Source organism: Phoca vitulina, unplaced genomic scaffold (assembly GCF_004348235.1).
Source record: "Phoca vitulina isolate PV1807 unplaced genomic scaffold, GSC_HSeal_1.0 scaffold30, whole genome shotgun sequence".
In the NCBI taxonomy this organism is placed as follows: Eukaryota; Metazoa; Chordata; class Mammalia; order Carnivora; family Phocidae; genus Phoca; species Phoca vitulina.
This window is the reverse complement of record NW_022589733.1, coordinates 19,540,148-19,671,118: the sequence shown is the minus strand read 5'-3', so window position 1 is coordinate 19,671,118 and position 130,971 is coordinate 19,540,148. Positions and strand designations below refer to the sequence as shown.

The 130,971-nt window shown below is 42.5% G+C and overlaps 7 protein-coding genes across 9 annotated transcripts in view; 4 read left to right on the top strand and 3 right to left on the bottom strand.

The window, feature by feature from the left end:
* Positions 1 to 9,560: 9,560 nt before the first annotated feature.
* On the bottom strand, positions 9,561 to 69,142 carry NIP7 (nucleolar pre-rRNA processing protein NIP7). 2 transcript variants are annotated; one of them, XM_032424090.1, is made up of 5 exons: positions 68,999 to 69,142; positions 68,790 to 68,876; positions 68,550 to 68,688; positions 67,909 to 68,049; positions 9,561 to 9,806 (listed from the first exon to the last, which is right to left on the bottom strand). In XM_032424090.1, exons 1-5 carry the CDS (start codon positions 69,052 to 69,054, stop codon positions 9,747 to 9,749), a joined length of 483 nt encoding a protein of 160 aa, XP_032279981.1. In that variant the 5' UTR covers positions 69,055 to 69,142; the 3' UTR covers positions 9,561 to 9,746. The 2 variants fall into 2 exon arrangements, with proteins under 2 accessions (XP_032279981.1, XP_032279980.1); XM_032424089.1 differs by lacking the exon at positions 9,561 to 9,806 and adding an exon at positions 66,503 to 67,700.
* On the top strand, positions 34,209 to 58,580 carry TERF2 (telomeric repeat binding factor 2). Its single transcript, XM_032424086.1, has 10 exons — positions 34,209 to 34,618; positions 34,724 to 34,819; positions 35,475 to 35,605; positions 45,202 to 45,288; positions 46,313 to 46,459; positions 48,116 to 48,222; positions 49,975 to 50,367; positions 54,972 to 55,057; positions 56,955 to 56,998; positions 57,436 to 58,580. The coding sequence occupies exons 1-10, from the start codon at positions 34,240 to 34,242 to the stop codon at positions 57,592 to 57,594; spliced, it is 1,629 nt and encodes a 542-aa protein (XP_032279977.1). The 5' UTR covers positions 34,209 to 34,239; the 3' UTR covers positions 57,595 to 58,580.
* On the top strand, positions 58,715 to 66,149 carry TMED6 (transmembrane p24 trafficking protein 6). Its single transcript, XM_032424091.1, has 4 exons — positions 58,715 to 60,795; positions 62,079 to 62,205; positions 63,802 to 63,953; positions 65,818 to 66,149. Exons 1-4 carry the CDS (start codon positions 60,583 to 60,585, stop codon positions 66,049 to 66,051), a joined length of 726 nt encoding a protein of 241 aa, XP_032279982.1. The 5' UTR covers positions 58,715 to 60,582; the 3' UTR covers positions 66,052 to 66,149.
* An 84-nt stretch (positions 69,143 to 69,226) lies between the features above and the next one.
* Positions 69,227 to 75,899, top strand: COG8 (component of oligomeric golgi complex 8). Its single transcript, XM_032424085.1, has 5 exons — positions 69,227 to 69,705; positions 70,857 to 71,064; positions 71,888 to 72,715; positions 74,490 to 74,658; positions 75,403 to 75,899. The coding sequence occupies exons 1-5, from the start codon at positions 69,311 to 69,313 to the stop codon at positions 75,669 to 75,671; spliced, it is 1,869 nt and encodes a 622-aa protein (XP_032279976.1). The 5' UTR covers positions 69,227 to 69,310; the 3' UTR covers positions 75,672 to 75,899.
* Positions 75,900 to 76,052: 153 nt separating this feature from the next.
* Positions 76,053 to 81,250, top strand: PDF (peptide deformylase, mitochondrial). Its single transcript, XM_032424041.1, has 2 exons — positions 76,053 to 76,644; positions 77,510 to 81,250. Exons 1-2 carry the CDS (start codon positions 76,053 to 76,055, stop codon positions 77,665 to 77,667), a joined length of 750 nt encoding a protein of 249 aa, XP_032279932.1. The 3' UTR covers positions 77,668 to 81,250.
* On the bottom strand, positions 81,245 to 91,720 carry VPS4A (vacuolar protein sorting 4 homolog A). Of its 2 annotated transcripts, none has more exons than XM_032424087.1 (11): positions 91,537 to 91,720; positions 87,641 to 87,752; positions 87,410 to 87,557; positions 86,164 to 86,225; positions 85,929 to 86,048; positions 85,266 to 85,422; positions 84,579 to 84,727; positions 84,122 to 84,203; positions 83,672 to 83,891; positions 82,369 to 82,509; positions 81,245 to 81,639 (listed from the first exon to the last, which is right to left on the bottom strand). In XM_032424087.1, exons 1-11 carry the CDS (start codon positions 91,555 to 91,557, stop codon positions 81,538 to 81,540), a joined length of 1,314 nt encoding a protein of 437 aa, XP_032279978.1. In that variant the 5' UTR covers positions 91,558 to 91,720; the 3' UTR covers positions 81,245 to 81,537. The 2 variants fall into 2 exon arrangements, with proteins under 2 accessions (XP_032279978.1, XP_032279979.1); XM_032424088.1 differs by having other exon boundaries at positions 86,164 to 86,222.
* Positions 91,721 to 101,170: 9,450 nt separating this feature from the next.
* Positions 101,171 to 130,971, bottom strand: part of SNTB2 (syntrophin beta 2) — a 99,026-nt gene continuing 69,225 nt past the window's right edge. Inside the window, exons 4-7 of the mRNA XM_032424122.1 lie at positions 127,045 to 127,187; positions 111,868 to 112,064; positions 106,458 to 106,642; positions 101,171 to 104,189 (exon numbers count right to left, since the gene is read on the bottom strand). Of these exons, the coding sequence (XP_032280013.1) occupies positions 104,097 to 104,189; positions 106,458 to 106,642; positions 111,868 to 112,064; positions 127,045 to 127,187 (618 nt within the window). The 3' untranslated portion in view covers positions 101,171 to 104,096. The remainder of the gene's footprint in view (positions 104,190 to 106,457; positions 106,643 to 111,867; positions 112,065 to 127,044; positions 127,188 to 130,971) is intronic.

Sequence of the window (130,971 nt, the reverse complement as noted above, 5' to 3'; positions counted from 1 at the left end):
TTTTGAGAATTTCAAACAGGTACATTGGAAGAATAATACAATGAACTCCCATATACTTTTAACTTAGATTTACTGTGAATGTCTTTTCATATTTGATTTCTTCCATATATATTTATTATTGCTGTTGTTGTGAATAATGTTAGACCATTTCAGAACAAGTTGTAGACATCATGACCCTATACCTCCAAATAATTATGTATCTCCTAAGAATGAGAACAGACTCTTACATAACCCCAGTATGATTTTCAAATTCAAGGAATTTAACATTCATACAAATCCAGGATCATGCATTGCATTTACATATGTCTCCTTAGTCTCCTTGAATCAGGTACATTTTTCAGTCTTCATTCTACTTTTAAGACTTTACATTGTTTAGGGGCGCCTGGGTGGCTCAGTCAGTTAAACATCTGCCGTCGGCTTGGGGTGATGATCCCATGATCTCAGGGTCCTGGGATCGAGCCCCATATCGGGCTCCCTGCTTGGCGGGAAGCCTGCTTCTCCCTCTCCTCCCCGCTCCTGCTCTCTTGCTATCTCTGTCTCTCTCCCAAATAAATAAATAAGATCTTAAAAAAAAAAAGAAGACATTTATATTGTTTAAAAGCATGACCTCAGATTGAATTTTTTTTAAAGATTTCATTTATTTATTTGACAGAGGGAGAGATAGAGAGCGAGAGGGAAAGAGAGAGAGAGCACAAGCAGGGGGAGCGGCAGGCAGAGGGAGAGGGAGAAGCAGACTCCCCGCTAAGCAAGGAGCCCAATGTGGGGCTCGATCCCAGGACCCTGGGATCATGACCTAAACCAAAGGCAGATGCTTAACCGACTGAGCCACCCAGGTACCCCTTCAGATTGAATTTGATTCAGAAAAAGATTGTAGCCTAAATGTACTGATAATTAAATTCATATTCACAATTACTATGCGTTAGCCAGAAAGTCTAGCTTGGAATCCCCATCCCTGCCACTCACAAGCTTGGTTAATATTAGGTAGCTTTCTTGATCTCTTTTTTTTTCCAAGTGGATACCCAATTGGACCAACACCATTTGATGAAAACATAATTCCCCAATGAATTATATTCATGTCTTTCTTGAAAATGAATTACCCATATCAATGTGGGTCTTTCTCTGAACTTTCTATTCCGTTCCAGTGATTTGTCTATTCTAAGGCCAATACCACACTGTCTTGATTACTATAGTTTTGTAGTAAGGCTTGGAGTCAGGTAATGTAAATCCTTCAGCTTTGCTCTTATTTTTCAAAATTGTTTTCTGCTATTTTAGATCTTTTGTATTTCCAAATAAATTTTAAAATTATCTTGTTGAACCAAGTAACCAAAGTTAACATCAGTGATAAATCATATTGGTAGCATGGTATGTGATGAGGAGAGCACTTCATCACTATGTAGTCTTCCCAAAAACCCATAATCCCAGTGGAAGCATGAGAAAAACATTAGGCAAACCCAAATTGAGGGGCATTCTACAAAATGCCTGACCAATATTCCTCAAAACTGTCAAACTTATTAAAAACAAAATTAGGAAACACTTAGAAACTGTCACAGACCCAAGTGGACTAAAGACATAAGACAACTAAATGCAAAGAAATATCCTAGACTGGATCCTACAACAACAACAAAAAAGGACATTAGGGAAAAAACAGTGAAATCCAGATAAAGTAATGGTAAGGTGCCAGTGTTGATTTCTTAGTTTTGACAAATGTACTACAGTAAATATAAGATGTTAATGTTATGGGAAGCTGGGTAAAGGGTATATAAGAATTCTCTGTACTATTTTTGCAACTTTTCTGTAAATCTAAAATTATCCCAGAATAAAAAAGGTAATTTTAAAATCAGCCAGTTAATTTCTAAAAAAGAGCTTATAGATTAATTTATAGAGAATAAACATCTTAACAACCTTGACTCTCATAATCCACAAATATGGTATACTGCTCATTTATTTGAATCTTATTTTAATTTGTAGTTTTCAGCATAAAGGTCCTTTGCATTTTTGTTAAGTTTATTCCTAAATATTTTATGATTTTTATGCTATTATAAATGGAGTTATTTCAGTTTTCACTTGTTTACAGCTATAATAGAGAAATATAATGGATTTTGTACATTGACTTAAGTATCCTATGACCTTGCTAAATTCACTTAGAGTTCTAGTGGTTGTTTTGTATATTTCTTAGAATAACCTATATAGCAATCATGTCATCTGCTAATAAAGACAATTTACTTCTTCCTTTCCAATCTGTGTGCTTTTTCTTTTTTTCTTGCCTTATTTCACTGGCTGGGACTTCTAGTACAACATTAAATAAAAACGGTGAAATGAGCATCCTTGCCTTGTTTCCAAACTTAGGAGGAAAGCATTCAGGTTTTCATGATTAAATATGATGTTGTCAGGACGCTTGGGTGGCTCAGTCGGGTAAGCATCTGCCTTCGGCTGGGGTCATGATCCCAGGATCCTGGGATCGAGTTCTGCATCGGGCTCCTTGCTCAGCGGGGAGCCTGCTTCTCCCTCTGCCTGCTGCTTGCCCTGCTTGTGCTCTCTCTCGCTGACAAATAAGTAAATAAAATATTTAATGAATACATAAAGAAATAAATAAATAAGATGTTGTCTGTAGATTTTTCAGCTGATGCCCTTTATCAGATACAAGGCAGAATTCCCCCATATTCCTAGTTTCCTTTTTTTTAATCATAAAAGGATATTGAATCCTGTCAAATATTTTTTCTGTATCCTTTGAGATGACCATTTGATTTTTTTTCCTTTATTATGTTAAGATGGTGAATTATTTTGAATGGTTTTCAAAAACTTAACCATCTTTGCATTCCCGGAATAAACTCCAGTTGGTTATGATGTAGCCTTTTTAATATATTGTTGGATTTAATTTGCTAGTGTTTTTTAAAGATCTTTGCATCTATATTCATGAGGAATATTGGCTGTAATTGTCTATTCTTGAATGCCTTTGATAGTTTTTTCCAAGCTTTTTGATAAATATTTACTGAGTAACTACAGCTAAGTACTGTGTCAACATGAGTATTAAACAAAACTCAGCCCAGTGCCTGCCACAGACAGTCCTCAGTAAATGCTGGATATTTTGGAGTTATTACTTCTAGATGCTATAAATGAGACCCACCTCCTAAAGAAACTTACTAAGAGGAAGATGGCACCTACCATATAAAACTTTTTTATTTTTTTAGGTAGTCTCCATGCCCAATGTGAGGTTTGAACTCATAACCCTGAGATCAAGAGTTGCATGTTCTACCGACTGAGCCAGCCAGGCATCCCACCATATAAAACATTTTTTACATTAACATTTTACTTTTGCTGTTTTTATGTATTAGAAAATCTCCCCCCGAGCTGTCCAGGAGCATGCTCTGAAATTTGTCTCAGCTAACAGTGGGATCAGCGTGTGAGAATCTGCTCCAGGGAAGTCGTTATTTACCTTGCAACCTCATTCTACTGTTTTTGTATAAATAGTGGAATTGGAACAGGAAACAGTCAAGGAAAACACTGTGCATGCTCCATGAGAATAGAGTAAGAAATAAGGATTCTGTCTCATTTTTTGCAGACATCAAACACACCTCCTGTGTTCTCACACCTTTTTGCAGGGGGAGGGGTCCCCTTTCCTGTTCCAGGAACGGAATACAATGAGGTAGCCCTCAAACCTGCTCTTGCCCTTCTCAGGGTATTATGTCCCCTGGCAACCTATTCTCTTTCCCTGCCAGAAGGAAGACAAACTCTTAAAGCCATCACAGTCCAACACTCTCCTTCCCTTCCTAGGGCCAAGCCCAGGTCATCCAGTGTCAGGGAAGCTTCAGGAAGTTGATGCAAAGTGAGAAGCCCAAATTCTCCAGGGTATGGCCTCAGGGAGGGTTTGGTTGCAAGCATCCTACAGTTGTTCCAACCCTCAGGTCAGCCAGACCTCCCTGGCCTGTTGGGTGGATTCTTCTGGAGCTTCCCCCAAGACTATCCTGTTCAGTCTTATGCCAGTGGGGCCCAACCTCCAACAGCCCAGCCCAGTTTCTTTTCTTTTTTTTAATTTTATTTATTTATTTGACAGAGAGAGTGAGTGAGCACACAGAGGGAGCAGCAGAGGGAGAGAGAGAAGTAGGCTTTCCACTGAGCAGGGAGCCTGATGCAGGGCTCGATCCCAGGACCCTGGGATCGTGACCTGAGCCGAAAGCAGATGCTTAACTAACTGAGCCACCCAGGCAGCCCCCCAGCCCAGTTTCATTTCCAGAAATGAAAGAAAGTATCACTGTGTAAATAGCTATTAATGAGGATGGTTTCTACCCTGGGTTGGTTTTCCTGGCTTCAGAACACCCACTTTTTTTTCCTCCTGATGTTTGTTAGCTTACTCTTAACAGGTAAATACATACACATGTTCCAAAAAGAAAATATATGTGTGTATAAATATATATGTGTGCCCCTTTATATATATATATGTATATTTATTATTATTTTTTTTTTTTGGTGGGCAGCAAAGCAAAATTTATTGAGTGATAGTAAAAAGCTCCCGATGAGGGAGGGGACCTGAGAGGTTGCCCATGTGTCCCTTTATATTTATGTGTATATAAATATAAGCAAATTACCCTTCATATGGGATGTATTGATTTACACACCCTCCCACAAGGTGTCAGGGTGCCTGCTTTTATAAAGTCCTACCAATAGTGTGTGACCAATAGACCATATAAAACAAAACAGAGTCCTAAAATGCATTCAAGAATAGAAGACATGTAAAAAAAAAAAAAAAAAAGAGAGAGAGAGAGAAGGGTGGTGTCTGGCTGGCTCAGTCAGTGGAGCATGCAACTCTTGATCTTGGGGTCTTGAGTTGGAGCCCCATGTTGGGTGTAAAGATTACTTTAAAAAAAGAGTAGAAGACGTAAAAATATCTCAAATCACTGAGGAAAAGGAGGCCTTTTACAGTGTAAATAAAATCGTAAAAAAAAAACAACTAAAAACTTCTGTGCTGCAAACAATACCATTAAAGACTGAAGAGACAGGGGTGGCTCACTTGTTAAGTGTCTGCCTTCGGCTCGGGTCATGATCCCAGGGTCCTGGGATCGAGCCCCGCATCGGGCTCCCTGCTTGGCGGGAAGCCTGCTTCTCCCTCTCCCACTCCCCCTGCTTGTGTTCCTGCTCTTGCTATGTCTCTCTGTCAAATAAATAAATAAAATCTTAAAAAAAAAAAAAAAAGATTGAAGAGACAAGCCACAGACTGGTAGAAAATATATGCAAATCACATATCTGATAAAGGATTTGTATCCAGAATACATAAAGAACTTTTACAATCAACAATAAAAAGACAACCCAATTTAAAAATGCACAAAGGATCTGAGTAGACATTTCACCAAAGAAGCTCTACAAATAGCTAATAAGCATATGAAAGGATTCTCAACATCACTCTTAGGGAAATGCAACTCAAAACCATGATGAGATTCTACTTCATACTCGCTAGGATGGCCATAGTGAAAAAAGACAGACAAAACAAGTGGTGGTGAGTATTCTGAGAACCTGGAACACTCCTACACTGCTAGGGTGAATGTAAAATGGAGCATCCACTGTGGAAAACAGTTTGCAGCTCCTCACCAAGTTACACATAGAGTTACCATAGGATTTAGCAATTCCACTCCTAGGTATATACCCAAGAAAAATGAAAACTATGTGTCCACACAACAACTTGCTTACAAATGTTTATAGCAGCACTATTCATAATAGCCAAAAAGTGGAAACAACCCAAATGTCCATCAACTGATGAATGGATAAAGAAAGTATAGTGTGTCCTTAAAATGGGTTATTATTCAGCAGTAAAACAACATGCTGAAACATGGATGTACCTTGAAAACATCATGCTAAGTGAAAGAAGCCAGTCACAAAAGACCGCATGATTTAATTTATGTATGTTTAGAGACACAGAAAGTAGATTTAGTGGTTGCACAGGGCTGAGAGGGTTGGGGGACTGGGGATGACTGCCAACAGGGTAGGGGGTAAAAATGTTCTAAAATTAGTTTGCATGGTGGTTACACATCCCTGTGCCTGTACTAAAAGATATTGAATTGTACATTTTCAGTAGGTGAATTACATAGTCAGTTATATCTCAATAAAGCTATGGGTGGAAAAAACAGACAAAACTTAGATACAATGTTAGAAGTCTGGATTAGTGGTTGAAAAGGGGCAGGAAGAGGGGAAAGGAGAAATATTTTTTAAAAACATATAAAAGCTGTAATAATTCCCAAATGTGGAGCCAATGAAAGAAGGCATATAAAAAGATGTTCAAATGTTGAAGTTTTTTACAATGTAAGTGGTTCTTTTTGATAAAGATAATCTAGTACATAGACTGGATGATGTCACTGTTTTTACTTCAATCTACTGGACAAAAGGCCACTTTGAAAAATCATGTTTCCATAAACACAATTTCCTTTAGTCTAGTTTTGCCCTAGGAATTCTCCAGTTGTCTTTGGTCAAGGCCTTTATCCGATCTGTTGAAGATGAACAGCAAGGCACAGAAAGCTCCTTGGTGATTAGATTAATTGCTAATATATTTTTGAAATCAGCTTTATTAACAGTCATCCACACATAATTAAGCAGAAATTTTCTCATGGGTGAGGTTGGAGAAGTAAGCAATGGCTATGGATTAAGTGATAAATTTTTAAGTTTATTTATTTAGGTAAGTAATCTCTACACCCAATGTGGGGCCTGAACTCACAACCCCGAGATCAAGAGTCACATGCTCTTCCAACTGAGCCAGCCAGGCACCCCAAAGTGATAAATTAATAAATTCAGATCAGGGATAGCAGAAGGGGCAATTTTTTAATTTTTTAAGGCCCTAATACATTCACATCATTCAAAACTAAAAAAAAAAAAAAAAAAAGAAAAAGCTGGGGCACCTGGGTGGCTCAGTCGGTTAAGCATCTGCCTTCAGCTCAGGTCATGATCCCAGGGTCCTGGGATCGAGCCCCACATTGGTCTCCCTGCTCAACGAGGAGCCTGCTTCTCCCTCTCCTTCCTGCTTGTGCTCTCTCTATCTCTGTCTCTCTCTCTCAAATAAATAAATAAAATCAATTTTTAAAAAAGTAAACATCTCAATGAAGTCTCTTGCCCACCCTTTCTACCCACTTTCCATCCCCTTCCACTCACCCACCCCAGATAATCACTTAATACTTTTTGTGTATATCCTTCCTGAGTTTCTGTATGCAAATGCTAGTAAATATAAATATTTATGCCTAGCTTACTCACTTTTATGTAAAAAGTAGCATAGTTCTGTGTCTTGCTTTTTTTACTTAATGACACTTGGAAATGTTTAGATAGTAATACATAGAGAGCTTCCTCATTTGTTTTTACAGTTGGATAGTTTTCCATAGTTAATATTCATTGTTTGATATGAATGTTTCATAACTAGTCTCCTACTGGGAAATTTGGGTTTCCAGTCTTTGGAAATTACAAACAATGCTATAATTAATAACCTTGGTCTTACATCATTTTACATACGTAAAAGAAATGGGACTTCCAGGTCAAAAGCATACACATTTGTAGGGTTAGCAATGGTACCGATTTTTATTTTCACTGGTGATGCATGTAAATGACAGCTTCCTCACAGCCCCACAGAGCGTGTTACCAAAGTTTTTGAATTATACCAATGTGACATTTAAAAAATGCTATCACGGGGCACTCGGGTGGCTCAGTCGGTTAGGCATCTGCCTTCAGCTCAGGTCATGATCCCCACATCGGGCTCCCTGCTCAGTGGGGAGCCCGCTTCTCCCTCTCCCTCTCTGGGCGCGCTCTCTCTCTCTCTCTCAAATAAATAAATAAATAAATAAATAAATAAATAAATCTATCTTTAAAAAAATGCTATCACACTGTAGTTTTGATTTGTATTTCTCTTCTTACGGGTGAGGTTGAACATCTACACAGTTAAGATTCAGAAAGGAATTTATCAACTTTCTATCTAGATCAACTCCTGGAAAATAATCCTGATAGCCAAGAATTTCTTTTGAGTGGAGATGGTTTATTTTCCACATGCCAGGCATGAGACTACCTCAGGGGATATTCCCTCTACCTGGAATGGTCGTCTCTCATCCCGACTTCACAGAGGTCAGCCACCTCATCGTAAGTGGCTACCCATTCTAATACATAATTCTGTTTTCCTTTTCTCCATAGAACTCATGGCTACACATATTTTTCTGATTTATGTGTTGATTGATTTGTATGCCCACCATTGTAGTCCCAGTATCTTGGCACATAGTAGGTGTTTACTATCTTTTGAATAGATAAATGCCCAACTTCTGGAACGAGGGAGAAGGGGTTAAGTTTCTAAACAGAGTTTTCTGAAACTGGAATGTGGGAAAGGAATTTGGCCTTGCCCCTGGATTAAGAATGCCTATAGGCAGCCCCTAACCCTGAAACTTTATTCTTAAAGCGTTTTAACTTCATACTAAGTTTGAGCCGTGGACGTGAGACCCACCCATGGTTAAGTTCAGGTTAGGTTTGGGACACTGGGACATTTTCTTTCATCCATAATCACTGGATCAAGGTCTATAAATCAAATAGTTAAGACACAAAACACAAACAAGGTCGTAATTTGTTTCTTCCTGCCCTCTGTTTTTCTTGGCATGGAAAAACTCCAGCTTTTCCTGACTGGGGATGGGTAATGACACTGGGGGGTGATTCATTAAAAGTGGCCTGAGTAACTGGCCTTTTATTTCTTCTCATTCTTTCCCTTTATTGTCCCAACTCATGTAAGGAAGCACACTGAATAAAATAATTCTCCTGCTGATAAAGAACTTTCCCTTGACTCTTTGTTCACTTGCAGTTACATGTTCCCAGAATCAAAATCTTGGTTGTAGGGAGGCCGAAGTGGCTAAGGGTGGATGTGATGTGTATTTCTGGTAGAGAAGGAAGGCGAAGAGTCCTGGCTTATGGAAGCCCCTTCTTTTGCCTCCTTTTCTTAACAAAGTTGCCTATTTTATTAGGAAATTGTTCCAGTCCCCAGGGAACCTGGCAGGAGTTAGGTATGGCTGTGGGTAAGTCTGAGAACCTTAGTTCCCCATCTCTAAATTGGATGTCACAATATCAATACTTTCCTCTCAAATGAGTGCCATTAATGTCAACCATTCCTAAGGCCAGAAGAGAGAAGAGGAACTGGTAACAACAAAAAATATCCAATTTAATAGTACACATAGATCATGATATTAAGAGAAATCACAGAGTATACTATGTTCATCTTTTACATTATACACTTCTATTTTATTTGAAATGTTTTTATATTTTTTAAATAAAAGATAAATTTTAAAATATGTATAAAAAAAAAAGCTGGACAATAAGAGGCCAAAAGGCTAACAACAGCTATCTCCGGGCGGAGGGCTTGGAGTGGATTTTTGTTCTCATCTTTATCCATCTCTACAACTTTTTAGTTCTTTTCACAGATTGTGTATACTTTTGTGATTAAAAATAAATAATAATAAAATGTTGTTATATTTAAGTTGGTTTGTGTGCCCCAACCTCCTGTACCTTTCTGTGGAAACGGAACAATTTATTTTCCAAGAGGTGGGCATAGAAGGACACGAGTGGGACTATGATCCGGGTCAGGGTGAGGCAGTGGAAAAATACCAGTGATGCCTCACCCTCAGCATGGTTCTGGTGAAGGCCACTATGAAGTCACCCCCTCCTTCGGTTTCTTTTAACCCCCCTCCACGTGAAATAATCCCAGTTCCTCTCACCTGCTGTTGTAAATCTGTTGTAAATCCCGGAGCCTGCTCCTAGCGCACCACAGTCTCTGCGGATTCCCGAGGTAACCAGCTCCTCCGTGGGGGAGGCATCTAGGAAGGGGAGAGTGAGAAGATGAATCTGTGGGTCTCTGATGTTCTAAATTGGTGGTTCTTGCTGACTTTTGAGAAGGGGCCTCAATAGACAGCATGCCTCCTCCCTACTCAGGCTCTGGGTCGGTTAGGGGTCTAGGTAGTCAGAAGACGGATTACCTTCTACTAGGGCTACATGTTAGGTTGGAGAATGTGACTCAGGGCGTGAGCCCAATAGGCTTCCTTGTATTCTAATTAAACAGACTTTCCTATCAATCCCAGGTCGCAGTGGACCAGGCTGCCCTCCCTGTGTGGAGTGAGACGAGAACCTGTGCGCCCTCCCAGGATCATGGTCCTAAAAGACCAGGGAGAGGAAGACACGACTCATGCCCAGTTTCTCCTGATGTTCTTCCTTCTCGAAGTGCAGAAGGAGAAAGGGGGAAAGAGGGGCCTAGAGCATGACCATTGATGGCCCTCTACAGAAAGGAAATATCTGGAGCGGGAAGAAAGCATTTTCCTCTCCAAAGGTTCTTACTATGTCTTGGATTATAGAACACTTTGAGGATATGAAGCAAGGTGCACATACGTGCCGGACTTTGATATTAGTGGTTTATATCTGCCTGTCTTTCCCTTTCTTCTAGAACCCCCATTTTCCTCTAAGGACTGTTCTATCCTAATCTCCGCGAAGCCAGCCCGGCTGTCAATCAGTATGCCCCACCTCCCCGTGCTCACAGGTGAGGCATGTGATCCAATCTATCCAATCAGAGAAGCTCATTTCCCTGGCCCGGCTGTTTCAGGAACCTGCACTTGAATTAAAGCAGCAAAATAGGGAAAGAGAACTAAGAGAGGGTACGGGGAAGACCCCCTTTTTATTCAGAGAATACTAAACTGGAAAAAAGTAAAGCTTGAGGCTCTCCAGGGCCATTTTGTCTGCCTAGTTGAAAGAGTCTCAAGAATAGAGCCCAACAAAATGGAAAGGTGTCTTCAGGACATCGTTAAATCCTTGAATCTGGTCGTAAATGAAAAACCTAAACATAAACGAGCCACTTAATTTCCTTTTATCTTTCCCCCTCAAGCTACGTTTCTGTTCTTTGTTTTGTTTTTTTTTTTTTTTTTTTTAAGATTTTATTTATTTGCGAGATAGACAATGAGAGACAGAGAGCATGAGAGGGAGGAGGGTCAGAGGGAGAAGCAGACTCCCCGCTGAGCAGGGAGCCCGATGTGGGACTCGATCCTGGGACTCCAGGATCATGACCTGAGCTGAAGGCAGTCGCTTAACCAACTGAGCCACCCAGGCGCCCAAGAGCTTACATTTTATTAAGCATTTACTCTAGGCTAGAGGTTACACTAAATACTTTACATGCATTATAACCACTCTAGGTGGCGGGTGCTATCTTTATTCCCATTTTGCAGATGGTAACACTGAGACTGAGAGGAATTAGGCACTCACAAGAGAGTCCCCCAGCTCCACAGCTTGTGGAGCCAGATTCCATATCAGGGAAGTCTGAATCCCGCACTTCCTAACCACCATGTCCCTCCTGTTTAGCGAAGGACCTGGGTTAGAATAAAACTTCTCGCACTTGCTGGTTGAGTGACTTTGAGTAAAATCAGCTTCTCTGAGTTTGTTGCCTCACCTGAGAAATTCAGATATTATATTACATAACTTAATCTCTTTCAACTCCAACATTTCAAAAAAATTTTCAAAAGTTTCAGGAATTAAAAAAAAATCCCCAACTCCAACTCCGCAAATGAAGATTTGTACTGCTGGCCTGTGCTTTTCCCCTCAAGACCATATAGATTTGTTTTCCCATGGATTTAGGATCAAAGGGCTCCTTCGGGTTATGTATTCCTTTGAAATGAATTCAAAGGCATGCATTTTCCAAGTGCAGGGGGGATCTGGAAAGCCTTCATCCTAGCTGAGTGAATCAGCATCCAGGGAGCACAGGTGACAAGACCTGACCCATCCCTTCACTGTCTGATAAGCCCAAAGGTCACAGCTCTGAACTTGACCCCACTTCTCCTTCTTCCTGCCCCTTTTGTGGGTTTTCTGATAAGGTGCCCTAAGTCAGCTGTGACACTGTTTTCTCTCTCTGCAAACATAGTCCCCAGGGCGTGCACTCTGCCTGTGAGCTCCCCAGCTGCTTCCAGCTCTCCCTTTGCCCACAGCCCTTTAATTGCTGCATTCCAACAAATTAGCCATGTGACAGAAGATTATTTTTAACTTCAATAGAGCAGCTCCCTCTCTTTTAATATATCATGCTTGGCCCACATTCCCTCGGTGAAAAGGGCACCATCGGCTACTTCTGAGAACTTTTAATTACTCCAATTGTTTGCAAACCTCTTAGAAGCTTAGGAAAAAAAAAATACATTTCTTTCTCCTTTCCCAGTTTTCCCATTTCTTATTTAATGGGAGCTGAGGCTGAGTCCAACCTGGGGACTTACCAGCTTCAACAGGTCTCCCTAAATCCCCTCCAGCCCCCTCCCACCTGTTCTCCACAGGACTTTTTTTTAAAGTGCAAATCCACTGGGAGGATGAAGGGTGGGCAAGTTCCAGAGTGACAGGGACTCCCCTCCCCCAATGCCACAGAGAGCCCGGAAGATAGCAGGAATGGAGGTAGGGCTGGTGGCCCCGGGAAGACTGAGTGCTCAGCACCTCCTAGATCTTGGGATCCTCCAAGAGGGTCCTGATGATTGAGCTTGAGCTTGAGTCTGAGCCTTCCAATTTTGAGTAAACCACACAGAACAATAAGCATCTCAATGGCCATCACATGGACCAAAGGCCCATCTCCAGTTTTTCTGAATGTCCTAAGCCCCAGATATTTCTCTAATCTCAGGAAGCCAAGTGGGCTGTGTGGCCAAAAATGATTGGGATTATATTACCCACCTCCACTTAGAAAGGTAGAGATTGAGTTGCATTTAAGTTTGAGTCCCCTCGCCCCCGCCGCAAATTGAGAAATGCGTAATTTCTTATATGTGAGTTTTGCAAAGTAGTTCAAACAGGTTCTATCAGTATGGGATCATTACAGCCATTTGCTATGCTATATGTATTTTGACACACAGTGAATTATAAAAAGATAGGTGTGTGTGTATGTGTGTGTGCGAGAGAAAGAGAGAGAGAGAGAGGGAGAGAGAATGGTGTAGTCGTGTGTTGTAAAAGGGAAGAAAAAGCATTCTGGGCAGTGGGAATAGCATATATGTTAGCTGTTGGGTGGGAAAAAGCATTGTGTTTGGGGAATTAAAAAAAGGCCAGTGTGACTGGGATCTACACAGAGTAACACATTATGCTCCCAGAGCCCAGTCCTCTCAAGTTTTTAAAATTGAGGTATATTTTACATAAAATAAAACACTAACATTTTAGTGTATAGGTCAGTGAGTTTTGACAACTGCAAACACTGCTACCCAAATCAATATTCAGATTTTCCGTATCTTCAGAAAGTTCCCTGGTGCCCCTATCCAGTCAATGCCCCCAACCTCAGGCGGCTGTTGTTCTGATTTCTATCACCATAGGTTCAACTTGTTTGTCCTTGCCTTGTCATCATATAAATGGGATCATACAGTATGTACTTTTTGTGTCTGTACTTCGTTCTACAATACGTCATCTGTATTGTCCCAACAGTTCCAATCTCTATGGCGTTTTTCTGTTGGATTTGCAGGAATTTGTGAGTTTGAGCCCCATGTAGGGTATAGAGCTTACTTAAAAAATATATATTTAAGGGCGCCTGGGTGGCTCAGTTGGTTAAGCGACTGCCTTCGGCTCAGGTCGTGATCCTGGAGTCCCAGGATCGAGTTCCACATCGGGCTCCCTGCTCAGCAGGGAGTCTGCTTCTCCCTCTGACCCTCCTCCCTCTCATGCTCTCTGTCTCTCATTCTCTCTCTCGCAAATAAATAAAATCTTAAAAAAAAAAATTTAAAAAAAAAAGAAAAAAATATATATTTAAAAAAAAAACAGAATAAAATCTCTTCCCTCATGGAGCTTCCATTCTAGTGACGGGGTGGAAGAAAAAAATAAACAAATAAAAAATGTATTTGTATAGTGTGCTATCATTAATGTAAAATGGAAGAATAAAAGCTGGGGAAGAAAACATAAATGTATTCTTTTATTTCTATTTATTTAATTTTTAATTTTTTAATTTTTAATTTAATTTTATATTTTTAAAATTTTATTTATTTGTCAGAGAGAGAGAGAGAGAGAGTGCGCACAAGCAGGGGGAAGGGCAGAGGGAGACGCAGACTCCTCACTGAGCAGGGAGCCCGATGTGGGGACTCACCTCCAGGACCCTGGGATCATGACCTGAGCCAAAGGCAGACGCTTAACTGACTGAGCCACCTAGGCATCCCTATTTTTATTTTTTTAAAGCTTTTTTTTTAAAAGTAATCTCTATACCCAACAAGACGGGGTTCAAACTCACGACCCCAAGATCAAGAGCCACAGGATCCACTGACTGAGCCAGCCAGGTGCCCCATAAATGTGTTCTTTTAAAGCTGCATAAAATACCTATCTCAGAGAAGACACACCAGAAACTGGTAGCCCTGAGGCAGGGAGCTGGGCAGCTGGGAGAACCGCAGGCAGAAGAACAAAGTCACCTTCTGCTCTGTGTATCTTCTGAATTTATAAATGATTGAATGTGTTATCTAATCCAGAATTAATGGATACAATGACAATAGTTTTGTTAAGTTGGAAGAAACGTTTGGCAGTATCGCCAAGCACCTGGGCCCTGAAGTTGTGGGAAATGCCTCCCGGCGTTTTAATCAGGGCCGGAGGAAAGGGCAGGCTCCCAGCTGTCACTCACGGCAGTCATGAACCAAGTCATACCATCACTCCGGGGAGATAAAAGAGCCACTGAGAGGACAGAAGGAAACACAATCAGTCTTGAGTCTCATACGTTTCAAGGGTAGTTATGAAAGGCGTAGACAGCTCCTTCCTAAATGTGAATTAATGTCAAAAGAGAATCATTTCAGGAAGTGTTGAGTTCCTCTCTTCAAACTTTTTGGGACCATCCCACTCTGGTATGAATCACATAGACCCAAGTTCATTCACAGGGAACATCTGTGTGGGGGGAAGTGGGGGAGCACAAAAAAGAGACCATCTGACACTGAACTTGGATACCTATTGTCTTTTTTCCCAGCTTCCCTCGGGATGTCCATTTGTTTGGTTGTATGGGAAGGAAGGTCTTTAAAATGCTTATATGGCTATTATTTGAGTTTATTCATTTAATATGTGAAAATGGCAATTTGGAAGAGGAGCATGATTGAAATCCACATTCTTTGTGAATGTTTGCATTCCAGAAGTTTTGCAGAGTTGTTGGAAAGTGGCTTTGTGATTTCTCTCTCCTTGTGGCCTCTAGTCAACCAAGATGATAAAAAACAGGGGTGCCGGGCTGGCTCAGTCAGTGGAGCCTGTGACTCTCCATCTTGGGGGTGTGAGTTTGAGCCCCACATTGGGTGTAGAGATTACTTGAAAATAAAATCTTTAAACCAAACAATCAGGGGAGCCTGAGTGGCTCAGTAGATTAAGCGTCTGACTCTTGGTTTCAGCTCAGGTCATGATCTCAGGGTGGTGAGATCAAGGCCCCCCTCATCTACTTGAGATTCTCTCCTTCTCCTCTGCTCCTCCCCCCATGCATGCTCTCTCTCTCTCAAATAAAGAAATAAAGTATTTAAAAAACAAACAAACAAAAAACAAAATAATAAAAAATGTTTGGCTTTGAATATCAAGATTATAATTATTTATCTTATCTCAATAAATTACCTCTTTCAAAATCCTACCATTATTTTTCCTATATTTTTATTAACTTTTAATTGCTATTAATTTAGGAATACATTCTTCTTCTTCTTTTTTTTTTTTAAATAGAATGTTGCAGGGGCGCTTGGGTGGGTCAGTCGTTAAGCGTCTGCCTTCGGCTCAGGTCATGATCCCAGGGTCCTGGGATCGAGCCCCGCATCGGGCTCCCTGCTCTGCGGGAAGCCTGCTTCTCCCTCTCCCACTCCCCCTGCTTGTATTCCCTCTCTCGCTGTGTCTCTCTCTGTCAAATAAATAAATAAAATCTTTAAAAAAAAAAAACCAGAATGTTGCAGGTAAACTTTTGGTTCTCTTTAGTCATTTTCCATAATGCTAATTTAATTGGCCTCGAGTGTGGTTGGCAAATAATTACTTTAACATAGTGATTCTAATATGCAGCAAAGTATGAGAATCACTTGTCTAACTGATATAGGACCCCAATGTTCTTGGAAACTCAATACTAGAAATGATGGGAAATACATATTTAAAAAATATAATAAATGGTTTTCCTTCTTTAAGTGAAAGGTAAGATTTGCCTTTCAAGACGGATTGCATTTTAGGGACGCCTGGGTGGCTCAGTCGTTAAGCGTCTGCCTTCGGCTCAGGTCATGATCCCAGAGTCCTGGGATCGAGCCCCGCATCGGGCTCCCTGCTCTGCGGGAAGCCTGCTTCTCCCTCTCCCACTCCCTCTGCTTGTGCTCTCTCTCTCTGACAAATAAATAAAATCTTTAAAAAAAAAAAAAAAAAAAGACGGATTGCATTTTAGCAAAAATGCATCAGTGAACTTTTGGATTGTGCAAATAAAAAGCCAATATGCAATCCTAGAATGGAGCCTGGGGACAACAAGACCCTAAACTCACCATATAAAAGTTGTTATTGTTGTGGGCATGTTGCATCTCTGTAGAGTATTAAGATATGGCTGGAGACTGGGGATTGAAGAAGAACTGATTGAAGAAGTTTCTTGGCTAGAGAAAGAGAGGGCCATAAAAAAGACCCCGGTGAAAGAGTCAGGCTGAGACTCTTGAGGACTGTGTTGTCCAACATGGTAGCCACCAACCACATGTGGTTATTTAATTCTAAATTTAAGTGAATTGAAATGAAATCAAATTTTTTTTTTAAGATTTTATTTATTTGACAGAGAGAGACCCAGCGAGAGAGGGAACACAAGCAGGGGCAGTGGGAGAGGGAGAAGCAGGCTTCCCGCTGAGCAGGGAGCCCGATGCGGGACTCGATCCCAGGACCCTGGGATCATGACCTGAGCCGAAGGCAGACGCTTAACGACTGAGCCACCCAGGTGGCCCGAAATGAAATAAAATTAAAAGTTCAGTTCCTCAGTCATAGTAGCCACATTTCAGGTGCTCAATAGCCACATGTAACCAGTGGCTACCATATTGGGTGCAAATATAGAACACTTCCCTCATGAAAGAAAGTTCTATGGGACCGTGCTACTCTAGAAATCATTTTACATGGTCTTACCTAGTAGCTAGTTTTAAATTTTTCATTCACGAAGTGTAATTACTTGCTTTACTACCAAGCCGTCAACAAAGTTTTAAAATAATAGTAACAGCTAATATTCATTGAATACTTATGTATTGGTCAGTTTTCCTGGTTGCAGACAACAGGTTTCACTCTTGTTAATTTAAGCACAAAGAGATTTACTGAAGGGTATGGCTAGCTCACAGAATCATTTGGAAAGTTAAGAAATACACTCTGGGTTAAACATCCAGGAATGACTTCCAAAATTATACTGCAGAACTGGGTTGACAAGCAAGCCCTAGCCTCTGCCACCATCCAGAAGATTCAGAACTGCTAAGCTGCCACCAACAGCTGCTGGCTCCAGAATCATGTTGCCTTTGCCGTCATCAGCACCAGCAAAATGAATGCTTCTTCACACCTGCCTCTCCCTGCATAGGGTTCACAGTTTTAAAGTCTCACACAAATGGCATCTAAATCACAAACAGAATCGGAGCAGCACGGGAGTTTGAGAAATGTAGTAAGTGTTTAGCTTTCTATTTCCTGCAGTTCAGAAAGCAAGGTAGAAAGGGGCTGGAATGGATTTTGAGAGAACCAGTCTAAAGTATCTGTCACGACTTGCCATGTGCCAAGTCTGGTAAACATGCCCAATCTCATTTCATTCTTACAAGAATTCGGTGGGGAAGGCCCTGTAATTATCCCCATTTGACAGATGAAGACACTACAGTAAATGGTGGGACTCACAGTATGAACTTAGTTGTGCTTTTGGAAGTTAAAGGAGCCCTCTGTCCACTCTTGGAAAGAACTTAAGGGAAGCAGGGAAAGGACAGCCACCTGAAGAGGCCAGGATGGAAGATGACAACCCATGAGAATAAAGCAGCAGTCCCAAGGTGACAAAAGGACAGCCAGAATGAATCTGAGAACTCAGGAGTGGTGCCAGATTCATGCCAGATTCCAGAGTCCCTACTCTCTCCGCAAAGTCCATGCTGCCCCCAATGGGAAGAACCAGAACTTACACACAAATGACAAAGACTGAGAAGACTTCTCTGGTTTCGACGGTCCCAGTTGCATCTGTGACACAGAACAGAATGCAAAAGTAAAGAACTCAGCAGGGAAGGCTTCCAGAAGGAGGTGCGTTTTCAGTCAGTTTTAGAGGAGAGAAGTGTTAGCTTACCCTACTGCAGTCAGAAGGCAGAGGGTTTCAGATGAAAGAACTCCTATGTCTCATGCCAAGACTCAGGGCTGAAACGGACCAGCCACTGCAGCATACCAAAGCAATGTCCTTGACTAAGGAGGAAGGAGGGGGGTCAGTGTTTAGCAGAAAACAGTAAATAATCTGGTGGGGAAGGGAATTGATTGCAGGATAAAATCACGTGAAACCCATCCCATGATTATAGTTATATTAAAATATTAATAAAGTATGGATTGAAATTCAATTTGGAACAAAACTAAAATCTCAGGGAGTGGAACTCAGAAATTTTTTCTTTTTCTTTTCTTTTCTTTTATTCATTTATTTGGGAACGAGCACAAGTGGGGTAAGGAGCAGAGGGAGAAGCAGACTCGAGCGGGGTGAGGGGCAGAGAGAGAAAGAGAAGCGGACTTTCTGCTGAGCAGAGAGCCCAATTCAGGGCTCTATCCTGGGACTCAAGGATCACGACCTGAGCCGAAGGCAGACACTTAACCAACTGAGCCACCCAGGTGCCCTAAGAACCCAGAAATTTTCTAACAAACACTCCAAGTTGATTTGTCTTGATTTGCCTGTCACAAGGGCTGTTCCCAGTCCCAGTTCTCCTTCCCTGTGAAAAAACCCAAGCTTCTGGTGCCGGAGGTCTGGTGCCCCTTTGCCACCTCATTCTTCCTTGAAGACATTCTAGTAGGATCACAAGATAACCATGTCAGGGGGAAGAATAAATCTCAAGGAAATGGGTCGCTTGGTGCTGAGAGCTTCAGGTAATTTGAGAAAGCAGTGTCAACATCTCAGAAATGTGGTAGCTATGTGTGATTCTTACTTTGCTTAAGCTTTATCAAACAATATTACTAACTAACATTCTAACAAGCCTTTCCATCTGCTAGGTCCTAGGCTAAGCAACTTAATAATGCTTTATATCATTTAACCCTCACAACAATTACCTATACTAGAGGCTATTAATATTCCCATTTTACTGATAAGGAAACTGTGGCTTAAGAGGTCCCACAGCTAAGAACTGGACTCTGCAGCCCATGGATTTAGCCACGCTGCTATGCTGCCTTGATTTCTAAGGAGAAATTGTGTTTCCCTATTATTTTTCATATGTTATGTTTGTTTACTCATTGGCTCTTCACTCCTCCAAAAACTGTAAGTTTCTTAAATGGGATGATCAAGTCTAATTCATCTTTTGACACCCTTACCCTCAATACCTGACAAAGACTAGCACATACTGAGTGGTTAATATGTGTGAGCTAGACAGAGCTTCGTGACATAACAGTCACTCATTTTATATACTTATACACAATTACTCTTGCAGATATTCACAGCTTCTGCATAAGAAGTTGATGATGTTTGTACTCTCATTTCATATAGTGCCATGGGCAAGTGTGAGGGTCTTAGAGCCAGATAGTTACTGGTTTGAATCCTGCCTCAGTCACTTATTAGTGGTGTAACTTTAGGCAAATGTTAAAAGAAAAAAAAGTGTTACAATTTATAAAGGGTTATCCGTAAAAGGAGCACTGCTCTTGGGTCATGAAGAAATAGCTGGAAAAGTTTATGATTCAGATGCTTAAAATATATATATATATATGTGGAGGCATCTGGGTGGCTCAGTTGGTTGAGCATCCAACTCTTGATTTTGGCTCAGGTCATGATCTCAGGGTCAGGGGATCGAGCCTTGTGTGGGGCTCCGTGTTCAGCTCGGAGTCTGCTTGTCCCTCTCCCTCTGCTCCTCCCCCTGCTCTCTCTTTCTCTCTCAAATAAATAAATAAATAAATTTAAAAACTATATATATGTGTGTGTGAAGACACATGAAAAGATGCTCAACATCACTAATCATCAGGGAAATGCAAATTAAAACCATAATAAGATAGGGGCGCCTGGGTGGCTCAGTCGTTTAGCATCTGCCTTCAGCTCAGGTCATGATCCCAGGGTCCTGGGATCGAGCCCTGCATTGGGCTCCCTGCTCCACGGGAAGCCTGCTTCTCCCTCTCCCACTCCCCCTGCTTGTGTTTCCTCTTTCGCTGTGTCTCTCTCTGTCAAATAAATAAATAAAATCTTAAAATAAAATAAAATAAAACCATAATAAGATATCACCCCATTCCCATCAAAATGGCTATTATTATCAAAAAGTAAGCTATAACAAATGTTGAGATGCCTGGGTGGCTCAGTCGGTTAAGCATCTGCCTTCGCTCAGGTCATGATCTCAGGGTCCTGGGATTGAGCCCCGCATTGGGCTCCCTGCTCAGTGAGTGGGGAGCCTGCTACTCTCTCTCCCTCTGCCCCTCCCCTGGCTCATGCTCTCTCTCTCAAATAAATAAATAAAATCTTAAAGAAATAATAAATGCTGGCAAGGCTTTAGAGAAAAGGGAACCCTCATGCACTGTTGGTGGGAATGTAAATTAGTACAGCCACAGTGGAAAACAGTATGGGGCTTCCTCATAGATAAAATAGAACTACAGTACAATCCAGCAACCACATTTCTAGTTATTTATCTGAAGAAAATGAAAATACTAATTTGAAAAGACATATGCACTCCTATGTTCGTTGCAGCATTATATACAATAGCCAAGATTTGGAAGCAACCTAAATGTCCATTGATAGATGAATAGATAAATAAGATGTGGTACATACATGCAATGGAATATTACTCACCCAAAAAAGAATGAAATCTTGCCATTTATGACAACACTTGCGGATCCGGAGGGTATTATGCCAAGCAAAATTAGTCAGAGAAAGACAAATATTGTATGATTTCACTTATATGTGGAATCCAAAAATCAAAACAAATGAACAAACCAGAAACAGATTCATAGATACAGAGAACAAACTGACCATTGCCCAAGGGATGTGGGGTGTGGGAATGGACGAAATAGGTGAAGGAGATTAAGAAGTACAAACTGGCAGGGGTGCCTAGGTGGCACAGTGGGTTAAGCGATTGACTCTTGATCTCAGTTTAAGTCTCACAGTTGTGAGTTCAAGCCCTGCATCAAACTTAAAAAAAAAAAAGAAGCACAAACTTACAGTTATAAAATAAATAAGATGTGGGGATGTAAATGTACAGCATAGGATATATAGTCAATAATATTATATCAACTTTGGGGACAGATGTAACTAGATTTATGTGATGACCATTTTGTAATATATATAAATATGGAATCACTATGTTGTATACCTGAAATTAATATGATACTGTATTTCAATTATTCTTTAATAAAAAATATGTACTTGATAAAAGTGGTAGATGGGTGGGTTCTCAGAGGAGCCCGGGGTCTTCCTAGAGTAGCTAGAAGCCTACTGAGAGGAGACCCTCTCAGTCGCCTCCTACTAAGAAAGATGGAGCAGCAAGAACAGGGACTTGCTGGAGTTAAATGTTAACTTGTGTTTATTTCTCTACAACTGCCTGCTGTTTAATTTGGCCAACCCAGTGAAGATTCTTTGGTAAGCCTGTGTGTAATTTCTAAACACCAAACCTATGACCTTTATACACATGCTAAACATTTATAGAGCGGGAGAGTTCTCCTTTTTCTCTATCAGTGAATTGAATAAATAACAACATCCTCCCCTCTCCCCCCCAAAAAGTATTCTTTGATCTACACGAAAGATAAGTTGGTAATAATTCATCCTGATCAGCTAAGGATTGTAAAGCAGATTCTTTGATAAGCCAATTAATTTCAGAGGGCACGGGAGCTTGTTTCTTCCTGATACTGATTTATACTCTCAAAGCCATAGAATGTTAGAGCTGAAAAGAGACCTTTTAAGATTATCTCTTCAAATCTTCTGATTTTAATGGATGAGAAAACTCCACAATCCAGAGAGGAAAGTTTAGACAAATGCTAATAAAGAACCATATAGAAATGTTCTGTCACAACAATTCCTAAAGCATTTTAAGCTTTCTGTGGTTGTCGCTTTTTGTTTTCTTTTTAATCTGGTGATCCAAATACATTATTTGGGTCTGGAATTGGAAATCTGTGGGCACTAATCCTCAGTTTTGTGCTGACGTCAGAGATATTTGAGAATCACTGCTGTCCCCTGCTGGAAATTTAAATCTCACAGGTTCTCAAGGTTCTATGGAATTTTTTAACAGTCAAAAAAATGATAAAAGTAGTATTTCCTTAAGGTAGTGAGTTTAAATAGCATAAAAGGGTATGAAGAGAAAAGTAAAACTGGGAAAGTGATAACTGTCATTAACAATTTTATTGAACATTCTTCCATAATTTTTTACTTATATATTTGTATATATCTACACATATGTATAACACATTTTAAAAGATTTATTTATATGTTTGTTTATTTATATATTTTAGAGAAAGAGAGCGTGTGTGTGTGCAGGTGTGGGGTGGGGGGACAGAGGGAGAGGGAGAGAGAATCTTAAGCAGGTGCCATGCTGGGGAGTTCTGAGTGTGGGGGGCTCCATCTCACAACCCTGAGATCATGACCTGAGCTGAAATCAAGAGTCCTATGATTAACAGATTGCACCACCCAGGCACCCCAATATGTTTATACACACATAGGAAAATGCTATATGCAGTGTTTTGTAGCTTAGTTTTCTCTTTTTTCTTTCTTTATTTTGAATAGTAATATATTCAAAAGCTTCCTAATGTTTGTTTTTTAGAAATATGTCCTGAACATTTTTTAAAAAAGTAATCTCTGTGCCCAGGGTGGGGCTTGAACTCAACCAGGAGATCAAGAGTCGCATGCTCTTCCAGCTGAGCCAGCCAGGTTCCCCCAGGGGCCCCCAGGGGCTCCTGTCTTGCACATCTTTTTTTTTTTTTAAGATTTTATTTATTTTTGACACATAGAGAGTGTACAAGCAGGGGAAGCAGCAGGCAGAGGGAGAGGGAGAAGCAGGCTCCCCGCTCGGCAGGGAGCCAGATGTGGGGCTCGATCCCAGAACCCTGGGATCATGACCTGAGCCCAAGGCAGACGCTTAACCGTCTGAGCCACCCAGGCGCCCCATTGAACATCTTTTTAAAGCAGTATATCGGGGCGCCTGGGTGGCTCAGTCGTTAAGCGTCTGCCTTGGGCTCAGGTCATGATCCCAGGGTTCTGGGATCGAGCCCCACATAGGCTCCCTGCCGAGCGGGGAGCCTGCTTCTCCCTCTCCCACTCCCCCTGCTTGTGTTCCCTCTCTCACTGTGTCTCTCTCTGTCAAATAAAGAAATAAAAATCTTAAAAAAAAAAAAAAAGCAGTATATTGACAACCTCATTTTTGATGGTAGAATAATATTCCATTGCTCAGGTGTATCATAAATTATTTGTTCAGTCCTCTTTTGATAGACTAAAATGTAAATCTCTCTAAGAGCAGGGAATTTATTATTTCGTTGTTGTTACTGCTGTCTCAATAAAATTTGCTTAATAAATGACTGGACATTTTCCTAGTTTAAAGTATTTCTCTGCTTAAAAATGCTGCCCTGAATACCCTTGTGCCTGTATTTTGGGGCAGTGGATAAAGTCTGGGAGGAAGTACAGGTTAAGGACATGTGAATTTTAAGTTTTGACAGATGAGTACTTCTGATGAAACATGGATCCAGATGTTTAGCAATTCTATCATTCCCATACCTGATTGAGCATCAAAGCCAGAAGCTCCCAGAGAATTAATGAAAAATAGCTCTTTTCTGCACATCCCTTCTCTGTTTTAATTCAGTAGTGTGTGTGGGGGGGTGCAGGAATATTTAAAGCCCCCGCCCCCAACTATGACTCCCGTGCACACTCAGAACTGGCAATAGCCACATAATACCCATGTCTTGGTACACTGTAGCAGAAGGGAATGTGCTCCTATATCCCAGTGTTCATGTGGTAACTCATCTGTTATTCACCTGATGCTTATCCAGTGCTTACTGTGTGCAAGACCCTATGCTCGCTCAACCACAGGCAAGATTGTGCAGGGGGTGTGGTACGGATTTCGCCACTGCCCTGGGTGGTGGTGCTGGGAGCAGACGGGTGAGTTTGTTGTTATACGAGTTGGCTGGTGGCTGAGGTTTGGGGAGGGAGCACTGTGTGGGTGAAACTTGGGAATCCTGCAGTACTACAGTGGCAGGAATTTTAAAAAGGCCCAGCCCTGCCCTCGGTGACATGTATGTGTGTCTAACACACATGGAGCCCCCACAACTTCTAGGTCTTCTTAGGCAAGAGCTACTGGGGGTCACCCCAGCAGAGGTGCGGGGCGGGGCCCAGGCCTTTCCCTCTGGGCCCTTCTAAGCCAGATAAAATATCATGCAGATGCAACACACGTGGGAAATGCGCCATGGACAGCCAACAGATGGCAGTCATAAAAAGAGATGACAGATTCCACCGTCATTCACGACCCACCCAAATGTCACGTCCGCTGGGCTCTTTCCCTGGCAGTTCCTGCCCCGAGCAGGTGTTGTTTTCATGTACTCCGTGGCAGTTAAAATATAACAACAGAAAAAAATCCCAACAACCAAAAAACAAAAAACCGAACTATTACTACTGCTCCCCGAGGCTTACTGGATCAGAACTTCTAACCACCTTACTGCATGACCCCATTGTATTCTCCCAACAGTGTAGGGAACTCAGAGAAGTTAAATAACCAGATAAAGGCCACACAACTTAAGTAGATTGATCTTCACATTCTTCTTGCTTGCACATCTCATCAAATAATTTTGAAAAATTGTCCATCCCTAGAAACAGACATACACATCTATGGTCACTTAATTGATAACAAAGGAGGCACTACAGAGAGTAGGAAAAGATCTTTTTAATAAATGGTGCTGGAATAGCTAGATACCCATATAGAGAAAAAATGAAATTGGTCTCCACTTCATGCCATACACAACATCAGATCCAGGTGGATAAAAGACAAATGTGAAAGGCAAAAATCTACAGCTTTTTAGAATATATGAAAATATCTTCTTGACTTCTGAATAGGAAAGGATTTAAGCCACTAACAGCCCTCAAGACAAAGGAAAAGAATGATAGATAAAGAGAATGATTCAGTGACACTAAAGTTATACACTGTGGTTCATAAATATATTATGTAGAGAGTTTGATAGATAAACCACAGAGTGAGAGAAGATAGTTGCAACAAATATAACTATATGCTCATCGCAGCTTGTTGCAACACTAAGCTAAGGCAACAGTATTCAGTGGTACTACTTTGGAAAACAGTTTGGCCTCCTTTTTGTACAAATGTTATACAGTTGCCCCTTAAACACCACTGGCGGTTTGATTGAACGTGCAGGTCCACTGATACACAGATGTACACTTAATATTTTTTCTTATAATTTTCTCTTATAGTTTTCTTAATAACATTTTCTTTTCTCTAGCTTATTTTATTGTAAGAATACAGAATGTAATATACATAACATACAAAATATGTGCTGATCAACAGCTTATTTTATATTGGTAAGGCTTCTGGTCAACAGTAGGCTATTAGTAGTTAAGTTTTGGGGGAGTCAAAAGTATTATGCAGATTTCTGACTGCATGGGGGTCAGTGTCCCCAGCTTTGCATGGCTGAAGGGTCTACTATAGTTGACAATGAAAAGGAAAAAGACAAGAAACCACTGCCTAAAAATGTGTATCTCCTTCCACATTTTAAAGTTGACATCTAAAAGTTTCCATCTTATTTACTTTTTTTTTTTACTTGAACAATAATGCTTAAAGCAGCTTTATTTGTAATTGCCCCAAACAGGAAACAACCTAAATATCTATGGAGAATGAATAAATAAATTGTGGATTTTCATATAATGGAACAATACTCAGCAATAAAAAGGAATGACATGGGTGAATCTCAAAAACTGTTACGCAAATTAAGTTAGACACAAGGAGTACCTACCATATGATTCTGTTTATATGAAATTCAGAAACAGACAAACTAAGATGTTTGAAATCCAAACAGTCATTGGTGGATGGGGAGTATCTTGAAAGGGGCATAAGGGAACATTCTGGGGGTGATTCAGCATGCATTTAACTAGATGCAAAAGATGTACTTTCTGGCATGTTACAGATCTTAACATTCAAAAATAAAACTGTGATATCACCGCCATAAATACACCCAATGAAATATAAGTACCATACTGATTTGATATCCACCATCATCTATTTAAAAATAAAAAAATATGGACAGGTGCTTCTTGAGCAGTCATACATTTTAATAAACTTTTTTTTTCTTAAGTAAGCTCTATCCCAACATGGGGCTTGAGACATACACATCTATGGTCTGAGATCAAGAGTCACATGCTTCACTGGCTGCGCCAGCCAGGCGCCCTAACATTGTAAATCATTCTTTTTCTTCTTGAAATCTATGTCTCCCACCAAATATTACTCTAAAGTAACATGGTTTTATGTTTGAAAGTCCTTTATTCATCATCTATTACTCTGCAACAACATATGACCATTTATTTTTTGTTGCATTTTAAAATCTTAAAAAATATACTATCACCACAAGGCTTTATTTTTTTTTAATTTATTTATTTGTCAAAGAGAGAGAGAGAGTGTGTGTGCACAAGCAGAGGGAGAAGCAGGCTCCCCGCTGAGCAAGGTGCCCGATGTGAGACTCGATCCCAGGACCCTGGGATCATGACCTGAGCTGAAGGCAGATGCTTAACCAACTGAGCCACCCAGGTGTCACTCACCACAAGACTTTAAATATTAACTTTCTCCTGGTTTAAGCTAGCATTATAAGTCATACATTAATAATATTGATCAAAGTAGCATAAAATTATGTCCATTGAAAATTCATCTCTCAGGGTGCCTGGGTGACTCAGTTGGTTAAGTGTCCAACTTTTGATATCAGCTCAGGTCTTGACTTCAGGGTCTTGAGTTCAAGTCCCGCATTGGGCAGGCTGGGCATGGAGCTTACTTAAAAAAAAAAAAAATTGTCTCTCAATGAAATGGATGAGGGAGTAGTTAATGGGACCTTAATTAGTCTTTAAAAAAAAAAAAGACTTTATTTATTTGTGAGAGAGAAAGAGCTAGCGAGAGACAACATGAAGGGGGGGAGGGGCAGAGGGAGAGGGAGAAGCAGACTCCCTGTTGAGCAGGGAGCTGGACTTGGGGCTCAATTCTAGGACCCCAGGATCATGACCTGAGCCAAAGGCAGAGCTTAACTGACTGAGCCACCCAGGTACACAGGGACCTTAATTAGTCTTGAACTATGCCCGTATTTGTATCCAAACTCGGTTTCTAACACCAAAATATACACCAAGATACACCATAATATACACCAAAGTGAGATGCGGATGGTATGCCTTATCTTTTGCAAGGTGGGAGAAATCTGCCTGGGAAAGGGAAACTGGCAGGATCTCTGACATTGGTGTATTCTCACATCAGTTTTAAGAAAGATAACACATGAAGGTTGATCCCCCTTGAAAAGTGTTCATGCTTAGGGATATGTGTAATTCCGGTTTGAAGACCACCAGTTTAGAATGTGTGGAGATGGAATTCTGACCCAGACATATCTGACTCCCAGCCAACTACCCCATACAATCCTAATTTATTCCTTATCACTTTGACCTTAAATAAAACATTTTAGGAATATTTATTTGCCGGGGGAGGGTTGGGGGCAGCTCTAGAAGTAATACATAACCATTGCTCAAAATTAAAATACAGTGTCATTTTTACATGTTGGTCTTCCACCTAGACCTTGAATTCCTTCAGGGCAAAACTAGTGTTTTATCTATATTCATGGCCCTAGAACCAATGGAGCTTCAACTCACAAAGCAGGGCCTCGATAAATATAGAGCAAATGCCCATGGTGGACAAGACCATATTTGAGTCTTTGACCTTCACGGATAAGGGCCCCAGGTTGGGAGAGGGGATGCCAATGGGTGACTCAGCTTTGGAGTTTGAGCCTCCTGTTATTTCCATCAGTCCCTCCCTCCATTCTTTGCTACAGACAACTATTGTTTCCTCAAACTAACATCCAATGCTTGATGCACTTGGCTTCAAGACAGTACCCTCACTTAGCCTTCCAACGAGATTGTCCCCTGGTCCCACCCCAAAGCCTTCCTTTATCAGATTTTTGTAACTCTCACTGCTGACCACAGAGAACTTTCATCTGTGGGATGGGGAAGAACCAGCATGTGTGTCCTTGACACAGATGTTCCATGTGCAGAGTGAAAAAGCCTGAAGAACCTTCCGTCCACGCTGGGCTTCATCCCCTGTTGCTGTTCTCCAGCCCACAGATGCCAGAACAGTGTTTCCCACACTTTCAGCATTCCCATGTCACCTTTATGACTTTGGGTATATCCACAGGCCACCTGTATTTACATCATACTTTTCTTTATATGACTCATTATTTTTTACCTAAAAACTTGCTTAAGCTTTGTCCTGAGCAATAATATCGAAGTAATGATATGCCTGATGAGTGATGTATGATGTGTGTATATGTGTATGTGTGTGTTTCAAATGCATGTTTTAAAAAGTTCATAGTTATTAATATTTTAAAAATATTAGTTGGTGTATGTTTAAGAAAAATCACCCAGTTTTCCCCTCATTTCACTTTCACACAAAATGCTTTACTTCTGACACTTGTGGTCACCAAATGTATGGGGTTTCTTCCCCACACCAAGCAATTCTTTGTGACACCACCTGGATGTTCTACAGTTTAACTCCATTACATACAACTTCTGTCCAATGTGTCTACAAATCAGAGGTTGCCATGATCCCCCCCCAGTTTCCATTATTTCCTGCTCACAGATTGCAGGAAAACATTTACGTTTACCAGTTTATTAAAGGATATGATTAAGAATAGAGATGAACATTCAGCTGAAGAGATACATAGGGCAAGTTCTGGGAGGGTCCCCAGCACAGGAGCTTCTGTCTTGGTGGACTTGAGGTATGTCACCCTCCAGTTACATGGATGTGTTCACCAACCTAGAAGCTCTCTGAACCCCGTACTACTGGGATTTTATGGAGGCTTCATCATGTACGCATGAGAGATCATGAACTCCATTTTTAGCCCTTCTCCCTTCTCAAGAGAATAGGGGAAGGGGTGGAAAATTCCAAGTTTCTAATCATGGCTTGGTCTTTCTGGTGACCAGCTCCCATCTAGGAGCCACCTGAGAGCCCACCCAGAGTTATCTTTTTAGAACAAGAGATGCTCCCAGTGCTCTTATCACTTAAGAAATTACCAGAGTTTTAGAAGCTCTGTGCCAGGACCCGGGGGCAGAGACCAATATATCTATATTCTACTATCTCACAGCGTACTACTTAAAAAATCTCCCATATAAGACTGGAAACGTCCTGTTCTAGACAGGAAGTTATTAGGGTCTGCAGCTTTCTTCAGCCTCTTTTGAGTCAGGAATCATGGTAAGGTTTCATAAAGCATAACATTTATTGGGGACCTTTGCCCTCTACTCACTGTAGAAAATTAGGAAAATACAGAAAAGTCTAAGGAAGAACAAATCTGAAATCTCTTCTTGTTCTGTCTTGGTTAATACAAATAGATCTGGATTTAAAATCAGACTCAGACATAAATTCATTATAACGTCTTGGACAAGTCACTTAACCTCCTGGAGCCTCAGTTTATTCATCTGTAAAACTGGCATAATACATTTTTTGTAGGATTTTGATGAAGATTAAATGAAATAATAGCATTTAATTACCCTAGCATGGTAAGTGATAAATAGTAAATGCTCAAAAAAGTATTTTACAGGGGCGCCTGGGTGGCTCAGTCATTAAGTGTCTGCCTTCGGCTCAGGTCATGATCCCAGGGTCCTGGGATTGAGCCCCGCATCGGGCTCCCTGCTCTGCTGGGAGCCTGCTTCTCCCTCTCCCAATTCCCGCTTGTGTTCCTTTTCTCACTGTGTCTCTCTCTGTCAAATAAATAAATAAAATCTTAAAAAAAAAAAAAAGTATTTTACAGATTATAACTTCCATAAATGTGTGTTCACACTATATGTTTCTATCCCTTTTCTCTTATTTTATCTTGAGCACGAAGTAATCTTTGAGTACATAATTATTTATTTTTGTGGGAGGGGCAAAATTTTTATCACAGAATAAAATTCCTTACTATGAACACACCATGACTTATTTAATAATCTTATTATTGGCTCTTTCTAGTTCTACTGTACACTGTAAGTAATGCTGTGATGAAAATCCTTGCACTTAAATCTTTGTGCTCATTTACAATTATTTCCACAGAATGAATTTCTAAACAATGGAAGTTTTATGGCTCTTGGTTTTTTATTTGGTTTTATTTTGTTTTGTTTTCCTGAATTGCTCCCTGGAAAGGTTTTATAGATTTACACTTTCAGCAGCACTGGCTGAAAGTGCTTGTTTCACAGCACCCTCCCTCACACTGGGTATTATTTTTTTTTTCTAGACTTGCTAACTTAATTAACATGTATCAGGCATTGTTTACAGGCCTTATCTCATTTCATCTTCACTACAACCCTATGAAGTGTCCATTTGGTAGTCTGTACTCTTTAGCAGGTGGGGGAAACAAGATCCATAGAGGTTAAGTTCTTACCCAAGCCAATAAATTTTTAGGCCAGGAAAAGCCTGATCATTAACTTGCTGATCATTAACTTGCTGACTGTAGCTTTTCCCCTATACCACCCTGCCTCCTGCTGGTGTCCAGAGGGAGGGCAGGAAGCACTGAAGTTCCTCAAAGCAGAATCCTTAACTCAGAGCTGGAGTGTTTGTGGTGAGTAAAGAGTGATGTCGCGACAATCATAGGATGGTGGGACTTTGAAAAATGAGGAGAAAACTCAACAAGCTTTATACTTAATATTTATGCGCTTTATGTAAGTTATAACTTAATTTAAAAAGAAAAGGAAAAATGAGAATTTTGATAGAAAAGAGGAAAGACTTTTCAGACAGATAGTGGATGAGCTCATAGAAATAGCTTACACTTACTGAGCCCATACAACCAGCCAAGCCTTCCACGAAGGGCACTGGAAATAGTAACTCACTTAATTTTCATACAATCCCCATGAGGCACCTCTGTTATTTATGCTTGACAGATAAGAAAACAGAAGTAGGAGAGAGACGGTTAAGCATTTTTTAAAATTTATTTATTTGAGAGAGAGCGCGCACACACTCGAGCAGGGGGAGGAGCAGAGGGAGAAGGACAAGCAGACTCCACAGTGAGCTCAGAGCCCAACGCAGGGCTCAAGGCTCAGTCCCAGGACCATGAGATCATGACCTGAACCTAAATCAAGAGTCAGACGCTCAACTGACTGAGCCACGCAGGCTCCCCAACAGTTAAGTAATTTGCTCAAGTTTACATGGCTAACAAGCGGAAGAGTCAGAATGTGAGGCAGGTAATTTGGCTTCTGGTTAAGATAGGCAGGCTGGGATGGCAAAGCAGCCAAAATCACCAAAGATCTGTCAGACTTAGAGGCCTCTCCCTATTCTGGAATGTCCACAACATAGAGATTTTGAAAGACCAGGATCCTATACAGATTCAGGTCTTTGCCTAATTAATTCAAGGGTCTAGCATGTGATTTCACAACCTCAGTGATGCTGCTACTTGCCCTCCTGAGTTGTCCTTTAATAGTCCCAAACTGGATCTCTGCTGGTTCTAATCCAGTGAGGCAGGTAGAAAAGTCTTTTACGCTCAACCAGTTACTGGACCTCTCAGGGAGGTGGCACACCACTCCCACAACCAGGATTTCTCTATTTGGTCCAGGTGCTGGGTGGTGAATTCCAAGGGCATCAAAGATACCTATAGGTGATTCACATCCTATGTCCCCACTTCTTTCCTACACCGACTCCAGGCCCACTCAGTCCTCTGGAAATGCTCCTTGTTCATTTATTCCCCCACCTGCGGAAGATATGGACAATGATGCACCCAATGAAGGAATGGGAATGGACTCTCCAAAGTCTATGTGGCAAACCCATCACAGAAATGAAAAAGAAGAAGAAGTAAGTAAGGTTCAGGAATGTGTCCAGCAAGGTGAGGGCTGAAAGTGGATTTGGAACTGGAGTTGGACAAGAAGAGAACCTGGAGAAGGAGAGAGGGACCATGATATTTTTTTTTTTTTTAAGTCCTCTCCAGGCTGATCTACAAGGACAGAAAAGGAGAAAAGAACTCAGGGAAGATATCCTGTACAGTCTTAAAATTATGTAGTCAGCTGTTCTGTATCTAGAAAATCATGACACAAATACACAAGAAATGGGAGGCAGCCCTAACTAATAAGAATGTTCCTATTTCAGTAAATATGGTTTGCTGGTGGGTATGAAATTAAATTGCAGTAAATATAATTTGCTGGTGGTATGGTTTTTCAATGTGTTATCAAAAGCCTTCCTCATGGGGCACCTGGGTGGCTCAGTCGTTAAGCGTCTGCCTTCGGCTCAGGTCATGATCCCAGGGTCCTGGGATCGAGCCCCGCATCGGGCTCCCTGCTCCGCGGGAAGCCTGCTTCTCCCTCTCCCACTCCCCCTGCTTGTATTCCCTCTCTCACTGTGTCTCTCTCTGTCAAATAAATAAATAAAATCTTTAAAAAAAAAAAAAAAAAAGCCTTCCTCATGTGCCTAGTCAACTCCAACCTCAAGAAATATGTCAGGCCCTGGGCTAGGTTCCAGGATGTAGGGTGGACAAGTAGACAGGGTGTCCACTTCCCAAAGCAGCTAACTCTAGATATGTATTTCAGGAAGGATGAAATATTAGATGCTAAGAAGGGAGCAACAGGGGGTTTAACCCAGCCCAGAAAGTCAAGAAAGGTTGAAATTCTCTTAAATGAGGCTTGAAGGACAAGAAGGACTTAGGCTAGAATAGACAAGATGAAGGCTCCATGCCGACTGAGTAGCAGGTGAAAAGGAAATGACAGAAGTTCATACACACACGTGAGCACAAAATGATGTTGACAAATAGGCAACCTCTTCAAGCTTTAAACATCATGTTAAAGCGTCTGCAACTTGTTCAAAAGCAAAAGGGAACTGCCAAAGAGTAACAAGTGAAATATTTTGATATGTGTTCTACTGTGTATCCTTTGACTAATTCCACTTTAAGGAAAGAATCCTAAGGAAATAATTATAAATTTGTGCAACTATACCGTTAAAAGTGTGTTTCTAATATTGAGATTGTCTAAAATTAGAAAATTTTGAAATAACCTAAACCTCTTATAGTAGGGGCTTAAATGAAGAAAACTTTGGTTCACCCATACATTAACAGCTATATAGCTGTTAAAGACACTGTGGAAAAAATATTTAATGGCATGGAAAGATGTTTGTTATATGTTAAATGAAAAATGATTATATAAAATATATATAACACCGTTTTTAGTAAAAAAAAATATATATATATATATATACACACACACACAGTACGTACAAAAGACACTGGAAAGCTATAAAACTGCACGTCAAATTATTCTTTCCTGTGGGATTATGGGTGATTTAAATGTTAATCCTTTTGCTTTTTTTTTTTCTAACATGTTACTTTTGTGATTAAAAAAATTATATGTCTTATATGTCTAGAGGCTTCTGGGGTGCCGGTCATAATCTATTTCTTGACCTCGATTGGGTTTACACTGGCCTTTGTTTTAAATTTTTTGTTTTGTTTTGTTTTAAAGATCTTATTTATTTATTTCACAGAGAGAGATAGCGAGGGCAGGAACACAAGCAGAGTGGGAGAGCGAGAAGCAGGCTTCCCACTGAGCAGGGAGCCCGATGCGGGGCTCGATCCCAGAACCCTGGGATCATGACCCCAGCGGAAGGCAGACGCTTAACGACTGAGCCACCCAGGCACCCCTAAATTATTTGTTAAAAAAATAATTTGTTTAAAAATGTAAATCTGTTCAATAAACTTTCTTTTATAAAATGTGTGTTACATTTCACAATTTTGTGTTTAATAAACTGCACGTATTTCTTTTTCAATATCTTATACGTAGTCCCAATATCTTATAGCGTTCCATAACTTCGGAGCAAAGTCGACACTTAACCGCAAACCCGCTCGCTTCACCCGCCTAGACGGCTTGGACTTCAAGCCCCAGCAAGCATTGCGGCCTGCACATCGGGAACTACGGGGTCCGAGACGGGGTTAGGGATGCACGGTCTTTTCCCTCCCAGAAGCCCGCGGGCTGCTAGGAACACCGTCCGTGTCATGGCCGCGGGAGCCGGGACGGCAAGCCCCGCTTCCGGCCCGGGCGTCGTACGTGACCCGGAGGCGTCACAGTCGAAGAAGCGGCCCGGCCGGGAAGGCGGGGAGGGCGCGCGGCGATCGGACGCGATGGCGGGAGGAGGCGGGAGCAGCGACGGCAGCGGGCGGGTGGCAGGCCGGCGGGCGTCCCGCAGCGGCGGGCGGGCTCGGCGGGGGCGCCAGGAGCCGGGGCTGGGGGGCGCCACGGAGCGGGGCGCGGGGGAGGCACGGCTGGAGGAGGCGGTCAACCGCTGGGTGCTCAAGTTCTACTTCCACGAGGCGCTGCGGGCCTTTCGGGGTAGCCGGTACGGGGACTTCAGGCAGATCCGGGACATCATGCAGGGTGAGGGCCGGACCTGGGGAAGGAGGCTGGATGGAGAAGGGGATCTGTGGGGCCCGGGGGTCGGCGCTGGGGGGATCGCCGAGCCAACGATGTCTTCTTTCCCAGCTTTGCTTGTCAGGCCCTTGGGGAAGGAGCATACCGTGTCCCGGCTGCTGCGGGTTATGCAGTGTCTGTCGCGCATCGAAGAAGGGGAAAATTTAGGTATGGCAGTTTCTGTGTTCTTCTCTGGGCTTATTTATGGTTACGTTGTTGTTTTCCAACTTATGTCCGGAACTGAAGGATTCGGGGTTAAGGTGCATTACTATGTTTCGATCACAGTGGTCTTTTTCCTTCTAGAATGAGTCTGTTCTTTGGGTCTAGTTTTCTCCAGTTAAGATTCTCTTGGCTACTTTTCTATTTTTTATTTCGTCCCACCTGTTCCTCGCTTGCCCCAACTTTGCTGCAATCTAGTGAGTTATGTTAAGAAGGCCAAATTTTCCCCCATAGTAGAATGTTTTTCAGAGTATAAGCACTTTTTTTCTTTTAATTGAACTTAAGAGCTGTTTAGCAAAACTGTCTTCAGTTTCTGGTCGCTTGTATCTGAGGAGAATGTGTGTATCCTGAAATTTGAGATGCAAATGCATGTGTTAAATAAATTTTTACTTGTCTTTGAAATTATTAAAAAATAGTCACTTCAAATTCACTGGTTTGAATTTGAACTCCTAACATGTTTGTAAGCTTGTAGCCAGTATGTTAGAAAATTAAATGCAAATCTTTCTATATTTACATGTGTCTTTTCTGATAAATGTGTATTTTTGGACATGTTTTTGCTCTTTATAAAAATAGCTTAAAGCGAAAACTGTGCTCTTTGTCCTAGACTGTTCCTTTGATATGGAGGCTGAGCTCACACCACTGGAATCAGCTATCAATGTGCTGGAGATGATTAAAACGGAATTTACACTGACAGAAGCAGTGGTCGAATCCAGTAGAAAACTGGTCAAGGAGGCTGTAAGGCTCTATTTTTCTTTTCTTTTTCTTTTGACAAAAATCAGATGTCTTTGAGGATAAAATGCTTATCTTTTCTGTGTGGGGATGGAGAGAGCAAGTGAGCACACTCAAACATAGACACATACAGATGTTACATCTCTTCAAGTGACTTCTTTCTGGGCCAGGCTTGGAAAGTATTAATGGCAGGTATGCTGCTTTTGTGATTTTGGTAGTGTTCCTTGTGGCCTTGGCAGGAGAGGCCACAATACACAAGAATTGGGTTGGCATTGAAGACTGACATTTTGGAGGTTATTACACCATTCAGGAGCACTGTTAAAGGGCTAGAAGCAACTGGCCTAGGTTTTGGTCATCCTTGTTTATAATAAACCAAAGAGGATAGTTGAGGCCTTGGGAAATGTGGGACTGACTTTGAAGAGGAACATTCCCTTTGAACACACAGAATTAAAGATGCTAGGATAACCAGCCAGTTAGAAAAACAGTAATGGTAGAAGGCTGGCACAGCCAGTGTTCTTGACAAGGAAAAAGCTACTGGAGTGTCTAGGAACTTGGGACTGTGTGCTATGGCTCAGGTAGCTTCAAGTAGTAGAACTTACTTTTTTAAAAGATGACTGGCAATGGGAACCAGTCAGAAAAAGCTTTTTCTTTCTCAGTAACGAAGGCTGGGGGTGTGGAAGCAGATGTAGAGGTGGGGACTGAAGAACAACAGCTCAGCATTGCCTTGGTAGTAGAAAGTAAGGAAACTGGTAAGAAAAGAGCACCCCCTAAAAAGATGGTATCTGACATGGGGGTGGGAAGATAAAACTTTGCTTAGCAAGGAAGACTTTCTGTCCCTTAGCTGTGTGCTGGGTACTTAGGTACCCTGCTAAAAAAATAACTAGTGTGTGTGAGGTGCAGATATTTATTCAGTCAAGGACCTTGGGCAGGAACTACTTTCGGTCTTGGAAAGAATGCTCAGGTAATCCAAATTCCAAAGAGGAATAATTCCAAGAATAGATTTTTAGTATAGGTAGGTCCGGTTTGTGTTGGAGGGAAAATGCCAGAAAAGACATATTAGCAAAGGAGGGGAAATCCATGCCTCCTTTCAGAAGAGCTAAGGATCTTTTGAATGGGAAGAAATGGCTCAGTTGGTGGAGCATGCGACTCTTGATCTCGGGGTTGTGAGTTCGAGGCCCACGTTGGGTGTAGAGATTACATAAAAATAAAATCTTGAAAAAAAAACTGGGCAGGAAAGAAATGGTACCATTTCAAAGTAATTCATGTAATTCCTTTTAAGTAGGTAGCTGATTCAGAAGTGCAACTCCTTCAGAACAGAAAAGCTATAGATTTGTCTCTGTCCCCTCTTCTGGAAGAGTCTTGTGGACTTTCATCTGTATATTTGTTAATTTATTATTATTTATTAAGTTTATTGGTCTCGTTTGGGGGGCTTCCTTACGAAAAATCTGTTAGCGAAGTCTAAATTCTTTTAAAATAGTCAACCGTACTCTTAATGTTGACTCCCTTCTGCTTTTCCATTTTCCATCATGTACCAGATTTCTTGTTATACTTACCATATTACTGTTATTGCTGTGTACCAAATTACCCCCAAATCTAGCAGCTTAAAACAGGAAATATTGTCTCTCATTTTCTAAGAGTTCGGTTCAGCTGAGTGCTTCTGGCTTGAGGTCTCTGATGAGATTGTAGTCAAGTTGTCTGCTAGGGTTGCAATCATCTCAAGACTCAACTGGGGCTGAAGGATCTTTTCCCATGCTCACTCACATGGTTGTTAGCAGGACTCACTTTCCTTGCTGGCTGTTGGTTGGAGTCTTCAGCTCCTTGCCTCTCCACAGGCCTGCTTACAATATGATAGCTTGCTTCCTCTAAAGTACGTGATCCAGGAGAACAAGAGCCCAAGACAAAAGCTGAAGTCTTTTATAATCCAATTTCAGAAGTACCATTACTTCTGCCATATGCTGTTGGTCACACAGACTGGACCAACTATGGATTAGTGTGTGGAATGGGACTATGCCAGGGGTGGGGATCATTGGGGACCATCTTAGAGACTGGCTACTACAATTACCTTGAACTCTTAGTTATTAAATGATACCATATCACTTGCCTCATTTTATTGTTTTTTTTAATTTTTCATTTAGAGTCATAGGATCTGTTAATGGTCATCTTTGGGAAAATACCATGGGATGCCTAGGCTATTGAGGCTTTTCGATGCATTTTAACCTTTGTAAAGTGTCACAACAGTTCATTTAAAAGTCTATTAAGTTTTTGTTAAAGTTTATCAAATAAGTTACTAAGTTAGAACTTTTCATTATATGGTGTAGGTATTTCTGCAGGTCTTCAGGACCCCTTCAGGAATCAAAACTATTTTCATAACAGTGCCAAATCATTAGTTGACTTTCAGTGCATTGACTTTGCACTAACGGTGCAAAAGCACTGATGGATAAAATTGCTGGTGCCTTAACATGACCCAGGAAGTGGTAACTTGTACTACTAGTCTTTGTAGTCTTCATTGCCACATACTTGCAGTTAAAAAATAAATAAAAGCCAGTTTCAATTAAGAATGTCTTTGATAAAGCAGTAAAATTAATTTTATTAAATCTAGACCCTTGAGCAAACATCTTTTCAGTATTTTGTGACAAAGTAGGAAGTTTGCCTAGAGCAAACTGGCAGAAATGGCCACATAACATGATGGTTGTCTTCAGGAAGGCACTCGTGTGATTGCTTGAGTTGCATGCTGCTCTAGATGCTTTTTTTAATGGAACACTTTTCTTTACTTGGAAGAACTGAAAATTTTGGTTATTTAGGTGTGGGCATTTGGCAGTCATTTTCTTGCAAAAGAGCAATGGGAACTTGTCACTTCAAAGAAAACAATTGGTAGTGATAAAACTCAAGCTATCAAGTAAAAATTCAAATTTTGGAAAACTTGTATTGATGTACCTGACAGCCTCCTAATCCTTATGCTTTTCTGATAAGATTGATGGTGGTTATTAACAACTGTGATTTAAAAAACATTTTTAATGAATGTGTCAACATTTGGAAGATCTCTGTAACTCAGTAAATAAATATTTTCCAAATGGCCAGTGCATTAATTTACAAAATGATTCATGGGTAAAAGATCCATTTAAAATGCAAGATAGACTGAAGGATTTTAATGTAACAGATGATGAAAAGTTCACTTACCCAAGTTTGCTGTAGAGTCAAAGAAGAATATCCACAATTTTCTGAAAGGTCTATTAAAATACTCCTCCCTTTTCCAACTTCTTACCTGTGTGAGGCTGGATTTTTTTTTTAATATACTTTAACCACAACAACACATCACATCAGTATAAATGGAGAAGTAGATATGAGAATCCCAACTTTCTTCTATTAAGCCAGATATTCAGATTTGCAAAAATGTAAAACAAGGCCAGCCTTCTCATTAAACTTTTGTCTTAGAAAACATAGTAATTTTTCATAAAGTTATATTTACATTAACCTGCAATGGGTTTGTTATTTTTTAATGAATTAATGAATTAATATATATTTTAAATTTTTCTCAGTTTTATATTTCTAATATAGTGATATAATGCACATAAGCAAAAGCTCTTTGGGGGTCCTCATTAACATTTAAAAGTATAAAGGAATCCTGAGACTAAAAAGATTGAGAACTGATCCTGTAAGCTGTTAATGATATTGAGGCCAAATTGATTTTCTCTTCATAACCAAAGATTCCTCAGTTAGGTTCCCATGGAGAAGAGCAGAGAGTAAACATTCTCCCCTGCACCTTTGGTAACAGCATCTTTTCTTTTGGGGCCTTACCCCATTTTGGGGGGGTGGGTGCATAAAACACAGTCTCTAAGTACCTTAATTCTTGAAATAAAAGGCTTTGTCAGAGCTTTTTGAGCATTCCTGCTTCCCATAACAGCCTGTTTTTTTTCTGAGTTTGCTTCCTTAGCCTTTCTTTCCTAATGTGAGTTTTGGTTTTCTTTTTCTATGTGCTTTCTGCTATTTCCCCCCAAGACACCTATCTCACCTCTAATGAAAATCTATGCTTTGAATTTCCTTTTTGTTTAAGTTAGCCAGAGACCACTGCTATTAACTTACACCCTAAGAACCTTAACGGCTATATGAGAAGAAATTATACTTCTTTCTGAAAACTCTCAAGTGAAAAAAAAAAACTTCCCAGGAAATTAAAAATAGTTTTGAAAGATAAGCTCATGGGGCGCCTGGGTAGTTCTGTTGTTAAGCATCTGCCTTCGGCTCAGGTCATGATCCCAGGGTCCTGGGATCGAGCCCCGCATCAGGCTACCTGCTCGGCAGGAAGCCTGCTTCTCCCTCTCCCACTCCCCCTGCTTGTGGTCCTGCTCTCGCTATCTCTCTCTCTGTCAAATAAATAAATAAAATCTTAAAAAAAAAAAAAGATAAGCTCATAGTACAAACGTTGGAGGCAGACTTTTAATTTAGAATTTGAATGCATTCACATTTCCTTTCTTATTTCACAAATTAAATGTAGTAGGACCTGGTTCTAATTCTGGAAAAGACAGAGTAAGCATGCTCTCTTCTGTCCTTCTTAATGCAAGTATAAATCCTAGACAGAATATGTGGAGCAGCTGTCTGAGGATTCATAAATGTAAATGGTAGTACGCAGATGGGGAAGAAGACCAGAATTTGAAGATCCACCAAACTGGTGATGATTAGTATACCATTTTTTCCTTCTCTGGTATCATCTAGCCTGGACTTGAAGTCTCCTGAGAAACCTAGAAATGCACTCCAGGTGGGAACAGAAAGAACTCCAAGAAAGGCTTCCTCTGGCCTGAGGAGCAAGAAAGGGATGTCCTAAGAGTCAGGGAGGGTGGGAGAAATCCCAGAGTTTCTTTTCTCTCTGCTCTCTTGCCCTGGCACCCAGGCAATATTGCACTGGTAGCAGCAGTGGCCCAGTGACGACAGTGACAGCAGGGCTGGCACTACAACTGAAGGAAGAGAACCCATTCTCTTTAGCAGTGGAGCTGTGACCCCCAGAACTTAGAGCAAATTCCACTGCTTTTTTTTGTTTTTTTACTGTCTATCCTGCTGCTTAGCCCTGGATGCAGATACAGTGTGTGGCACAGTAGGGAAACTAAACCCCAGGAATGCAAGGCTGGTTTGAAATTTGAAAATCAATCAACGTCCTTCACTCTGTTAGTTTAAAGAAGAATGAAATATAACATCTATCAGTTGATGCAGAAAAGGCATTTAACAAAATTCAACATTAGTTCATGATAAAAACACTCAGCAAACTACGAATAGAAGAGAACTTAATCTGATAAAAGACATCTACAGAAAACTTATAGCTAACATCATACTTGATGGTGGAGGATAGAACCAAAAGGCAAGGATGTCCATTCTCACCACTTCCATTCCATATCATACTGGAAGACCTGGCTAGTGCAGTAAGTCAAGAAAAAGAAAAGGCAAGAGACTAGAGAGGAAGGGAAAAAAAATGTCCCTATTTGCAGATGATATGACTGTCCATATGGAAAATCCCATGCAATATACTAAAAAATCTCTAAGTTTAGCAAGATTGAAGGATACAAAAATCAACATAGTTATTCATATTTCCAGTATATATTAGCAGTGAATGACTTGAAATGAAATTACCAAAACAGTGCCACTTAAAATAGCCCGAAGAAAAAGAAATACTGAAAGTCTAGCAAAACATGTATAGTATCTGTATGTGGAAAAACACAAAATGCTGATGAGAGAAATCAAGACCTAATAAAATGGAAAGGCACACCATGTTCATGGACTGGAAGACAGTATAGTTAAGATGTCCGTTCTCTCCAGCTGATCTGTAGATTTAATATAATTCCAATCACAATCTCAACAGGATTTTCTATAGACATAGACTGATTCTAAAATACAAATGGTAAAAAGCAAAGGAACTAAAATAACCCAAACAATTTTGTAAAAGAACAAAGTTGAAGCACTCTCTACCCAATTTTAAGAATTACTATAAAGATACTCATGACCATAAATAAAGATTAATGGAACAGAAGACAGAGTCCAGAAATAGGCCTACACAAATATGACATTGATTTTTGACAAAAATGTAAAAGCAATGCAATGGAAAAGGCATTCAATAGAAAAAGGATAGTCTTCAACAAATGGTATTGAAACAGTTGGATGTCCATATGCAAAAACTGAACCTTGACCTCACAAAAACTCACAAAAATTAGTTCGAAATGGATCATAATCTAAATTTGAAATGTAAAGCTGTAAAGCTTAGAGAATAAGATGAAAGAAAAACTTTATGTTCTGGACTTAGGCAAAAAGTTCTTAGTTATGTATGACACTAAAAGCATGATCCATAAGAGGAAATTTTGATAAGAGGAAATAATGGTAAATTGGTCTTAATCAAAATTTAAAACTTTTTTTTAAAGATTTTTTTATTTATTTATTTGACCGAGAGACAGCGAGAGAGAGGGAACACAAACAGAGGGAGTGGGAGAGGGAGAAGCAGGCTTCCCGCTGAGCAGGGAGCCCAATGCCGGGCTCGATCCCAGGACCCTGGAATCATGACCTGAGCCGAAGGCAGACACTTAATGACTGAGCCACCCAGGCACCCCCAAAATTTAAAACTTTTGTTCAGAAAGATACTGTTAAGAGAATAAAGACAAGGGATGCCTGGGTGGCTCAGTCGTTGGGCGTCTGCCTTCGGCTCGGGTCATGATCCCGGGGTCCTGGGATCGAGTCCCACGTCGGGCTCCTTGCTCGGTGAGGAGCCTGCTTCTCCCTCTCCCTCTGCTGCTCCCCCTGCTTGTGCTCTCTCTCTCTCTCTCTCTCTGACAAATAAATAAATAAATAAATCTTTAAAAAAAAAAAAAAAGAATAAAGACAAGCTATAGACTAGGAGAAAATATTTGCAAATCACATATCTGACAAAGAACTTGCGTCCAAAATATATACAGAACTCTCAAAAGGAAATAGTGCTATTTAAAAAAATGGGCAAAAGCCTCACCAAAGAGAATATACAAATGGCATATAAACACATGACAAGATGTTCAACATAATTTAGTCTATAGAGAAATACCAATTAAAATCACAGTGACTACTAGGACAACCTATTAGAATGGCTAAACTTAAAAAAATACTGACACTAATGCATGCTAATGAGGATGTGGAGCAACTGGAACTCTCATACATTGCCAGTGGGAGTGCAAAATGGTATAGCCACAAAGGAAAACAGTTTAGCCATTTCTCATATAAGTTAAATATATTTTTTCCATATGACCCAGCAATCCCACTTGTGGGTATTTACCTTAGAGAAATGTTATGTTCACCCCAAAACCTGTACACGAACGATTTAACGTCTATTCCTAATCACCAAAAATTGCAGACAACTCAGATACCATTCAGCGGGTCAATAGATAAAAGTAGCACAGTAGCCCCCCCACCCCACCCCACCCATAGTTTCACGCCATGGTTTCAGTTACCCACAGTCAACTGTGGTTGGGAAGCGGACGATCCTCCTTCTGACATATGGTCAGAAGGTAGAAGGTCAGGAGTAGCCTTGGGCTAAGTCTTAATATATATGTCATTCACCTCACTTCACCTCATCACATAGGCATCTTACCATCTCACATCACAAGAAGGGTGAGTACAGTACAATCAGATATTTTGAGAGACCACATTCCCATAACTTTCATTACAGTATATTGTTACGTTTGTTCTGGTTTACTGTTAATCTCCTACTGTGCCTAATTTATAAATTAAACTTTATCATAAGTCGGTATGTATAAGAAAGGGGAGTGGGAGGCATCACTATACATTCAAATAATGGAATACTGCTCAGCCATTAGAAAGAACTATAGATAATGCAACAACAAAGATGGATCTCAAAGGCATTTATACAGAAGGAAAGCATCTCAGGGTTACATACTCTAAAAAAATAAGCACTACATGCTGTAGGACTCCATTTATATGACATTCTTGAAGAGATGAAACAGTGAAAAGATAAGTGGTTGCCAAGGGTTGGGGTTGGGGGAGGGGTGACTACAGAAGGGTAGCACAAAGGGAGGTTTTTGTATCCTCATTGTGGCAGTTAATAGGAGTCAATACATCTATTAAAACTCAGGATACTACACCCCCCAAAAGTCCATTTTACTGTATGCATGTTAAATAAAATTTAAAAAACATAATAAGATATAAATTATTTTATACAGAGTAAAACCTTTGAATTCTTCAAGAAAGTTATTCTGCTGAAAATGATGTAAAAGTGAATGTGGTCATCTGACTATAAAATGAAAAGACCTACTTTGTACCTTCCCTGGGCAGCAGGAATTTATGGTTGTGCCTGCTATTCAAGAGCATTTGACACCAGTTTCCTTTGCATGCTGAGGACAGAATCACCAGAGATTAATACTGCATTCCCTTTGCTATTCCTCCTTCTTTTAGTCTGTATCTCCTTCAGTTCTTCCCTGAAATGAAGATTGAAAATATCTGTGGACCAGTTTTCCTTCCCTGTTTTGTGTGTGTGTGTGTGTGTGTGTGTGTGTGTGTGTGTGTGTGTGTGGTTTCTTTTACCTTTCTTTGAGACAGGATTTAGGGTAGCTACTTCATCCTGTTAGATAACTCCAAGTGCTCCCAAGTTTTCCCTGGCTTTTCTAATTTTTTAAAAAATGACATCTATATTTTAGGGGTGCCTGGGTGGCTCAGTTGGTTAAGCAACTGCCTTCGGCTCAGGTCATGATCCCAGGGTCCTGGTCCCGATCGGGCTCCTTGCTCAGCAGGGAGCCTGCTTCTCCCTCTCCCTCTCCCTTCTACTCCGCCTGCTTGTGCTCTTTGTCAAATAAATAAATAATCTTTAAAAAAATTAAAAATGACACCTATATTTTTAAAATACCACTTAAAATTTTCGATCACTGTCATTTTCCCTCTATATATTTTCTTGGGGTTTCTTTACTAAAGGACTCTTTTTCTCATGAGACTTCTGCATCCTACCTGGAATTTTGCCCTCCTTGTGTGCTACCTGTGGATGCCCTGGGTTTGTTCATTTCAGTAATTCCCTGCACACTTGAACTCGAGTTGCCAGCTGGGGTTTAGGGTAGCGAGAGGCTGTGTTGGTTGTCCTACAGAAATGGCCTCAGGACTTTCCTGAATGGAACTAGCAGAACTCCGTGGTCAGCAAATGGCTTTTTTTTTTCCCCTCACAGTATATCCTCCCCCCTCTGTCCCTATCATTATATCAAAGATTTTGCATCCAAAAAGAACAGATCCAATTGTTCTGGGGACCTGGAATGACTCCTGTCCATTTTGCCTTTCCTTAGGAGGCCCTATTCAAATTGGGTAAATGGTCTGTAATCCAGAGGATCAGATTTTGCTTTATCAGCTATTTTTTAAAAATCCAGTGTAATGTTGAAAATCTGCTCCCCTACACAATGAAAGAAGAGTGCTTACAGTTGTTCATAATGCCTGAGCAGTGATTGTTAGTTTTTAAGTACAGGAATTTGACAGAATGTGAAAAAGTTCTTGGGTATATAAGACTCATTTTTACTTTTTAGTAGTTTATTTTAGTATCTGATATTCTGATTACACCTGTCATTATACAACAGTTAAAAAAAAAGGTGTTTTTTTTTCCCCTTTTGTAGGCTGTCATTATTTGTATCAAAAACAAAGAATTTGAAAAGGCTTCAAAAATTTTGAAAAAACATATGTCCAAGGACCCCACAACTCAGGTAAATTTGATATATTTTTGCTCCCATAACTTAAATCCATTTCATTGTTTTTTGTGGGGAAACAGGGAAAGGGTTCTTTGTCAGGAATTTATCTAAATATTTGGCACCTTTAGCATGTTGTCTTCTATATCCAAGATAGCTTACTGTGAGATTGGCTTTTCATAATTTATTTTTCATTATACACATTACCTAAATTATTTTCTTGCCCATTTCTGTCAGGTTTGTGACAGAACTTTATTTAAGTGATCAGCACCAGATATTAAACTATCAAGTTCTGTAACACTTCTAACTTCATTTACGTAAATGCTGATCCTGCAGACTTGAGAATCTGCCTTGGTGAGGACTTAATTCCTCTGTTTTCTGGTGTCAAAAGCTCTGTTGGTGTCCTTTTTTTTTTTTTATAAATCTGAGTTCTTGAAAAGGTAATACATGTACATAATAAAATTCAAAAGGTACAACAAAAGAGCTTAGCTCATCTCTTAAGTCAGCCACCTCATTCCTCTCTTCATAGGCAACCAGTTTTTTTCTTTATCCTTTCAGAGATATTCTGTGCATATGCAAGCAAACTAATGTGCATCTGTGTATATATATACATGTATATCCATTCTTCTTGCTCTTCCCATATGCACATGTGAGCATATTCTACACCCTAATTTGAGCATTTCGTAAATTGCTTTTTTCACTTAACATATCTTGAAGATTGTTGTGTATTACCACATAAGGAGCTGCTTCATCCTTTTTTTTTCTTAAGTTTAAAAATCTTTATGTAAATGTATAAAGGTACTTTAGATCCTAAGCTTCATCTTTTTTTTATAGCTACATAGTAACGCACTATGGCTGATCCATAATTTATTGACCTGTTCTTTGTGGTACGCTTGCATAAATCTTCCCCTTCCTATATATATACCAGTGATTGCCACTGACAGCACTGTGAAAGTTCTGATAGTGTTGTCTCAACTCACCATCATTGAATTTTTACTGGAGTTCTCCTTTCTTATGTCACAAATATCGGTCCTTTGTGTAGAAGCTGAGAAATGATCTCCTGAACATTATCCGTGAGAAGAACTTGGCCCACCCTGTTATCCAGAACTTTTCCTATGAGACCTTCCAGCAGAAGATGCTGCGCTTCCTGGAGAGTCACCTGGATGATGCAGAGCCCTTCCTCCTCACGGTGGGCCTTGGCCTTCTCTTCTCATAACCATGATGTGGCCTTGAGGATGTGCAGGCAATTAGAAAAGGACAGCTCTTTTTAGAAGTGAAAAGAGTAAATGTGTGTAAAAGACTTTGAATTATATGCACTGTCTTCCTTAATTAAATGCCTTAAATATACAGAAGCAGAGATCCTGACAGAGGCAAAATGGAACATACCTGGTTTCCCTCACCTCCCGTTTATACCTTCTACATGTGATTAATCTGTGTGGCTAAAGTAGGGGCACACCTACAATTAGTGGTGGTTCCCAAAGGAGATGAAATTTGAGTTCCGTTTGGGAGGAAGAGTGGTTTGGTAGACATGGTGTGATGGGGTTGTTAACAGGAAGAGGGAATAACTGGAGAAAAAAGGTGTGACTAGTAGTATGATAAGGGAAAAGAAGCCAAATGTAGACATTCTTTAATTGGATCAAAGTGATAAGCAGAAAGAATGGTAGCAGTGAGGCTCAGGACAGCATGTGGAAGAATTAGAACACAGTCTGTTCTAGAGGGTGGGCTGTGATATTGGGTAACTGAGTGAGAAGTTTTGTTGTTGGTTATTTTGTTTGTTTGTTTTTAAATCACCAACATTTAGAGAGTGTTGAGAATATCTTAGTTTGGGGTGACTGGCTGGCTGAATCAGTAGAGCATGCAACTCTTGATCTTGGGGTTGTGAGTTTGAGCCCCACATTGGGTGTAGAGATTACTTAAAAATATCTTAAAAAAAAAAAAGAAAGAAAATATCTTCGTTCATAACAGTAGATCTGCCAAGCCCATATTAGGATAGTGTCATTGATCGTAGCAGTCATTTGGCAGATGTCAAATTATCTGCAAAGCAGATAGTTTGGGATATTCAGGGTACAAGTGTCAGGATACTTGAGCCTTGCCTACTGTCCTTTCTCTTATATTACAGATAACTGGAAAATAACCTGTCACTGTTTCTGTGAGGGGAGAGACCTCTGAGTTCTTAAGACATTACTTGTTACAGGCATACGTATCTGAAACAGAATGATACTGGACTGATTAGAAATTTATAAAATTTTAGTCAAAGGGAGACAGATGAGCAGTTGGAGTCAGAGCAAGATTGGCCCACTCAGGACTTTATGTGGTATTAGTTAGGATTTTCAGAGTTACCAGGCACAACATATTTATGGGAATATAGTTACAAAAAATTTTAGACACAAACTAAAAGACACCAACATAAACATTAGTTATCTTAAGTTTGAAAAAAAAAAGTCTGACTTTTGTGCATGACCCCAAAGGTATATTTGGCATTCAGAAACTAGATTAGGGATGAGATTGGAAGAACAGCGAAGGAAGGACAAAGTAAAATTACACACTTAATTTGTTGTCCAAAAGGTTAAAGAATTCTCGCAAGTATCAGGATGGTTAGCACCACTCAAATTGAATTCTCCTTTAGTATAGAAAACTGTGAGCTCTTTTTTGAAGAAGGAAAAAGCAAGACATTTGAAATAGTTCTTGTGAGTTCTCTCCCTTTCTATGTCCTCCTCTAGTTTATGCCTAGATTGGATTTATAAGTGAACATGTTTGCATGTTGAGTATGTATGTTTGTGGTGAAAGAAGAGAATTAATGAAATTCTGTGGCTTCCTCTTCCTGATGACATCCTTCTTTTCCCAGATGGCCAAGAAGGCTTTGAAATCTGAGACTGCTGCGTCAAGTACAGTGAAGGAAGATAAACAGCCAGCACCAGAGCCTGTGCAAAAGCCACTCAGAGAACCTGCAAGGTGAGAGCGATGCCCTTTTGCAGTCTTGGGCGAAACACAAGGGTGGTAGTCTGTTGGAAGCAGTCTGCTTAGAGCAGAATCAGTTCTTCCTGGTACTGAAATGTTACTGGGTTAGTTGTACCAGGCACTGTGGGAGTTAACAGAGCATGCCCCGGGAAAATGAGTATATTGAAGACAGGATGTCATATCCCTGACAGAAGTTCCTGACTGGCTATTCCTCAGAGGTTCTTTCCTTCTTTGTTCTCCTATCCTTGCCTTGCCCATATCTACACACTGCTTCCTTGTGGATACCTGATCTCTTAATGTAGTGTTCAGACTTGTGAATCAGATTCCCAAAACAAGTTTTTAAAGTAGGGATCAAAGATCAGATGCCTTTGGGGGCCCAGTAGGAAATGTACAAGAGTGGGTGTAGGATAATACAGTTCAGAGCATGTGAGTGTGAACCAAAGAGGTCATGCTTTTCAGCTTTGTGTGATTGTTGCTATGTGGGAATATCCAAGGATGCCCAAACTTTAGTTCAAATTTTTGTGTGAGACATCTAGGGTTTTTTGTTTTTGTGGTTTTTTTGAGCTTTCCCAGTTTCTGAATGTTGGCAATTAGTCCAACTAAAAAAAAAAAAAAACTTGCATAGGTTAGGCAACAAGACATATCTACCAGATAGGTTTGGCTTGTAGGCTGCCAGTTTGCCCTTTCCTAACAGTTTTTATTTAAAGTATACTAGTGGGGCGCCTGGGTGGCTCAGTTGTTAAGCATCTGCCTTCGGCTCAGGTCATGATCCTAGGGTCCTGGGATCGAGCCCCGCATCGAGCTCCCTGCTCTGGGGGAAGCCTGCTTCTCCCTCTCCCACTCCCCCTGCTTGTGTTCCCTCTCTCGCTGTGCCTCTGTCTCTCTCTACCAAATAAATAAATAAATAAATATCTTTTAAAAAAAAATAAAGTATACTAGTTATTCCAAATGATAGATGAACTTACCTTTATTATGAAAAGGCAGTTTCTCATTGTTCTAAGACTGTGTGGCACACTTCTAACTTGGAGAATTCTCAAAAGTCCCATTTAGAAGTGTACTGTAGGAGGAAGGGGGCAGAATGGAGACCAGTCTTTTCCTTCTCTCACAGGAGGGTTGGACTGGACAGCAAGGTGAGACTGCTAGTTGTCGGTTGGTTGCCCAGGCTGACCTGTAGCTGTTAGGCACTATACAGAGTCCTTACGTAGTGGAGAGCAGTGTTGTACTGTGCTTTAGTTCATGCAGACAAAAAGGTTAGTGCACTGGCTAAAAAGGTCTCTTGGAGGGGGAGTGTCATTGGTTCTAGTCCTTTAAAGTTCTTACTTGGAGCTTAAACTCCAGAGGTCAACTTACATATTTAAAGCCTCTACTTATGCTTATAAATGGAGCTTTATAAAGTTGTTCTGAGTTTTTTTTTTAATTTTTTAAAGATTTTGTTTATTTGTGAGAGAGAGAGCACAAGCAGGGGGAGCTGCAGGCAGAGGGAGAGGGAGAAGCAGGCTCCCCACTGAGCATGTAGCCTGATGTGAGGCTCGATCCCAGGACCCTGAGATCATGACCCGAGGTGAAGTAAGACGCTCAACTGACTGAGCCACCCAAGCACCCCTCTTTTATTTTTTTAAATGAAGAGTCCTCAACTCGAAGAGTCCTCTGTCTCATATGAAGCTTCACACTTCAGAAAAGTTGTGGCTCTTTGGATGAGCATCAGTAATGGTGAGATTGATCTTTGTATATTTGCTTTATATATAGGCAGTTACGGAGTACTCCAACCACCATTGGAATTATGACCTTGAAAGCAGCTTTCAAGACCCTGTCCAGTGCACAAGATTCTGAGGCAGCCTTCTCAAAACTGGACCAGAAAGATCTGGTACTTCCTAATCAAGTGTCCCTGCCATCACCAGCCCTCAAAAACAAGAGACCAAGAAAAGATGAAAATGAAAGTTCAGCCCCTGCTGAGGGTGAGGGTGGCTCTGAACTGCAGCCCAAGAACAAGCGCATGACAATAAGCAGATTGGTTTTGGAGGAGGACAGCCAGAGTACTGAGCCAAGCGCAGGTCTCGACTCCTCCCAGGAGGTCGTCCCAGCATCACCATCCAAGCCCACCGTTCTCAACCAGCCCCACCCTGGGGAGAAGAATCCCAAGTATGAAGACCTTCTTTGTAGCAGTTTTGGGGCTGGTTGGTGGTCCTGGTTGGGCCTGGTATTGCTTCCATGAATGAAGTAACTTTCAGCTAAGTTATTCACCACCAAGGCTTGCTCAGACTGCTAGAATGTGACTTGGGAGTGGGGAGTGACAACATAGCCATCCCTGGCAGTTCTGAAGCCCCACCTGTGGGCTTCCAGGCATTGCTCTAGGCATGAGTGAGGATGGAAGGGTTTCAGAGCCTCCTACTCATTGCTGCTTTCATTTTTAGTAAACTTCTGAGTGCCCTGACTACTAAATATCAGTCTTCTTTGTTAAAAGAAATTTGTTTGAATTGGGCTACTTTAGACTTTGATCTTAAAAAAGATTTATGAATATTTATAGTTTTGCACCTTCTAAGAGCAATTAAGACTTGGCAAATTGAGTAAATATCTACTCATCTCTCACATTCTGCTAGGTTCTATGGGGCAGTGGTTAGAATGCTTTTATTTTGCTCCCCATCATGACCCCCAGCCTGGCTTTCAAGTTTTGCTACCCTTTATGCCCTCTTGTGGATCCTTCCTCCAAGCAAACTAGTTTGCTTGTTCTCTCTGGAACACACTCTGTTTTTGCTACTGTACTCTTCTTGCTTCCTGTCATTCCCCACAGTTGGACTATCATTCCTCCATCATTGCTTGTGAGAATCCCATCCATCCTTCAAAGGGAAGAGATATTGATATTGACTAAGTACTTTCCATGGGCCAAGCACTTCTCACATATTATTTTACTGAATCTCTAGAATCCTCATTCTGTGAGTGATATATTAGCCCCATTTTAGAAGGTTTAGGAAAAGTTATTAACTTGCCTGAAGTCACAAACCTGAAAAGTGGCAAAGTTGGGCTTTGGGATTTTTTTTTTAAAGTAGGCTCCACACCCAGTGTGGAGCCCAATGAGGGACCTGAACTCAGATCTTGACTCAAAGTCCATGGCCTATACAACACATACACCAAGCTGCCTCTTAAAATTCTGCCTCCTCCATGAATCTCCCCTGGTCACCCTGCTGTTAGTGATCACCTTGCTGGTCTCCCAAGGCCATTGCCATCTCTACCACTGCTCTGTTGTAGCTGTGTGGGGACCTATGCTCTGACATGCACGTGCTAGATGCCCAGAGAGGCTGTGACATCTAAATGATTAATACTCAGGCTTAAATCTTCACTATATGTACCACTACCTGCATCTGGAAGTGAGTGAGTCACTGGCCGGGCGCTCAACACATTTTATTCTCCTTTGATACATGATCTCCTTTATTCCTTCCAGTAGTCCTATAAAGTATAGCTGTTATTCCCATGAACAGATGAGGAAACTAGAGAGAGTACATGGTTACAGTGGTTTTATAAATGGGAGGATTTGTGAAGGTTTAGACCTTTCCACCTCTCTCATGTGTCAAGGGCATGAAGTATGATGGGTACTCTAAAGCAGAGGTTGGCAAACTACAGCCCCTGGGCCAAATCTACCTGGTACCTGTTTTTATAAATAAAGTTTTATTGGAACTCAGCCACGAACATTATATATGTATTGTCTGTGGCTGCTTTTGATGCTACACTGAGTTGAGTAATTGGAACAGAGCCAGTAAGGCCTGCAAATCTGAAGATATTATCTGTACCTTTATAGGAACAGCCTGGTTGTAAAGGAATTGTGTGAGTTACCCGGGAGCTCCAGGAAGAAGAGCTGAGTCTGCTCAGCAAAGTTGTGGGTAGATCAAGCCTTGCAGAGGAGCAAATGTTGAGCTGACCTTGAAGGAAGAGTAGGAAGTCATCAAGCATATTGCGGGGTGGGGGTTCTAGGCAGCAGAAACCCCTTGTATAAAGTTATGAGAAAGCCTGGTATGCTCCAGAAATGTCATATACTCTGTATGGCAGAAGAATATAATGCACAGAGAGGATGAAGGGAGAAATGTCTGGATGGGTAGATGGGCCAGGTCTTGAGTTCCTATTGTATTCTATCAGGCGGAGGTTCTTAAGCTGGGTTTCGCATCACAATTACCTGTGGAATGTTTAATAAAATACACAATCCCAGGCTTCTGAGTACTGAATTAGAAGGGGCAGGGGATGGGTCTGTAATCTTCTTTTCTAACTGTGCCCCCAGATAATTCTAATACAGCTAATCTGAGGGCCTGATGAGCTACCATTGATGGCTTTTGAACCGGCACTGAGGCAAAGGAGACAAGATGGGTGGCTGGAGACTGCTACGGGATGAGTAGTTAGGACCTGGAGGAAGCTGGGCTGGTGGAATTGAAGGCAGGATTAGGTGTATCACCTGGAGGGCAGGGTCACAACTACTAGATTTTTATATGTTCTATGGCACTTGGCAAGGACAAGTGCTGATTAGATATTTATTGACCAAATAATTCTTGGTTTTTGCAATTTAAAGGGTCATACCTAAAACTTCTATAAAAGGCCAGCAAAGGGTTAACATTTTAGGCTTTCTGGACCACTTGTGTCTCTGTTGTTTATTTTTTGTTTTGTTTTGTTTTTTTTACAACTCTTTGAAAATGTAAAAACCATTCTTAGCTCAAGGGTTGTACAAAAACCAGCCACAAGCTGTAGTTTGCCGACCCCTTGAGACCAGACCCCTCTAGCCCATTCATTGCTCATCAAGTTCTAACTTTACAAATAGGAGCTTAAGGACCAGGAAGTGACCTGATTTGCCCAGGACCGCAGAGCCATCAAACGGTGAGATGAGGACCCAGATCTCAGCCTCTTCTACAATAGAAGTTAGGCAGTACCAAACATTTGTACACAAAGTAAGTGCTGAGTTCAAAGGAAGAGCAGGAGGTTACCAAAGTGGTCTGTGCAGATCGTCTGCAGGAAGAATGAGCAGATAACGCAGGTGGAAATGACAGATCCAGAGGTTAAAATCAGTTTTATCCCAGCATGGGGATAAGCAGGTAGAAAACTGAAACTATAATTCTGACTTATTTATAAATAGTAATTAACACAGTTAATATCCTGAAAAGGAAAAACCTCATGTAATCTTTTCACTTGTCTCAAGCAAATTATTCTCAGAAATAACATTTTGGGGGATATGAACCAATTCAAACATAATGAAAAGTAGATGGCTCACCATTTGTCTCAGCCATGTAAGTAATTTCATAGAAAACTCATGGAACTCAAATTTTTTTCAAGTCTGTACTTCTTAAACAAACTGCTTTCATTACTCATTTGCAAAATACCTAGCCAGCCTTAAAAATAAACCTCTGGTCATAGTGGGGGAAGGAGCCTGAGGTTTGTCTCTACTCTCTTGATCAAGTGTTACAGGATTTGATCTATATAACTTCTTCAAATTTAATTCAGATACTTCTCATGTTGCTTTGTAATAGATGTTACAGTTCTGAGGTCAGATTTGTGCTGTGTTCTGTTCCCAGGGCAATTGTACTATTAATCAGGTAAACACGGTTACAGTTAGAAAAGACTGACTACAGTTTTCATTTATTCAATAATTTGGGTTTGGGATTATTTTTTAGTTTTGGGATTTTGGGTTATACTCAAGTATGTAACATTTCATGTGCACAGAAAGGATTCTTATTTGCTTACTACTCTAATCTTCAATGGTATAATTTATTTGCAGCTCTTTGATAATCCTGTTTTTACTTCAGCACGTTTTTCCAGCTGCTGTTAGGGTATGTGTTACCGTGCTAGGTGTTTGGGATGGACAGATGAAGATACAGCCCTTGCCTGCAACGTGCTTATGATTAGGGTGTATGTTATGAAATGGCTGTTTTAATAAAGTGGAAGCACAACCACAAGGGCAGAGGAGTGGGGTTTTTTTGTGTGTTGGGGGCCTAGATTTAGGGCAGGCTTCATTGGGAATGATGGCCTTAAAAAATGGGTAGAATTTTACTTGGCAGGGAAGGGAATCCTAAGCAGAGGGAACTGTAGAGAGGAAAGTATAGAGCTTATAGAAGGAAAAGAGGAGCAGAAGGCGTGGCTCTGCTGTTTGTGCTGATGCGGTTGTGGGGGCAGGGTTGGAGAGAGGAGGCTTTGGTAGCAAGAAACTGGCTGGAGCCAGAGTGGATGATCTTGACTGATCCTCCATACAGGCTTCATTGTTGAGGCAGTGAGAAGTGATCATGGAACAGAGAAAGGATGAGGTAATTTTAGACTGATGTTCAGGTGGTTTTGGAAGGGGAAGGGGCTAGGGACAGAGACTCCAGTTAAGAGACCAGTGTAAGGTACCATGTGCTTGGACAAGAGCGCAGTCCAGAGATAGGACTGGGCATGTCTTTGAAGGACTGGGAGCAGTTTGCTCATTCTAGGTTAGAAGAATGCTGAGACCTTCAAAATCAGAGTCAAAACCAACCAAACAAAACCAGGAAAATGAGCAGATTTTGAAGGGGTTAGTGGTGTATTCACTGCTCAGTTTGAGGGATGATCCTGCAGCCTGTGGGAGGACGACATGGAGATGCCTAGCCAGGTCAGCATTTGGGAGTTGTGTGTTAAGTGAATCTCAACTGTGGTCACAGCAGAACAGGGAGGAGTATAGGCTGTGAGAGAGCCAAGGACAGAATATGGGATGACCCCAATGATCTGTTTTACATCTTGTCCTCTTGTTGATCTCCCCTCAGAGTACCCAAAGGCAAGTGGAACAGCTCTAATGGGGTTGAAGAAAAAGAGACATGGGTGGAAGAGGATGAACTGTTTCAAGTTCAGGGTAAGCTAGGACATTCTCCTTGGTCCTTGATATTAGCTGAATGATAGATGCGTGTTACTATCACATTAATGTTATAAAAACTGCTTGTCTCCAAACTAGAAAAAGTCCAGTAAGTTCCTTACTGTGATTCATGAGCAGTCAGTTTTATGTCCTTTCCCATTAAACAATGGAGACTGTCAAAGCAGCACTTTATATTTAAAGAGAATGCCTGGTTTTGTTTTAATAAATCCTATATCTAATTGTAGCTGATGATCTTCCTAAAGTCTTTTAATTAAAAAAGGTAGATGTGGTCATTCCTTGTATTTCCTGTTTAAGTAAAAAATCTCTTCCCAGTTTCAATATATAATTTTTTTTCTAAAAGAGGAAACTTTAATTTTCCATAATTCATACTAAAGTTCATAGCATTTGCAGTAGAATCTCTCCCACCACATACTTTGCATTCTAATGGAAATATCATAATCTTGGAGATTCTAAAGACTTTGGTAACACAGCAACAGTAAACCTCTGCCAGCCCCAAAGGTTTTGTCCTTAAAAAGTACCTTCATTGGCACAAACATAGTTGGCAAGATCAAGATCACACAGGAAATGGGGGAAGTAATAGAAAATCAATAAAAGTGGCATAAAATATTTAAAAACAACAGGATATAAAAGTTCTAGAGAACATCCACATCCAGTGCAGTCCAGATTTGTCAACTTTAAAATCTGCTTCCACTATAGTATGAAATACTTCATAATTTAAAACTAAATAATCTGCTCCTCTAAGTATCCCTTTTCCTGAGCCACCTTCATTGTTTAGGAAGCACTGCTAGGACAATAGCATCTGCTGAAGCAGACATTCAGCAAATCATGTTTATGCAACTTTGCCTTTTCTTGCAGCTTTTTAATGGCTCTTGTTGGCTTCCAGTGGCATGTTTTTTTATACTAGTAGACCCTTCTGTAGTCCTCTGGCCTTTAAAAAAATTATCTTGGTGCATTTTTTTGAGGCCTCATGTCTTTCCATATGGTGAGAGGGTGGAGCTTGAGCAGATCTCCTATGGTCTCTCTGAGTGGGGAGCAAGAACTCTCCTGTTCTTTTGCTTAAGGAGCTGAACCACATATTATTTACATAAAATGATCAGGGATTTGAAAATTCTGGCATAAAACAGTAAAATTGTGTTATTTCAAAGCAGTGGTTAGCAAGGGGTTACAAAGCAGAAATTACACACACACACACACACACACACACACACAAGTATATAATACAGTCGACCTGTAAACAACACAGGTTTGAAATGTACAGGTCCACTTATACACATTTTTAAAAATACAGTATAATACTGTAAATGTATTATGATTTTTTTTATGATTTCCTTAATAACCTTTTCTCTAGCTCACTTTATTGTGAGAATATAGTATATGATACATTTAACATGCAAAATATGTGTTAATTGACTGTTTATGTTATTGGTAATGTTTCTGGTGAACAGTAGGCTATTATTAAGTTTCTGGGGAGTCAGCATGGATTTTTGACTATATGGGGAATTGGTGCCCCTAAACCCTGCATTCTTTAAGGATCACCTGTAGATGTGTATATATTAGGGTTTTAAATACCACAGTCCCTCAGTAATTTTAGAAAATCATGTAGGTTTTACTAAAGAGCCTGAAATCCATCACTAACCAATATTTATTGAATGTCTGTATGTAAAATATTTGCTTTGTACAGATTCTCATTGGCTGAAATGATTGATATCTTCCAAACAAAGGACAAAAACAAATTACCCTTCAGTGATATCCTTCTTCTCTCAATGTTGGGAAATTTCAGTCAAGTTTTCCCTTTAGGAACATTCTATGTCTTTTTCTTGTGGTTTGTGCAGAGAAAGGTGAACTCTGAAATGAGTCTACTTTTAATGTTTTCCAGCAGCACCAGATGAAGAGAGTACAACCAGTATAACAAAAAAGCAGGTAATTTAAAATTACTTTTTTTTTTTTACCTTTTCTGGTAATGTGGGTAGAATAGAGGTAAAATAATCACATCTCCTAGCATAGGCTACCCATGCACCTGTAAAAAGGTATTTTGCAATTTTCAGATAATCCAAACTGAGTTAAAGTAATAGTTATTTTCTGGAAGAAAAATCTGGAACAGAAACCTGACACATTCTCCTGACCATGAACAACATAACGTTTGAAGTTTTGAATGCAGAAGTGATTAGGATGAAATAGGAGGACATTGAAAATTATTAAATGTCTAAATCCACAGTGTTAACTTATCTCTATCGTGTTTTAAAAATATAAACCCTTCTTTTGGGTTTAGATTCTTGTCCTAGGATTCTTGAGTTTACCTCTTAACTATATGAAGTGGAGAGACAGGTTGTGATAAATATTTTGGTCTTCTTTTGCAGAAGTGGACTGTAGAAGAAAGCGAGTGGGTCAAGGCTGGAGTGCAGAAATACGGGGAAGGAAACTGGGCTGCCATTTCCAAAAATTACCCATTTGTTAACCGAACAGCTGTGATGATTAAGGATCGCTGGCGGACCATGAAAAGACTTGGCATGAACTGAAACAGGCTTTCATTTCCACAGAATTCACAGGAGCATGGTTCCTAATAATAGCCCCTGATAGTCTGTTGTTTCTTTCAGAAGCTGGGCTGGAATGAGAATTTTGGGCATCCTCCTCCGACATGGGGGAGGTCCCAGTTCTACTTCATCGATGTTGGAGATCATGGAGCTGAGAAACAAAGCCAAGTCCACCCCATGTCCTTGGCAGAGATGACAGGCACATAGCTTGTACAGTGCCAGAATATCATTAGTATTTCCCTTCTTTAGTGGTTTGCTTGAATTTAAATCCCTGGTAATCAGTAGAACCTTCTCCTAGGAAATGGTGGAGTCTGTCAGGAGCCACTTATGACTCTGACCTGTTAAAACCAGCAACATGAGCATTATTTGGAGTGAACTTGTTCCAGGTAAAGCTTTGGCCTTCTGATGCAAATGCAAAGGAACTTCATCTGTCATGAACCCAGGCTGATGAGAGCCCAGTCCTGGTGGAATCAGAGTCTCTTTTAAAAACTCTTCAGCCAGTTGTAACATCAACATCTAGACCTGACAGCCTTGGCATTTGCTCTTAATATTTGCTGGGCTACGTAGGCAGGTTTAACCTCCACCTCTCCTGTGGTTGAACCAGTGTGTTTTTTTGTAAAACGGTGATTGTAGATAAGCTTAGCCTTTTTCTCCATCCCCTCTGCCCAATTCCCTTCCTTATGCTGGACTTTTAAAGCTTAAAAAATCCTGACTGAATATAAATGCTTAATTCCATTCTTTGTGAAATGGTTGCTTCCGCCTGATACCCTTATTGTGCTGTGTTAGTGTCTTGCTCTAAAAGTCAACATTCCCTTCTCCTTTTGTACTGTGTTGTGCTTGCTGTCTCTCTCGGACATCCTTAAAGACTGTCTTTTTGGCACACACACACAAAAAATCAGTAAAGTGTTTTCTGTAATCTTTTTTTAAAATATGAGAACTAATTATTGTCCATAACTTGTAGCATTCTTCATTAAAGTCTTGCTTCTCTCAAATGTTAAGTAGCTATTTAATTCCAGCACAGCATGTATGAGCAGTTGGAGGTAGCAAAATGTTGAACAAGCTTTGCTGAACCATGCTGACTATGTTAAGACGCTGATGTCAGACTGTATTGGATGTTTTAATCCTTGAAAGCCATGTCAAACAGAAATGTGGAAATGTCCTCTTAATTTGTCCTCATATAACATATTTTTGGGACAAAATTCCCCCTTTCTCACTTTTGAGTCGGTGAAAGGCAAGGTACAGTTTTAAAATTCATCCTGTAGGTACAAGTTAGAAACTTTGTACAGCTTTATTATCTATTTACATGTTTTGGGATTTGGTACTACTGTTTTTCCATCAGTTAACCCCAAATGAAGCTACAGTGAAAGGGTGAAACTCTCGATCCCTCTCGATCTGGTTGCAGCTAGTTGTGGTCTTCCTCTATATGTGGTTAGGATCCAGGAGTTTTTATCTCTTCCATGTTTAACATTATTAGACTACGCTCTCTGGGTAGAAGAGTGACACTGTGACACATTTAAAGAAGCAGAATATCCTTTCAGTGTTTCTCAAATTGAGAAATGCGTAAGTCCATTAACACTTTTTAACGTAACTTCAGGGGTATTTTTATACTATTCCTGAAATGTGTACAAACATAAAACTATGCCTACACCTTCTACAGAACTGTAATACATACTATGAACTGATGATTGTTTTGCTGAATCTAAGTCACTGCTCATGACATGGGCAGTGCTGGGGCTGTAGCAATGATAGGATGTGGGTGGGTATGCTTGTGCACTGGGAAGTGATCCCAGTCGCTCCCACCTTCACCTTAGCAAGACTGATGCAGAGCCACCGGCCTGCAGAGTACTGTGATGTGACGTGGCCTTTGCTAGAACTGAATACAGTTATGAGGTCTTTCTTTGCTTTTTAGTTTATGACACTTAAGGGATTACCACTTGGGAGTCAATGCAGTGAAGCAATACCTGGTTAGAAGGTGCTGATGCTGTTTTGTTTTTTTAAGATTATGGCTGAAATCAGAACATTTAGGCACTGTCGGCACTCAGAGACTGACAGAAACACTGTCCTGATAGGTAAGAGTGTGAGACCCACTCGGGGCCCCAGCTGCACCAGCTGTGCTTCTGGGACAGAGCTGGCCACTGGAGTCTCTGAATGTCCACTCCTCATCTCTAAGGCAGTAGGTAATGGTATCTCCCTCCCAGGGCTGTTGTGGGAACATATAGGAAGCAAGTAAATCTCTTAGCTCAATGCCAGCCATGAAGTCAGTGGGTGTTCAATGAGCCTTTTCCCTGCTGAAGAAGTCATAAATAAAGGAGAAAAGACTGAAGGTTTGAACAATATAAATACTCTTTAAGTGGGTTTTTCGATAGCTTTAGAAGAACAGATCAGTCGGGGGGAAAGCAGAACGAGAATGATCAGTGGAGAAGTTTGACCACTGCCTCTTGCTCACTTTATTTGTCCATTAAAATTTTAGCGCACACTTCCATGCTATGCTTGTTGCTAAGATCCAGCACTGGGCAGAAATACTGTTGAAAGAGGTCTGCCCCACGTATCTTATTGAAGCAACAGGTATCACCCAGCAATTTGATACGAACAGGAGAAACAAATCTCTCTAGGCAAACTTTGTCCGTATGTTCAGATGGTTGTAAATAAACTTACCCAATGTTTATTCCTAAGAAGAACTGAAAAATGATGACCCAAAGGAAGGACAGAAATACCTCTTCTGAAGTAGATTCTATCTAGCACCCATGAAGTAGGTTTGGTAAGCCACTGAGTTTTTGAGGTAAAAACAAAAACTCTTCCTGTGAGCCAAGCATGGGGATATCATGCCAGTTCTATTATGGAATATCCATGTGTGGCCCTGAAACTGGCCTAAGTGTGACTTGTAAGTTAATGATTACCCTAGCAGTTGTCTAAACTACTTGGTTTCACTAGACTGCAAGCACTTCACCTGCAGTGGAATCTCCAGAAAGCAGCATGTTCCCTTTGCTCTTTGGGGCTGGACTGGTGGTTCTGAACCTAGTGACTTCTGCTAGGAGCCAGAAGACAGAACCCCTTAGTGGCTCTGGGGACCAGCTGCTCTTCCATGGAGCAGATCAATCTGACTTTGCCATCATGATCCCTCCAGGAGGCACAGAATGCTTCTGGCAATTTGCCCGCCAGACTGGATACTTCTATTTCAGTTACGAGGTGAGTACACGGCCCCTCTGGCCATACTGGGGACTTGCTTTTTTGTTTCCTTTTGCAAAGTGGGTCAGGTTTTATTCAAATAGAAGATTCTGGTTGTCTTTATTATGCTGTGATTCCCTACCTGTTAATGAAATGGACCTGCATTTAGATGGAAACTCTTGATGGATGAATAATCACTAAAACATATGGCTTGACTTCTCAAACTGGGGGCAACGGAGGTGTGCTCAAAGCCATGGGACAAACAGACTGCCTCTTCCTGGAGAGGTAATCATATATTAACTCAGATCTGGAGATGAGAGAGAATCCATTTTTTAAAATAATAAAACAATAAGGATATGGTACAAAGTCGAATGAAAACTTACATGAACTTTGGCAACAGACCCTTAGATTTCAAAGAAAGATGCTTCAGTTTATGGGACTGGGGGAGCCACATTTAGTCTCCCTCTTTAAGGGGTAATTCTGGCAAACTACAGAATCACTGGCTCAAGGTCTCTCTATTTGGCCAGACAATCCTCTGTTTCTTAAGGAAGGTTAATGTTTTCAAGTTGCCTGTTTACAGGCCAAGGACACTTATCCATCCTGTGGTCTTACACCACAGTGCCCAAGGATGGTGAACTCAACAGTAAAGTCAGAGGCTGTTAATTTCCTTTGTTCTTCATCTTAGAAACCTGTTAACTTTCTAAATTTTGTTTACATAGTAATAGACTATGTTGATCTTACTCCATTGCACTGTAACTCAAAGCTTATTTTAAATTAGCTTATCAGAGCCTTTTCTTGTCTCTGAATTTACAACAGAACAGTAGCTACTAGTAAGCTCACTGTAGCCTGGGCTTATCAAGACCCAGCTTGAGGAGAGGTGCCTACTGAATGCCTTATTTATTTGCTGTCAAGCAGCAAGTAAACCCAAGTCTGGGACACCACCGGGGAAGTCAAAACCAAGCAAGTTCAATCAACTCTACAGCCAAAAACATACATATCAATCGATATACACCAGATGTACGTTCTGAGACAGGTCTTCTTAAAAGGAGTGTTACTGGCATTTTGGGCAATTCTTTGTCTTGCAGTACTGTTTCTAACGTGGCAGGATGTTCAACATTGCTGTCTCTTCCTACCCACCCCCCAACACCACTGTTGTCTCAATCAAAACTCCCAGGGAGGATTGGGCAGTACCATCCCTGATTGAGACCCACTGTGCTGATGACCAGGAATGTCAGTCTTAGCACTTAGCTAGCTTTCTGGTGATGTAGCAGGGGCTTTTCTCCCTCTTTAATGTGTCTTGGCAGGTGCAGCGGACACTGGGAATGTCACATGACCGACATGTTGCTGCCACTGCACATACCCCACAGGGTTTCCTCATAGACTCTTCTCAGAATGTTCGAGGCCAGATAAACTTCTCTACCAAAGAGACAGGTCTGTTTTAATCACCACAGTTACTGTAATAATAAGTTTCTTTGAAACTGGGTCAGTAATGAGGAAGTACTGAAATTACTCAAGTACATGAAATGTAAAGGCTCTGGGTTTTTCACATAGGGATGATCAAACAGTAGGGGGACTAAACCGCCTTGAACACCAAAAACTATCCTTCCAACACCAACATCAAATCTTTATTGGAGATTGCCGGCGGCAGAGGACATTAAGTGGCAGGCTGTCCACTGGCAGATTCAGGACAGGGTCTCCAGGTGACTAATTACTGTAACTCCAGGGTCCAGAAGCTCAGTTTTATATCATTGTCTCCAATTGATCAGGTTATGAGAAAGTGACCAAAATAGACCCATTTATAATACAGAATTCCAATTAACAAATTTATTATAGGATAGCATTTCTTTCTAGTTATCATAATACTTGAGGCAGTTACTAAACAGCAGACTCAGAACGAAAGGAAATGCATAGCCATGAAAATATCCACATTCCACAACAAAGCACTTCTCCAGTCACCAGAAAACTTCTACAGCCAGATCGAGTCTGTCCCCACCTTGGACAACATGGGTCAGTTTTTTGGGTTTTTTTGTTTTTTCCAAGAGCGAGCGAGGGAGAGCGCAAGCACGCACGAGAGCAAGCACACAAGTGGGGGAGGGGCAAAGGGAGAGGGAGAAGTAGGCTCCCCGCTGAGCAGGGAGCCCTACACGTGCGGCTTAATCCCAGGACTCCAGGATCATGACCCAAGCCCAAGGCAGATGCTTAACCAACTGAACCACCCGGGCACCCCCCGGCATGGGATCAGTTTTAATTGCCCTATCAGCCGGGTATACGAAAAAAGACAATGTTTTTCAACCGGGGCATAAAACAATCCTTCATTGTGTAGCACAGGATATTCAGCATCTTTGGCCCCTACCTGCCAGTAGTGCCTTCCAATCATTTTGACAATCAGATACACTGCCACACCTTTCTAATCCCGCTCCTCCCCACTCCCATACACAAAGGATGGCGACCCCAGTTAAGAACCAGCACCAGTACATACCCTAAACCATCAGTTCCTGCACAAACCACCTTGCAGAAGTTACTCCATCCAGCAGAATAGCTTCTTTCATCAAAACACATCAATTTTTTCTCTAGTTTCAAGTTCAAGATGGTATCCCCCAGCTCTAATGGTATACAAGAAGCAGGAAAACACCAGGCTCTTAATTTCAATTCATTTTGTTAAGCAGAAAAGCTTCAAAAAGAGATGTGAGAAATATAAGTTGAAAAAGACGGAGAAAACATTGTTTTCAATCTAGTATAGAACTAACTTAATAAATTTACTTACAAACTTACTAATTTATAGAACTAAGTTACTAATATTTGGCAAAACACAGTATTGTAACTGGTACTTAGTAAAGTAAGTTTCATGGAATATCATATAAGGTATTCCACATCAAAAATTGGATCTTTTTACTTCCTAAGTAAAAAGAAGGAACTACAGTAGCACCTTTAACACTGGTAAACATGTGTCTCCAGGGAAATCTAGAGGGTGGTAGGTCAACAAAGGGTGGAGACCAAGATTTGGTAATGATCTAGGGATTCCTACAGGTTTTTATCAGCTTTGTCTAAAAAATCAGCAAAATCACTTTGGTTCTGTGCAAGTGTACCTCAATTTTGGAGTCTTCTATGAGGGGCCTGAGATGGACCACAAACAGAAGAATGAAAGAAAACAACTGAATGATACTCTGGATGCAATTGAGGTAACTATTTTGTGGGAGATTGTGGAAACATCCTTGGAAATAAGTAATATCATCTGAGTGAGAGCTCATTTGGGGAGAAACCAAACAGGCACAGGGATCTGAAACCTTTAATTTTTAGGACTTAGAGCTCTTGAAACTCCTCACTTGTTTTATACCAGGAGTTGGCAAACTATGGCACACAGACCAAATCTGGCCCACTGCCGTTTGTCTTTTTAATTAAAATAGAATTCACCATTTTAAAATGTACAATTCTGCGGTTTTTAGTATATTCCCAAGGTCCTGCCACTATTGCATCTAATTCCAGAACAGTTTCATCACCCCAAAAAGAACTCCATACCCTTTAGTCACTCTTCCTTCTCCATGCCCCCCTCCCAGTCCTGGGCAATCATTCACTAATCAACTTTGTTTCTATGAATTTGCCTATTCTGTACACTGTATGAGTGGAATCATACAATGTGGTCTTTGTTTCTGGCTTCTTTCACTTAGTGTGTTCTCAAGGTTGATCCACATTGTAGCAAGTATTAGTACTTCATTCCTTTTTATGGATGACTAATATTCTCTTGTACGACTATACCACATTTTGCTTATCCACTCATCACCTCATAGACATTTGGGTTGTCCACTTTTTGGCTATTATGAATAATGCGGCTATAACATTTGCATGAAGTTTTTTGTAAACATATTTTCATTTCTGTATACCAAGAAGTGGTATAATCTGGTGGGTCATATGGTAACTGTTTAGCTTCGTGAGTAACTGCTATTTTTCAGTAGCTAAACCATTTTACACTCCCACCAGCAGTATCTGATGGTTTCAATTTCTCCACATCTTTGCCAACATGCCACTGTCTCTTTTATTATAGCCGTCCTAGTGGGTGTGGAGTTGTATCTTATGGTTTTGAGTTCTGGCTCCCTAATGGCTAAGGACATTGAGCATCTTTTCATGTTTTTTGGCCATTTGTATATCTTCTTTGGAGAAATGTCTATTCAAATCCTTTACCCATTTTAAAATTGGGTGGTCTTTTTATTGAGTTATAAGTTTTTTATATATTCTAGATGTAAGTCCCTTATCAGGTAAGTGATTTGCAGACATTTTCTCCATTCTGTGGGATATCTTTTCACTTTCTTGATAGTATTTTTCAATGCACAAAAGCCCACTGCCTGTTTCCATAAATGAAGTTTCAATGAAACACAGCTATGCTCATTTGACAATTACATATGGCTGCTTTTGTGCTAACAATAGCAGAGTTTGGTAGTTGCAACAGAGATTGTATTGCCTGCAAAGCCTAAAATATTTACTATCTGGTCCCTTAATAGTAAGTTTGCAGGGTGCCTGGGTGGCTCAGTTGGTTGGGCGACTGCCTTCGGCTCAGGTCATGATCCTGGAGTCCCTGGATCGAGTCCCGCATCGGGCTCCCTGCTCGGCAGGGAGTCTGCTTCTCCCTCTGACCCTAACCCCTCTCATGTGCTCTCTCAAATAAATAAATAAAATCTTAAAAAAAAAAAAAGTAAGTTTGCAGGCCCTCGTCTTCTACCATGTACAAAGAACAGAAGACATTGCCAGAACGGCAATGACGTACGGAATACATGCCTAAATCTAAAAATACTCTGAAAGAGCTTTCTAGTTTCAGCACTGAAATTTTTCATTATGAAATTATATCTCTTTAAACTAAGTCCAGACCTTTTTTTTCATATACAGCAAAACCGGCTTTACTAACAACTACAATAACCAACTTACTACATATCATAAAATTATGAGTAAGTTACTCAGCTTCCAGATAACTTAGATTAGTGCTTGTGGGCACCCAGGTGAGACTAGATGGGAGGTAGGGAGGACCCTCTTTTTATTTCATTTTCTGTCCCACAGGAGAATACACGGAAGGTGCAAAACAATATCTTTCACATGTGGAGATACTACAACTTTGCCCGCATGAGGAAAACGGCTGACTTTTTCCTTCTCCAATCAAATTATAACTATGTGAACTGGTGGTCGACAGCTCAGAGCCTTGTTATTGTTCTTTCTGGAATCCTGCAGTTGTATTTCTTAAAGCGTTTCTTCAATGTCCCGAAGACTACAGACACAAAAAAGCCAAGATGCTAAGCCAAAATGACTATAGCACCTTAGCTCTTTTCCTCTGGGGTAGAAGCTTTGTCAAAGTTTCAGTCAAATAAGCTTTGTAAAGTTACTGGAAAAAATCAATTTATCTTGTTAGAACATCTTAGTCTATTGCTCTCCTTTCCTCTCCAATTGCCTCAAAATGGCAATAAAATAATAAATGTGCAAGCTTTGATATTAACTATTACTAAAGTGTGTACTAAATGCTACCATCAAAATACTGTTCAACATACAGCAGTCCCTTAACCTTTACTAAGTCTATCTAGAGGGTTAACACAGAACCTTGGGAGGGAGAAGAGTTGAAAAAAATGGGACAAAACATATCTGTTTTACATGTTACATACAAAAACAGGAATTGGTAGACTGCTTTTTTGTAGTTAAAAATTTTATTTTTAGAGATGTCACCTTTGGAATTTAAAATAAGCAGGAAAAAAAGAAAAAAGCAATATATTTAAAGAAATCTTTTATAATATAGCAGTTTTAAAAAACTTAGTGGAATTTTTTCATTTCTAAAAAATATTTCAGTAATTCCAAAAATAATTTTGTCAGGCATGGGCAAGGTTGGAGGAGCTGAATTATTTCAGTGTCTCTGATTAGTGCTTTCTCTCTAGTCTAGTCAGGTAAGTAAAGGTTTGTAAGGGAAATCACATTTTAAGAAATCAAGGTGATGAAAAAAACATTAGCCTGGGATCATACCATCTAAGAAAAAGGAGAACAAGAACCAAGATATATAATCAAACTATACTCATGAGATCCTATCCTTAGTAATAGAAATACCCAGTATATGCAATATAAAAATAATTCTTACCATTTATTTAAACCTAACATTTGCCAGGCACTGTGTTAAGTGCTTTACAAACATGATTTCTAATTCTAAAACCATTCGTAGGTAGATGGTTAAAGCTGTTTTTTGAAGCAGAAGAAAATAAGCTTATCAAAGTTTAATGACGCCTCTAAAGCCATATAGCTGGTAGGTGTGAGAACTGGGGTTTGAATCCAAGGTTTTCTTCCACACCACACAGAACCTACTATATAGAAAATTAGCAGAACAAATTGCTATTATTTTATCCAAATTTCATTTGTAAAATCCCATACATGACCTACCGTTCTAATATGGCAATATCTGACTTTCATGGTATTAATAAATAATGAAGAAAATCTATCGTGTTCTTATCGTGAGTTTGGAAAAGTATTATCACAGATAACAATAAGCTAGCTATTCTTGTCCTCAGTTCCAATGACTTAGAACCTGTTACTCAAGACAAGAAGCCCTCTGATTCAAATATAAAACACAGTATTCTATTTAGTCACAAAGATCCGAAACACCGTTTTTGAGCCATTTCCGCATAAGAATCCAGCCTGCATTCGTCCATAATAGAAAGAATATGAAACTAAGAAGTCCCTGAAGAAGTCACAGTGTTGACAAAATTCAACATGATGATGGAGCCTACACAGACACAGGAAACAAAGCTAGGCCCTTCCACACAGCCATAAGTCCTCGCGATGATTTCGTTTTAAGTCAAAGTCTCTTCATGCCGCACATATTCCCCAATGTCTGCTTGATGAAATACCACAATCGCCATGGGGTCTACTTTCCTGCAGTCTTGTGTAGACTTTGCTGCCACCCCAAAACCCTGGGATTCAAAAGAAGAGACACTGATTCACTCAAGTCATTCAATAGGCACTCATTGAGGGATAGAAATAATGAAGATGAAAAAAAACAGTTCTTTGAGAAATTTGAAAGGTGCTGAGAATTTAGTCTCTGAAGCGCACAGACTGAAAATACATCCTTCTTGATTAAAAAGATACCTGATTTTTATAACAGCTACCATCTCTACTCACCAAAGGGACGTCTGCCATGGAGTACACCACCACTCCCTGGTACTGACAAGTATTTTCGGTGATTCGACCCAGTCCAGATTTCAACACATGGTTCCCATAAAGGAAGGACTGCTCTGCTCCAGGCTTTATCCACACTTTATACTACAAAAAAAATAATTAAATCCAAGAGACATTAAAATGCTAATTATTGTATCCCTGCAGATAAGCCCGCTGCTGGATATGTGATTAATTTCCTGAATGCATTTTAAGGAAAAGAGAAAAACGATGGTTATCCCAAATTGTTCACTCCCTAAAAAAAACTGCCAGGACGTTCTTTCTTCAACTCTACAATCTCTCTAATGGATAGTTCAAAAGCTCTTTTTCTGGATCCCTCTATGCTCTCACCAAAGCCACCAATTTGCTTTTTTTTGAGTGAGGTCTGCATAGGCTTTTCTACTCTGCGGGACATAACCGACTATGCAACCACACAGCATTCCCATGCCAGAACCCCAACCATGCCCAAGCAGCAAGTCCTGCAAACATCTCCGTGTGCTGGCACTGACTCCGTGGCAGAGAAGCTGCCCAATTATCTGCGTTCTGACGTGGCCCCCATCTTTGACTTCCTTCATCCCCAGTGGACGAATGAATACCACCCTACAAACCTTGGCATAGGGTGCAAGGTAATCCAGAGCTGTGATGTGCAACCGGAACTTGTGAGTCTTAGTGAATTTTCCGAAGCAGGTCCCCAGCGACACCAGCTTGTCCCCGGAGATGTTGGCGGCCAACTTCAGAATCTTCTCACTGAAGGGGTAATTACGGAAGAAGAAGGTGTCAGAGGAGGGAAGCTGGTGGGACCCAGTCCTCCACCCGGGTCCACTGCTGTCCGCCCGGCACCGCCTCACCTCACGTAGTACACCCGGTCGTTGTGCAGCCTGAAACAGTAGGTGCCGTCGGGCCTGTCGACCAGCAGCTGAAGGTTCTCCCCGATGCTGAAGGCAAAAGGAGGACTGGAGACAGCGCCCCAACAGACTCCTCCCGGCCCCGCGCCCCCACTCTACCCGCGCCCTTCCCGCCACACACACATTTGCCCTTCCCCTCCGCGCCCTCTTACTATTTCGCTATCTTCTCAAACATTACGCGGGTCTCTTCTTCAGTCAAAGGCCGCATTTTCCCGCTGGGTTACAACACCGAATCCGCGTGCCTCAGAGGCCGGAAACGGAAGTCGGCCGCCGGCCGCTCCCTGGCAACCCCAAAGCCTGCCTCTCTAGCCGCCTTCAACTTGTTCCCCACGCCAGCGCCCCGTAGCCTGGAGGACCGTCGGGAAAGAAAGCCGGCCGGATACGAACCCCCGGCTGCTTCCGGGCCTAGATTCCGAGCCAGCGCCCTCGCTGGGCCGGAGGGGAAGTGACGCTGCTGCCGGAATATGGCGGCGACGGCGACGATCGCTTCGTCAACCACGGCCTCTGCCACGGCGACGGTCACTGCAGCGGCTCTCGGGGAGGTGGAGGATGAAGGGCTCCTGGCATCGCTGTTCCGAGACCGCTTCCCCGAGGCCCAGTGGCGGGAGCGGCCCGACGTGGGCCGCTACCTCCGGGAGTTGAGCGGCTCCGGGCTGGAGCGGCTGAGGCGCGAGCCCGAGCGCTTGGCGGAAGAGCGAGCGCAGCTGCTGCAGCAGACGCGCGACTTGGCCTTTGCCAACTACAAGACCTTCATCCGAGGCGCCGAGTGCACCGAGCGCATCCACCGCCTCTTTGGCGACGTGGAGGCGTCGCTCGGCCGCCTGCTCGACCGCTTGCCCAGCTTCCAGCAGAGCTGCAGGTGCGGCGGGCTCGGCACTAAAGGGGCTTTTAGCAACTGTAATAGCTGACATTAATGATGAAAGAAATAGCTAGCACTTACAAAGCACTTACCATGCATGGGTTAGGCTCTCCTCTGAGCATTTAAAAAATCCATTTAAGCTTCACAACAGCTTTGGAGGTAGGTACTGTTATTCCCATTTAATGTTATGAGTAAGTTGAGACAGCTTAGGAATTGTCGAAGAGGCTCTTGGAAGCTAGTAATTTCCAAGTTAGAACTGGACACCAGCAGCAACTCCCTCATAGGACTGTTGTGAGTATTAGAGAATCCATGCAAAGCACTTACCACTGGGTCTGACATAGCTAACACTCTGCAGTTGTCAGCTATAATCTACACACGCAGACCGTTCAAAACGTCCATTGAGAGAAGGCTGACAACGAAATCTTTCCATTTGGAGGCAGCAAAAATTATCAAAAAAAATCTCCTTTTTCAGCCATATTCTACCTCTCTAGATCCTCAGTCTCTTATCTTTAATTCTGCCTTTCATGGTAAAAGTTTAAGTTTTGAGTCTTTGGATATTTGACAATAGCTTCTGTACCCTTTCCACCCTCCAGAATAGATAGAGGACTTCATAAAGCAGGTCTCTGCAATTATGGAGAAGTGAAGACTGTGGAATTAAAAGTGAACAGCAGCCTAAGAGAAGATTAAGGGGCTGAGGGAATTTGAGGGTGAGGTTGTAGCTTCTAAGCTGGTTAGTGATCACAAAAAGAATAGCTATTATTAACATTTACTGTATGTCAGGTTCTGTGTTAAATGCTTTATACACATCATCTCATTTAATCCTCACAGCCTTATGAGGTGGGTCCTGCTACTATTTTACCAATGAGGAAAGAGTTCAGAGATCCTAAGTACCTTGCCAACACTAGTTAAGTGGCAGATCTGGGCTCACACATTTTTATCGTTTGTTAGTTGTGTGATCTTGGACAAGTTGCTTAGCCTCTCTGGGATTAAAGTTGCTTTAAGGGTAATAGTACTTACCTCACAGGTTTGGTGTGAAGATTAAATAATAAACCATCCAGCTCAGTGTCCAGTTCATAGTAAATGCTTGGTAATTGTAGCTAACTTTTGGATGTAGAGCAGTGAGCAACCAATATTCTCCTGTGTGTTACTAGAAACTTTGTCAAAGAGGCTGAGGAGATCAGCTCCAACCGCCGGATGAACACCCTGACTCTAAACCGGCACACAGAAATCCTGGAAATCCTGGAGATTCCTCAGCTAATGGACACCTGTGTCCGGAACAGCTATTATGAAGAGGCCCTGGAGCTTGCAGCCTACGTACACCGACTGGAAAGGAAATACTCCTCCATCCCTGTCATCCAGGTAGTCAAACTGCCCCAAAAGGACTCAAACTGATGTTCTTGTAATCAGTAATTCTGTGGTCATCACTGAACCTTTAGGCAGAAATCTTAGGGAAATTTTGCATGTTTCATATCGGTTTCTGCTTGAACATGAAACATTCGTTCATTCATTCAACTGATAAATATTAATCATGTACCAGACACTGATCTAGGTGCTGGGAAGACAATGAGACAAAGCAGAGAAGGCCCTAGTTTTCATGAATGTAAGTTGATAGTTGGCAAATAAATAAATAACATGATCCTTTCAGATAATGGTAACTGTCTGAAGAAAATAAATTAGGGAATGGGTAGAAGGAGACTAGGGTGAGGTACCCTAGATAGAGTGGTGAGGAAAGGCTCTGTTGGAGAGATAATATTTAAGCTGAGAACCAGATGATGAGAAGGAACCAGCCACACGAAGATGTGGGGAAAGAGCAAATCAGAAAGTGGAAAAAGGTATAGCAGACTGACGAGGGGACAAGTTGGGCGTGTTTAAGAAATAAGAAGACAGAAAAAACAGAAAAACAAAGACAGCCAGTGTGACAGGATTGCAGTGAGCAAGGGGACAGAATTAGGAAGCGGGTGAGGCAGGAGAACAAAACAGGGCCTGTAGGCCACAGTGAATAGTTACATATGGCCACAGTGAATTAGATCTTTGTTGGTAAGCCTGTACACATCAACTTTAGGAAATCTTCATATACCAGGAAAAGCAGTGGGAACGTTGATCTGCAGTATTCAGGGGTAGTGGAATGGATTCCTGGAAGTGTCGTTCCCAGTGTGGTGTGACTGACCCCCTCTATTGTCAGGGCATTGTGAATGAAGTGCGCCAGTCCATGCAGCTGATGCTGAGCCAGCTGATCCAGCAGCTAAGAACCAACATCCAGCTCCCTGCCTGCCTCCGTGTCATTAGCTTCCTGCGGTGCATGGATGTCTTCACTGAGGCTGAGTTGAGGGTGAAGTTTCTTCAGGCCCGAGATGCTTGGCTCCGTTCCATCCTGACTGCCATCCCCAATGATGATCCCTATTTCCACATCACAAAAACCATTGAGGCCTGCCGTGTCCATCTGTTCGATATCATCACGCAGTACCGTGCCATATTCTCCGATGAGGACCCGTTGTTGCCCCCTGGCACGGGTGAGCACACTATGAATGAGAGTGCCATCTTCTACGGCTGGGTGCTACAGAGAGTCTCACAGTTCCTGCAGGTGCTGGAGACCGACCTTCACCGGGGGATTGGTGGTCGTCTAGACTCTTTACTGGGTCAGTGCATGTACTTTGGGCTATCCTTCAGCCGGGTGGGGGTCGATTTCCGGGGCCAGTTGGCTCCTGTTTTCCAGCGGGTGGCCATCAGCACTTTCCAGAAAGCAATTCAGGAAGCAGTGGAGAAGTTCCAGGATGAAATGAATTCCTACACCCTCATCTCAGCTCCAGCCATCCTGGGCAGCAGTAACCTGCCTGCTGCTGTGCCAGTCACTCAGCCGGGGACACTGCAGCCACCCATGGTGCTCTTAGATTTCCCACCCCTTGCCTGCTTCCTCAACAATATTCTGGTTGCCTTCAATGATCTGCGCCTCTGCTGCCCTGTGGCCCTGGCACAGGGTGTGACTAGGGCCCTGGAGGACGCCCTTGCCAAGGTGAGCACATCCTGTTGGCTCTCTACTGGGGCTTTCTTTGGTAACAGGTGGCCAGACTTTTGTAAAAATAAACCAGTTTATATGGTAGGTGGTTGCAGAGTTAGGCTTAGTGGGGTTTTAGAGATTTTTCTGATTGAGAAGCTCTGGTTAGTCCCCCATCATGGGACCTAGAACAATTCATGAAGTGGCTCACCTGTAATAATGATTCAGTAAAGTATTAGTTTTCTACTGCTGCATAACAAACACAGCAGCCTAAAACAACATACATTTTTTTTTTTCCCAGTTTCTTTGAATTGGGAGTCCTGGGTCCTCTGCTCAGGATCTCACAAGATTACAGTCAAGGTGTTGGTCAGGCCACAGTCTCATCTAAAGCTTGGGGTACCCTTTCAAGCTCACTCATGTTGGCAGATTTCTGTTCTTTGCGGTTGTAGGTTTAAGGCCTTTAGGTCCTAGAAGCCGCCTCACTCCATACAGTGTGGCTTTCTGATTCTTCAAGGCCAATGGAGAGCAACTCTCCTGCGTAAATCTCTTCTTTTAGGGAAATCCTCAACCCTTTTTTAAAAGGCTTATCTGATTAAGTCAGGCCCACCCAGGATATCCCTTGATTGTAACTCAAAGTCAACTGATTAGGGGCTTTGATTACATCTGCAAAATCCTTCACCTTTGCCATATTCTATTGGTTAGAAACAAGCCACACATTCTGCCTGCAATCAAGGGGAAGGGATTACACAAAGGAGTGGATACCAGGGGCTGGGATTCAAAAGAACCATCTTAGAATTCTACATAATACAAGAAATTCTACAACTAATGATATCCTGCACATTTTTTACATATTTAAACCTTTAGATATTGGGATGTTTCTTACAACTTATGGCATCTTATAATTGCTGTCAGCCAGGTGGCAGTGGTGACATGGTTTTATAAAATCTTTCTGGGCCTACCTCTCTCATTCTTGAGCTTGCCCGCTCTCATATCTCAAGAGTGTACTTTTTGCTTTAATAAACTTTCCCACTTGTGTTACTCAAAAAAAAAAAAAAAAATGTTAATGCCCTCCTGTGAGAGAAAGCAAGCATGAGCATTGAAACTTTGTAGTCAGTGAAATTCAGGTAATAGTAATCTGCTAATATTTATATAGAACTTACTCCGTGCCAGGTAGTGTTCATCATATTTTATACCTATTAAGACTTGATCCTCACAACCCTAAGGGGTAGGTCCTGTTGCAGGCCCTACTCTATAAATAAGGAAACTGAGGAACAGAGGGCACAAAGTGTTTAAGTAATCATTTGGAAGTCACAAAACCAGCAAGAGGCACAGTTAGGACTTGGAACCAGGAATGTCAGCTAGGTTGTTCTGTTATTTGTATGTGGATCTTCTTCTCTAGCTCTGTGTTCTTTTATAATTTTCTAGCAGTCTAGCTTCCTGGAACCTCAACTGCCTTACTCAGTAAAAACCTTATACAGTTTTGCTTCATTTTCCTGGATCCAATATAGTTCTGGTCATCTCCTTTAGGAATCAAGAACCTCTTGATGCTTTTCCACTGAAAGTGGAAAGTGTGCCAGTAATGAAACAAGTTGGGTTTGGGTCAGAAATACATTAATGAAGTGACAGAACTGTGGAGAGTGACAATTCTGAATTTAAACAAGACAGTAATATAATGTACTGTTTGGAATGACTTTCTTTATGAAAACTTGAGGGCTGCACATTTGTGCTTAGTTTCAGGTACTGCTGATGCTGATAGACTACTCTAGTGACTGATGGTGCCCTTGTCTCCTAGGTAACCAAAACAATCCTGGCCTTCCATCGCGCCGAAGAGGCTGCTTTCAGCAGTGGGGAGCAAGAGCTCTTTGTCCAGTTCTGCACTGTCTTCCTGGAAGACCTTGTTCCTTATTTAAATCGCTGTCTCCAAGTCCTTTTTCCACCAGCTCAGATAGCACAGACCTTAGGTAAGAGAAAGGAGGGGAAAGATCTTTAAAACTACTTTATTGATGTAATTCATATACTAAATAAAATTCACCCATTTGTAAAAATGTTTTTTAGTAAGCATACAGAGATGTACAGTCATTACCACTATCCAATTTTAAAACATTTCCATCACCCCAAAAAGATCCCTCTAGCCCAATGTTCCCACTGTTAGCCCCTGGCGACCCCTAATCAGCTTTCTGTTACCAGAGATTTGCCTTTTCTGGACATTTCATATAAATTAAATAATACAGTATGTGTATATCTGGCTAAGTGGAAGCAGCTAGTCACAGGAGAACCACCTATTGTAGGACTCTATTTATATGAAATGTCCAGAGAAGGTATTTTAAAAAGATTTTTCCTAACTTGTCTTCACTTCCCTGTGCCCACCCTCTCTGTGCCAGCAGTGGGGGCCGGGGGAGGCAGAGCTTCCCTTAGGGCAGTCGGCCAGTGGCCGCTTCCCCCAGCTTTCTCCCTGGGCCTGGCACAGGGAAGCCAGTGCCTTCTGAGGCTCTTGGCTTTTAACTCGATCCAGCCTCCACGGTGTTATTCCAGATTACCTTCAAAGTCTCGCCTTATAGTATAGTTTCCTGCCCCGTATCACGAAGATGACTTTTACTGTATGGAAATGTGGAAACTGTCCTGTAAGTTTTTCTCCCCTGTGACACATCAATATTTAAATTTATTAAACGTTTTTTCTATTTCACTTTCTCTGCCTTCTGGGTCAGGCATTCCACCCACTCAGCTCTCCAAGTACGGAAACCTTGGGCATGTGAACATCGGCCTCGTCCAGGAGCCTCTTGCCTTCCTCCTGCCGAAGAGAGAGCTGGTCCTCTGTCTAGATGAAAAGGAGCTGGTGCCGGAGCTCGCAGCTCCAGCACCCGCCGCCGAGGACTCAGGCTTGGAGCCCGTCGCTGCAGCTCGCCCTGAGGACGCGCAGGAGCCGGCGGACTCAGCCGAGGCGCCGCAGGCTGAGGCGCCCGGTGCGGACCCCTAGCCGGCGCCCCTGCACCCAGCCGCGGCGCGGCCCGGGGCACGGGATGGCCAGGGCTTCCTGCCGCGCCGGGGGGAGGCGAGGCCGGCCTCGGAGAGCACCGGGCAGCCCTAGGGGGGAGGCTGCAGACGCATTCGTGACAGCAAACGAAAGGGTGACCTCTGCGTCGCGCTCGCCAATGGCTGATTATACAGTAAAACACGGAATTCACTAATAAAGTTGCTGACGTCACGGAGGCGGGCTGAGCTCTGGGGCCGCGCCGGCGCTCCCGGAAGGCGCGCGGGAACTCTGCTTCCCGGCGTCCCCCGCGACGGGAGCCCTCGCCTACGGGGGCCGGGAGGGCGGCGGCGGCCGGGCGGCTGTGCTCGGCGCACCGGGGGCCGGATGGGAGCCGGGCTGCTGCTGGGGACGCTGCTGGCGCGGACGCGTCACTGCTTGGGGCCGGCCCCACCGTGGGGACGGGGAGCGGCGGCCGGCGGCGCCCGGGCCTGCAGTTCCGCGTCCGCCCGGGATGGCCTCGAGGGCCCGGCGCGCCGGCGGTCCTACTGGCGCTACGTGCGGCGTCTGGTGCGGGGCGCGCCCGAGCCGCCGTACCCGCGCGTGTGCCAGGTCGGGGACCCGGCGCTGCGGGCCGTGGCGGCCCCTGTGGACCCGGCGCAGCTGGCGGGGCCCGAACTGCAGGGGCTGGTGCAGAGGTTGGTGCAGGTGATGCGGCGCCGACGCTGCGTGGGCCTGAGCGCTCCGCAGCTCGGGGTGCCGCTGCAGGTGCTGGCGGTAGAGTTCCCCGAGGCGTTCTTCCGCGCCTGCGCGCCGCCCCTGCGCGAGGCCCGCCAGATGGAGCCCTTCCCCCTGCGCGTGTTCGTGAACCCCCGCCTGCGGGTGCTAGACAGCCGCCTGGTCACCTTCCCTGAGGGCTGCGAGAGCGTCGCCGGCTTCCTGGCCTGCGTGCCCCGCTTCCAGGCCGTGCAGATCTCAGGTGCGGGGGGGCCGGGTCGGTGCCTTTGGGGCGGTTGGGTAAACGCGTGCGTCTCTTACCCCCGCCTATGGAGGCGGCGACCTCGGATCCCATGAAACAGTTTTCGCAAAGCTCCAGTAAAGCGCAGACTTGTGAAAGTGCAGGCTCAGCTAAGCCTCCCAGCAGAACCCTGGAGTGGATGTGATTCAAGACTGACCGGTAGGGATGGGGATGGCGGCCAGTGTGACAGCAGAGCCAGCTCCTCGGAGGCGTGGTTTGGGCTGGGAACGCGGCCTAGTTCCGATGTTGCCGCACTCCAAGTCCTCTGCTCTGTGCCCTCTCGCTCGCTGTCTCGCACACATACACTCTACCCAATTGGAGCCATCGTGGTGGAATGGGAGAAGTGGCACCCAGCTTTGCCCAGCCCGGGGTGATAAGCCACAGGACGTTTTGTGGAATCTGATTTGTTGCCGGAGTTGGAATGATTGTTCCTCTTGAGTAGGCCACTTGGTCCAGGTCAGAAAGTAAATGGTACCCCTTTATTTTATAGTGTACCAAGTTGAAAGACTTTTAGGAATTGAAATAAATCAGCAGTATCTCAGAAATGGGAGGAAATGTTCAGAAATGAAGCACCTTAGGAAGATCATTTCTCATCTCAGCCCCATAGTAAGTCCAGCAACCTAATAGTCAGCATTAGAACCACATTGAATACTTGGTAATGTGTAGAGTTGAGGCATCTTTTCTGGGAAGAATAGGGGCTGCTGTCTGCATTCCCTTCTGATGTTGCCTCTTGTCAACAGGAACAGCCAGAGGCAGGGAAAAGGCAAGGAGATTAAAAATGATGCGGTTAAGCATATCCTTACCCAGGCTGTAACTTACTTTGCAGGGCTGGACCCCAGAGGGGAGCAGGTGGTGTGGCAGGCGAGCGGATGGGCAGCCCGTATCATCCAGCACGAGATGGACCACTTGCAGGGCTGCCTGTTCATTGACAAAATGGACAGCAAGACGTTTACAAACATCTACTGGATGGAGGTGAATGATTAAAATTTTCCTGCTGCATCTGAGGATTCTGGAAATGAAAACACAAACACTTGGGATTTGAGCTGGGCATGGCTTGCCTGTTATCAGCTTGATACTCCTCAGGGTTGGCTCTGACAGAAAACACAATTGCCAAACCAAGTTGGAGGAATATATAAAAAATGTTTGCCCTGAAATCATCCATGGACAAAATACTGCCTTCAACGTGAAAAGAAAATGTACTCCCCCAAAGAGGAGACATTTCCTGATGATTTTGTATGGTAAAAAGTGGGGCAAATAACCACTCCTAGTAGACATGATTTCATAGACCTGTATGATCTATCCCAAAGCCAAGATTTGATAACGACATAATCCCAAAATATCTGAAAGCTATGTTTAAAAACACGGGTTAAGACTGCGGTTGACCATCTTCACTAAGTTCTTAGTTTTACAAAGGGCTTGTGTGTGTCTTACCTGCGGAGTCCTTTGCCTTGGACAACAGTTTGCTTGTGTAAGTAAAACAGAACAGAATGGCCACAGTTCATGAAGTGTTTAATGACAGTGTTAACATAAATGAGTACCCACACATTTTACCAGGTTCACAAGTTTTAGTCTCCACCTTCTGCCTTTAATTTAACAGATTTGGGGATGATTTTCCTGCTAAGATTTCTTGGGCAGCTGCTATTTGGCTCATTCTTTTTGTGGAGCTCATGGATCAGGGCTAGGGGAGGGATGATAGTTGATGAAGCAATGAACCTCTTCCTGTCACAATTAGAAAAGAAAGCAAAACTTGTACTTCCTGGTCACCACACTTATTTTGGAAAACTAAATTAGCATCACCCTGACCCATGATTAGCCTTAAGACACTGTCAGAGCTTTGCAAGAGGTGAAGAAACTTGTTTCTCTAGATACTGGTCTTGCCTCATTTCTATGTTGAGTTTTGCAACATGGGTACTCTTACCAGAGTTCTCAAAATCCTAGTACCCATGTAGGAAGTCCAGTAAGTTGTTTAGAAAAAACTTGTTTTAAACAGTAGTTAACTAAACGAACCCAGTATGGCTTTCTCTAAACAGGCCACCCTCTGGGGGCCTAAGAGGTCAAGCAAAAGGGAACCGGCTCTCTCTGCATTAAACTTTGGAAGGGAGTAAGAGCTGGCACTGCTCCAAGGTGAGGTTAGATACTCCGCCACTGCGAAAGTCTGTAGAAAACTCTCATTTATACTATAAACATGGATCCTTAGGAAAATGAGGATTTAGTGACCCTCCTTTCCCTTGGACAATGTTCAGAAGCTCCTGCAGGGTGGCTTCAGAATACTCAGAAGCTTCCTTACAGTGCTCTGAGGTTAACAGTCCTTACTGATGCCTTTGTAATGAGGATCAGTAAAATTTGCCTGCAGCTTCCTGACCTGGGGACCCGAGTATGTGGTTGCTCAGAGTGGACCTTGGAGAAAGCCTGAAACTCTCTATTACTGACAACACGAGATTTACTACTCTAACCAAATCCACCAAGGAGGATTTGTGCAACTAGCTACTACAGCCCAAAGCAGCAAATCTGCATTTCTCATAAAATCTCACCCACCTCAGGGAGATGTATCAGGCACAGTAACCACACATACAGATCAGCATCTCGAGCTAAGGAAAGTTCTAGAAGTCAACTACCGAAGTCAAAGCCAAGGTAGACAGAAGGTTTAAGCCAGAATCCCCACATAGGGAAGAGTGAATTTCAGAGTTAGCATTTAGGGGAGGAAATACCTCTGCACTTGTGAGCCATGTATAACATGGATGGTGAGGGCATGCCATCAGTCTGAGGTGACTTCGGCCTCACATGTGAGTAGGACATTCATCACCCTGCATCCTGTCACTGACGGTGGAGAGAGGAATGGAGAGACATGGCATCTGTGACAGCCGTGAGCAGAGCTATGAAGATGAACCACAGCAGCCCCGGTTTCTGTTAACCCCTGTGACTTGCCAAGGTGTCTGTGCAGTAGAAAGGAAGATTTTAAAAACAAAGCAGGCAAGGACCTTGTGATTCAAGTAAAGGTGACTGGAGGTAGAGTAAGAAAACACAAGTAGCTAAAATGAAAGAGTGGGGCAGTGTCCTGTGTCCTGTGCTGGCTTCTAGTCCCGCGTCACCAACAGTAACTGGGGGCTGAGGGCACCTAACTAAAGCGAGAGCCATGGGAACTCCTGAGTGACAAAGATGCCAACCACGGTTGCTGCCAAGGCGTCACCTGGTCAGGCCTGCTGAGGCACCTGGTATTGAGGCAGGGCGAACGTACCCACACTGGACAGGAGCACCTGGGCCCAAGCCTTCAAGGAACCCAACAAAAGTTGGCTCAATTCAGCCATTCCTGACCAAATCAAAGACCACCATGGTGCAAGGCTACTGTGATCTAAGAGTTGGCCACATCATCAGTTCTGGACAGTCTGGGTTTTAGTAAGACCTGGAGCAATAATCACAGCTTTTGGAGGGGGAGGGGAAGTAGACCAGCCCGATGGCAGGCCTTTTGTGTATTCGTATGCACACAGTCAAGCAGCACAGCCTCCTACTCAGCATTTCTAGGGCTGCCAGCTCTAGAGCCTTGGAGGGGGGCGGGGAGGGGGTCTCAAGATCAGGAGTCACAAATTCAAATGGCCACAGGGCCTAGGCAGGCAACCTGGAGGACTGAAGCAGTGCATGTGGAGATGGGTGAGAGTGTTCTGCTTCTGAGCAGGGCAGCCCCTCTTTGGCTGTGGCCGACAGGCTGCCTCATGGGGACGCAGGCCCAGCATTACCTCATCTCCCAGAAGCCAGAAATCTGCACTTTCACATCAACTCTTGATTTTTCAATGTTGGCAGCAGACCAAACCAAACAGCTGCAGGCCATGTCTGGGCCACAGGCCTCCCAATCTGCAGGAAGAACTGTCCAGGTGCCGCATGTGCAAGGCCCCGGGGTGGGGGTGGGGGGGTGTCTGGCCAGCCTGACTGGAGAACAGGCGTGGGAACTGCGGCAGGTGACAATACCCTCCTCTGATGAAGAGAAGAGTGCGGAGAGAAAACCAAGGGGTCTTTCTAATGGAAGCAAGCATGGCCTTCAAGGAGCCCAGATAAGAATCAAAGATGAGATCACTCAGGTGGCTCAAGAGGGAAAAGGATTTATTAGCCCATTTCCAGGGCAGGGAGCCAGGGGCAGTGGCTGGGTTCAGTGTTCCCACACTGAGAGGGAAGAAAATGCAGCAGTAAAACCCACCTGACTACCTTCACTCCTTCTGAGCTAGAGCTTTGTGCTCACAAAAACCACCCTCTCCTCCTGCAGGGGACACATATGGCCCGGGATGCTGACCTAGGAGGGTGGGAATGGCTTGGTTTTACTCTTGGCCTTCACAGGCAGGGCTTGGGCTGGCACCCCAGGGCATCAGCCATTGTGTTCACAAGGAGTAAAATTCGGGTTGGAAGGGACAGGCGGAGGGAGCTGCAGGCCATCCTGAAGGTCTGCGGCAACCCCACAGTACGGGCTGCTCCCACTCCTTGACGCTTCTGGGAGATCTGAACTTTATTTATAAACAAGACAAAAATCCAAGCAGCATTAATTTAGGGGAACAAAGAAAGGTTTAAAAAAAAAAAAAAAAAACCACAGAGAGGCAGGACAAGGAGTTGGTGAGCATCCAGAAGAAGAGGAGGAGGAGGAGAGGAAGGAGGAAGGACCAGTACTCCACCCAGTGCTGAATGTGCTTGTGTCTCTGCGGCCAGGGAGGCCCTTCCTGCCTGCTCCCTGGCCGGCGGCCAGACAGCAGAGGGGACGCTGCAGTGACGTGAAGACGAGCCCTGGAGCGCTGTCTGGCCACTGACTTGGGGAGTGCCGTGGATTTATTACCCCAATCAACCCCCCACCTTCACCGTCACTGAGTGAAGACATTTTTAACTCTCCTGTCCAAAGTCCTCTGAGAATTTCTTCACTTTCAGGAGGTCGTCTGCATTCACGGTGGGCCGAGTGGTGGCCAGAGACCGGAGCATGTCCGACTGCAAAGACAAGGGCACGAAGCTGAGGAGGAGCCAGGCCCCAGGTCCTCGGCCTCCCCGTGTCGCAGACCCAGGGGGTCCAGCAGGAAGAGGCCAGTGTTCCCGGTCACTCCCAGCCCCAAAAGCAAAGCTCTCTCTGGTTGCCTGGCGCCTGCCTGAATGTCTCCCATGACAGGACCGCTCTTCCCTCCTGGGGCGGCTCATGTCGTTTCCAAACGGGCATATTTCTCGTCTGAGAGAATCCAAGCTCCCCTCACGTCTTAACTCCCGGGAGAAGCTCGCTCTGAGCGCACACCCGCCACCCCGGCCATGCTGGCAGACACCTGCCCCACACGACAGGCAGGGCGTCGGGAAGACCAGGACGAGGACAGGGCAAGACTAGTGCCGTGAGGCTGCCTGTGCGCGGCATCAAAGCAAACTGCCGACAGACGCTTGCTGCCTCCTTCTGGGCACAGAACAAGCCAAAGCCGTGGAATGATGTCGTCACGCCAGCGGGCCTTTATTCTTGCTGAAGAAAATAAAATGCTCATGCTATGGCCTCCGTCTTGGGCCCCCGCTGAGTCTGTAACAGCAGGAGCCCCAGCTGCCCAGCACCCCAAAGGCCATTCTCGGTTTCAGAAGAGCCACGACAGCCCAGGACAGAGAAGGGGAGAAGCCTATTTGTATTTTCAGATCCATGACCCCAGTTTTCTGGGCTCTGTGCAGTCCCTCTCCCAGCCGGCCACTTACCATGCAAACCACAGGCTCTAAGAGTTTGTCACCAGGGACATCCATCCAAGTCATCTCCATGGCCCCTGGGTCCCCTGGTGAGCATGGGGTCAGGAGGTCATCGATCATAACGCTAGGGTTGGTGCGGGAAGGGCCACAGACCTGAAATCAAATAGGAGTTGGGCTGCAGGGCTTGCACCTCAGTGCTTGGGGGAGGGACAGGATGCCTCAGATTTCTGAGTCCTGAAGAGAAGGTGGTGGTAGAGGATGTATGCATGCCTGGCATCAGTCTGAGAAGAGAATGACTCCTTCAGAACTCTCAGGCTGGCAGTCGAAGTAGCTCAACGTAGGATTTCAGAGGTTTGTGATTAGCATGATATTCCAGGCACTATTCTCCAGAATCTCAATTTGTGGCCCAAAGTGTCTTGATATCTTCCTCTTCCTCATTAACTCCATCAAATCTCACCACAAATGCAGTGACATCAAAAATGTTTTTCTAACCACAATCTGCTTTATTGGCAATATCCCCCCAAATATCCCCAAGGCTAATTCCCTCACCTCCTTCAACTCTTGACTCCAATGTCACCTGGGTGGCCTATCCTTTAAGAATACAACTTGCCCAGGCGCGCCTGGTTGGCACAGTCAGTTAAGTGTCCGACTCTTGATTTCGGCTCAGGTCATGATCTCAGGGTTGTGAGATGGAGCAGAGTCCCTTGGGATTCTCTCCCTCTCCCTCTGCCCCTCTTCCCCATCCCCACCCCAGCTCACCCTCTCTCTCTCTCAAATAAGTAAATCTTTTTTTTTATAATACAAGCTGCCCACCCAACTCCAAACTTCAGAAACACCAGACTCCATCCCCTTTGTACCCGCCGATTCTTCAGACACCAAGTGGGGTCCCCACACACAGCAGAGCACTGACTGCAGGTGGCAGAGGTGACTGGCACGGTGCCATGTCCTCTGGCTTCACACAATCTGAGATGGTCACATTGGAGCAAGAAGAGCTATAGGGAAAGAGAGAGCAGTGTAACCCCAGCCCCTACAGCCAGGGGGCTCACTTTATACTTGGCCTTGGTTCTCCAGGAGACCGAAGCTATGTCACTTGAGCAGCCAAGGAATTGGCAAAGAAAGCTGATATCCCCATTCCTGTAACACTTTCTAAGCAACTCCTTGCTGGCTCCACTTACCTTTTTTTAAGTGGGCTCTACACCAGGCTTGGAGCCCAACGTGGGGCTTGAACTCACAACCCTGATCAGATCAAGACCTGAGCTGAGATCAAGAGTCAGATGCTTCACGAACTGAGCCACCCAGGCGCCCCTCCACTCACCTTTTTGAAGTGTGTTGCTGAATGAACTTTCCTGACAGGCTGCATGAGGGAGTCCCGCACAATGATACTGATGTCAGCACCGGAGTAGCCCTCCGTCTTCCGGGCCAGCTCATGGATGTTGGCATCCGTGAGGTTGTGGGGAGTGCTCCCCAGATGCAACCGGAACATCTGGGCACGGGCAGCCTCCTCAGGCAGCGGGATGTAAATCCGCTTTTCAAACCTAGAGAGCGAAGCACATGGCAGGTCTTGAGAAGAGATGGCCTAAGAGTCTTTGTGGAGAGGGCCGCTGGGGCCCTCCAGAAGCTGGCTTCACTGAGGACTCTGCTCAGCCTGCAGACACGAAGAGGCCTCTGGGCAAACGGGGTCAGGCTGCACCCACGGCTGCCAGCAGCAGGCTGACTACAGCTGGAGAAAGACCTCAGCCCCTGGCTCCTACTGGGGAAGACTCACCTCCTTCTAATGGCTGAATCCAACACCCAGGGGATATTTGTGGCACCAAGAACCAGAGTCCCATCGTTGTTATTCCCCACCCCTGTGGAGAAAGGGACACACAGACGCTGAGTCAGAACACCTGCAAGATCAGGGAGCATCTGGGGGAGGTACCTCAGGGCCTTTGTGTGTTCTGATCTGCGGCCAGCCCCGTGCCCCCACCAGCAGGGCCCCAACTGGCTCTGCTGGGCCAAGAGCCTTCTCTGAAGCCCTGCCGGCCTCGGGAAGGGCAGAGGGCTCGTGGGCAAAGGCCGGGATAACCTCTCTGCAGGCCTGTGGAGAGGGAGCGGAGAACGGCTGCACTGACATTTTCTCTCCATCTAAGGATCATCGAACCCAGCCGCAGCTAAACAACGAAGCCCTGCGCTGGCTGCAGGTGGACTGAGAACCAGGGCGGGCGCCCAGCACTGGCACGCACCCTGCATCTGGACCAAGAACTCCGTTTTGATCCTTCGGGCAGCCTCGCTCTCATTTTCATTGCGGGAGCCGCAGAGGGAATCCACCTCATCGATGAAGATGATGGAGGGCTTGTGCTGCCTGGCCAGCTCAAACAGGTTCTTGACGAGCCTGGGAAGGTGACACGTGGGGCTGGGATCAGGACACCCACACCCAGCCCAGCCAGGGGCCCAGTCACTGTTTCTCTCTCCCTTCCCACAGGCAGGTCAAGCCTCCAGTCAGGCCTGGATTTCAGACAGTGGCCATCACAAATCCGCTGGCAGCACGGTTCCATGAGGAACAGCCAGCCTCAGTGACAGCCCAGCTCATTAGCTCTGGATTTAGGACAAGTCCCTTCCCCTCCGCCTAGCCTCAGTGTCATCCTCTGCACAACGGGAGTTGGTGTGGAAAATGCCTGAACTACATGAAGTCCCCAACAGAGGACACCCACCCGATACCCAAAGACTGTGAGTGCCTTTGCCTTCCGTTCCTGAGGGCTCCTCTCCCCCAGCCGAGTGCCCATTCAGTCTCGGCAGGCTGTGTCAGGACACGGTCCCACCCAGCAAGCTAGCAGAATTCCCCTCCGCTGGCTACTTCTCCCTGACACCCACCAGCGGCTCCTCTGGGCCGTGGCTCACGGGCAGGGAAGCAGGCCTGGCAGCTGACTTACTTCTCACTTTCCCCCAACCACTTAGACATCAAGTCTGAGGAGGACACAGAGAAGAAGGTGGAGTTTTTGGCCTCTGTGGCCACCGCTTTGGCCAGGTAGGATTTCCCTGTGCCAGGGGGTCCAAAGAGCAGTATCCCTCGCCAAGGTGTACGCTTGCCTACAACAAAGAATAAACTGAGGTGAGCTTCCTCCTGCCTGGGGAAAGGGAACAGAAAAAAGCAGAGGGAACTTAGTTACTGTAAGTACGGACAGAAGAGCAAAGTTCTACAAGACAACTGGTTCTAGAAGCAAAGGAATAAAGGGACCTGCATTACCTGCTGAAAGCCTGCTCCTAGCCCTGGCTCATGACCCCCAAAACCTTGCAAAGTGACACTGGCTGGCACTGGTTCCTGACCCTACTCACCCACCGGGATGGTCAAGTCAAAGTTCTAGTCGCAAAGGTGTTTCTGACACCAGAGAGGAGCCAAGACAGTTGTGATGGGTAGACCCTGGGGCCTCTCTTGACTGAGAGCCCTGGGAGGGAAGGTTGGGCCCTCACCGCCGGAAGGCCCACAGAGCTGAGTGGTCACCTGCTCCTGGACACCTTCAGAGTGGGAGCCCTGGGCTGGCTTCCTGAGAAGCCTGCTCTTTTTCCATCTGGGCCTAAAGTAGCTCAACTCTTACCTGTGAACAAGTGTGGGAATTTAATTGGCAAAATGACAGCTTCTTTGAGGGCCTCCTTGGCCCCCTCCAGCCCAGCCACATCACTCCACCGAATGTTGGGCTTCTCCATCACAACAGCACCTGCAAGAGGCAAGGTGAGCCTTCCACCTGGAGTCCGACTGATGAGTCTGAGCCGACCCTCCAGGGGCCCTCGCCACATCCCGCTCCCACTGCCACGGGGCCGCGGGCCTCTTACCCATCAGTTGTTCTTGCAATTTCTTTTTCTCTGGATTATCCCCTTCACTGTCACTATCACTGCTGGGAAAGGAGACAGAAGACGACAGACTAAAGCAAGAGGCAGTCGGCAAAGAGGCTCTGAGAGTGAGGCCAGGCTCTCGGTCATGAGCCGCCTGCCCTGCTCAACAGTGGTGACAGACCCACCAGCAGGGGCCTCAAAGATGCTCAGACCACCTGTTAGCGACACTCCCCTCCGCGTCCTCCAGGAAACACTCCCGGAACCCATCCTTGTTTCTTCATTAAGGGAGTAAGAACAGAGATGTGTGCGTCCCCAGAAGGCTGGTGAGGGACATGTGCTTTGGGGGGACTTCAGGAGCAGCTGGATGGGCAACCGGAGCTGTCACTGGCCTTTCACACAGATTCACAACCAGACAGCAGGTGGCTGTGACTCGAAGGAGAGTGACGTTTAAAGAGGGGGACCTGGGGGCGCCTGGGTGGCTCAGTCGTTAAGCGTCTGCCTTTGGCTCAGGTCATGATCCCAGGGTCCTGGCATCGAGCCCCGCATTGGGCTCCCTGCTCCGCGGGAAGCCTGCTTCTCCCTCTCCCACTCCCCCTACTTGTGTTCCCTCTCTCGCTATGTCTCTCTGTCAAATAAATAAAATCTTTGACTTTGGAGGGGGACACAGAGGCCCTGCGTGTGGGTCCAGCCTCCATCCAATGCCAGCTCCATGACCTGGGCCACGTCTGAACTTGAGTCTGCTGCCTCCTCTGTCAGATGAAGAGAGTAGCTCCGAGCATAAGAGCAGCTGACTCCGTCCTTCCTGCGCACCCCACTTTACTCTCGGAGCTTTACCCGCATCATCTCACCCGCTCCTTAGGGCAACGCTGGGCGGGAGGGGGCGTTACCCTTCTTCTACAGATGAGGAGCCTGGAAGCACAGGGGGTCATGGCACGTGTCCATGGTCACCCGGCCAGGAAGTGGTGGCGCCGGGATCTACCCTGAGAGCCTGACTGCGGAATCCCAGGCTTGTAACCTCCCTGCTGGCTTGCATTTCACTCGCAGCTTTTCTGTGCGGATCCAACGCAGCACCGTCCGAGGCAGTACTGTGCCCAGTGCCCGGGGCGAGCAGCTCGGGGCGCTAGCATGTGAGTGGCAGCGCCCCGAAGGAAGGCAGCATTAGCACCAGGAATGACAGCACCAGGAAAAGGACACACGCTCATGGGGTCTCTGCTCCTGGCCGGCTCCTCCACTCCTCTGTACTCACCCTTTGCTCTCACTCTGATTTTCTTTGACTGGCTTCTTGCCATGCTTCTCTTTGCTTCGTAAGTAATCCTTCAGCTTCTCCGCCCGGTCTAGGTATTGCATGCACTTGGCTCGAATGCTCTCCTTGGCCTTTTCGCTGTGTGCCTCATCTGCAAAAGGGGAATTGGAGAGGGTGTGCGCACCCTGCTCTCCAGGGGCTCTGCAGCCCGGGAGGGCCCTGCGTGGGACTCACATTTGATAGCGTGTAGGAAATACTCCACAGCATGCTGGTAGAGCCGGAGTGCCTCCTCGTAATTCTTGGCTTTATCCTCCTCCGTGGCTTTCGTCACCAGATCAATGGCTTTCTGGAAATGCGAAGCAAATACCTCAGTGCTTCCCAAGAGACCCAAAAAGCCCTTGGGGTCCCAGGGCAGCAGGAATCCTGCGGATCTGTTAGTCACACACCATTATGTCGGCCTGTTTTTCCAACATCAACTAGAAAGGCCTTGAAAGGAAGCCGTAAAAGACAGCCATCCCTCTTCACAATACACTCATACGGGTGAAAACAACCTCCTTCTCCATTTCACTCTGGCTTTCAGTAAGCGGAAACCTGACCAAATATCTCAGGTTAGGGCTCAAGGGGAGAATCCACTTTCTATTCCTTGCGTGGACCTGGACCCGGCACCTGGAACAGGGGAAACACCACAACTGATTGCTGTGCGGCTCAGCATGAAGGCCAGGAACCGCACTTGACCTCGAAGGCCAGAGAAGAGCCAGCCCTGGGTTCTACCAGACTGGTCAAAGGGATCTCTATTTCCTCCTACCGGCCCAGCCTGCTTCTCTGTGGGGAAAAAAGAAGATGGTTTTCCTAAACTTGCTACTTAGGGAAGGGATGCTTAGACACGGGTCAGTAACCAGTAGCTCTAGTAAGGAAGGTGCTTGCTGGCACGCCTGGGTGGCTCAGTCAGTTAAGTGCCCGACGCTTGGTTTTGGCTCAGGTCATGATCTCAGGGTCAAGAGATCAAGCCCTGCATCGGGCTCCGCACTCAGCGGGGAGTCTGCCTGAAGATTCTCTCCCTCTGCCCCTCCCCCACTGGCGTATGCACACGCTAAAATAAATAAATCTTTAAAAAAAGAAAAAAGCAAGAAAAGGGCTGGCTTACTCCAAAGACATGTATGTGCTGCCAACTGAGGGGAATGGTCCTCTGGCATCTTCTAAGAACCCCGTGAGAGTATCTTTGTGAATCTCACAAATCCTGTAGGCCTGTGCTCTAGACCGAACTCAAAGCAGGCTGGATCTTTCAGGCAGCTGCCCCACACCTACATATCCAGTTTTAGAAACCACGGCTTCACCAACCCAGGAAGCGCTACCAGAATTATCCTCCTCAAGCTGATCGGCACTAGATGCCAGGCCGGCAGATCCCATTGTACACACACAGTTCCGTCCACAGCAAACAATAAACCTCCTGACCAGCTCTTGGCAGGGCTCAGGCATTTGTGCATCCCTTCCTCATCTGAAAGTAAGAAATCTCAGAAAGACACAGCTAGCTCTACAAAACGAACAGACTGAAGCAGGTTGGGCCAGGTTGATGATAAATGAACCCACCAGGTTGCCTAGATGAGGAAAGGCGAAGAGTGTTGGCTACTATTTTCAAGCTCAGCTACCTCCATTACCTACAAATAGAGAATGGCCAGGAGCCCAGAACCTTCTCGAATGATTAGCTTAAACACAAGCTTCACAGGTCTACTCTTCCCCAACGACCCGCTCTTCTGATGAGACAATGAAATGAATTCTCCTGTCCCTGATGGCTTCTCTTCTCCAGAACAAACATGCCCAGTTCCTTGGACTTTTTCACTCTATATGCCTTCTTGCTTGGGTCTGTCCTTTGGAAAGGCAGGGCTCAGAACAATACTTGAGGGATGCTCTGCACCTCCCTCCGAGATACTTTATTAATTAACGCACCTAAGAGCACATTAGATCTTTTTGGCAACTGCATACAATGTTTCAAAGGCAAGAGGCCTCAGCTGCAATTTGAAGAAGAATAGTTTTGCATAACACAAGGGTGAGGTGATAAATAAAACTGCCAGCCTGCTGCATCTCTAGTAACACATATGGCAAGGATGAGGATGAAGGACAAGTTTAAGGAAGATGTGCTAACAGAAGAGCTGGCAAACTGTAAAGAACCAGATGGTAAATAGGTTAGACTTTCCTGGCCATACAATCTCTGGAGCAACTACTCAACTCTGCCTTTGTAGCCCAAAAGCAGCCATAGAGAATACGTAAATGAAGGAGCAGGAATGTGTTCCAATAAAACTTTATTTATAGACACTGAAATCTGAATTTCATAATTTTCACGTGTCATGAGATATCTTTCCCAGCCTTTTAAAAACATAAAAACCTACATTATGTTAAGTGAGAGAAGCCAGTCACAAAGGACCACATATTGTATGATTCCAGTTATATAAAATGCCAAAAATAGGGGCACCTGGGTGGCACAGTTGACTGAGCATCCGACTCTTGGTTTCTGCTCGTTTGGTGATCTTGGGGTCATGGGATCGAGCCCCGTGTGGGCTCTGTGATTAGCCAGGAGCCTGCTTAAGTTTTTCTCTCCCTCAGCCCCTCCCCCCTCTAAAATAAATAAATCTTTTAATAAATGAACAAATACATAAAGTGCCCAGAATAGGCAAATCCATAGGACAGAAATTAGCTGAGTGTTTGCCCAAGGCTGGGAGAGATACAGGATTTGTGGGGTTAATGGTAAAGGGTGTGGAGTTTCTTTTTGGGGTGATGAAAATGTTCTAAAAGTATGGTGATGGTTGCACAACTCTGAATATACTAAAAGCCACTGAATTGTATACTTTAAATGTGTGAATTTTCTGGTGAGTTATATCTTAATAAAGCTTTTCTTTTTAAGATTTATTTATTTGAGAGAAAGAGAGCCTGAGCAGGGGGAAGGGCAGAGGGAGAGAATCTTCAAGTAGACTCCCTGATGAGCACAGAGCAGAAGCAGGGCTCCATCTCAGGACCCTGAGATCATGACCTGAGCGGAAATCAAGAGCCAGACGCTTAACTGACTAAGCCACGCGGGTGCCCCTTAATAAAACTTTAATAGAAATGTAAAAACATTCTTAACGCACGGACAAAAACCGTCTGGGCAGGGGGGATATGCAGGCGAAGTTTACAAACCCCTGTTATAACAAATCCGAGCTTCTGCTGGTGGATGGTGGGGGTCTGGCTTTGGACTCTAGTTAATTCTTGGCCAAGTGGCCCAGTTTATTCCATGCCTCTGTTCCCACTTTTTCCTCCACCTTCGGATATCTGAATGCTACCCACCCTTTCCGGATCCAGCCAAATGCCCCTTCTTCCATGAAGTCTTGCCTAGCTCCTTCACAGGCTTTATTTTGAGCACTTACTATGTGGCAGGCACTGTGTTAAGAAGGCTTCACCCGAATTACTCAGTCCAGAGCCACTGTCACAACAACCCTACAGGGTATTACCCCAATTCACTGACAGGAAACCCCAAAATCCAAGATCAAGTAACCAGCCCAAGGTCACATGCGGGTGAGTGGTAGAGCCAAGACTGAAGCCCAGGTCCGAGGCCTGGGCATGTTTCTGCCCGCCGGCCCAGCAGCACCGGCAGCACCTGGAGGATGGGTCAGTCATGCATCCAGGTGGCGCCACCCCAGCATCACCAGGCAAGACCTAGGGAATGAATGAAGGGTCGCTGGCCGACAGGAGGGAATCCGAGCCTGGAGAAGGAGCGGGGACTCGTCCTAAGGGAAGCAGGAGGAGGAGGGAGGGCAAGCGGCCCGACTGCGGGGCCGAGCTTCCCGGGCGGCGCCGGTGCGGTCCGCAGGAGGCTGATCCCCGCGGCGGTACCGGGGCGCCGCCGGCTGCACGTAGCGGCCTCGGGGCTCCGCCTGGCCCGGGCGGGGGGTGGGGTGGGGGTGGCAGGGGAGCGGGAGTTCTGGAGACAGCCCGTGGCTCCGGGCGCGTGAAAACAGAAACGGGCGGAGGCGGCGACAGGGCGGCGGGGCGAGGGCCGCGGGGCCGGGGTACCGAGCAGACCGCCCGCCCGACTGCTGGCTCGCAGGCCCCGCCGCGCCTCCTCCGGCCTCCGGAAGCCGAGACCGGCCGCGCCGAGGTACCTGGAGGGTTGACGTTGTCATTTCATCTCCTGGGTCCGCCCCACACCCCGCGGCGCTGCTTGCGGCCTCAGTCCGGCCCCGGGGAGCCGAGCTGCTGGGTCGGGCGCGGGGAGCCCGGCGGCTTGGCGCTGGGCGCGGGCAGGGCTGCCGCTCGCAGCCGGAGCCGAGTCGGACGGCGAGCGAGGAGCGCGGCCCAGAGCGGTCGGGCCCGAGCCGCGCGGCTGCCCCCCGGCGGCCACGGCTGGCACTGCAGGCGCCGCTCCCCGCGGCCAAGGGGCGGCCCGCACTAGGGCCGCGCTGGGGCTGGGCAGGGGGCGAGTCAGGGGCGTGTTAGGGGCGGGGAGCTCAGCGAAGACGGGGTGGGGGCGGGGCGGGGCAGGGCGGGACGTGTGGGCCGCAGGGGCGGGGCCAGGGGCGGGGCCAGAAGCAGGGCTGGCTAGAAACCTCAAGTCCTCGATCCCATTTCTAGTAAAACAGCTCCTGTAGGACAGCTTTTCTTGCACAGTAAACCTAATTCCCAGAGCTTTGGGTTTCTGATGTTTAATAGGGTATGCTAATAATTAGTATCTACCTTGTCTGGCTTTTGGGGGGAATAAATGAGCTAGCTAATGTAAACACAGTGTACCCCACACTGGGGACTCAGTCTCTGTTAACAATTTAAAAAAATTTTTTTTTGAGAGCGCGCGCGAGCACGAGTGGGGAGAGGGGCAGAGGAAGAGGGAGAATCTCAAGCAGGCTCTGACCAGCGCAGAGCCAGAAGTGGGGCTGATCTCAGGACCCCAAGATCATGACCTGAGCAGTAATCAAGAGTCAGGTGCTTAACTGACTGAGCCACTCAGGCGCCTCCTCTGTTAACTATTATTATGATGCTGGTGGCTGTCTAAAGTCAGTTTTTGTTTTAAGATTTATTTGTTTGTTTATTTATTTGAGAGAGTGAGTGAGAGAGAGAGAGCACAGGAGCAGGGGGAGAGGGAGAGGGAGAAGCAGGCTCCCGTGCTGAGCAGAGAGCCCATGTGGGACTCAATCCTGGGTCTCCGGGATCTCCCGGGATCATGACCTGAGCGGAAGGCAGACACTGAACCAACTGAGCCACCTAGGCACCCCTGGTTTTGTTTTTTAATATTAACCCTGCTACTTTTCTCTTTAGGAAAATGGTTTTCTTTTCTTTTTTTTTCTGAGCCAAAACCAAGAGTCGGACACTTACCCAACTGAGCCACCCAGGCGCCCCTGTTGTTGTTTTTTTTTGATAGGTGACTCTAGCCCTACTGTGCAGAACAGCTTGCAGGGATGGGCTGGCTACTGCATGCAAAGCTATTGCTGTAGTCTGGAAGAATGAGGGGAGCCTGCACCAGGGACAGGGGCACGGAGAGACATATAGAATGAGAGATTTTGGAAGACAAATCATAAGCACATGGAAATGTTTTAGATTTGGGGTATGGTGAGGGCAGGAAGGGAAAGAGGTGACTCCTGGGCTATGGCTTCAGGACCTGGACAGATGAGTTGGGGAATACTGAACAGAGACCAGGTTTGGGGGCTGGAGGAGTGAGGAAGACCACGAATTTGAGGTGCCTTTGAATCATCAGGTTTCAGTTAGATGCGTCTGGAAGTCAGAATAAAGATGAGGCCAGAGATAAAGAGCTGAGAGACATCTGGGTATACGTGGCAATGAGATCTCCTAGGGCAGAGCAGAGTGCACGCTGAGGTGAGGGGAGAGCCTAGGACAGAGCTTGGAAGTTTGTTGGCTGACGAGAGGAGGATGAGCCTGCCAAAGAAGCTCAGAAAGACAGCTGGAGAGGGAGGATAGCCACAAGAGTGTTTTGGGAGTCAGGGAAGGAGAGCTGAGGAGGTGGAGGCGGAAACCACCCCGCAGTGGGCTGGCTGAGAGGGGGTCACGAGGAGGCACAACTCCTTCAAGAAGTTTGGGGGAAAGAAAGGGAGGTCTAGAGCATTAGCTGCAGGAGTTGAGGGGTCCAGGAAGGAATCTGTGATGGGTTTTAATGGGAGAAGAGTTGATCCAATAGGAAGGATCTAGTTGAGGAGGCTAATGAACAGGAATGGGATCCAAGCAGAGGTAAGAGGACTGGCTTTAGACATTGTAGTTGGAGGGAAGAAGATAGATGCCTACCTAGGTCAGCCGGAAGGTAACGAGAAGTTGGGAGAGTACCTTGGGGCGGCTGCTGTTTTCTCAGTGAATTAGGAGGAAAGAGAATCTGCTGAGAGAGAGAGAGAGGTGGGAGGCCTGGGGTTTGAGGAGAGTAAAGATGGTTTGAAATCCTTTCAAGTGACCCCAAAATGAGCAGTGTTAGGGGCGCACCTGGTAAAGGTTGGCAGCCTCTCTAAATGAGTAGAGGTCCCAATCTGCCTTGAGCTTTCCTCCCCAGGACTCAGCTATTCAGCGAGATGTGGGACGATAGCTGGGTTCATCCAGGTGGCTGCTGTGAAGGCAGAGCAGCAGGGAATCCACAGGTTTGGGCGAGCGTGCGGCTGCAGTGGGGGCCTATGGAAACAGGGCTGGGTGAGGTGGGAGACGAATAAGGAGAAGGTAAAAGAGCCCATGGACTAATTGAGGACCCAAAAGTTTGAAGGAGCACGCTGGAGAGGGACGCTTCCGTTCCTGGTTTTGGAAATGGCTCTGTTCCAGCAATAAGAGTCTAGGGGGCAACTGTGGGAGTAGGAGGATGGCTGAGCTGGAGCCGAAGGGCCATTGTTCACACACGTCATACACGAGGAGGTTGAAGAACCAAAAGGCCGAGCAAGGTGCTGAGCGTGCCTGTGGACACTGCAGGCAGGATAGTGGCTGCAGTGCTGGGACAGGGCTGTGACGAGCCTGGGTGAGACAGGGAGACACACACACGGGACGAGTCATGGCTTCTCAGCTTCCACCCCGAACCCCGCGCTTTCAGACACTGATGGAGCTGTGGCGGGTGGGGAGGCTTGTATGTGCTGCTACGCACGTGCCATCGGCGCTGTCCATCACTGAGAGGGCAGGGCTGGGTCTTTCCCAGGGCTTGATAGAGGCTCACTTAATATTTGCTGGCAGTGTTAATAATGAATTCATCCAGACGTAGTAAGTGAGCAAATAAAAGAGAGGGCACCTAACCGGTGGATGAGAGTGAGGCCGAGTCGAGAGCAGATTAAACCCACACACTGGCTGGGCTGTACGAGTCGGAAGACCCTGCAGTTAAGGAGGGCTGGGTTAGTCTGCTAGGGCTGTCATCACAGAAGGGGGGGGTCGCTGACACAATAGAAATTAATTGTCTCCACAGTTCTGGAGGCTGGAAGTCCAAGATCAAGGTGTTAGCAGGGTTGGTTTCTTCTGAGGCCTCTTGGCTTACAGATGGCCATGCTTTTGCTGTGTCCTCACCGGGTCTTTCCTGCGTGTGCATGCACCCCTTATCTCTGTCCAAGCTGCCCTTTTTTTTCCAAGGACACCAGTCAGATTGGCCAAGGGCCCACCCTAACGGCCTCATTGTAACTGAATCACCTCTTTAAAGGCCCTATCTCCAAATACAGTCACCTTCTGAGATGTGGGAGGGTTGGGCTTGGCCCGTGAATTTGGTGGGGCACAATTCAGCACACAGCGAGGGCTGGGTTTGAGATCCCCTGGCTGTGTCCGCTGTCTCTTTGTTCTGCTTATTCGGCTTTCTTGGGACTCGTGGCTTAGCTTCTGTCTTTGGTGAGCCGTCAGTACAGACATCGGCCCCGCTGACAAAGCACAGCTTCCCAGAGGAAGCTCCCCGCCCCGGAGAGAAGCTCTATACTGAGCAGCTGCTTCTGATGGCAGGAAATGGGGATCTCCTCCCCACCTCACTTGGTTGCCCGTTGCTGACACTCTCCTCGGAGGATAGCTTGAAACCAGACTCTGAGAAGCCCTCAGTTCTGCAGTCGTGTTGCCATCGCTGGCGGTGGGGGGTCCGTGGAGGGGAGAAAGGGGAAATGAGAGCACTACACAGGATTTGTGGGCTGGCACATGGAGCGTGCTTCGGCTTCGCAAATCCGAATCAGATCAAGAACTCCATATTCTAACTTTCTCGCTAGAGCAGGTATCAGATTCTCAGCTCCCACACATTGGAGCGCCCACACTTCAGGTAGAGAGTCATTGACTTGCAAATACACGGTTCCATTGGTGCCTCCGTGCCCCGCACTTTCCCAGACTGGATTCGGCTGATGCTGGCAACGCGGCGCGTTCGGGGAACCTGCGCTTGGACCAGCGAGTCGATTCTGCTTAGCCAGTACAACCCAGTAAAATCAGACCGTACGAATGCCGGCATTCTGGGCTCCTGCCAAGCAGTGGGTTCTTAACAATTCTGTTAAGGAAGTGGGGGCCAAGAGGAGTGTGGAAGAAGAGCAACAAAAACTAAGTTCAGGTGAGTAACAGTTTGGAGAGGTAGGGCCAGGGCGAAATCTCATGCAAAGAGACTGACACCCGAATGCATGGAGCACTGATGATTCCTGATACGATTCCTGAGAAACCATCTCCCCTCCTCCGTGTCACTCAAAGTATAATAAAGCTCAGATGGACCCAATGATTAAGCTCCTGTTGGTGAAAGTCAGTGGTGGAACTCTACCAAACTAGGTTTTTAAGTGTTTGGAGTTGCCCTACATCTGCTTAAAAATGACACCAGAAGAGATGAACACCACATGTGGTACTGGAGAGGCTCCTGTGCTGGAAGTGAAAAGGAGATTTGCTGGGACGACTGGCATCACGTGAATGGGGTCTGTGGCTTGGGTGGTTGGTAGTGTTGGGCCGGGGTTGATGTCCCGGTGGGGGGAGGGCTGAACGGCGGCAGTGCAGGAGAGCGTCATTGTGTTTGGTAGGACACACTGAGGACTTAAGGGTGATAGAGCAACATGTCAGAGAAAGACAGGAGGGGAAAACGGAACAAATGTAAAATGTGAACAACTGGGAAACTTGGGTGAAGAGGATGGATGTAGGAGATCTTTGTACTGCTCTTGAAATTTTCAAAATGGTTTGAAACCATTTTAACGTAAAAATAAAAGAAAAAATACAAGTCTAAAAGCATTTTTTTTATTTACAGTATAAAGGTTACAAAGGTATATATGTATTTATATATATAATATCCTTAAGTTACAAATTTTCATTGTAATGTACAATGCTGTATGTTGATGTGCAACTCAAGGGGAAGTGTTGTTTATGCATTTATATTTATAGAGTACACATAAAGCTTTTTTTAATTCTTAAGAACACAAATACTGCCCTGTTTTATGCCATAAGTTTTGATTTGGTAGTCTGGTGATACCAGAGGATTTGAAAACTAAATTTTAAACAACACTTAAAAAGAAGTCTTGTTTAAATACAGGGTTCTACAAAGAAGAAAAAACCAGAATATCACATTCTTTTAATTTCTTGTAGAAGAATTATTCTAGCTTTCGAAGACTTAATACTTAACAAAAGTGAAAGTTGTGTGGAACAAAATACATACAAGGGGGTATAATCAGAATTTGCCCGCAGATTAGCCAAAATAGGCCTTCATAGGTAGTGGTTTGCCACCTTATCTTCTAGAAGACCTTGGGTCTGGTACCAAAAGGGAAACAGATTCTTTGGGCACCAAGGTCTTACCACGCTGAACACATCCAACAGATTGTAAACATAATACTGGAGTCTTATGCTGGAGAAAAAAAATACAAAACTAAAACCGGTTCTTGTAATCAGGGCAGACTTGCTACAGGTGTGAAGAATATCACTGAGATTGATGATTGTGCGAAACCCAAAACTTAGTTGAAATCATTTCCTCTCCCCCAAATTTTAGCAATTCACAAAACAGGTGAAAACCACAACTGATATCCTCTCGAACAGGACTAAGATAGAAGGAAAGCACTTCTGCCAATCTAGAAGGAACAGACACACGACAATACTTATGTTCTGGTTCCAGTAACATAGGAATCATTAGCACCTGATTGTCAAAGGGTAGGTTTAAAGGAGGAACACACTGAAGGCAGGACCTAATTTGTGTGCACTACTTAGGGACGCTGGAAAACAAAGGGGAAGGAGCCCACGTTACTATGTGCCCTGTGCCATTCCAGTCACAGATGACTGAGGTACTTTCTGGGTATGATGAAGGATGCTGCCTTAAAAACTGACCCTAGTAATAAATGGAAGGCAAGATGGATGGGAGGGGGCTGTCACTGTACGAAAATGATGGAAAAATTCAACGAGCCTCCCTTGTTTCCTTTAGGTGTCCTTTTTATTGAGTTTGAGTGTCAGAGTGTTCTAGAATAAGTGGAATTTTGCTAGGTTTAAAATATCTTCATTTTGACACACGATTACAGACAAATGTTCCTTTTACCATGGATAAGGACTTTCAGCAAATGAGATGTTTAAAGGGTGTAAGTGTGGAAATGCATGCATCAGCACAATTTAGGAATAGGTGTAGATGAAATATACATTCAATTTTGCTATTTTATAGTTTAAAAAGCATTTCTTTAAAAAGACTTTCTTGTTGATCCACTTTGGGCAACAGAGCTTAAGTTTTGTTGTTGTTGTAATTTATTCCTAGGGATATTCTACACTGTTCTTCCCAAACTAAAGTCTAATTTTTTAAAAAAGATTTTTAAGTAATCTCTACAACAAACATGGAGCTCAAACTCACAACCCCAAGATTAAGAGTCGCATGCCCCACCAACTGAGCCAGTCAGGCGCCCCACTAAAGTCTAATTTTGCATTAAAAAAATTAAGCATAATAAAAAGACTGACCTACTTAAATGTGCTTGGAGTTCTTTCATGTCGGCATGCACCAAAGACCAAGCATCATTTTAAACGTTTTCCAGTCAGCCAGGGGAGCAGAACTGCAGAGGTACTTTGGTAGAAGTATGAACTGGTTAATTACTTAACCACTGATTGATAGATAGATGGCATGGTGTAAATGAGAAATAATGGATTATGTGCTACTTGAGGGCAGGAACTTTCTTTTGGACCCTTCAGAATACCTAATAAATGCTTATTAGATGAAACAATACTTGAATTAATATGTCATTAATTAGCCTTGCAGTTTCAGAGTTCCTCCAGGCCCCCAAAGAACATTTTGTCTATTCACAAGAGACTTCTATCACTTTGGAAGAGGTGACAGAGTGCTCAGGTTCCAAGGGTATAATATGTGACTGGGATAAAGAGGGACACTAAAACAAAGCATTTGTGTAAATAGCATGGAGGTAAAAGATAACAACAGAAATGAGGAAGGTACTAGGAATCTACCAGGGTAGCTAATCTTACAATATAATAAAGCATCGTTTCTCTATTATAGCTTTTTAGTTTCAACCAATCTATTTTGGAGCAATTCAAGGATTACAGTTCGGAGGGGAGGTTTTTTTTGAATATAGCCAAATGTTCATTAGAGAGCAAGGATCATTTGCAAATGGCATTATTTATGAATCACACGAAGTGTAGATTCACTTTCAAAACTTAAGTCTGCTTTGGTTCAGTCACCTGAAGTGGGAAGAATAGAGGTGGCAAGAGATTAAGCTCAAGTTTATCAGTTTTGAAACAAAAGAAGAAATCTTATTAAAATATTTTGTTGAGTTAATACATAAAAACCATTCTTCTAGTTGGTAGTTTAGCTACTGTAAAAACAACAACAGACAATAGATGCACAGGTGTACTCTATGAACCTGTTTTTGGTACCTTATTTTAACTTGAAATTCTATCCTTTGATAGAATGAATCTGTTATCATTGATCTAACAGATCTATTTTTTAGAGAAATGGTTTCAAATCTGCCACTAAGCAGTCTATTTCCAGCATAAATTTCACTTATCATTACGTGATAGGAGTAGCTATATTGCTCAAAAACACATAATCCTGATACACAACATAATTATTTTATAATTGTCTGCCATCACACATTTATTGTCTATATACTCAGCACAGGGAAGGAGACAGCTTTAAAAAAGGAGGGAAGGGAGAGACTGCTGCTGTCAGTTTTTAGACAGTATGTAGAAAGTAAAAGAATTCTAGATTACCAAGCAATCTTGGGAGAGAGAGAGAACAGTAGCAAATGGCAGATTCCTCTGCTTTCATCTTCAGGAAGGGGAATAAAAAAGCCACAATAACAATTTAAATTTAACTGAGATTTCCAAACTTAAGACAGAATATAATATAATACCACCTGGTACATTATAGACCTGATAAGATATACATACAAAAAGAGTGAATATGATTATGGTCAAATTCAACTTAAACTTAAAGTTTAAGCAGAATCCCAAATTTTTTCTTTTCTTTTTTTTTTTTTTAAGATTTTATTTATTTATTTGACAGAGACACAGCGAGAGAGGGAACACAAGCAGGGGGAGTGGGAGAGGGAGAAGCAGGCTCTCTGCTGAGCAGGGAGCCCGATGTGGGGCTCCAACCCAAGACCCTGGGATCATGACCTGAGCAGACGTTTAAGGACTGAGCCACCCAGGCGCCCCTAGCGGAATCCCAAATTTAAAGAACTCTCTTTTTCCTTACATAGATACTTGATCTGACTAGAGCAATCTGCTTTGAGACCAAAGAGACCTGGCATTTTACTTCTTCATTAGCAATTGAAAAAAGATGACCTTTGGCTTTCTACCCAGCCATTCATTCAGGGTGTCAATGATGGATGGCAGTGACAGGGAAATGTATGCTGGATATTTGGATAGTTTCAATATTATGTACAATCAATAGCTTATAACCAGTGAAAATAATAAGAACAAAGTTCAGCGTAAGTGTCCAAGATAAGATACAAAAAAGCAGAGAAAGTGCTTAAGTCTACAGGTCTTCCCTGAAAGCTTCAGAAATGTTTAACTTTTGAGTAGGTAGGGCTTTTAATAGAATTTGCATAGCAGCTTACAATATAATTTGCATTAAAAACATGGAGATTCTTCCACGTTTTTGAAAACATACAAATATAACCACATGCACATAAATTAAACAAGAAGACCTGGAGGTTCTCACAAAATTAAAAAAAAAAAGATCCATTGTAACCTTTTCTCAGAAGTGGTCACACTTTTGTCCATCAAAACCATTTACAGTGAAAACTTTTTCTGGGAGAAACATAATCTTGTCCAGATTCCACACAGTTTAATTTTTTTAAAGAATAAATTTTGGTTTATTAGCTAAGTGCATTTAATCAGCTGAAAAAAGCTTTGTTACCATTCTGCTTAGGAAGATAAATTAGGAAAACAAATAATCAGTGACAACTTTAATCATTTGTTGGTTAGATTTTTCCACTTATAAAAATATAGGAAATAAATAATTCAATCTCTCCTGCCATCCAATAATATTCCATAACAACGTTTGTGAGGGTACAGCTGATAAAAACAGGCACTATCAGACTTTACCTAGCCTAAAAAGTGCTAAAACATGGCTTTAAAAGAGGTGAATGACATTTAAAGTAATATTTTTGATTGCTTGTACATGTCCCAATGTTTAATCTGTAACTGTCTACTAGGTAGGTGAGTTTACAGTTATAAGTATCTAATAAATACTGTATAAACATACATTAAAGTATTTCTTCATATAAAATATTAGATATTAATTTCCAGGTAAGGTTTGTTTGATAAATTCATGAAAGGGCTTACCTTTTTCAGAAAAAGAATAACTGAGCCTTTTCTTTCTTTCTTTCTTTTTCTTTCTTTCTTTCGTTGGTTCTTTCTTTCGAGAGGAAAGGGAGAAATTTTAGGGAATGAGGAGGAATAATTTTCACATGCCAACTGGCTACTTGTAGACATCTGTGTGGAATATGGAAAGATGTCTAAGCCCCAGGTCTGGGGGTAGTTGAGGGCACAGGAATTGGGTCCATTGGGATGAGGTGGATACTACTCTGCAGCTTCTTTTCCATTCTATACATGGAAGCCCACAACATTCTCAGCAATTTTCCTAATTCAAAATGAAAAAGAAATGACAAGTTAAGCTGTTCTATAAAAGGTGTGAAATACCCCAAATGCCCATTTTTAGTTAAAATAATTTGCCATATTTTGGCATCTTAATACAAAATACATATTTATCAAGGCTGTCCTATTCATAAAAAGCACTTCATTTGTGGTTTTAAAATTCCATAAACACTCTTAATTGAAGAACAAGCTGGTCACCCATGATTGGAAAGCTGTTGATGTTACACAAGCAGCTTAAGGGCTCTTGCTCTTGGGGGTGCTAGTGGTCAAAGGAAATCTCCCACACATTTTCATTTCACATTAAGACTCAAAAGATTTAAAAAACCAAGCTTGAACAAAATGAGCCAAAATGGCCCACACGCTTTACCTTCTCCTGCTCACATGTTTATCACACCTTTTTTAGAGATCTTTTTCATGTAACTGATGAGCACGGGGGCTCAGAAGTTCTGCCTGAGAAAATTCTCAGTGGCTTAGCCTTTCACACTAACCAAGAAAACCTCAACCACATGGCTTTGTTGCAAAATCTGTGACTGCATTGTGCAACTTTTCAGGTTAATAATGCTCTCACTGCAAAGAGTGTCTAAGCTCCCTTATCTGAGCGTAAGTGTCCAAGATAAGATACAAAAAAGCAGAGAAAGTGCTTAAGTCTACAGGTATTATGTGTTGAAATTCTGCTTCCAGAAATCACAGCTGGACCTTCAAGATATTTTTTTTCTTCCCTTGCAAATTTACTTCAGATGGAACCAAACATAGGTTTATGAATCTTTAAAACATAAAAAAAGTTCTTGAAAGACATATTCTAGTCTAGATTCCAATTTCCAGTTTTAAGTGGATCAAGTCATTTATTTTTGGAACTGTAGCTGGGGGAAGAACAGTTATCAGTTATCTCTCCCCAGCCCCTGCATGTGGTTAATCTCACTGTACAAAGGGAAGGAGGACTGACTTATGGGCAGAAGAAAGACAGTGGGGTTACAATGTCTAACTCAAACTCTCTGCTCATGAGTCTGCTCTTTCAAATGTCCCACCTAGGTCAGTGTGCACTCACACCAAACAGCTCATGTTTTGCATTTATGGTTGTGGGGTTTTTCCTCCCTATATGGAGTGCTACCCTCCTCCACTCTCCGAAGTGCTCACATCCTCTTATAGTACTCCTAATAAATCTAGTAAGTGAGAACTATTCCTAGACTTTTCTTCAGAGAACATTCAAGTCAATATTCCCTTTTCTTTCAGATCTGGGGACTGCAGTAATCTTGACATTTTATATAGCTATTATCCTATTTTAAATGCTTTCAGATATATACCTCCTTCATAATTAGGAAAAACAAGCTGAGTGTGATTCTTTGATACCACAAAATCAGCAATCTTACTGCTACTAAGTCATAATGATGACATCTGGCAATGCTTAGCAAAATCCAGGTAGCTGTTCTGTGGTCTCGTCACCCGCCCACTGTAGAATGCATTACTAAGCCAACAGTGAGTCTTGAATTAGCAGCTGCCTATCCATGCCACTCTGCTGCCACAAAGGGAGAGGACAAAAGGGCCAGGATCCAGCATGGGCTCACGAAGCCCAAGGCAACTCCACAGGATGTTTGTGGTGAAGAGCTGGCTTTACAGAGCCTACTCTTTAAACAAGCGGGCTCTCCAAGATTTATCTCCCTCAATGAGATCTGCCCACTAGAAAAGATGCTCCTAAGGAAACCCATCTCAAAGACTATTCCTCAAAACTAAGATGGATGCTCTCCCTGGAATGGCAGTGATATCCAGTTATTCAAATAGTGACTAATAAAGCTCCACTAACCCTAACCAAAGGCACATTTGGTAAGCAATAAAAAATGGCTTAGGCTAAAATGAGGATTTTCTTTTAAAAGAAATCTTATCACCTGGCTCCTACCAAAGATAAATCAGAAAAATCTAAAACAAGCAAACCTCTTCTTTCAAATCAGTGGTTTCCAACTTGGTCGCCACTAGAAAGGGAGTGGAAGGCAAGGCAAATCAAATTTCACAAGTTCTAAGTCCTAAAGTTAGCACTTATGAGTGGCAAAGCTCGTGATGCGGTAGGAAAGTGATGGCCAGGGTGGGATGCAGGACAGCCAGGACAGATGGGAGAACGCTTTGGTGTGCAATTCAAGGACTTCCTAGGGTGGAAGGATTATGTGACAGTAAGCTCCAAAACCACATCCGACCTATCTAGAATGGCCAAGAAGCACAGGCGGCTGTAAACTAGCATGTGGCAAGAGACGGTTGAACTAAGCAAGATGTCAAGGCTAAGCTTGGAACAAATCCTGTAGGAAGAAGAAAATGAAAACAACTCTTGGATATTTGATTATGTCCAAAAAAATTGGATGTTTGATTATGTCCAAAAAAACAAAAAACAAAAAAACCCACAACGAGCCATCCTTCTTCATAGGGGAAATAAACCTAGTGACTTAGAAACCACATTAGGAAATGAGGCAATAAATCAACAGCTTCGTTTGGAACTTATTAGAGTCCTAGAATTTCTGGCCAAGGTAGCTTGTGAAAGGCAGGCTCTTCTTTAAACACGGTTACTGGTCAGCAGTGATCTGCAGGTCCTTGTCAAGGCACTGTGCTGGAGGGGAGAGCAAAGAGCTTTCTTTTTGTGCTTTTTTTTTTTTTTTTTTGAGGTGGAAATACTTCTTGTGACATTCACGACTCTTCTCTGATTTTGTGCTGCTCATACGAGCAGTCCCATGCGAGTGACTTTGGCTGACAAGAACGTGTGCAATACAAAAACGATCGGCTTCGGACAAGAGTGAAGGTCCATGGTCTGTGGGGAAAGCATAAGAATTATCACTACCATACACAGAAGCTTTCATAAACAGACACAAAATAAACAAATTTGGATGTGATGTTCTACTTTTTAGAAAGAATGTGTATTAAGAAGGTGCCGGATTTATGGAAACATCTCTCGGGAACTTAAAGCTACAAATGCAAAGTATTCTCTGAAGTAAGGTCATTCCATGTAGTAATGACACACTAGTGTGAGCCTCCATGTCACAGTTAGGAGAAAAGTGGTGGGGTGCTGGATTCCACCGTGCCTGGTAGGGAGAACTAAACAGTAGAAGATGGAAAAGAAAGAGGAATACCCTATATGGAGACCGTTAATTATGATTATATTCCCAGCGGGGGATCACAGTGAACTCAGCTGAATGTGACTATGGATGGGTATGATTTTTGGTATCTTTCATAGGTTTGTGGTGGGAATGACAACTCCTGAGGCAGGTTAGGAGGGCTAGTCATAGCTTCCTAAGCTCAGGCCTCTATCTGGACAGCTGACACCAGGTGAACAAGGAGACCTGCCATCAGGCTGCGTGAGTCAAGTGATCCGTCAGTCATTGGCACTGGTGCAGAAACCAGGAATAGGACATAGTTAACTATGCCTTTTAAAGAAAAATGTAACTTTATTCAAAATATAAGTTACAGAGCACGGATTTCATCATTAAACTTTGTATATATTAAGTATAAAGCAGGGATTAAAACTATATAGCCAGGAATAATCTAAGACATAGCTTGCTAAATGACAACTGCTATTAGTAACTGGTTAATTTAACAGAAGTTAATTTAATAGAAGCATTTAACTCTGCCTAATGCTTCAGGCTTTTTTTTTTTTTAAATATGCACATATCTTTATTTCCCAGCAAGGTCAAATATACCAGAGATATAGATACAATGCTTAAATCCAAATGATTTTAAAGTGCTTATTGGATTCTTGAGGCCCTTAAAACACTCCCTGATCTAATCAAAGACTTTTGGGTGGGAAATCAGTGATTTGATGCTTCAGAGTATACTTCCTTCTGGCCTTCTGAGGGATGTGTTTCCCATTTCTTTTTTTTTTTAATTTAAATTCAATTAATTAACATATAGTTTATTATTAGTTTCAGAGGTAGACTTCAGTGATTCATCAGTCTTATATAATACCCAGTGCTCATCACATCACATGCCCTCCCCAATGTCCATCACCCCGTTACCCCAACCCCCCACCCATCTTCCCTCCAGCAACCCTGTTTCCCATGATTAAGACTGTCTTATGGTTTGTCTCCCGCCTGACTTTGTCTTGTCTTATTTTTCCCTCCCTTCCCCCATGATCCTCTGTTTTGTTTCTTAAATTCCACATATGAGTGAGATCATATGGTAATTGTCTTTCTCTGATTGACTTAATTCGCTTAGCATAATACCCTCTAGTTCCATCCACGTCCTTGCAAATGGGTGCTTCAGGCTTTTGAAAAGCCCTGGTCCATGGCCCAACCAAAGTCTCCTAAAGGTTCTTCATTCAAAATAAGATTTCTAGACATGATTTCTTATTTGGAGGTTAATATCTCTCAGATCTCTTTCAGTAATAAAATGTCAAGATTCTGTTTTGCAAATTTCCACCTATGGTGATTGTGTCAATAGACAAAATATTTCATGTATAATACTTGAACTATTAGCTCAAAACTGATAAGACAGAAAAGGCATTTTTTTACTCCTTTATCTATCATAATTTATGATTTCTGAAGTACACCTGACACACTTCTGTGGTTCCCTAGGGGAAATCATGAATTCCTGCTGATCTTACCTTAAAAAACAAGGAGATTTAAAAAAAAAAAAAAAAAGATGGCTGTGTGAAGATAGCTCTGTATCTTTTTTTTCTGATCAGCAGAATTTCTGTAGTAACCAAGTCATTCTATCACTTTTAACTCATCTCAACCAACTATTAATAGTAATGGATAGAATTTATTTATTAAAGTTTACCAGCTTTTGTATTTTATAGCTTATATTTGATAAAAGCCTATTTCTTAAAAGGGCTATCCATTTTTTTCTTTCTACCATTCAAACAAAACTTTTTAAAAAGGAATGAGTTCCTAATGTGGGGAAAAGAAAAACACATACACACATACATCCCAAACCCAAACCCAATACATCTTGAAAACCGAAGAACAATTTCCTGACTCCAAATGGACTATTAGTCCATAATTTTCTATACAAAAGGTAAGAAGCAATGAGAAAGAAAGAAAATACCTATTAGAGTAAACCTGGTTCCCAGAAACACTCTTACCAGTTCTCCCTCAGGACCACCAAAATCCAGATACAGATTTCTGATGCCATCATCAGCAGACATTTTCAGCCTTTCAAAGGGGTAGCGGTACAATATGCTGCTGGAACCTCCATTTTCCTTGGAGATAGTGAACCCATTTTCATAGTGGACAGTGAATCTTACCTCTTGGCCATTTAGCGTGCAGCCTATTGAAGACAAGCAAAAACCATCATTAATGGCACCTGGGTGGCTCAGTCAGTTAAGTGACTGCCTTTGGCTCAGGTCATGATCCCGGGGTCCTGGAATCGAGCCCCACATCTGGCTCCCTGCTTAGGAGGGAGTCTGCTTCTCCCCCTACCCCCTGCTCATGCTCTCTCTCTTTCGAATAAATAAACAAAATCTTAAAAAAAATAAAATAAAAAATAAAGTTACCACTGCAGTTATCAAGTGGAAAAGGATTCTTCTGACTTCAACAAAGGAAAAAGAACCTTTTCTTGAGAATGTGTGATACCTCTTATTTGGACCTCCCTAAAGTAAGTTTTGTTCTGGTTGCTTGGGTCAACATCTTGACTGAGATGAGAAAGAGATGACAATAGCTCTCCAGGACATCTGATCTGATTCAGTTCAATTCAATGAGTATCAATTAAACACTTGTGCTGAGAGTAAGCTGTGCGTGGTACTGGAGAAGTAAGAGGCATGGTCCCCACTCTCGAAGACTTCATAAATGAACAGGCATAAACATGAAATCCCTAACCGTGTTAGGTAGAATGTATAGAGCACGACTAAACACACTAGCGTGAATAAGGCCAAAATCAAGGAAAAGTTTCCTGGAGGAGATGGTACATCAGATAGGCCCTAAAGAATAGGTCAAACTGGATAGGCAGTGAAGTAGAGAAAGGTTTCAAATGGGCAAGAAGAAAGAACCACCAAAGGAGAGAAGGCAGAGATGCTTTTTAGGGGCAGTCACACGGTTTGGTTGGTATTTGGGAAGAGGATAAAGGTAATGTTTATTATCAAAGGTAAAGGCTATAGTTAGCAGAAGTCATTTAGAGGGGGAAAATCAGGGGCCTAAGGCACTGGTTTTGGAGTCAGAAAAGACCCAATTCAAGCCCTCGCCACATTAACCCCAGTTCTTTCATCTTAAAAATAGAGGTAATAAAACTTGGCTTAGAAGTGTGTGTGTTAGGATCAGAGGAAACATGCATTCAACTTACGACTTGTAACAACCCTGATAAGTACTCATCATTCTTTCTGCTTCTGTCCTTCCTACTTCAAAGGCAGGGGTATGTCTACTGTATCTATTTCAGAACAGCCAGCAACAGTACAGAGGATATACTCAATCCATACTTGTCCAGTAGATGAATAAAAATTCAAGAGAATTTTACAAAATTGAGAACATGGTAAAAGCAAACTCTTTCGTCATATATGTTAACAGTATAAATACTTTAAAATGGTCATTTTTCTTCTCCTCTTGCAGATTTTCTACATATTTACTAATGCAACTCCTCCTATATCTACTACTTCTTAGCCTTTATAACATCAAAACTACAGAAACACGAAGTATCTTCATAAAGTTCTTGTTTGATTTAAAAATTGTAATAGTTTGGGTAATTGGTATGATGAAATTCGCCTTTAAAAGCATACTTATTAAAGTTCAATTATATACATATATGTATTTTCATATTTTGAATTCCTGTAACAAATGGAAAATGGTTTTATATACCAAAGGGAATTAACTGCATTCTCTGCCTAGTGATCTTGAGGTTCATATTTGCTAAAAGGAAAAAGTCCTTGTGTACTGGAAGGATCACAGATCAATTCTACTGTAATCTAATAAAACTTTAAAACTAAATGAACATTATGAAGTTCATGCATTGCATTCACTAGCAAAATCTTACAGGTAGTCACTGAAATTTTTCTAAATGATTAAACTATACAAAAAATAAATAAATGAGTAAACCACAACCAAAACACATAAGAGAAAGAAACAGAGCTTAAATGATTTCTTCTTGTCAACTTCCTAACATTCTTTAGGCCATGGATATCTGAATAGGTAGTACAATGTGCCATAATTATAGTTTTATTTTATTATTTTTAAAGATTTTATTTATTAATTTGACAGAGAGAGAATAAGCAGGGGAGCGGGAGAGGGAGAAGCAGGCTCCCCACTGAGCAGGGAGCCCAAGGCAGCCTGGGATCATGACCTGAGCCAAAGGCAGTTGCTTAACCAACTGAGCTACCCAGGCGCCCCCATAATTAGAGTAACCTTTCTGAATCTCCCAATAATTTAACACAAAGTGGTAACATGCGTCTGAAGGACATGCTTGCTTATGTATGAGTGTGTGTATATATGTGAATGTGGATATGCACATTAAGCATACACATATTAAGACATAATAGGGGTGCCTGGGTGACTCAGTTGTTAAGCGCCTGCCTTCGGCTCAGGTCATGATCCCAGGGTCCTGGGATCGAGGCCCGCATCGGGCTCCCTGCTCCGCGGGAAGCCTGCTTCTCCCTGTCCCACTCCCCCTGCTTGTGTCCCCTCTCTCATTGTATCTCTCTCTGTCAAATAAATAAATAAAATCTTAAAAAAAAAAGACATAATAGATTAGGTGCGTGCGCGCACGCGCGCGCACACACACACAAACACACACAAACACATTTTAAAGGAATTCTGGCTCTCATCAAAGCAGTTTACCTTCAGCCAGTTTAACACATGTGGCAGAGTTCTAAATACACAGTAAGTGATTAGTAAGTACATCAGTTGACCTGAATTGTGGAAATGAAAGTACTACCAAGGTAATATTAAAATATAGCTGTAAATGAGAATTAAAAAGTTCAAAATTACCAAAAAATGTTTCTTTTGTCTATTTTAAAGTATAAGGACCCAACCAATCCTTATTCTCTCTCTCTCTCTCTCCTCAAGCCATCTGTATTTAAACAACTGTGAGCCAGGGACTGGACAGATTTTTGTTTCCTGCCAGAAGTTTAGCTGCCAGACACCAAAGCAGCAACATGAAACTAAAAAATGTTAAAAATCTAAGTTGCATTCTTTGTTTTGGGAAACATATCTCTGTGGATTCTTTTTTTTTTTTTTTTAAAGATTTTATTTATTTATTTGAGAGAGAGAGCATGCACAAACAGGGGGGAGGGGCCGTGGGAGAGGGAGAAGCAGACTCCCTGCTGAGCCGGGAGCCCGATGGGGGCTTGATCCCAGGACCCTGGGATCAAGATCTGAGCTGAAGGCAGATGCTTAACCATCTGAGCCACCAGGTGCCCTTCTCTTTGGATTCTTAAAGAAGATATGGTGATCCCAGATGCCAGTAAAGGGCCTAATGAATGTTCCTGGGCTCCCCAAAGGAACACAGGGCACTGCAGACCTTCACATTGAGGACACAACCCTGAAAGCACATTCTGTGGCCAAGACTAAAACCAGAGCCCCACAGCCCTTAATGTGGTCACCAATCACTTCATAAAGAAAATGGGCGGGAAACACACAAGTGAGAAAGACAGTGTGGATATGGTGGCTTTGGTAGAAATCCAAGGTGGGGTCTTACTAGTCATTGGTGTCACTGCTTGAATCATCACTGTGGTTGTAAGGAAAATATCAAGCAATTACTAAAGAGTTGAAGAATTATGTCATTTTGACAACATTTAAAACACTGTCCCTCTGCCAGTGTTAGAAGATGACCCACGGAAATGCTGCCTATGCAGTTCTAAAGCCATGGAGATCCCTCACTTTCCAGAAGCAACGGAAAGAAAGGTAAATTGTAAGACACTCTGCTCTTTAAACATTTTCTCTTTTTATAAAATTCTATAAAACTGTTTATAAAATAAAATACATAGAAAACAGGAACAAAAGTAAACTGACTTGGAACCAAGATAATAAAATTCATTCAAATCATATTAGAAACTCTGTCCCTTCATTTTGACTATTCTTTGTTCTTGTTAAGATGAAAAGCAATCTGGAAATATCTATACATATATATACATGTACATACACACAAACATATACAAATGAAGCCCATATAGACTAGCCACAAGAGGGCGCTTCAACAATGAAAACACACCACCAGGCTTCTTTAGATGCTTATTTCATTCAGTAAGTACTGGGCACACATTTTCAAACTTTTGAAAACAAAATCCTACTCAAAATTATTCTTATTTTTCTATAGCCATAAGCCTTGCCAGATGCCCACATTTTAAGAGTGTCTCTCCACATCTTAGACTCTAAATCTTCTGAACTAGAGGGTTAGTGCATCTAGTACTTAGTAAATGAGTCCTTATACTATCACATACAGATTAAAATGATGAACAGCAAAACTGCCATGCTCTACATAGGATGTTAGGATGCAGCCATATACAAGGCTTAGGAAAACTTTACTACTGAAACAGAAAAACCAGGTTCTTCCATCATGATCATTTTAAGCTGCCATATTTTAGAATATTTTTGAGTCTGGGGGCGCCTTGGTGGCTCAGTCGTTAAGCATCTGTCTTCGGCTCAGGTCATGATCCCAGGGTCCTGGGATCGAGCCCCGCATCAGGCTCCCTGCTCTGCAGGAAGTCTGCTTCTCCCTCTCCCACTTCCCCTGCTTGTGTTCCCTCTCTCGCTGTCTCTCTCTCTGTATCAAATAAATAAAATCTTTAAAAAAAAAAAAAAAAAGAATATTTTTGAGTCTGGCCCATATGATAACGGTTCTCACTTTATTATTTTTTTTAAGATGTAAAAAAACAGGGGCTCCTGGGTGGCTCAGTCGTTAAGTGTCTGCCTTCGGCTCGGGTCATAATCCCAGGGTCCTGGGATCGAGCCCCACACCAGGCTCCCTGCTCCACGGGAAGCCTGCTTCTCCCTCTCCCACTCCCCCTGCTTCTCCCTCTCCCACTCCCCCTGCTTGTGTTCCCTCTCTCGCTGTGTCTCTCTGTGTCAAATAAATAAAATCTTTAAAAAAAAAAGATTTAAAAAAACATATTTTATTTACTCATTTGACACAGAGAGAGAGAGAGCATAAGCAAGGGGAGTGGCAGGCAGAGAGAGAGGGAGAAGCAGACTCACTGCCGAGCAGGGAGTTCAATGCGTGGCTCGATCCCAAGACCCAGGGATCGTGACCTGAGTGGAAGGCAGATGCTCATCCGAATGAGCCACCCAGGTGCCCCTTTTTATTAAGATTTATTTATTTATTTGAGAGAGAGAGAGGGCATAAGTGGGAGGGGCAGAGGAAGAGGGAGAGGGAGAATCCCAAGCAGGCTCCACACCCAGTGCAGAGCCCAACGTGGGTCTCGATCTCAGGACCCTGTGATCATGACCTGAGCTGAAATCAAGAGTTGGATGCTCAACCAACTCAGCCACGCAGACATCCCTGGTTTTTACTTCAAAACAAAATATAACATTTCCATGTAATTACTATTAGAAATGGTATGTCAGGATCTATACCTAGAGAGACTTCCTTAATTAGCTCAGCAGCAGCATGGCAACCCTGAACAAGTATCCTGGTCCAGGTTGACAGATCCCGATGTGTCTCCACCCTGAAGAGATGCATCTCAATGCCCTGCCGAGAGCCTGTTCTGGTAGCAAAGGTAAGGTCAGATCCAAGTGAGGGTGATCGACATCCGGAGCCAGAATGAACCAACCTAGGACCACAAAGAGGGCAAAGATCAAAAGTAATTAATGTACTGGTATAGGAAAATGTCAGCAATTTATGCTGATAAATAAGCAGAAAGTTATAAAAGCCATCTGTAGTTTTTGGAAAAGTATGTTTCAAAACAATATTATAGTCTTTGAAGTATATACCGTTCTGTTTTCCCATAAAATGACCCCTTGAGTCACAGGCAGAACACTGGGCTGGATGAGCTAAGGCCAAATTTTCCATTGGCCTTTTTATGCTCTGAAAACGCTGGGCATGTCAAAAAAAAAAAAGGTTCAATTTTGATTAGGAAGTGTTAAGCCCCCACATACGAACAGCCTCCCTTACTATCAACATCACTCACTAGATGGTACTTTTTTTTTTTTCTACCAAGAATGAGCCTACACTGACACATCATAATCACCTGAAGTCCATAGTTTACTTTAGGGGCCACTCTTGGTGTTGTACATTGTATAGGTTTGGACAAATGTGTAACGACATATATCCATCATTATAATATACAGAGTATTTTCAATGCCCTAAAAATCCTCTTTGCTCTGCTTATTCATCCCCTCCCCCTCCTCCTAGCAACCACTTATCTGTATACCTTTTACTTCCTTTTCTTAACTTAGTGCATTAGCAAGGATTGCTGGTATGATGTTGAAAAGGAGTGGCAAGAGGGGACAGGACATCTTTGCCTTATTCCTGATCTCACTGGGAAAGCTTCATGTTTGTCACTATTAAGCATGATATTGGCAATAGATTTTTTGTAGATCGTCTTTATCAAGTGGAGAATGTTCCCCTCTCTTCCTAGTTTACTTTTTTTAATCATGAATGGGTGTTGGATTTTGTCAAATGACTTTTCTGCATCTCTTGATAGATTCATATGATTTTTCTTGTTGAGCTTGTTGATGGGATGGATTACATTAACTGATTTTCGAATATTGAACCAGCCTTGCATATCTGGGATCAATCCCACTTGCTCATGGTGTATAATTCTTTTTATACTTTTTTGGATTTGATTTGCTAATATTTTGTTGAGGACTTTGCATATATATTCATAAGAGATATTGCTCTACAGTTTTCTTATAATGTCTTTGTCTGGTGTGGGTATTAGGGTAATGCTAGCCTCACAGAATGAGTTAGAAAGTATTCCCTCTGCTTCTATCCTCTGAAAGAGATTGTAGGGAATTTCTTCCTTAAATGTTTGGTAGAATTCACCAATGAACCCATCCAGGCCTGGTGCTTTCTTTTGGAAGACCTTACACTTTCCGCAAAAAGTAACTCAAATGGATCTTAGATCTAAATGTAAAATGCAAAAGTATAAAACTTCAGAAGACATCGTAAGAAAAAATTGAGGTAATCTAAAAAGATACAACACCAAAAGCATGATTCATGGAAAAAAAATTGGTAAGTTGTACTTTCTAAGTTAAAAACTTCTGCTTTGAAAGACACTGTAAAAGAATGAAAAGACAAGCCACAGAATAGGAGAAAATATATGAAAAACACATATTTGATAAAGGACTAATATCCAAAATATACAAAGAACTCTTAAAACTCAACAATAAGAAAACAAAAAACCCAGTTAAAAGATGGGGGGAGAAAAAGGGCAAAAGACTCACTTCCTAGTATATATCCCAAAGAATTGAAATTAGATTCTTGAGATATTTTACATCTATGTTCATAGCAGCATTATCCACAATAGCCAAGAGGTAGAAGCAACTTAAATGTCTACTGGCAGAATGAATGACTAAAGAAAATATGGTATATACATTCAACAAATTATTATTCAGTCTTAAAAAGAAGGAAATCTTGTCATACATGCCAACACACATGAACCTTTTAGACATTATACTAACTGAAATAAGCCAGTCACAAAAAGACAAATACTGCCTGACTCTACTAATATTAGCTACCTACAGACCAACTCTTAGAAACAGAAAGTACAATGGTGAGTTGAAGCCAGGAAGTCATATCAGCGACCGTGCATCTCAGGGTTTTAATGAAATGCTCACATGAACACTTCATCTAACTCCTGATTGACTGGAGAAGGGACCATTATTTCTGATAAATGTTGTACCTGGGGATTTGCAAGTCTAATCTGTTCTAAAAGCTTTTATTTTTAGGCTGTGAAAATTATGATAAGAATGAGACATAATTGGGGTGCTTGGCTGGCTCAGTCAGTAGAGCATGTGATTCGACCTCAGGGATGTAAGTTCAAGTCCCATGCTGGGTGTAGAGATTACTTAAAAATAAAATCTTTTTTCTTTTTTTTAAGATTTTACTTATTTTTTTGACAGAGAGAGAGCACAAGCAGGGGAGTGGCAGGCAGCAGGAGAGGGAGAAGCAGGCTCCCTACTGAGCAGAGAGCCCGCTGTGAGGCTCGATCCCAGGACCCCGGGATCATGACCTGAGCTGAAGGCAGACACCCAACTGACTGAGCCACCCAGGCGCCCTTAAAAATACAATCTTAAAAAAAAAAAAAAAAAAGAATGAAACATATTAATTTCTGTTCCTAAAGTAAATAGCCAGTGAAAACTGATTTCCTAACCTTTGGAACTACTTGACTACAACTTTTGACTCCCATTCACTTGAGATGTAACTATATTAACAAAACAAAAACGATGTGCCATCTTTTTACTTTGAAAAGTGAGTTCCAACTCATTGGGGGGGGGTAGGTAGTGATGCTCCTGAAATATTTTTAGATGTAACAAAAAGAGAGCTTGAATTAATCATTTTGGGGAAAAGGTTCAAATCAAGTATGAGATAGCAATGACACAAAGTACAGAAGAGAAAAAACACTGAGAAACAATTAGCAAAAAACCTTAGAGTTTCTATCATACACTGTATATACTCTGCCCCATGAGATGGTCCTAACAATAGAGTTTCAAGGACAAAGAAAAGAAATATAACATTCATGAACTAAAAACTATTTTCATAGGAAAAGAGCAGAATACTGTCTATGAAAGTAGTAAGTGTTAACAAAATATATATATATATATTTTAAGATTTTATTTATTTGACAGACAGAGACACAGCGAGAGAGGGAACACAAGCAGGGGGAGTGGGAAAGGGAGAAGCAGACTCCCCACCGAGCAGGGAGCCCGATGCGGACTCGATCCCAGGACCCTGGGACCATGACCCGAGCCGAAGGCAGACGCTTAATGACTGAGCCACCCAGGTGCCCAACAAAATATATTTCAAAAATCCCTTCAACTGGGGCGCCTGAGTGGCTTAGTCATTAAGCGCCTGCCTTCGGCTCGGGTCATGGTCCCAGGGTCCTGGGATCGAGTCCCCTATCCGGCTCCCTGCTCAGTGGGAAGCCTGCTTCTCCCTCTCTCACTCCCCCCTCCTTGTGTTCCCTCTCTCACTGTGTCTCTCTCTGTCAAATAAATAAATAAAACCTTAAAAAAAAAAAATCCCTTCAACTAACAGTGAAAAGCTTCCCACAAAGAAAATCTGAAGCCCAGATGGTTTGCTGGTAAATTCCACCAATTATTACAAAAAATAATTAATGCCAATTCTTCATAAATTCTTCAAAAAAGCAGAAGTGGGAATACTTCCTAACTCATTCTATGACGCCAGTAATACCCCAAAACCAAAACAAAAGACATCTCAAAAAAAAGAAAACTACGGACCAATATCACTTATGAGTGTAAGACACAAAAATCCTCATCAAAATATTAGTAAACTGAATCTAGTATGACCAAATAGGATTCATCCTAAAAGTGCAAGGTTGGGGGCACCTGGGTGGCTCAGTTGGTTAAGCGACTGCCTTCAGCTCAGGTCATGATCCCGGAGTCCCGGGATCGAGTCCCACATCGGGCTCCCTGCTCGGCAGGGAGTCTGCTTCTCCCTCTGACCCTCTCCCCTCTCATGCTCTCTCACTCTCTCTCTCAAATAAATAAATAAAATCTTTAAAAAAATAAATAAAAATAAATAAAAGTGCAAGGTTGAACATCCGAAAATCAATATGGTAATACACCATATAAACAGGTAAAGGACAAACCCACATGATCATTGTATTAGACATGGAAAAAGCATTTGACAAATTCCATACCCTTTCATGAGGAAAACATCTCTTACAAACATGGAAGAGAAGGGAACTTCTTCAACCTGATAAAGGTATCTATGAAAAACCCATAGCTAACATCATGCTTAATGGTAAAAGACTGAATGCTTTCCCCTTAAGATCAGGAAAAAGACAAGGATGTCTGTTTATGCCACTTCTATTTAATCTTGTACTGGAGATTTTAGCCAGAGCAATTAGGCCAGAAAATGAAATAAAAGGTACCCAGAAAAGAAAGTAGTACAACTACCTTTTATTTGAAGATGACATGATCTTGTACATAGAAGTCCTAAGGAATCCACTAAAAACCTACTAGACTAATAAACGAGTCAAGCAAGAATGCAGATCAAGATATAAAAATCAATGTATTGGGGCACCTGGGTAGCTCATTCGGTTAAGTGTCTGACTCTTGATTTCGGCTCAGGTCCTGACCTCAGGGTCATGAGATGGAGCCCCACCTTGGGCTCCATGCTGAGCATAAAGCCTGCTTAAGATTCTCTTTCTCCCTCTCCCTCTGTCCCTCCCCCCCCCCAAAAATCAATGTATTGACTGTGTATAGTAGGAGCGAAGAATCTAAAAAGGAAATTAAGAAAAAAAATCCATTTGCAATAGATCAAAATGAAAAAATACTTAGGAATAAATTTAGCAAAAGAAGTATAAAACTTATACTAAGAAAGCTACAAAACATTGCTGAAATAAATTAAATACCTAAGTAAATAAAAAGATACTCTGTATTATGGACCAGAAGACAATATTTTTAAGATGGCAAAATTCCCTAAATTGATCTACAGATTCAAGGCAATCTCTACCAAATTTCATCTTTTTTTTTTCCCCCCAGAAATTGACAAGCTGATCCTAACATCCATGTGAAAATGCAAGGGATTCACAATCACTGAAATAATTTTGAAAAAGAACAAAGTTGGAGGATTCACACTTAAAACTTACCACAAAGGTATAAAATTGAGAGCCCAGAAAAAAACCCTCACAGTTATGATCAATTGATTTTTGCCAAGAGAGTTTAATGGAGAAAGAATAGTCTTTTTAACAAATGGTACTGTGATAACTGAATATTCCCAAGCAAAAGAATAATATTTGATCACTACTTCACACTATACAAAAATTGACTCTTTATGGATAAAAGAATGAGTGTGAGAGCTAAAACTATAAAACTTTTTTTTAAAATATTTTTTATTTATTTATTTGACACAGAGAGAGAGAGAGAAAGAGCACAAGCAGGGGAAGTGGCAGGCAGAGGGAGAAGCAGGCTTCCCGCCGAGCAGGGAGCCCGATGCAGGGCTCAATCCCAGGACCCTGGGATCATGACCTGAGCTGAAGGCAGCCGCTTAACTGACTGAGCCACCCAGGCGCCCCTTAAAACTATAAAACTTTTAGAAGAGCACACAGGAGTAAATTTTTGTGACCTTGGATTAGGGAAAGCCTTCTTAGATATAAAACAAAAATGCAAGAGAAGACTGATAAATTGGACTTCATCAAAATTAAAAACTTCTGTGCTTCCAATGACACTGTCAAGAAAGTGAAAAGACAACTCACAGAACAGGAAAAATATTTGCAAATCATATATTTGATAAGGTATTTGTCTATAGAATATATAAAGAACTCTTACAATTCAATAATAAAAAGGCAACCCAATTAGAGGATCAAGGATTTGAATAGATACTGCTCCAAAGAAAATACACAAATGGCCAGTAAGTACATGAAAAGATGCTCAACATCATTAGCTATTAGGGAAATAAAACTTAAAACCATGAGGATGTGGGGGCACCTGGGTGGCTCAGTCAGTTAGGTGTCTGCCTTCAGCTCAGGTCATGATCCCAGGGGTCCTGGGATCGAGCCCCATGTCAGGCTCCCTGCTCTGCGGGAAGCCTGCTTCTCCCTCTCCCTCTGCTGCGCCCCCTGCCTATGCTCTCCTGCTCTATCTCTGTCAAATAAATAAATAAAATCTTTAAAAAAAATAAATAAAGTTAAAAAAACAAACAAATATGAGGATGGAGAGAAAATGGAAAACTCACACCGGGCTGGTGAGAATTTCAAATGATATAGTGCCTATATTAAACAGCCTGGTACTTTCTCAAAAAAATGTTAAACATAGAGCTCCATATGATCCAGCAATTCTATTCCTAGCTATATATGCCCCCAAACCAACATATGTTCACATAAAAACTTGTATATGAATATTACAGCAGCATTATTCATAAGAGTCAAAAAGTGTAAATAAGCCAAATGGCCATCAACTGATAAATGTGGTATATCCATACAATGGAAGATTACTCAGCCATAAAAAGAAATGAAACTGGGCGCCTGGGTGGCTCAGTTGGTTAAGCGACTGCCTTCGGCTCAGGTCATGATCCTGGAGTCCCAGGATCGAGTGCCGCATCACCCGCTTCTCCCTCTGACCCTCCCCCTCTCATGCTCTCTCTCTATCTCATTCTCTCAAATAAATAAAAATCTTTATAAAAAAAAAAAAAGAAATGAAACTGAGACACATGCTACAATATGGATCAACCTTGAAAACAGTATGCTATGGGAAAGAAACCAGACGTAAAAGGCTACATATGATTCCATTTACATGAAATGTCCAGAATAGGCAAATCTATAGAGACAGAATTAGATTCCTGGTTCCTAAGGGCTGGTGGAGGGGAAAATGAGAAGTGACTGCCAATGCGTAAGGATTTCCTTTTAAGGGTGATGAAAGTGTCCTAATATTGATTATAGTGATGGTCACACAACTCTGGGAACATACTAAAAACCATTAAATACTATATTTTGAATGGGTGAATAGTATGGTATATGAGTTATCTCAGTAAAGCTGCTAAAAAAATAACAGCGAAGGGGTGCCTGGATGGCTCAGTCAGTTGAGCACTGGACTCTCGATTTTGGCTCAGGTCATGATCTCAGGGTTGTGGGATTGAGCCCCGCGCTGGGCTCCGTGCTCCGCTGGGAGTCTGCTTGTCTCTCTCTCCCTCTGTCCCTCCCCCACGCTTTCTCTTGCTCTTTAAATAAATAAATCTTCAAAAAAAAGAACACAGGAGATAGAATTCATCAATCTTTTATTAAGCTAGATATAAAGAGATCAGCAAAAAATACAAAACAATGCCACTCTTCACATTAATTTTTTCTTGTTTTGGAAAATATTATTTTAATACAAATAAGTTATTAATATTGAGACACGATAGGTTTTTTTACTTTTATTTTTAAATTAATATTTTTTAAATTTCTCAGTTTTAATTTCTTTTTTTTTTTTTTTTAAAGATTTATTTATTTGAGAGAGCGAGAATGAGAGAGAGTACATGAGAGGGGGGAGGGTTAGAGGGAGAAGCAGGCTCCTCGCCGAGCAGGGAGCCCGATGCGGGACTCGATCCCGGGACTCCAGGATCATGACCTGAGCCGAAGGCAGTTGCTTAACCAACTGAGCCACCCAGGCGCCCTAATTTCTAATTATAGTAAATATCAATCAGTATAACCCAGATAAGGAAAAGCAATTTTGTGTTTTCATTAGTTTTTAAGAGTATATAAAGGTCCTCAGACCAGAAAGTTGGCAGACGACTAGTTTAGTGCTTTTCAACTGGCTACACATTTGAATCATCTGGATAAGTTTTTATTAATAAGAATAAGATTGCCTGGGCCCCACCCTAGACCAGTTAAATCTGAATTTTTGAGGATCTGAACCAGACATAAGTAATTTTTTAAAGCTATGCACCAGGTAATTCTAGTGCATATACACGGTTGAGAACTAATGTGATTAACTTGGCTAAACCAGTTGGTAGATTAGAAGAAATTACCTTTTTCTTGAAAGACACACTGTTGCTTTTTATCTGAACCAATAGTGGCTTTCTGACAACTAAAGGAAATGTAAAGGAGCATCCATTTGCCCTTAGAAGTCCTTTTGCTTGGTATGCCTGGGTGGCTCAGTCGGTTAAGCATCTGCCTCTGGCTCAGGTCATGATCCCAGGGTCCTGGGATGGAGCCCCACATCTGGCTCCTTGCTCAGTGGGGAGCCTGCTTCTCCCTCTCCTCCTCTGCTGCTCCCCCCTGCTTGTGCATTCTCTCTGACAAATAAATAAAATCTTAAAAAATAAAAAAGTCCTTTTGCTCAAATTACCATTAGAGGAGTGAAGGATGGAACCAGCAAATTTTTTAGAAAAATATTATATGGCCTACAACGAAGCTAAGAACAAGCCTTTTTTTTTTTTTTTTTTTTTTTTTTTTTTTTTTTTTTTAAGAACAAGCCATTTTATTTATTGCTCTTTAAGGTACAATCCTCATCCAAATTTTCAAAAGTCCTATATGAAAAACATTGTCTGAGAGTGATTTTTTTAAAAGATTTTATTTATTTGAGAGAAAGAGAGTGAGTGAGAGGGAACACAAGTGGGGGGTGGGGGGGATGGGGGAGAGGCAGAGGGAGAAGCAAACTCCCCTCTGAGCAGGAAGCCCCATGCAGGGCTGGATCCCAGGATGCTGGGATCATGACCTGAGCCAAAGGCAAACACTGAAGCTTAACCTTAACCGACTGAGCCACACAGGCACCCAACAGTGCTGTTTTTTAAACTGCTGCTTCTACACTGGAGCTCCTTGGGCGGTTTCTTGTGCTGTCTCTTTAAAGGGTGGGGACTCAGCTTCCTAACGCCCTTGGGGCTCTCCAGAGCTGAGCCCACTGATTTTTAAAATTTCAGGCTTTAAGTCCCACTGGCTGTAAGAACTCAGGAAATTCAGCCCCTCTCCCTTTCAAAGGCAAATGTTACGGGGATTTGTCTTCCCTGCGCAGGCTTCCTGATGTGATAGTCTGTTTCTTGCCCTGTGGCTGCACCTGTAACTAAAGGTATTAAAAAATTAATGTGAAGAGTGGCATTGTTTTGCATTTTTTGCTAATCTCTATATATCCAGCTTAATAATAACTAGCTTTCCCGACCATGTCTCTGCCCTTCCTACCCTCTTCAATGCAACCTCTTCTCTGCCTTTAGTTGTGTTTGTTCTGCCAGCCTTTGGGGGTTTTCTGGATTATTTATGCTGATGTATTATCCAGTTGTATGTTTCTGTGGGATGAGGTGAGTTTAGGGTCCTTCTACGCCACCATCTTCCCAGCCTCTCTCCACAAGTTGTTTTTTCAAGTAAAAAATGGTGGTCCACGAAAAATCACAGCTAGTTCAACTAGCAAGTCAACCACACATGTGTTTTTGAGACAACCATCATACTTCAGTATGCAGCCAAAGTGCTTTTTTGAGTACTTCCCACCTCATCTTATAGAATATTAAGAAGATGAGTACTCAAGGGTTAAGATTAAATAAAACTAAATTTTTCCTGCTCCAACAAAGACATTTTGAGGTGAAAGTGGCATCCCCACCCCGACCACCCCCCGCAAGTCCATACAGTTTGGTATGGAATCAACTACCTTGATTCATGCTAAGGCACCAGCAATTTTACCAACCCTCAGTACAAATGTCAACAGGGAAAAAAGCAAGTAACATCTTAGTATTACTAAGAAAATAGTTTGGAACTCAAAGACCCCCTGAAGAGGGTATCCTCAGAGGTCCATGAAGTGTGCTTTGAGAACTGCCTCACTCAGCTGATTCCTATAGAACCAACATGCCAATTAAACATGAGTTATCTCAGCAAGAGTTAAGTTTCAAAATTATTCCACATATGATCCAAGTAGGACAGCATGGGCAAAGTGACAGGGTGGATTCTACCATATTCAGTTTGATTGCTAATCCCATGTCAGACATTAAAAAATATAAAGTCTGGGAGAATTTTTCCTACAGGTTTTGATTATGAAATATTTGGCAGAGGAAATCTAATTCAAACCAGGTGCTGGACTCTTGCTGAGCAGCAGTCGGTTGGAACACACTGCCAAAAGGACCCCTTTAGTGGGGAGGCCAGATGAGCTCATGCAAAGGCGTTTTTAGCAGCTTTTGCCCCCTAAATCCCATAAGCACAACACCACTCAATTTTCCACATTGTAAAGTAGCCACACTTTCTTTGGATCTTTTTCTCTTCCAAAGAAAGTTTATAGGAAAAGACTACAAAATGCACATCCTGCAAAATTCATAGCACCTTTAAAACCAATGGGTTTTTCTACCTGTATCATGTATCTGGCCTTAATCTTAAGAAATACGTAAAATAAAAATTTAAAAAATAAAATAAAAATCTTCTTCATTTATCACATATTTTACTCAAATTCCTCACCAGCGTGAAAATACCAACTATTAAGTGTACACACACACATATCTTGGTTTCTAAGAATCTGTAAATGTGCAAGCCAATAAAGGATGTTAATTTATATTACCCTAACAACATTCTTTGATTTTCAAACTACAATTAACTCTTATTTTATTAGGGGCTACCTACTTTTGTGGATCATCAAAGTCCTTGATTTCTTTTCCTTCCCTATGTGTTTATACTATCTTCTTTTTTTCTTTGTCTCATCTACTCATAAGAATATGTTCCAAAGTATTAGAAGTAGAATCAATGAAAGTGAATATGCAGCCCTTTCTCATTACTCATAAATCTCAACTCCTCTCTTTCCCCCACACCAAAAAGACATAAACATACCACTTTTTGGCCTTGCTGCTCTCTGTGGCATACCTCCTGGTCTGGTTCCATCCTTTGGTTTCTCCCAGTGGCCAAACTCTACCCACTACGGGAGGCAAAGGATGATTAAGCCCCACTTAGTTCTATCTTGCAGTGACTTCAACCAATTCCATCTCGCTGACACGGCCACATGGAAAAAATAAACCTCTCATCTGCCTGTCATCTTTGCTCCTAATCTACTGGTACTTCCTGAACAATGAGTAAAGAATCCTTGCTGCAACATGAATTAAACTTATTAAGAAACAACATGTTCAGAGAGCTACAGGCTCCACCCATTTAATTTATGGCCAAGTTCAATTTGCATGTCTAGGTTGGTCCAAATAATACATTTGAATTCCTCACATTTAACATGAAACTTTCACTATTTATAAAAACTATTGGGTAGAGCTAAGCTCCTCTTTTAACAATGGCCAAATCAACCCAATTATTTTTTACATAGAATTCCTCTTTGACAGATTTTCACTTAATAATAAATAATAATAATTACAATTAAAGCAGCTAACACTTACTTATGCACTTACAATGTGTCAGGTACCATTGTAGCATTTTACAAGTATTAACTCATCTGATACTCACACCCACCCTATCTCATTAGGATTCTCCAAACAAATTAAAATTGTACAGCAAAGAAAGACTAAGTAACATGCTGCCAATTACCTACTATAAGTGGCAAAATAGGGACTCAAATGCAGTCTATTAAGGATTGGTCTTAGTTTCTTCTATTAGATATTTGGGGTTTTTGGGGGGAGGGGTTGTTTTAATTATAACAGCTTTATTGAGATACAATTAGTGGATTTTAACGTACTCAGAATTGTGCAACCATCACCACATTCAATTTTAGCACACTTTCATTACCCCAAAAAGAAGTCCTATACTCATTTGTCATCACTGTCTATTTTTGTCACAATCCTTGGCAATGACCAACCTACTTTCTATTTCTATAGATTTCCCTATTCTGGACATTTGAAATAAACTAAATCATATAATATGTGGTCTTTTGTGTCTGGCTACTTTCACTTAGTATGTTCTCAAGGTTCATCCATGTTGCAGAGTATATCAGAACACATTCTTTTTTTTTTTTTTTTTTAAGATTTTATTTATTTATTTGACAGAGAGAGACAGCTAGAGAGGGAACACAAGCAGAGGGAGTGGGAGAAGGAGAAGCAGGCTTCCGCTGGGCAGGGAGCCTGATGCAGAGCTCGATCCCAGGATCCTGGGATCATGACCTGAGCCAAAGGCAGCCACCCAGTCTCCCCAGAACATTCTTTCTTATTGCTAAATAATATTTAATTGTATGGATATACCACATTTATCAATTGATGGACACTTGGGGTTGTTTCCATTGTTTGGGTGTTATGAATAATGCTGTTTAGAACACTCACATATGGAGCGCCTGGGTGGCTCAGTCGGTTAAGCCGCTGCCTTCGGCTCAGGTCATGATCCCGGGGTCCTGGGATCGAGCCCCGCATCGGGCTCCCTGCTCAGCGGGAAGCCTGCTTCTCCCTCTCCCTCTGCCTGCCTCTCTGCCTACTTGTTCTCTCTCTCTGTCAAATTAATGAATAAAATCTTTAAAAAAAAAAAAAAAAAGAACATTCACATATAAGTTTTTTCTTTTCTTTTTTAAGATTTTATTTATTTATTTGACAGAGAGAGAGAGATAGAGAGAGCAGGAACACAAGCAGGGGGAGTGGGAGAGGGAGAAGCAGGCTTCCCGCTGAGCAGGGAGCCTGATGTGGGCTCAATCCCAGAATCCTGGGATCATGACCTGAGCCGAAGGCAGATGCTTAACGACTGAGCCACCCAGGCTCCCTCTTTTTTTTTTTTTTTTAAAGTAAGCTCCATGCCCAGCAAGGCGCCCAACATGGGGCTTGAGCTCATGACCCTGAGATCAAGACCTGAGCTGAGATCAACAGTCAGATGCTTAACCAGTGAGCCACCCAGGCGTTCCTCATGTAAAAGTTTTTGTGTGGACATAGTTTTCATTTCTTTTGGGTATACAACCTAAAAGGGGGAGTGGAATTGCTACGTCGTATGGTGACTCTATGTTTAGCCTTTTGAGGAACTGCCAGACTGTTTTCCACATGCACCATTTTACATTCCCATCAGCAGTGTAGGAGGGTTCCATTTTCTCCATTTCCTAGTCTACACTTGTTATTATCTTTTTAATTATAGCCATCCTTGTGAGTGGGAAGTGGTATCTCATCAATTTGCATTTCCTTCATGGCTAATTATGTTGAGCATCTTTTCATGTGCTTATTGGCCATTTGTATATCTTCTTTAGACAAATGTTTTTTAAGATCCTTTCCCCATTTTTTAATTGGGTAGTTTACTTTTTTATTATTGAGTTGTAACAGTTCTTTATATTTTCTAGATACCAGTCCCAAATTAGATAAATGATTTGCAAATATTTTCTCCTATTCTGTGGGTTGTCTTTTCACTTTCTTGATGGTGACATTTGAAGCATAAACGTTTTTAATTTTAATGAAGTTCTATTTATTTATTTATTTTCTTGTTGCTTGTGCTTTTGGTGTCCTATCCAAGAAGGTCTGCCTAAACTAAGGTCACAAAGATATACTCCTGTATTTTCTCCTAAGAGTTTTATAGTTTCAGCTCTTAAATCTTATTTATATCTTTTCCTTATTTGCAAATTATTGCCACACTGATAGTAGACACAGAACCATCCTATTTCCTTCTTTAGTACCAAAGTGCTTTGGTGGTCTAGGCCCCGTCTAGTCAATGGCCAGAAATTATTTGTTTATAGGATTCTACTTTCTAGTATTGAACAAAGGCTCATCTATGGGATGTCACAGATTTCTGCTCCATTTCTCCAGTGACACACAATTAAGGAAACGTCTAAGGATAAAGCTACCCTCCTTGCATTCTATGATCATATCTAGAGTATAAGCTTCTTCCATAAAATTTAAACTTAAGAGATCTCTTTTGTCATATTCATAAACTCTAAATCTTTGGGAAATACAAATTTAATTGTTGTAATTACAACTACTGAGGTATGTCATGTTTTCATAGGATTCCTGTCATGCTCCCAATGTAAGTATGACCGAGAAACTATAATTTAAGTAATAGAATTGAACTCAATTAAAATTTATTGAGGGCCCACTATATGCAAAGCATTATGGGAGTGCTGAGATGACTAAGTCATAGTTCTTGACCTCAAAGAGGTTATAATTTAGTGGGGATTAAAAAAAAATCCAGAGGGGGGAATAAAACCAAACCAAACCGGAGAACTGATGATTAAATTCAGTCTTTCTGCAGAACGCTTATATCCTCAAGGAATTAATTAATTCTTAGGCTCAACAAATCCTTTATTTCTATTCTGTGATCTAGGTGCTCGAGCTCTAAATTACAGAGAAATTCCTAAAAGCTATGTGAAAACTATATTTTATAAAAAGAATGATATATGTAAGAGAATTTGGAAAGTTGAAGGAAATCCTATATAACGTGAAAGTCTTCCTGTAATTTAAAGAATACTCTTCCTCAAATGACTCTTTGCCAACTCAAAGCAGGAACCCCCATCACCATTCCTACCTCCACCACACCGCTCCCTGGAGGACATACCAGATGGATCCATCATGTAGCTTTTTTTACTACCAAATACTTTTCTGTGGAGCTCCTTTTTTAATGTATAGTTTTTGAGTTATTTCAAAACCTGATTATTTTTTTAAGCTCAAATAATGCTAAATGTGAATATGTTTTCTAGTTTCAGACTAGTTTCTAGTTACCTCTTAAGACATCTTGGCCCCCAAATCTATATATCTCTATTCTTTTCCCTTCCAACTTTCCACATCTGGCATGCTAGAAACTTCCTGTTGCTTCAGGTCAAATCGATGTTTATTTGCTGGCATCATAATTATGTGCTCTTATACTAGAAAGAGAATTGAAGAATATTTTGGCTGAGTTGTGTGGTTTATCCACAGTACCACATTCTGGTTTAAGTGATTTCATCACTCAGTCAAAAGGCTACCCCAGGTTCAGTGGTTTTCTAGTCACAGTCAATAAAGTAAAGGAAAAAAAACCCCTACTATTTATCTTCATGACTAAGCAAGACTTGAAGGGAACAGTTATAGGAAGCTGTTTCAACAACTTAAAAAATGCTAATGACAGAAAACGTTTACTGAGCTGGGAGCTGCAAAATAATCAATGAGGTTGTGAAAGGAAAAGTTTTTGTCTCAACCATCTATATTTGCTACTTAAATGCTATTTTAGGTACCTAAGATAATAGAATTCACTTTAAAATTTTTTGGTAGAGTTAGGAGTAGGATAGCTATTTTATTTTTTTTGTCTTTAGACTTACCTTGTGGCAACAAGAGGGTAGCTATGACACGGTGATGCCCAGGCATCCCTTGTCCATGGCATACAGTCATAAAGCAGCAAATCCTTCTCAGTCACAGCCATGAGGACAGGTCTCCATTGTTGTCTTCCACCATCTAGTTTTGCCTGTTACAATGGTAAAATCCAGAAAGCAGAGCTAACTATAATGATATGTATCTGTAAAAGTCCCTTCAGCGATGGTCTAACATGGGTCTCCATTTTGTTCCCTGAACCTAACAGGCTTGAAGAACAGGAAACATCCCATCAGGTTCCTTTCCACTGGCTGGGATTCTCCAACGGGAGGTGTGAGGTGGTCTGTGTAAGCTGGAAAAGCTCTCTCTGAGTGAGAGACATTATCTAGTGATAGGACTCTGTTTTTAGAGTTCCCCATTAACTTTAGGAAGTTTCTGTTTCTGTTTCAAATGTACCATTGCATTTACCTGCATAAAGTTCAGTTACCTCTGTGAGGATTTAAAAATGTAGGAAAACAACCAATATTTATCCATATTGTCAAGGATCCAAAGCCAAAAACCAAAGACTATGGTGAACAAAATCCCTGGTTTATCAAAACATTTCCCCCCATGAAATGACAGACAGGGAACGCTTAACAATAGCGTTATTTTTACACAGATCCTAAAACAAAAACAAAAAAACACAGATGCTTCAGGGGCGCCTGGGTGGCTTAGTCGTTAAGCGTCTGCCTTCCACTCAGGTCATGGTCCCAGGGTCCTGGGATCGAGCCCCACATCAGGCTCCCTGCTCGGTGGGAAGCCTACTTCTCCCTCTTCCACTCCCCCTACTTGTGTTCCCTCTCTCACTGTGTCTCTGTCAAATAAATAAGTAAAATCATTAAAAAAAAAAAAACACAGATGCTTCAGCTATCACTGATGGCTTCAAGGAGAAATCAAAATGATGAATCACTTGTCTCTTATAGAGTTGTCTTTAAAGCTACTTCTTATTTTCTCTTCCTTAATGACTTCTGAAGGTCATTTGGACATGTCAGAGCCCCTTAACAATGTATCTATAATCTGAAAAGTGGCCTGAGTGGTTCGGTTCTGTGTTATAACATCTACTACTAGAACTTTCCCCTCATAGTTAGAGCCACAAACTGACTCCAGGAGTTGGAAATGAATTCTAGCCAGTGAAGTGACCCATGTTCTTGCGTGTGCTGAAAGCACAAAATAGATGACCCTACTCTGAGATTCCAGCAACGTATTGTAGAAATAATTTTACTTTTCTTATCAGTGAACCCAAGTTTTCTAAGATTCTATATTTAGTCTCTGGGTAACTCTATAATACCCGGAGGGAAAATATCAGTTCCAAAGAGGTTCTCTTGGATTCTTACATTTTTGGGTCACAGAAAACCCAAAGGGATTTCTAAGTCTTTGTCTCTGAGATTGTTATGAATAATATTTCAAAAGGGAAGATATGGTAGTCTTCCCTTATCCACAGTTTTGCTGTTCATGATTTCAGTAACCCACAGTCAACCATAGTCCTGAAGCAGATGATCCTCCTGCTGACGTGTGGTCAGAAGGTCAACCGTAGCCTAATGCTGTCACATTGCCTGCGCCATTCACCTCACTTCATCTCACATCATCATAAAAATCACTAATATAGTACAATAAGATATTTGAAAGAGAAAGAGACCACATTTACATAATGTTTATTACAGTAAATTGTTATAATTGTTCTATTTTATTGTTAGCTGTTGTTACTGTTGTTAATCTCTTACTGTGCCTAATTTATAAGTTAAATTTTATCGCATGTATGTATGAGAGGAAAAAACAGTATATATAACATTCGGTACTATCTGTGGTTTCAGGCATCAACTGGGGGTCTTGAAACATATCCTCCATGCATAAGGGGACTACTATAATGTAAAATCTATCTTCCCAAGAGGTTAAAATGGCAATCTGACTTTTTTTTCTTTTCTTAAAGATACGGAGAGAGGGAGGAGGTCTTGGCTTTTCTAATCAATATTCAACTGCCTAAAAATACTGAAACAACTTCATTTATATGGAAGATTTTCAGTAAATACACCTCATGCCAAAAGAAATGCTTACCTATAGTGAACAGATTATATAATCTATAATTATTTTGACCACTTTCATACTCAAAGAATAAATAATCTTATAGTTAGAAAAAGCTTTGGCATTTACTGAATTCAACCTTTATCAAATACATAAGCTCATTATAATACCTCTGAGAAATGTATCCAGTCTTGCTTGAACACCTTATTCCAACAGTGGCATCTGATTTGGATAACCCAAACAACTACTTCAAAAAAGTAAAAATTGGGCGCCTGGGTGGCTCAGTTGGTTAAGCAACTGCCTTCGGCTCGGGTCGTGATCCTGGAGTCTCGGGATCGAGTCCCACATCGGGCTCCCTGCTCAGCACGGAGTCTGCTTCTCCCTCTGACCTTCCTCCCTCTCATGCTCTCTGTCTCTCATTCTCTCTCTCGCAAATAAATAAAATCTTAAAAAAATAAAAAATTTAAAAAAATTTAAAAAAAGTAAAAATCAAGATTATTTTAGAAATAGTACATTGAGGGACACCTGGCTGGCTCAGTCAGTTAAGCATCCGCCTTCGGCTCAGGTCATGATCCCAGGGTCCTGGGATCGAGTCCTGCATCAGGCTCCTTGCTCAGGGGGGAGCCTGTTTCTCCCTCTGCCTGCTCTGACTGCCGCTCTCCCTGCTTGTGTTCTCTCTCTCTGACAAATAAATAAATAAATAAAATCTTTAAAAAAAAAATAGAAATAGTACGTTGAATTAGTTCAGTAGTACTATTTTTTAAAGAGATTAAACTTTTTTACTTAGTATTATTTCCCAACTCTGAGCTTGTGTTCTTGGACAATATTTTAAAATTAGTAATTTGTTTGCTTGCTTTTTGTATGCATATAGATATACACAAGAAAATTACTGAGCATCTACTTTATACATGGCATTAGGCTAAGTTCTCTGGGGGCAATAAAGATTTGGGAAAAAATGTGCTCCCTCTTGCAAGAGCTCAAAACTGACTGGAGGAAACACCACATAAATATAGTCCATCACATATTGTGATGAATTGGTGGCTTTGTTTTTCTCCTTTCTACTTGTCTTTATGTAGCATAAACCAAACTAATTTCACTTTAAAAGTTTAACAACTCTCATATATTGCTGGTGGGAATCTAAATTAGTTCAACCCTGATGGAAGGCAATTTGGCAATATTTATCAAAATTACAAATGCACATGCCCTTGTGGTTCTTTAAAAATATGTCCACAAATTCTTTACTACTCTTCCCTTTAAGAGGTGGAGCCCTTGGTGTAGAGTGGACTTAGTAACTTGCTGCTGATGAAAATACAGTAGAAGAGACTAGATCATAAAAGGCACTGAGGCTTCTAGCTTGTTCTTTCTCTCAGATCAGTTCCTCTGGGGAAAACCAGTAGCCATGTCTTAAGGACACTTAGGCAGCCCTGTACCAAGGTCTGCATGGCAAGAAACTGAGGCCTCCTGCCGACAGTGAATGAATCATGCTGGAAGTGGATGGCCCAACCTCAGTCAAGCCCTCCAAACGACTGCCCCCTGGCACACAGCTTGACTGCAATTTCACGAGGGGTCCCAAGCCCGAACCATCCAGCTACACCACTGCCGTATTTCTGATCTTCAGAAACTATGTGAGATAAATATTTGTTATTTTAAGGCCACTAAGTTTTGGAGTCATTTGTCATATAGCGATAGATAACTAACACACCCTTGGACCCAGCACCTCTGGGGACTTATCCTCCAGGTACAGAAATACCTCCTACTCTCTAAACTCTCAATATCCAAATATAGTAACTGCTACATCAGTTACATTTTGATAAATCCCTTACTACCCAAAGTTTTAGTACTCACCCCCAGAAACTTAAGAACCAAATATATTGAGATAA

What these genes read in the sequence shown, in the direction of transcription:
- COG8 (XM_032424085.1), top strand. Translation starts at nt 69,311, where the DNA reads ATGGCGGCGACGGCGACGATCGCTTCGTCAACCACGGCCTCTGCCACG. An exon ending in AGCTTCCAGCAGAGCTGCAG is followed by an intron (nt 69,706 to 70,856) that starts GTGCGGCGGGCT and finishes GTGTGTTACTAG; the next exon opens with AAACTTTGTCAAAGAGGCTG. An exon ending in TGGAGGACGCCCTTGCCAAG is followed by an intron (nt 72,716 to 74,489) that starts GTGAGCACATCC and finishes CTTGTCTCCTAG; the next exon opens with GTAACCAAAACAATCCTGGC.
- NIP7 (XM_032424089.1), bottom strand. Translation starts at nt 69,054, where the DNA reads ATGCGGCCTTTGACTGAAGAAGAGACCCGCGTAATGTTTGAGAAGATA. An exon ending in TTTGAGAAGATAGCGAAATA is followed by an intron (nt 68,877 to 68,998) that starts GTAAGAGGGCGC and finishes TTTTGCCTTCAG; the next exon opens with CATCGGGGAGAACCTTCAGC. An exon ending in ACCTTGCACCCTATGCCAAG is followed by an intron (nt 68,050 to 68,549) that starts GTTTGTAGGGTG and finishes TTTTTTTTGTAG; the next exon opens with TATAAAGTGTGGATAAAGCC.
- VPS4A (XM_032424087.1), bottom strand. Translation starts at nt 91,557, where the DNA reads ATGACAACGTCAACCCTCCAG. An exon ending in TTTCCTACACGCTATCAAAT is followed by an intron (nt 87,558 to 87,640) that starts GTGAGTCCCACG and finishes CCCCTTTTGCAG; the next exon opens with ATGAGGCACACAGCGAAAAG. An exon ending in CAGCAACACACTTCAAAAAG is followed by an intron (nt 82,510 to 83,671) that starts GTGAGTGGAGGG and finishes ATTTGATTTCAG; the next exon opens with GTCTGTGGCCCTTCCCGCAC.
- TERF2 (XM_032424086.1), top strand. Translation starts at nt 34,240, where the DNA reads ATGGCCGCGGGAGCCGGGACGGCAAGCCCCGCTTCCGGCCCGGGCGTC. An exon ending in CCAAGGACCCCACAACTCAG is followed by an intron (nt 45,289 to 46,312) that starts GTAAATTTGATA and finishes TCCTTTGTGTAG; the next exon opens with AAGCTGAGAAATGATCTCCT. An exon ending in CAGAGCCCTTCCTCCTCACG is followed by an intron (nt 46,460 to 48,115) that starts GTGGGCCTTGGC and finishes TTCTTTTCCCAG; the next exon opens with ATGGCCAAGAAGGCTTTGAA.
- PDF (XM_032424041.1), top strand. Translation starts at nt 76,053, where the DNA reads ATGGGAGCCGGGCTGCTGCTGGGGACGCTGCTGGCGCGGACGCGTCAC. An exon ending in CCAGGCCGTGCAGATCTCAG is followed by an intron (nt 76,645 to 77,509) that starts GTGCGGGGGGGC and finishes CTTACTTTGCAG; the next exon opens with GGCTGGACCCCAGAGGGGAG.
- TMED6 (XM_032424091.1), top strand. Translation starts at nt 60,583, where the DNA reads ATGTTCCCTTTGCTCTTTGGGGCTGGACTGGTGGTTCTGAACCTAGTG. An exon ending in CTTCTCTACCAAAGAGACAG is followed by an intron (nt 62,206 to 63,801) that starts GTCTGTTTTAAT and finishes GGATTCCTACAG; the next exon opens with GTTTTTATCAGCTTTGTCTA. An exon ending in ATACTCTGGATGCAATTGAG is followed by an intron (nt 63,954 to 65,817) that starts GTAACTATTTTG and finishes TCTGTCCCACAG; the next exon opens with GAGAATACACGGAAGGTGCA.